Here is a 137,319-nt window from a genome sequence, read left to right as displayed (position 1 = left end):
AAGACGAGGACCAGATCTGCAGACGGTCTCAGTTACTCTGGTGCATCCGACTGCGTGGGTCTGTTTTCTGTTGCAATCCATTTGATAACATGGCAATAAACTCTGATAAGTTGGTGAAAATTGTAACTCTGTTCCCATTTTCATAAACAGAAATTCAGATTAGCAACTGATATTCAGATTCTCTGAGAGTTGCTCTGCAAAATTGGGACTGTTAAAAAAAAAAAAAAAGAAAAAAAAAAAGAAATTCTGAAAATATTTTAATCCACAAAATATTTACTCAGATTTTGTGGTGTGTAAAGGCTGTGACTCGAGTGAGTACAAGTCAGACTGATTGCTTTGAGATGGGTTGTCTTCCACTTGTGCAATAATAATCTGACAGATTATCTGTAAAGGAAATTCAAGCATTTTAAAGTTTTTAAAGTTTCTGTGTGGGAGGGAGCATGAACGACACAACTGCATGACTCGGACAGGGAAACTCAAAGCAGCAGCTTTATTTGCTGGGAAAACTCTAACACTGAATACAAGAAAACAAAACTAGAACTGGGAATTTGTCAGGCGCACAGAGGAACCACAGCACTGAGAAAGTATATGAGGATACAGCCCAACAACGCGCAGAGGGAAAACACAGAGCTTAAATACACGCTGGAGTAACGAGGGAATGAGACACACGGGGAGAAGACAGCTGGGAATAATCACACCTAACGAGACAAAGAAGAAGCAAAACTCAACATACTGAACACAGAACATGGAAGGGAACATAAAACACGGAGACAAGAGTAACTAAATGTGGAACACGGAGAAGGCGCAGTGACAGAAAACTAGAAAATATAAATATAATAAAAAGAGAACCAAACAAATCAAAGAATAGAACTTAAACCAGAACTACACAAAATGTAACAGTTTGTATTACTGTAATTTACAGGTTATGTTTTCAACAGGAAGTTGGGCTTTCACCCAAACACTCGGGGCTCCTCCTCATACGTATCCACTCCACACGCGGGAGGTGATTATAACTTTATTGTTAAATGTAACGTTAAAGTTAGAACGCCACCTGATCAGTCCAATCAGTGTTAACTTATTTTTACTTTCAGTTAGAGTGCAGATGCGACCGATTAGTTTAATTTATAGGAATAATGTAGAAGCACAAACAGTGTGAAGGTGCAGAAACTGACCGGCAGTCCTCAGAGTTTTAGAAAAAAACAGTGAACAGGACATGACGCTTAAAGCAAATCTGTAAAATGAAAAGACCAAAATAAACACAGGAGTTTAATGAAGTAGATGACTAATGAGTGCTGCCAGAGTTTGTGTTACTGTTTAAAGTCGATTTTGTTTAGTGGAGACGACACTTTCTGGACTCGTGGGAATATCACGTTTCATACACAGAAAGACAATGAAAGCGGCTTCTTCTGAAAAGTGATTAATATGACATGTTAATGTACGTGTTGCAACGCACAACAGTCAGGTCACGTTCCACTGGTTCACGGAGCCCAGACAAGGCTTTTGCTTCCTGGAACTTGATTTTATTGATGGAAACTGTTTCATGACAAAGAAATGAGAGTGTTGCACGTTCCTTTGTTTTCTGGTGTTAACTTTAACCGCCTTAACGTCATGATCCCAAAGCGTTTGTATAAATATAAAAATATCCTGCTGAAGAGCAGATATGATACGAGGCTTGTTGTTGAGCATCGGGACAGGTTCTGAAGTCTGCAGACAAAAACACAATGTGGCAAAGGCGTCGTCTGTATGTCTCAGGGCTTTCCAGGGTAGAGATGCTCAGACTCTTCTGTAACCAAAGCGGCAGTAAAACTAAAGGTGCCTTTGCTGGCTTTGCACTGTTGTCCTTTCAAACGAACCACAAAAACCACACTTTCCATGGTGCCGACCTCTCGGGCAGCCAGTTCTACCAGCGCTGGGCCCAGCTACCTGCAGAAGAAGGAACCGAGGGCGGTCTGGGCTTCGTGACTCACTGTGTCCACAGCTGAGATGCCTTCCACTCACATTCATAGCAGGAGCAGTAAATCATTGCACACATGCTTTGCTGCAGTAGTGAAGCTTATGCATGAATGGTAGTACATCAGCAATAGGGCTTCCAATAAATGATCAGGAAGAGATGATTCACAGCATTCCCCTCAAACAATATTTGCACTGTTGTAATTTAAAAGGACCCAAACTTTCCACGGTGTAAACAGTCTGGGCAGCCGTGGAATCTAAAACAGTCTGAACTTCTTACGTGCTTTGAAAACGTCAGCTGTTGGGATGATTGGTGTAAAGCTGAAATGCTGTAAAATTAGTTCCTTTACATTAACCTGTCACAGAGGTGATTTAATAGGTACAAGCTCCAAACATCAGGACACAGAAAAGGAATGTCTGATAAAAAGTCCACCTTTAATGCCACTACAGGTTGAAACATATAGACAAGCGCAGCTAGTTTCTTCTTTGTGGTTTACCATAAGATTCGGAGATTAAATTATGCCTGCCAGCGATTACCAGGATGAATATAATCTGTGTTACAGCCATTAATCCCGAAACAGCAGAGTTAGTATAGATTTGTATTTTAGAATTATTTTGATTACATTTTGATGCTCTGTCACGATCCTGGGTCTCTGATCTGTTTACGTTTTGAGTTCTTAAATTATCCCCTTAAATATGTTGAGTAACAGGATTGTCATTTGGTTGTCTTGAGTTCAGTCTAGTTATGTTTCACTCAGGTCTTCTGTGTTAGTCATGTTTCTTGTCTTCTTGTGTTGTCAAGCTTGTGTTATCATGTTTACATTGTTCCATGCTGGTTCCTGTTTTATTTTGAAAGTCTGTGTCCTATGTCAGTGTAGCTGGCTTTGCTTCCTTTGTCTCCTTCTGTCAGATTGCCTCGGCTGTTTCCCCGTGTGTTCCCACTTCCCCTGATCGCCTCCTGTGTGTATTTAATCTGTATGTTTTCTTTCACTTGTTGTCAGCTTGTCTTTTATTTCTCACCATTTTTCCAAGTTTCATGTTCAGGTTTATGTCAAGTGTTGCTTTTTAGTTTAGGTCAATATTTAGTTTTGCATCAGTTGTCTTGCTTTTTGTTTGCACCTTTTTTTTAAATTTTTTTTATCAGCCTTATTAAACAGCTCGCCTTTTGTTAATTCTAAGTCATGTTTCATGTTCTGTTTTTGATCTGCTTTTGTGTCCTTCATTCACAACACGTATAGTCTGCTTCGGACACTGTGACACGTTTTGTGTTTAATTCAGTTTAGTTTCCAGACTGGATTTTTTGTGGTTCTTGTTTGGAAAAGTTTAGTTTTAGGCTTTTTGTTGATCAGGAACGTGACTTTCTCTTCTTATTTTAGTTATTCACAATGGATGTTTTTTCTTTCCATCTTTACTTCTGTTCTTTACACCTTTTGAAATAAATACAAACAGTTTTTTTTTTTTTTTTTTTTTTTTTTTGCCTGTCCCATTTGGTTCTTTAGCCATCAGAATTGTTGTCTGAAGACCAACAAGGATACCCAATGGATTTACTTTGCCAAATGGATCTTCGTGGCATTGCCGTATTGGTCCATTTGGTCGATCTTTGTTTTTATTATTTATTATATTTTATTTTCAGATGTTACAGATGGGACAGACATGAGTGAGGGATAGGAAAGGGAGAAAGAAAGAGGAAGGAAAGGAAAAACAGAAGGGGAGAGGGACAGTGAGAAAGGGGGGGAGAAAAAAAAAATAAATCTCCTGGATCACCTGTTGAGAGAAGAATAGAAAACAAGCAAAAAAACAAAAAAAAAACAAAGCAACATACTAAACACAACACCATCGCATTAATCTAGCTAAGTGTAAACAGCAGTAAATACTAAATATTCAATGTTGTTGTGCAGTACGCAGGACAGATGTGCTTCGAAGTAGCAGCCAAGAAAGGTATAATTTAAGTCTACGAGCAGTGAACACCCGTGTGCATACCTGTGTGGATCAGCGTGCTTGTATTCCAAAGGTTTCTCCATGTAACGATCTGCTAGGGAGTGTGGGGGGGCCACAGCCCCGTCCTCCAGGGCATGAAGCAGGTATGGAGGAGATCAAAACTCCAGACATCCAGAGGTCCCCAGAACACAAGAGACCATAGAAGACCAACAGAGGGGCAGCCGCGCCACTGTTCCAGTAAGAGCTGAGGAGAGTCCCAGATGAGGGTTCACTCAGCTGCCGCGGAGCAGAAGCCAGGGGGAGTTGCAGTGACGCGCCCGTGAGCTCCGCCGGCAGCCAGCTGTGCCTGAGTGACCGAGCCCCAGGCCGAGAGGCCGGGGGCACCCCACCTCCGAAGTGGCCCGAGTGAGCCCCAGGCCCCAAGCGGCCGCCAAGGAGTGAGCCGGTGTGTACCTGGACGCCCACCCCCAGACACAAAGAACCACCAACGCACCGACACCTGAGGGAGTCCGCCACCGGCAGGGGAAGTGGTGGTAGGTGGAGATAGGCCTCCAAACCTTGGAGGGCCTGAGGTGTCCCCAGAGAGGTGGTGTCTGATACCCAACCTGACATATAGACACAGACATACAGGCACACACAGACACAAACATCCATTCCCCCCCTCATGCTCTCATATGCACTCACTCCACACTCAACCAACGTGGAGACAGACATAAAGAGACGCTGTACACACGATCACACTCCCCAAGCGTACTCTACAAACCGGGTCTAGGTACCCTTGCCCCTGGAGGGGGGAACTGCACCCAGACCCAGGTGGTGTTACCCTTTTCCCTGCGGTGGGGAGAGGCAGACCGCCCCGACTCCGTAGCAGCAGGGAGGCCCCACACTCCAGACCGCAGTCGGACGGCCAACTCCTCCTAGCCCTCCCGCTCCAGCAGGCCGCAGGGAATGGGGGTGAGAGAAGACTCCAAACCTCCCTCCACCCGCTCATTGTAGTGTTGATGCATGTGTGTTTTAAGGTGCAATTAAAACCCAGGAGGGCTTGGAGCTACCTGCCAAGAAGCAGCAGGTAAGCGCATAGTCCCTCCTGATAGCCCTCAATGTCTAAGTTTATTTAAAATTGAGAGGTGGGCAACGACGCCAGGGGTGAGGTGTACACCCTGATGGTAATATGGACTCCGTGATTGTGCCCACCCCCAAGATCCTATATGTATGTGTAATGAGAGTGTGAATAATGTGAATGTCTAAGTTGTGGGATAAAATTGAGGCAGAGGCAGCCGGAAGGGGACAGAGGGGGGGGGGTAGCCTCCTCTGCACCCTGGTGACATACCCCTACTCCAAGGCCCTGCATGTGTGGGTGGTTGTGGTGGAGCGGGAAGAGGGAGGCAGCTGGAGATGGGGAGGGAAGGAAGGGAGGGGCAGGTAACCCCTCCCTGGGGCCAGCTCCCCCGCTGACCCCAGTAGGCACTCCCACACTCCGCGACCCGCCAGGGAAAGAGGGCCCAGGCCCATCCAGACCGGGGCCCAGTGCAGCAGCGCCTCCCGGCCCCACAGAGCCCGGGACAGTTCACCCAACCCCACCACAGAGAAAACTGCACCCACCCCACCATCCACTCATCTTCCAGACTACATAAGACAGTAAACGCCCAGGCTGAGATCTTCCTCCACCTCTCCTGTGTCTCCCCCTCCTGCAGAGAGAGTCCCTGAAGAGAGGAAAGCTCCTGCAGATGTGACCATCTCCCCCACCAGTTGAAGAGCCCCCCAGGCGGCTCGACGCACCGGCGGCACCCTGCTCCAGGGCTGGGCCCCCATGCACCCACCCGCCCACAAACCCGGCAACACACCAACCAGGACCCAAGCCCCCGAGGCCCGGCCCGGGCCCCAGCCCGGAGACGGAGCGCCCCCACAACCTCACGCCCATCCCGGACCCACCCAGGGGCAGCCAGGCTACCAGGTCAGTAACCCACGTCCGTCAGCACAGACCCTCCCCTAGCCCCGCTGCACGCAGCCGCGAGGAAACAGTCACCTGAGAGCCAACAGAGCCCCCAACCGGACATGACCGCTACCCCGGGTTGAGCCCCCCAAGGAAGATGCCTCCGGGGAACCCCCCGACGCCCTAAGCCTGTCCCTACCCCCACACCAATCACAACAGTGAAGGCGGGACCAAACTATGACCCCCCCCACCCCCACTAGGTGATGGAGCTGATAAAAGGAGCCCAGAGCAATTGATCTGATGTGGTGGCCGAGGCTGTATCAAGACTAATGTAATCTAATAGATAATTTCTATATTGGTTAGAATTAAGATTATTTTTATTTTTCCAGTTCATGAGGACTGTTTTCTTGGCTATGCATAGGGCAGTGAAAACCATATGGGCGATATTCTTTTCTGTAGTGACATTATCTAAGCTGCCCAACAAACACACTAAGGGGGAAGTTGGAATGTTACATTTCAGACACTTTGATAAGTCTTCACATATCTCGCGCCAAAACTTTTGCACTGGTGGACAGAACCAAAGAGCGTGGATGTAATTGTCTGGTGTATTGCCTTGACAGTGTGAGCAGTTGTTGGAAGATGTAAAGCCCATCTTGAACATCCGATGACCTGTATAGTGCACTCTATGTAGTATTTTGTATTGTATTAATTGCAGACTGGGATTTTTAATTAATTTAAAGGTTTTTAAGCAAATCTGAGACCAGAAGTTTTGGTCTAAGCTGACTGATAAATCTGCTTCCCACTTTGCAATAGGAAGGGATATTGATTCATCTAATTTAGAAAGTGTTCTGTATATTTTAGATAATAATTTGGGGGATTTAAGAGTAAGAAAATGTGCCGCACTTAGTGGTGTTTGTAATTCAACTTGACTGAGGTTAAATTTCTTTTTTACTATGGATTTAATTTGTTGATATTCTAAAAATCTTGTCTTGTTGATCCCATATTGTTCAACTAGTCTGTCAAATGGAATAAATTCTGTTCCCTCTAATATATGTTCTAAGTATTTAATTCCTTTACAACTCCATTCTGGGAAATTAATCATATTATTGTTTTGTAATATGTCAGGGTTATTCCAGATAGGTGTACGTTTGCATGGGATTAATGAAGACTCCGTTATTTTTAGAAACTCCCACCATGCTGTTAGAGAAAAGCTGATGTTGATACTTTTAAAGCATTCATGTCTTTTGATGTTTGAGCTAATAAATGGTAGGTCTGAAATCTCTAGATCCTTGCATAGTGCCTGTTCAACATCTAGCCAGGGCTCAACTAAGAAGGTATGTTTTAACCATTCTGAGATGAACTGAAGCCTGTTGGCTAAGAAGTATTGGTGAAAATTAGGCAGATCTAATCCTCCTCTATCCTTGGTTCTTTGTAGCGTTTTTAAGCTGATACGCGGGGGTTTATCTTTCCAAAGGAATTTGGAAATATATGAATCCAGAGATCTGAACCAATCTTGTGATGGTTTGTTAGGGATCATCAAAAATAAGTAATTTATTTTTGGCAAGATCATCATTTTTATAGTGGCGACCCTTCCCATGAGTGATATGGGTAAAGATTTCCATCTAGTCAGATCGCCTTCTACTTTCTTTAGAAGTGGGATGTGGTTTAATTTAGTTAAGTCTGAAAGCTTAGGAGAGACATTAATACCTAAATATTTAATATTTCCGGATTGCAGTGGGGCAGAGGAAGAATTATGGAAGGAGCAGTTAATGGGGAGAACTGTAGATTTTGGCCAGTTAATTGAATAATCTGAAACTCTTGAAAACCAGTTTATTAAAGTAATTACCTCTGAGAGGTTGGTTTGTGTGTTTTGTAGAAAAAGCAACACATCATCTGCATAGAGACTGATTTTATGTTCTATGTTCTTACATTTTATGCCCTTAATTGTTGTAGCCTGTCTAAATGCTGCTGCTAGAGGTTCGATAAAAATTGCAAAAAGTGAAGGGGAGAGTGGGCATCCCTGTCTGGTGCCCCTCAGGAGACAGAAGCTGGAGGATGTCTGGTCATTTGTTCTGATACGAGCCGTTGGGGAATTGTATAATATTCTTATCCAGTTTATGAAAGAGTTTCCAAAACCAAATTTGTGTAAAGTTGCGAATAAAAATTTCCAGTTAACTCTGTCAAATGCTTTTTCTGCATCTAGAGATAATATTATGGTTTCAATGTTTTTATCGTATGAGTAATCTATTAAATTAAGTAATCTACGAGTGTTTGTTGAGGAGTGCCGACCTTTTATGAAACCAGTTTGGTCAGGATGAATTAAGAGGGGGGTCATTTTCTCTAATCTCTTTGAGAGAGCTTTGCAGATTATTTTAAGGTCTACATTTAAAAGAGAAATTGGACGATAGCTTGAGGGAAATAAAGGGTCTTTGCCTGGTTTTAGCAGGAGACTAATGTTGGCAGAATTCATATTTGGTGGTAGTCTGCCATTTTCCTCGATTTCCTGCAACATGCCGTGGAATACTGGTGCCAAAATTGTCCAGAATTCTTTGTAGAATTCTGCAGGGAAGTCGTCTGGACCTGGAGCCTTATTATTGGGCATACTTATCAGGGCTTCCTGGAGTTCACTTGGCGTCAGTGGCGAATCCAGTTCCATTGCTTGACTGTCTAGTAATTTTGGAAGAGTTACGTTGTCAAGAAACAGATCAATTTCATTTTTAGATGGGTTTATTTGTGGTGAGTATAAAGTTTCATAGAAATCCCTAAAAATGTTGTTTATTCTTCCAGGATCATATATTGTGTTCCCCGATAAATCTTTAGCAGCACATATAGTGGTTTTTTCTTTATTTATTTTTAGCTGGTTAGCTAGAAATCGACCTGATTTGTTACTGTGTTCAAAATTCTGCAAGCGTAGTCTTTGTATAAGGAATTGTGTTTTTTTATTAATAATTTCATTTAATTCTAGTTTTGTTTTGCATATTTTGTTCAATGTTTCCTGATCTTGGTCGCACGCGTAGGCTTCTTCTAGTGATTTGATGGTTTTTTCTAATTCCTGAATATTTTTGTTTTCTTCTTTCTTTTTGTGTGATGAGAAAGAAATTATTTTACCTCTCATCACAGCTTTCCCTGCTTCCCATAGAACAGAAGCAGATATTCCGGGAGTGTCATTAAAGTCTAAATATGAAGTCCATTCCTTTTTAAAATATTTAATAAAGTCTTCATCTTTAAGTAGTGATATATTAAATCTCCAGTTTTTTTCTTGGCGTAGTGTTATTCTTGTGTATTAGTGTTAAGGATACGGGAGCATGATCGCTGACAGCTATAGGATGAATCTCAGTGTCTGAAATGTCACACAGCAGTGAGCTGCTGACCAAAAAATAATCCAAACGAGAGTAAGAGTGATGAACATGCGAGAAAAAAGTATATTCCTTACTGGTGGGGTGAAGAGAGCGCCATGCATCGCAAAGACCAAAGTCGCTCATATACTGATTGATTATATTTGTGGACTGCCAATTGCGCTGAGTTCCTGTTGTGTTGAGCCTATCCATGTCTTCATTTAGTCCAAAAATACAAACAGTTTTTAATAGTTTACACTGTTACAGTAAGATTTCACAGCCCAGGTACAGTTTAGTACAGTATAGTAATTATTTCCTGGTGTAAGATGCAAAATATCAAACTTCTGTTAATGTGTATATATCAAGGTCAAATTACTAAGTTGATACAATTTGATTAAGAAAATAAACAATTTTTGAAGTACTGGTATGAAATGTACCGGTTTATATAATAAACTTCAGTTCACCACATTAACTTAGCAATAAATCACATTCTACCTGTACAAAGTCTCCACTAATTTCCTTTGGAGATTAAAAAAAAAGACAAGAATATTGCCAAGTACTATAAAAGGAAAACGAGGAAAAGCGATCTCTGTTCAGCCGGGCAGTATAGTCTGCTCGACTGTAAAGCTTTGCCACAGTTATTCTACCTCTGTAAATAACTCATATTTACAATATTCAGCTTTACATTTCCATAACGTTCAATAAAACCTGAGGCCTTGAACTCCATGAAGTAGAAAGGGGAAAGAAAATGCATGGCAGATTCTCACACCAGTGGAAAAAGATGTCTTAAGCATTGCCACATGTCTAAGTAGACATCAAGAAAGCATCGCATAACAAGAGAAATGCAGACCAGCACAGATAGTTTCTTCCTTGTGGTTTACCATAAGATTCAGAAATGAAATTACCACATGCCTCCCGGCGATTACCAGGATGGATATACTCTGTGTTACAGCCATCAAGGGGAGCGGCGAAGGAGACGTCTGGGATGCTCACACAGAGTTAACATTCTGCTGTAACTGTGCACACTATGTTACGTACTGTGAAGTTTTGCTGTCTTGATATTTTTGAGGTATATTTTTATGTATGATTGTTCCTTCCTTGTTAACCGTGTTTCTATTGAACACAGAAGACATGTAGATGTCGCTCTGGCAGAGTGCAAACACAGCAAAGATCTACAAAAGCCTAAAACCTCTTAGAAATACGGTGACATAAACTTTAATATCTGTCCTTAGCCCAGGAGAAATGTGCATAAGCCACGTGCAGTAACATAGTTCATAGTTTGATTAATGAACGCTTATTAATGGGGATTTATGACTGTGTGTTCATTATGATGTACATTACAAATACATTACATTACAGCACATATTGTCTCGATCGACTGACGGGCGATGATTTATCACAATTAGGAGAAAATGAAATGCAATCTGGAAATCTGCGCTGCAGAAACGCTGAATCAGCAGCAGCAGGATGGAGGCACAGCTGAGGATCCTGGTCTGAACGTGCTTGAACATGACTGTTCTTTTATTTGCATCTCACAGTTTGGTCGTAAACTAATCAAGGTTTTTCTTCGCAGCACAGCAGATTAACTGCAAACACATGCTTCCTCATGGCTCAGAGATCAGGTCAAAGTCATGATAACTAAGTAGAAATTAATATTGTTGTCATTGGTGTTGACAGCTGGCATATATTAGAGATATATGTGAGCAGCCAGTCTGTGTAAAATCAAATCAAATTAAGCGGAGGTGCTCTCCTTCCTGATGCCACGGTGGTAGCATCGTCACTCACCACTCCTCTCTCTCCGATCAGCTCCGCTCTGCCCTCTGAGTGTCTTTACAGCAAAGCTGGACTTTCCTCTGAGATCTGTCAGCGAGGATGAGCGAGAGTCTGCTTGGGCCGCATCCACCGGAGGAAGACTCCAGATTACGCTTGCTGCCAAAAGGCTAATTTGCAACATATGTGCTTGGGGGTTGAAAGGAGGAAGCCTGAGAGTTGGGGAGACAGAAACTGATGTGGCTACTGGATTAAATCCTGCTCTATTAAGTCAAAATTAAATATTTAAGAAAATATAACATCCCAGAGATCCAATCCTCACTTCATCTCCTCCTAAAGTCGTCTAAACGTGCATCGCTCCTCGCCACTAAAACCGTAACTCTCCTCTCGTCTGAAGCAGACGTGAAGTCATTTCGGCAATGACATCATCCTGCAGACACCGTGTTAACAACAGCTGTAGATATTAGCGATAGTCATCATTAGAATTTACAGATGAATTATTGAGGTGCAGATTTTTCCACAGTTTGTCCCTAAGTCTGCGATAATCCTCTCGCATCAGCAGGGAGAGGTGCCCTGGCTACAGCTGACAGTCTGAATCCCAGCCTGGCTGTTCCGGTCTACAAGCCTGCTAATCTGTCTGACAGGGTGGTCGTGCAGTAGAATCACAGTAGAATCTGTGGATCTTTTACTTTTGCCTGTTGATGAAATAACATAAATTCCTTGCAGTTCTTGCAAAAAGAAAGTAACCCTCTTTTATTTCTAAGGCTTTACATACATGGGGGAAAAAAGAATGTGGTTCTTTGTTTGTCATGCATACGTCTGCATTTTGGAATATTTATTTACCAAAAGTCCATCTTTGCTAATTCCACAGGGATTAAGAGGATACGTAACAGCCAGGTGCTGCTAATCAAATGCATTTGATGAACTGATAATTAGTGATCGTGAGCACCTCCATAAACGTTTTAGCTGTTTCAGGTCTGAAGCATTCAGATTTGTGTCAACACAATGCCAAAGAGGAAGGACATCAGCAGAGAAGCAACTGTTTAAGTTCACCATTACTGATTATTCAGAAGTGGAAAGCATTCAAGGCAGCTGCCAACCTTCCCAGCAAATTCACCCCAGGGTCAGAGCATGTAATGGTCAGAGAAAGAGTTTCATCTCAGACTCTGCAGGCCTGAGTTAGCACGTTAAAGGTTAAAGTTTGTGACAGTGCAGTTAGACAAAGGCTGACCAACTATGTCTTGTTTGGATGCATTGCAACATCTGAATAAGCAAAAAAAGACACACAAGCCCAAAGTGGAGACGTTTGTCCATTCTGCACAGTTCATGTGGAGAATGTCAGCACAGCGGTGGAGGGCTGATAATTTGGGTACCTTGACCGTGAGCTCCTCCTTGTACCAATGTGTTCAAGGCGAATGTGAGGCCACGTGTCCCGCAGCCAGAGCCTGGCTGAAACTATGCAACAGGACAGTGATCCTGAGCACAGCAGCAAATCTGCAACAGAATGACTGAAAAGAAAAGATTCAAGGTGTTGCAATGGCCCAGTCAAAGTCCAAACCTCAGCGTAGTTGGTGGTTTGACCTTCAGAGAGCTGTGCATAAACAAATGCCCGTAAACCTCAACGAGCTGAAGGAATGTTGTAAAGAAGAGTGGGCGCCAGAATTCTTCCACAGTGATGTGAGAGACCGATAAACACAAAAGAATGACTTCAAGATATTCTTGCTAAAGGTGGTCTTTCAAGATATAAGCAAGCTGCAAAAGCACTGTTTGGAGATCACACACTGCTTCTGCATTTGCCATATGTCATGTGTTGTTCAGCTTAGGTTGTATTTAACAGCTGCTAATGACCAGAAAATGATTTTACTGTGCCCTGATACCGAAATCCTGAGACCTCACAAAGGGTCCAATCAAGTTAAGTTAATTTAACTTTAAGTACTTTGGCAAACAACGAGTGCTGACCAAACCTCTGTGTAAATAAGAAGAGGCCGTACTTTTCTTTTTATCACATCTTGATTGTGAAGGCTGCTGATTTAACTGTTTGAAACTTGCGTCTACAGTATAACGTACAGCAGCAACTATACTGACTCCAAACTGAGACGATGCAAATCTTTCACTTTGTAATATCTTGCTTATGTGGTTCTGAGACAAACTGCTGCCCACTGCATCCCTTTGTGATGGTTCTCCGTGTCCCTGCATCATCTTTGAGATATTTTTAATGACATTTGTGTCTAAATCTGAAACACGGCCTCGGTTAATGGACGTTGCTAAAAATCAGCATTTATTACTTCTTGGCTCTGGTTGTTTTGTGCCAGTTATGAGGTCATGCACAATGAACAGAGATGATAAACAGACTGGAAATGCAATACACGCATGGAACAAATCAACACGGCAACCGCATTAGCTCCAAATGACGTGCAGATTTCTGGAGTTTATGCAGGTATTTGATAAGACTGTTCAGTTTGTTGGAATGGAAAATTGAACGACTGCTCTGCTCCTGGAGAAGTGATGGAGGACGGGTGCCGCGATGAAAAATCAGGCTCTGTTTGGGATTATTTCTAATAGATGTGATTTGTTAATTTACATTACAACCGCAATGAGAGGAAGAGTAATCACACCGAGGAGAATAATCTCGCTTGTGTGTGAAAGTTTAAGCTGGCCCGAGTGTCGTTATAATAACCACAACAGAGCACGCTCAGTTGATTGTGGGCGTGGCCTGTCAGCTGTCACGTTCCAACTATAATTTACATGGTTCTGTTGGATTAAAGTCAAGGATTAGAATCTGCTCCTTCTGAACTACAATAGACTTTGCTCCACCCAAGCAGACATGAACGAGTATGTTAAATTTGTGTGGATTTTCTTTGACCCTGCAAGTGAATCCGATGAACGCTTTTCTAAAACGCTCGCTTGGCCCAGCACAGGTCAGCACGGAGACTCTGTACAGTCGTGTTCACAGTTAAGTAGTTGTTTTCTGACTCTGGAGATTTCCAGTCATGTGTTCAGTGTTAGATTCTTTTTCTTCATTTGTTTCTTGCTGATAAAACGCGACGTTTTGTAGATACGGCTCGGCTCGGCTACAGGTTTGACTGTTTATTTCGGTAAATATAAAATATACAGTATAACTTTCTGCGGGAAAGATTTTCCTCCGTGTGAGACGAGACGGCAATAGATGTTTAAACAAAGCAGATGTGAAAGATTAGAATAAAAGTGGCAGCTTTCCAGAGGAAACAAAGACCCTACATACAGATTCTGCAGTGGATTCTGTGGCTCATCAGCTGAGGGATATACTGTCGGCCTATCATTTGTACCCACTGCTTAATGTGTTTTATGCCAAAAACCTGCGATTTTCAACTAATAATCAGTCAAATCAAATAAACAATAACTCCAGCTTTGGCACGCCAGGGACGTTACGCTCATCTCCTCACCGCCGCTTCGACCGCTGTCGTTCATCATGAGCTTGCATCAGTTGTAGTGAAGGAAAGCGACGAGTCTGAGGGTTGGATGTGGTTAAATTTGTGACGCCAGCAAAGGAGAGCTCACACTTTGAGAAACTCATATCCACTTTGCTTCACAAGCAGAAATATGTCTTTTTCCACAGGTTACATACTCGGTTTAAATTTGGGAAGAAAACCTTTGTGTTTTGAGTGATTCATTGAATATGAATGACAAACAAACACATTTGAATATTAGACGAAACTTTGGCAGTTTTTAAATAATGATTTTTTTTATTAAGAGGAAAAAGTAAACCTTCCTCCCCTGTGTGAAAAGTAAATGCCCCCCTAAACCAATAGGTTGTTCCACCCTGTGACTTTCACATCACTGTGGAGGAATTTTTACCCACTCTTCTTTGCAGAATTACTTTAATTCTGCCACATTGGAGGGTTTTCCAACATGAATCGCTACACCACACCAGACCGTCACACCACCACCACCATGTCTGACTGCTGCTGTGATGTTCTCTTTAGTTTGATGCAGAAACCTTCCACACAGCTCAGTTTTTGTCTCGTCAGTCCACAGAATATTACGCAGAAGTCTTTAGGATGATCCAGATGTTTTTAGCAGATGTGAGACGAGCCTTGTTCTGGGTTCTTGTGTGACGTGTCGTGGTGTCAGCCGGCCACTAAGTTAAGAAGTAGCAAGAGCGCACATTTTAGAGTCATCCAGAGTAAAGATGATGATTTAATGGGGCAGCTGGATGCCTGGACTATGAAGTTGCCCATCTCTAGTATTTCCATAATATTTCCCCATTTTCACTGTGGGTCAACTTTGTCTGTCCTCATTTCCTGTTGTATCACAAACAATCTCATTACTATACTAAATACCATGATTTAGTTGCTTTGAATAATATATATACGTAAATATATAATGTTTAGTGGTTTCTGGCAATCTGAGCAGGGTAATCTGGATACTAGCTGCTGAGCCGCTCTCTTTCTCCGTCCTGCGTCAGCCATGTGCTGAAACATTTCCCTCCATTTTTTTGTCCTGCGGTTTACGGCTTACATTTCCAGGAGATTTGTTTGAGGCTACGAACAAACACTGGAAACACCTCAAGTGGATTTGAAACTAATATGAAGCCTAATCAGAGAACGGCGGGCGAACGCACTCAATCGGCACAAAGTCCCACCAACCAGAGGCAAAAATGGCAGCGGAGGAAGGAGATGATGTTCAGGCGGCATGAAGAATCCAATACACCATCGCAATTTTACAGACTGGTCCATTAACATTTTTGGTTTGTGGGTTTTATCCGCACTAATAAATGCAAAGCATTACAGATTCTTGGCCTTTTTAATGGGCTACCAGCAGCTCTGATAGTACCAGCAGAAGCTTTCCTTTTCTCTGACAGCCTCTGGTGTTTCTCGTTGTTTGTAATTCTTCCCCAATTTATTGGTTGTCTCTCAATATCAGCCCTGATTCCACAGTAAACAGACAGAATGAAATATGGCAATATTATTACTGCGCTGTTTGCCAGAATGGTAGGAAAGAGTTCCTCCGAGTCATCCAAAGTAAACACGATGATTTAATGATCTTCGCAGGTATATTTTTTTGTGTATTTTGAAAGCAGCCTTGCCTTAAAACCAAATAAATGTCAGTGCTTTTCCGACTTTGAAGCCAAATCTTTTGGATGTTCTGTTCTTACTTGTTTGTGTACAGGGGATTGGACTTTCAGGAAAATCTATAACCACGTGTGTAATTTCCAGATTTAGGTTTTGAAAATCAACTAAAAAAAACAAACAGCTAAAACAGGATTTTGATCTTGACGACAGCACAGTGGGCTGGATTATTAAGACGATAATAGTGCAAACATATAACCTATACTTCACCCTGCACACAGAATCAGCTGTGTTTTATCAAAAATGCAGATTGCCTAAAACGTTGGCGAACGTTCAGGTCAACTGGTCGCAAAGAGGTGCTGCGGCAAAAACACTGCCATGATTCTCCGTGGTTGCTTTGAGCACTCGCAGATTGTTGTGACCACCCACAGCTTGCACACTGAACACATTGACTTGTCTGCAAACACTCACTAACAACTAAGCACGCAGTAGTAAAACTTGAAAAAGTGCAACAGAAACTGGAAATGCACCATGTTTGCCTTCAAAGTAAAAGCTGTGCATTAACACTTCAGCACATTTCAAAAGTCACAACTTTTATTTTGAAGGCAAAATAAAGTTTGACTACCACTCGGAGAGCAGCTGGCAAGCGCTGGTAGACAATTTCGCGTGTTCGATGCAAACTATAGGCAACTGCAGCAATGTGCGCGCAACCAAAGCAACTGCAACAAGGCTTTTTCCAACCTGTCAGGCTGCTCTCCACATCTGCTCGAGCCCCTCTCTCAACCTGAACATGCTTTTTTCTCTGGCAGCTGGAGGTTGATCTCTGACTGGTCTTTGCAAGTGGGGGCTTTAACAATCAGTTTCACCATCAACCTCATCAACTGGTGGGAGATTCTCAGTGTGACTGGGATCATGCAGTGTCACCATTGTCACACGTCCAAAAAGGTGGATAAGTTAATGTAACGTGGCTCGTCCATGTGTCTGCAAAACCTCAATATTTGTTCCCTTATTTCTTTTAAACTTTCTCCACTGTCACTTATTATAATCACTATTTTCTTGTTAATGAAAATATGAGTTTGATCGAGATTAAAGTTTGACAAAACAAAATTAAAGACTACTCGTCTAACTTTTTGTCTATTTCTTACTTACATCTTACTGCACTCGTAACATATTCATATACCAACACTTCAAAGCCATATCTGCACTTTTTATTGTGTTCTTGGGGTGTTTTCTTAGCTTGGCATGTCCAGCTTTTTCCACTTCTTCTCTCCAACACAGGAACTTGAGACTTCTTCGTCTTCCTCTTTGAAACTGTGTTGAGGAAATTCTGTGTTTTACAGCTCCAAATTTTCCACCACACAGACACCTTTGGTCCAGTAACTCAGGATGCAGCTTTTAAACTGACTGACTGAGTTTCAAAAACACGATTTTAAATGTACCCTCCAGTGGCACTCCTCCAAACGTCTGCCCAGGTGATTGTACTGGACATAATGTTCACAGTGAGGGGAGAATAACACAACTAGATGGCTCAGCTTGGCCTCGGGGCTTTGGGACTCTCTGGATTTCCAAATTGCTTGGTGTGCGAGTCCCTTTAAGAGTTTCCACAGATGTGTGAGATATATAATCCATCGCTGGCTCTGGGCATCATGTCGGTTGCCTCCTATCAAAACTCCCCGCGCCCCTCAACATCGTTCAGCCAACAGTCAACCTGATCCTGACCAGAATAGAGCGGACCGAACTCCCTCGACCCCCTTTTTCACACATTTTCATCCAGGCTGAGATCGCTCGGCTGCAGCTCTGTCGACACTGAGCGGGCTTTGGGGGAGAAGACTCCCTGTAGAGTTTTGAATTATGCTTCAACTTGCAGGCTTAAGGCAGATATTAAAGAAACTGAAAGTCCTTCCACATTCTGCGTGCAAACGTAGTATAAACAAACTCTGTCAATAACTCAGCTCAGTAAATTTTCCATGTTCCAAAGTGTTTAAAAGTCGCTGGTTGCAAAGAACAAATAAAAGGGGAAAATAATGTTTTCAGCAGATTTTCATATGGACATTTAAGAGCTGCAGATGTCCTCAGTTCTGTTTTTTCTTCTTTGGCTATTTCTCCCCATTTTTGTTGCTGCGTGAAAGAGAGGGAGGCATGATGGGAAATGAAGCTGCGACCTGTCAGCTCCGTTTCATGCACATTCACGGATTTAACAGGTAATGCTTGACAGAGCTTTCCCCCCATGTTGAACACGATCCTGGTGATTCACATGATGAGATGTTATGTTGTCTCGCTCACAGCTTCGGGCAGATGTATAACAACCAGCAGTCAACATGGCTGTTGCTTATTACCGCTGAGACTGCCCAGTATCTGCTGCTCGGTGCCTCTGCATGTTGTAAGCTGACATTCTGCAGTTGCATTTCATACTGAAGACAGCTTGAAACATTTTTGAGATTCATAAACTGCAGGTGCAAAATTTGTTTGGAGCAAAGAGAGCTTGCGCACTTCTTTCCTTAGGAGATTTGAAGCACACGCTTGACTTAAATATTACATTAATTTTTGGACATTTCTCTAAAACATGTTGAAAACATGGCAGTTGTTTCATGCCACGCCTCATAATAACCAGCGCTGGAATAACCCACTTGCTCACCCACTGTTTCCACAATCTGTGTTGCCCAGGGTACCAGATACCAACCAGCTAAGCCACCAGTCCTGGTGACTGAGTGAGATAAACAACAACCGTGTCAACAATAAGACAAAACAGAGCAAAACAGAGCAGCGCTAGCAACCAGCATCTCTCCTGCCTGATTAAAAACAATCTTCTTCAATCTCTTTCCAATAGACTGTATATAAAAGATGGACACAGCCATGGTGACATCATCGGCATCCATATTTCCCATCCATCCACAAAATGCTAACTCCGTGCCTGTGTGGCCCAGGCCGTTCTCTCTGCACTCCTGATGCTACAGTCCTGTAGGTCCTGCCTCATTACAGCACGGTGAAAAACAAAGCTGGCTGTTGGCTCTCAGTCTTGTTTATTGCACTCTTGTGATGCTCATTACCAAAAATACAGACTAATCATTGCACCACAAAGTGATCTTGGGGCCTCGCGGTCAAGTTGGTTATCCGGGCTTGTGTAACTCGGCTGTGATCTTTATCTAAGCTGAACGATGACACGTTATGGAAATAAAGTTCCTAAAGTACTCAAAAAACAATTTAATGACCTTAAAATAGTTTTCATTTACAGCAATTGCTTGTACTAACAAACCGTAACAACCACCACGCGGAGGAAGTCTGTAATTAAACCATGGTGGTAATTTAGGCAATGAGTCTGGAGTCATTTTCGTCTTAGCATAAGTCGCCAGCATAAAACCCATCGTTTAATCTTTTTATTTCAAGGGAATAAAAATTAGAGCAACAACAAAGGTGTTTCCAGAGAGGGATTCACTTCCCCTGTCACTGATAAAAACATGTCATTGGGTTTGTGTGTGTTTGAAATCTGCTGGCACCACATAGGAAGTGGACTCTGGCAGGCGATCAGTCTTTGGAAACTGAACAGAATCTCAGATTAAAGCCTAAATGTAATCACTGGTTTCTTTCCTTTTAGTTTTCACATATGCTTTCCTGCTAATATTTCCATTTGTTTTGTGCTCGATGCACTTTTGGTACCGGTTCCAGAAATAACCGTCTGTGATTGCTGTCATTCATCGCCGTGTGCTCAGCGGCTTGTGTGCGTGAGGACGTGGAAGCCCCACAAAAGCAGCTGAGGCTCACGAGTAAACGCGCTGATTACAGTGTGTATAGTTCACATACAACAACGCAGCCGCACATTCGTTGGTTATTTACAGTTTAAGGAGTTTATCCGCTCCTTTTTTCAACCCTTGACAGATCTGCAGAGGTGTTGCTGGGGTCATGCAGCACTCCGACGGTTCAGAGTGCACTTTGGTCTTTGACACTGAAAATGATGAATGAACTGCATTTATCTTGTGCTTTTCTTCAACCACTTGGAAACAGCATTATCTATACAGGAGGAAAATCCAGCTTGTTAAAGAGCTTCCTATTTATTTCTTCTTCCTTTTATCCATTAATGCTATTTTCAGTGATACTTAAAGTCATTCTTTAGTGATTTATCGGGTATTTTTGCAGATGGTCCAAAGGCAAATACAGATATAAGAAAGAAACCACAACATTAACAATACATTTATCATCATTTACACTTAATGAGCTGACTCCTTTAGAAAAAAAGATCCCTGGACAATACGGTGGAGTAATACACTCTGGCATCCGAGCATCGCTCTGCTGCAGTGAAGCAACAGCACGAAAGAAACAGACCACAGAGGAAATATAAAAAGATATTAATTGAAGCCACGTTCAATACAGTAAATTTGTTACAGCCCCGCATTCCTTGAATAATAATGATTTGCGATCTTCAGTGAAATGTGTGAAACACTTTAGGAAGCTAAATTGTGTTGAAGCAGGAACGAATTATCTCAGTCTCCTGTGGATTGCTTTACGATATATAAAACAACATTTAAAGCTTTACTGCAGTTTTCAGGTGTTTTGTTTTAAGAAACTTTTGTGAGCTTCAGCTCGTTTGATTTTTGTCTAGAAGTCGAGCCCAACTTTGAAGATCTACAGATTTCACATCTGTGTTTTACTTCACTCAAACGGGTGCGTAACTGCAGACGTTACTGGATAATTCCTTTTCAGCAAGGCCACCTATCTACTTATGCAATGGAGCAGTCAGCTCTAATTGATTGTTTTAAAGAAAATCCTGGAAATGGCGTAAGAGAAACAGACAGGTCGGACTTTGTTCCCCTTCGCTAGACTGTGCCGATGCTTTCACGTGGAAAATTCTTTAGAAATACGTCGAGGCAGACAAATATGTCAGCAGCCGTTAATGAGCATAACTGTTGCTTCATCTATGAAATGCAGGTAACTATTCTCCATCTCTCGTGATCAATCACCCAGACTCAGTCGAGCTTATTTGAAAGGGCCCACATTCTTAGGAAGAGTCGATTGGGCTCATCTATGACAGGTTCACAACTGTCCAAACAACTTTCATATGATTTTTGTCCAACAATAACTCATAAATAAATTTAGATGGCACCTTTATGCCATCAGAAACTTCTTTATTCTCCATTTTTGTATAGTAAGTCAAAATGTTGCGCCACTGCTCCAAAGGTTTGGCTGTTTAAACCTCTGAGCAGCACATTTCGCTCCCTCAGGCTAAACTCGTCTCTGTTGAGATAATGTGTGTTCTTCTTAAAGTGCAGCCAACACTTTTCTTCATTTGACAGACATCACACACTGACTGGGACGGAAAGAGATACAAAATAGACCTCAACTTCAGTAGTTTCCATGGTAACTTACTGGTATTTAATTTGGCATTTATGGTAAAGTTACTTTTAGTTAATGTTATATTTGTATAATATTGTGGGCAGTCTACCAGAGGCCGGGGAGCTTGAGGGTCCTGCGCAGCACCTTTGCTGTTCCTAGTACTGCGCTCTTCTGGGGGGAGATCTTGAGTCTCACTCCTGGGATCTGCTGGAGCCGCTCACCCGGCTTATGGCTCGCAATCGGTCACCGAGTGCTCCGATTGCCACTGGGACCGATATTGTTCTTTCTTCTTAATGTTCTTCATCTGCATGGCCACCACTACTATGTTTGGTTGGTTAGCCATCACCAGTCTGTGATGCCACAGGATCTTGTCTTGATGTCTGTGAAGGTTCTCAGTCATCCAGGTCATTGTAGTCAAAGGAGCTTGCAAAGAAAGGCGTCTGGACTTCTTTAAGTTACTTGAAGACGTTTCACCTCTCATCTGAGAAGCTTCTTCAGTTCTAAGGTCAAATGGTGGAGAGTCCCAGATATAAACCTAGTGGGAGTAACCCCCCACAGAGGGACAAAAGGACCCCCTGATGATCCTCTAATCGCCTGAGCCAAGGTGTGAAACTGGGTGTGGGTCCCAATCAGCCAGAGTTTCGGGTGAGTTCATTGTGAAACCTGGCCCCACCTTATCATGCGAATTCCTGAGGGCAGATGGCCCAGGATGTGAGTGGGCGTTAAGGCGTCTGGGAAGGGATCTCAAAACTGGATTATAGATGGCAGAGAGTTGGTGTCGTAAACCCCCGCCTCTGTTCAAAGATGGTCGCTCACAGTGGACATAGATGGCTTCTTTCACTCCTCTTTCAAACCATCTGTCCTCTCTGTCCAAAATGTGAACATTGGCATCCTCGAAAGAGTGTCCTTTATCCTTAAGATGCAGATGGACTGCTGAGTCTTGTCCTGTGGAGGTGGCTCTTCTGTGTTGTGCCATGCGCTTGTGAAGTGGCTGTTTGGTCTCTCCAATGTAGAGGTCTGGGCATTCCTCGCTGCACTGTACAGCATACACCACATTGTTAAGTTTGTGTTTTGGCGTTTTGTCTTTCGGGTGAACCAGTTTCTGTCTGAGCGTGTTGCTGGGTCTGAAATGCACCGGGATGTCATGCTTGGAGAAAACTCTCCTGAGTTTCTCTGATACACCGGCTACATAGGGGATGACAATGTTGTTGCGTCTGTTTGAGGTACATAAACCTCAAAAGGTTGATTCTGTTCATCTGGATGTTTTCAGTGGGAGAAACGTTTCGTCATCATCCAGGTGACTTCTTCAGTCTCAGCTGACTGCAGGTTTCCAACCTTATAACTGTTTAATTTGCACAATAACTGAAACCAGCCCACTGAATGAACAATAGGCTGGGAGACCAGTTACCATTGATCAGTGTGATTCCATTCACAGAATGTCTATATTGTCATTGTCACAGGTACAAGGAAATTAAAAGTGGTCCCTGATCAGTGCATCATCCCTAAAACAATGAAAATATAAATAAAACAATACTATTCAATAAAATCAATAAATAAAATACTTAAAGTGCTAATAGGAAAAGTATGAGCACAAATTCACATACATGCTTCAGTCAGTGCATAGATCAATACCAGAGTAGCGTGATGGACATTTTTCAGTAGCAGCAGTCGGACGTGTTATTGCGGTTGGGTAAAAGTGGTGTTTGAGTGATTTGTCCTTACACTGATTGCTCTGTACAGTCTGCCCGGTACAGGTCAAACTGCCAGGATGTTTGGTATCTTTCATAATGTTCTGAGCTTTTTTAAGACAGCGGGTGTTGTGTAGATCTTCCAGTGTGACGAGAGCAGCCAGTGATCCTTTGGGCGTTGTTAAGGATCCCTTGGAGTGCTTTCCTCTGAGCCACTGTGCAGCTAGTGTACCAGATGTATATGCAATAGGTTAGAACACTCTCAATGGTGGCACTGTAGAAGGACACCAGCAGTCTCTGTGTGATGTTATTCCTCCTGAGAATTCTCAGGAAGTCTCTGTTGGGCCTTTTTCAGCAGCTCAGAGGTGTTCGCACTCCAGGAAAGGTACTCCTCAGTGTTGACTCCCAGGAATCAAAAGTTTGCCACCCTTTCTACACAGTCGCCATTAATGATTAGTGGTGGGATCTCTGCCTAGAGAGTTGCAGAATAGCTGCAGTGCACTGTAAGAGGATCTTAGCCCAGTCATTCTCCACCAGCCAGGGGGCCGTCTCCCGTTTTGACCTCAGGACTTCCAGGCCATACTCGGCACAGATGTTTCTGCATGCTATACTGGCTACTTGGTTATGGCGTTCCATGACATCCTGCCTGCTAGCATCTTGCACCCTGCTCTTATGACAAATAGTAAATGGACTGTTTCATATAGGGCTTTGGAGCGTGATGTCACGGGGGTGGGCGTGGAAAGGATTTTGGCCCGATCCGCCATTTTGGGGGTCTAAGTAAGGAGCGAAAGCATAGCCATGGTTCGTACTTGCTGTGCGGTCGGCTGCAATGTTCGATCTTACGACCGGCACGGGAATAAGTTTGGATTGTCTTTTTATGCTTTCCCAACCTGGAAGCAACATGAAGGAGCTCATGTATCGGATATTACCAAACGAAGGCGTCTAGCCTGGATAGCAGCCGTGAGACGAGCTGATATCAAGTTCTGTTACGTCTCCAGATATCAGTTGGTGTGCTCAAGACATTTTCATTCCGGTAAGTTCTAAATATGTTCACATCACACTTTATAGCTGAATAATATCATCGTTGGTGGTCTCAGAAGTTATAGAAATTGCGATCAAACATAGAATGGAGTGACTTGATTGGTTGATGTAAAGACAATAAATGAAATGAGACAGGAAGGACACAAATTGGCGTTAATAATTTACCCGATTATCAATGTGTTAACTTGCATGTACTTTACAATTATGGGCATATAATATGATAACGATATTTTAGCAGTTAAATGATAAATGTGTAACATTAATTATGGTGGGGGGTGGAAAATGGCTATTTCACTCGGTGCACTCCAGCTGACTTACTTTGACGACGTACTCAGAGTTTGGCGGCTTGAAAATAGCCAAATCTTGCACCCAGCCATTTGTAAATTGGATGTGCGCCTCCAGTGACTTGTAATTACGAAACTGGTTCGCTGTGTAAGCGCTTACTCCACAAACAAGATACGTGAAGATATCGGGGTAGGACAGTGGCGGTAAGTCGTCTGGGTCTTTACTCCACTGCCGTATTTCAAATGGGTCCAGATTTGCGATGCACTCTATTTTTTTTCAAGTACCGCTGCTTCGCCTCTGGACGCAATCGGTCTCTATACCATCCGTTTTCTTTTGAGCTGCTTTTAAGCATGTTTCTTGTCGTCGTCGTTCCAACACAGTGTGTTTGTTTTGATTCGTAGACCCCGAAAATGGAGCTGCGCTCCCACAATGCATTGCGGCGTGACGTCAACTCCAAAGCCCTATATAGCACGTTTCTAACCTGACCTCCGATTAGCCAGGTGTCATAGGTGTGCCGGGTCCTGGGCCATATTATGGAGTTGTCATGGTCCGCGGCCCGGCGTCTGAGGTGCTGATGGGATGCCCACTCCCGTGGGCGTGGCTGCTAACTCCACACCTGCATCCCATCCCAGGCGATCACCAGGTGGACTATTTAATCCTGCCCAGCCTGCTGCTCCACGCCAGTCCGTAGTCGTCCTTCAGCGGTAACGTACACCTGCGGGAAAGCCCTTATGCAAACTTATCCGTGTGAACTAACACTAACTCTGCCTTGTATACTCAGATCACAGCTCGGCGTGTTTGAGCCACCAGCCTGTCCACCTGCCTGTCCGGAATTTGGATCACGATCAGCCCCAGCCGCCTCGACCTTTCTGAAGCTTCTCCCCATGGACCCTCACCCCTCCCTCCGGTTCCCTCGGCCCCGCTATCATCGTAAGACGCGTACTCTACTTCCCCTCGTATACTGCCGTTTTCCCCGCACCCCAATAATCCTTTTTTCCTTTTTCTGTTTCAGCCTCCCACAGTCCCGCTCTCGGCGTTCCTGCGCGATTCTCCTCCCGGTCCCTCGGTTTTTCTGGTTCCGTGCGTTTTTTCCCTTCTACCCTCCCGGGACACCCTCAGTTATAATAAAGTTTATTTTTGTTCTCTCGTACCGCTGTGTGTGTGTTCTGCTCCTGGGTCCAACTTGTGCGTGGAACTTCGGTTCATGACAGGAGTGGCTTAACGCTGCCAAACGTCCAGGTCTAATTTCCTGAATACACCATTTGAATGTTATATTTGAACTGTGATTGTTCAAATATGATTGGTTCCATCATTCTAAGGTCACTGCAAAATTGTGATGTTTTGATTTTTAAGGTAAAGATCTTAAAAGTAAAGATGAATCCTGTAAAAAATACGGCCCCGGCCCAAAAAGCTCGGTGTATTTAATATGTAACATGGGGAGATAGTGTTTGTTTTGCCACACTAAAAGTTAGTTACTACTTACTAAAATTTACTTAGAGTATAATTATTTCTTTATTTCCCGTAAAGACCTGATTTGCTGCTCCTTTATTCTAGTGCCTACTGTAAATATTTGTAGGTAAAATACTACAAATATATATGTAAATGTAATTACATCGAAATGAATTTTCATTTCAGGAGAAGGATGCTCTTAGTCACGGCCTGTGTTATAAAGTGTTGCTGTAGTTTTTAGCAAACACTGTTCAAACTGGAATAAATGGTGTATTCCAGCAGTTAATGTGCATTTGTACATAAAACAGTGAGTTGAAATAGGTCCAAAAACTTAGAAGTAAGAAAAATATTTTTCCAAAGACCACTTTGACATCCTGACACCAACTTGGGCTTTTTGATGTGGATGGACTCAAATGAATATTTCTCCATATTTCGCGCACACATTAAGTTTCGATCAAACACGTTTTTCACTTTCTGTCTGCACCTCATGTGCTCTGCAAAAGCATGCAGTTTCCTGTCAGTACTTTTGGGCTCAGACTCAGAGGTGGCCCTTTTAGACTATATTAAAAGCAAGTAACAATATGCACTAAATAAGCACTAACAATATATTAATTTCGTGACACCAGCTACTGATAGCTACAGCTATAAAGATCTGGGTCACATGGAAATGTGATATTTCAGGTCCTGGTTATGCAGACAAAGTGTTACTGCTGGTTTTGCTCTTCTTAGAATATCACAATTTCATCCTGTGAAATAAACCAACTTTTGACGATAATAATGATCTTAAGGAAGCACTTACCTCTTTAGTTAACAGCGTGTTCAGCTAAAGAGCACAGCACAATACTTCATACATTTTCCATTCAGAGAAATTGTGCAGACCTTAATTACTCCATAAATCTGCAGTGCAGTGAATGTGGTTGGTCTGCCATGAAGATTCATGACTGGACTCTGTTTGTTTTTCTTCGGCATAGTTATGAATTGATTAATAGCTTACCCACAGCGTTTGAACGGCAGTTTAAAAATCATAGAAAAAAGTATCAGGACAGAGGAGAGGAGACAAATGATAATTCACGGTGTTTTTACACACAACGTGTCTGCTTCGAACCACAGGCACGGCCAAATAACCAAACAGCCGGTTCTTGGAATGAAACTCAACCATAGCTTGGTTTGTTTTTAAATGTGAAAACTTTCTTTGACATCTCAGTCTTTCAGATTAATCACAGGAAACAGTTGTGTGCGTCGTACCCTCAACTAGCTGTGTGTTCTGCTTCTATGTTCCTAGTGTTTGGTCTCCTGCTCCAGTTTAGTGTTTCTTTCCAGTGTTTCAGTCCTTGGTTCCTCTGTTCTGACTTTTGGTTTTCTTTTGGTGAGTTTAGTTTGTACGAGGTTTTTCCCAGCAATAAAGCTGCGCCTTAAGTTTCACTTCCGTGTCTGAGTTCTGCATTTTGGGTCCACCACTCCTGCTTGCCTGCCACACAGCGATTCATGACAGAACGACGCGACACTGACACAGAGAAACACAGGGCTTAAATACACAGACGGCAGTAATCAAGGGATGAGAGACAGGAGGGGAACACACCTGGGAGAAATCACAGCTGACGAGACAGGGGAAACGTAAACTGAGCACACTCACATATGACAAACCTTCACAATAAAACAGGAAACTCAGACACATGGAACCAGACAAGACATTGAACTAAACAGACAGATTCACAAACAGATGGGGTGACACCATAGACAGAGACAGACTCAAAGGCAGACCAAATATAACACACAGAACTCAAACAATAATAATCATCATCATCATAAACTAGAAAATGATAACTAAAAGCGCTGGGTCACCGACCCAGGACCATGACAATGAGTCAGTTTTTAAATGAATTATGGTCGAAGGACAATAAAAATACACACAGGTGTTTGTATGAAGGACCGGAGAAAGGATATTAGCAGAGCAATGACTCTTGTAGATAAATGTAGCAGCAGTACAAAAGTATTACGTCACATGACACAAGCCCGTCTACAAACCCATCAGTCTATAGAGATGCATTATATGTAGAATAATTCCAAAGTGAAACCAAAAGTGAACGCTAACCTTTTTTCACTTGATAAAAGTTAACGTGAGGGTTCCTGATGGTTAGGGACAAATGCAATCGCATGGCAGGATGCTGTAAACCAGGGGTGGGGAACTCCAGGCCTCGGCGGCAGGTGTCCTGCAGGTTTTAGATCTCACCCTGGGTCAGCACACCTGATGATTCGTTTATTACCAGGCCTCTGGAGAACTTCAAGACATGTTGAGGAGGTCATTTATCCATTTAAATCAGCTGTGCTGGATCAAGGACACATCTAAAACCTGCAGGACACCGGCCCTCGAGGCCTGGAGTTCGACACCTGTGCTGTAAACGGACCAAACTTCAGCCAGCAGAACAACTGAGATAATCCATCTACAATACGAGGTTAGTCATTAATGTACTGCTGCATGGGCTGAGCTGTAGCTACGTTGTAAGGGTTTAAAAACTGAGCTTTAAAATGACCAGTGGTAATAAAAACTGAGAGAGGCCGACAGTAATCACTGACTGTTTTGGGGGCTTGTTCATATTAAATAGAACAAAATACAAAGCATTAAAATGTGTTAAAAACACAACAGCCTTAATAAAGAGAGTAGTTTGGACCTGGAAGCAGGGTCCATACGTCATCAATTGACAACCAAATAATCACAGCATCCATTAACTGACATGTTTTTATTGCTGGCAACCTTAAATCATCAGACTTAAACAAAGCAGAGGATGAGAGAGTTACTTATTCAAACTCCTGAAGGTTGAAGTCTCCTCAAGGCTCCAAGAATTCCCTCGACATCCATCGTCTTCTCTCTGGATATCGTAAGTTACTCAGTGACTAAATTTGGAGCCTTAATAAGAGTGCTGGCCATCATTCTAAAAAGCTGCGTGCACAGGATCTGAAGGTTTCTGATTATTATGTCTATTCAATCTGACTTGAACAGAATTCTCTTTTGTTTCTTTACAAAAATGCAGAATGAAGGCTCTTGGTTGATGTTCAGCGCTGATACTCTGTGTTCCAAAGATCTTTGTCTTCTTAAAAAGGACAATTACAGCAGGATCTATGCAAGAAAAATAAATAACCGTTAATTCATTATGGCAAGATTTGCATGTGGGGAGCATCTGGACTTTTTGAAGTGACTTCAAATATAAAGCCTTCGGGGGTGGAATTAAATACTGTTCACATGTAGTGCAACAGTGTGAACAGTCATGAAGCCAACGCTCCACATGGTGAACTTGCTAAATGTCCCTGCCGTTAAGTTTAAACAGGAAAACTCATATTTTAAAAAATGCCTCATGCAGTGTTGTTTTAAATAAATTGTTCTGCATCTGGTCCTGGGGTGCAAAGACCTCCATGCCTATCATGTTGTCACGACCAAAGACAATATGAAACGGTGTGTACCTGCAGCTTATGACTGTTATTTATTAGATGAAGCTTCATCCTGATGGCTTTTAAACATTCACATCTGGATGGTTAAAAATACACCCCAGACTACATCTCCACAGCTGCAGCAAACAGTGGACAGGAGACATGCAACATTAATTATCTGAACATTTGCACGGTAGATAAATAGGACTAATTACTTGCATGCACAGTTACAATACTGCAATGCCATTTATTAAATGAAAGTCCCGCGTTTCTGTGAATAATGAACGGATTTTCATGCCCAAGTAGATTTGACAGGTAAAACTAAGCTCATTGTTCTCTAAGTGAGGAAGTTTTAAATGTTTATAAATGTTTAACGCATTTATCTCGTTAAATATCTTTTGTTGCCCTCTTCCTAACTCGCAGCAACCAGTTTTGGGCAGGGTCACAAACTGAGGCCGGATACACAGGGAAGGCTTAGAGGTGGAAAAGCTGAGTGTCTGATGTTGGCAAGACAGCAAGTGGATGAATCGTGTAAACATGTTAGACCTTAATGCAAGGTGAGCAGTGCCTCCAGTGTCTAAGCAAGAAGTATGGCTGAATACGTCGCGATCGTGGCTCAAGAGTTGGGAGTTCGCCTTGTAATCGGAAGGTTGCAGGTTCGAGCCCCGGCTTGGACAGTCTCGGTTGTTGTGTCCTTGGGCAAGACACTTCACCCGTTGCCTACTGGTGGTGGTCAGAGGGCCCGGTGGCGCCAGTGTCCGGCAGCCTCGCCTCTGTCAGTGCGCCCCAGGGTGGCTGTGGCTACAATGTAGCTGCCATCACCAGTGTGTGAATGTGTGTGTGAATGGGTGGATGACTGAGTGTGTAAAGCGCTTTAGGGTCCTTAAGGACTAGTAAAGCGCTATATAAATACAGGCCATTTACCATTATGAGTGCTGAGGTTTCCTCTTTATGGCTCTTATAGACGATAAATAAAAACACAATAGAAGATCTTAAAGCCCACCAACAAAGCTGAAGTGGAACCACGGTTTCCTCACACAATCACATCCTGCTGGATGTTAAGCTTACACTATCAGTGTAGTATACTACTGTAGTACTGGCAGTTTATTTAAATAGTTTAACAGAAAAAGACCATCTGAAAACAGCACTCCACACAAATGTCATTGCAACAGAGGAATCTAAAGTCGTTGACTTCGAGTCCTTACGAACGGTCATGATAGAAAGAAGGAACACCTGCTTCCAAATCTGCATTTTTGCATTTCAGGATATCACAAAAAAGCAAAAACAAGAACAAATAAAACTTCAGATGAACAACGGCACGTGCCGTTTTACACCGTGTCGTTATTTAACGAAATAGAAAGGAGTGTAAGCAGCAGCCAGCACTTTGCACTTGATCAGCTGATCATCTAATAAAAGCAGATGCGTTGGTAGTTTGCATGTCTGGAGGATTCAGGTGTGTGCAGAGCCGACATCAGGAGTGATTTTATTTTGCTGCCCATCAGTCTGGGCACGGCTTTCAGACCATCTGAAGTGCAAAACATTCAGCAATTTGTCAGTATTCCCAGGAGTGGACATCCCAGCAAATTCACCCAAAGGTCAGACTGCAAAAAATCCAAGAGTTCCTCTGTGTGCCAAAGTGTTTTAGAGTCGAGGCCATCTGTCCAACAGTTAAAGCTTGACCAACACTGGGTCATAAAATAGGACAACGATCCCGAGCATAGTCGCAAATCTACTAGAGAAAGGATCAAGGAGGGAGTCAAGGTGCTGCAACAGCCCAACCAAACCCCAGATCTCTGCTGTAAAGGGTTCATCAAGTGTTCACAAACCTCAATAACCTGAAGCAGCATTTGCAACATAACGCTGTGGGAGACTGTGGGAGAAGATATTATCTATAAGGTGATCAGTCATGGAGTGTACTTAGTTTTCCACACAGCGCTTCAGCATTTTGTTTTGCAGGTTCAGACCTGCCTGGCAAGGCTTCAGTTGGTCCAGAATGCTGCAGCTCATCTTCTGACACGTATTAAAGGACGTGAACACATTTCCCCGGTGCTCGCCTCTCTTCATTGGCTCCCTGTCCGCACAATTAACTTTAAAATTTTATTGTTGACCTACAAAGCCCTGAATGGACAGGCTCCCGGGTATTTGTCTGACCTCTTGCAGACTTATACCCCCTTTAGATCTCTTAGATCAAGTGATCTTTTGCTTTTAGCTGTACCAAGGTCGAGGCTGGTTCATAGAGGCGATCGAGCATTTGCAGTCGTAGCGCCTAAGCTGTGGAATAATTTACCCCTATACATCAGACAGGCTCCCACTGTCAATCTTTTTAAACCTTATCTTAAAACGCATTTTTATTTACTGGCTTTTAATACAGCATGAGAGTTATTTGTTATTTTATTATGTATATGTTGTATTCTTGTACAGCACTTTGGTCAACGCTCCTGTTGTAATTAAATGTGCTATATAAATAATTAAACCATTAAACCATTCAATAAATAAATAATTACACAGTAAGTAAATGTAGTAAGTTGTATGTTGCATAATTTAAGACCTGTCAAGAACCAGATGATTTATTTACCCTCGAAAAAGGGAAGTAAGTAAGTAAAATGTATTTTTATCGCAGTTTCATGGATAATATCACAAAGTGTTTCACAATAAAACCAGAAATAGAAATGAAAAAATAACATAAAACGATTTTAATTAATCAAAAGTTTGTTTATATAGAAAAGTCTTCAGCTGCTTTTTAAAAGAGTCTGCACAGCATAAAGACAACGATAGAGAACTCCACAGCCGTGTTGCCGTCCCAGTTTAGAAATGTGACTCAGGTGGTTAAAAGGCGGGGGGTACTTTCTTTTTCCCATCACCCTGCAGCTACACCATGGAACAGAAAAGAAGACGATGCTATTTTGACTGAGAATGTTCACACGCTGTATCTGTAGCTACTGAGCTGTAGAAACATATGCTGCACACTAAAACGCTCTTCCTCTTTGTGAATGCACCGTATAAGTAACTGGATTATAATCGTAATGAAAATAACAAGTACTTTAAAACAGAATCAGTTTTTAGTTTTTGACGTTTTAATGATTCCCTCTGATACAGTCATTAGTGTGAAATTACTTTACACACCAATTATTGTTAAGAGCTTGTAGAACCTTCTCCATTAACTAATTTAAGTTGAAAAGTTTTGGAAATGTCTCACTTTGATTGACTAAAGAAAACATGAGGTGGATTACTCACCAGTCCTGTAACAGGGGAGTGATTCGCTGCGCTTGCTTCACATGTCAAACAGAGAACACGGGCAAAGCGTTAAAACACGGCAGCTCCTCCGTTCACTCAGGAGTTTTGACATGCTGGATTAAATGCACGTCCTGCCACAGTGTTATATTGTGTTCACAAACATAACTATTGTGCCAGAAACTCCAGGCAAGAAATGTTCCCTCAGGTTTGGAGTTTTAAAGAGAGAAACCAGGAAAAGCTCTGTGCTTTGCTGCCAGCAGCGGAGAACGTCTGAAGGTGAATTGTGGGGGGAAGCAGCAGAGATATTTAAACTGACAATTACTGTATCATCTTTCCATAAAGACTCGCCTCAAGTGACTCTTTTTAATGCAAGCCAAATGTTCTGGTCACACGGCAAAATCTATGCAGAGGCTTCGGATCTGCTCTGCAAACTGGTGTCTTACCACCAGGTTACTGCATATAAAGATCAATGTGTGCTTTTTTTAAGGAGAAATATTAAGTCGATGACTTGATTATTTCAGCTTAAACACTTGCAGATTTAGTCTTTAGCTTTCATGAATTTTAAGGAAGTCATAGCTTGCAAAAGGCCGATCTCTGCTGTCCAAGACCGTCCTCTTCTGTGTGCCACGTGTCTGCGGCTGAAGTGAGGAGAGCTGCTCCTGCTGTGATCAGCAGCCATGGCTTTGAGTGGCAGATTGATTGTCGATTGGCTCCACAACTCCAAATATTGGGTGCATTTCAGCTTCAGGGCTCAGAGTTCAAACTTCACAGTGTCTGGGATTACAACATGACAGTTGTATTATCTGCTGAGTGATTGCACTAATCCAGCAGCTTTGCCGACTTTCACCCGCCCGTTTGCCCAGACGTAACTGATCACAATAAATAAAGTTTATTGTTCTGCAACAAAGAGCTTGTCCTTATAGCAAACCACTTTATTTATCTCTTGCTTTTGCAATAAAGGATAACAGCTCCCATGGGCTCGCAGTGTGTTAATATTCATTAATGCTGCAACACTGTGAGCAATAACAATATACTTTATTTACAGTGTTGGGGAGTAACGGAATACATGTACCGCCGTTACGTATTTAAAATACAAAATATGAGTAACTGTATTCCGTTACAGTTACCGTTTAAAAAGGTGGTATTCAGAATACAGTTACTTTGTTGAAATAAATGGATTACACTGCGGTACTTTCCTGTTTCATTTTGTCGCGGGTCAGGACTGTTTGGGTTTTGTTTGACAGCTACGTTCTGTTGTTCCAGGCGGCAGCGTTACCGTTGCCATGGTTACAGGGCGACGCTCTCTCTCTCTGCGACTGTGTGTTTCCTGGGTGAGAGAGCGCCTTTTCGTTGTTATTGTTGTTGTTGTTGTGCTAAGCTAACAGGCAGAATGCTACAAGCATAGCTCTAAAGTATGTAGCATCATGGGCAGTGTAGTCCGTGTTGCAGGGAGAATGGACTGCCATACACGTTATGGGTCTGTGACCGCGAGGAGGGAGAAAAAGGGGAGTGGAAAGGTAGGAGCTGTCATCGAGGAAAAACGGGAGCTGGAAGCATGTAAATATAATAATAACCACTTCAGCCAAGAAGAGTGCCTGACGAGCCCAGTTGTAAGTAAGCTATTAAGACTCGACTGTACACTGTGTTCGTGTTTTCCTCCGAAAACAATAAGTTCCGTTGGAGCAGTCTTTCAACGCCTCTCTCTGTGTCTCGCAAGAAAAGTTGACCCACACAACAAAGTAAAGCTATTTTTCGGCTACGAGCCGACAGGGACCCCGCCGTATTAGTCAGAGGTCCCTTTACTACAGTTCGGAGTCGCGGACCTTCAGTATTAGTAATAAATCACACAGCAATAGTACATTCACGTTGTTGTAAAAATCATGATAATATATTAAGTAATCCAAAGTATTCAGAATACGTTACTGTCATTGAGTAACGTAACGGAATACGTTACAGAATACATTTTGGGGCATGTATTCTGTATTCTGTAATGGAATACATTTTAAAAGTAACCTTCCCAACACTGTTTATTTACACGAAACGTGGCCCGATAGCTGCAGAGACAGCGCACCATTGTGAAACAGTAAGTTAATGTAAGGGAACAGGCCGAGACCTCTGAGTCATTGCTCTGCTTTTTAAACAAAGACCATCACTTATTTTCTATAGCAAGCAGTAAATCCTCTTTGCAGTGCAGAAACATTTCTGGAGACCTTGAGAAACAGTTGGAGCCAATCGTGTGAGCACATTGTCAGTTGTTATTCATCCCTATAGTCAATACATTAGTTCCATTGTGTTACTCCAGTATATACAGGAATAAGAAGGCATGGAAATTCAATTTTGAGATTAAGTAAACTTTAAATCTTCAATATTTAGACCTGAATGATTATGGGGAGTGTTGGATAATTGTTGCTTGATTAATTCCACTTGAAGAGCTGACGGGTTTGTTAGCTTGTGTGCAAAAGCCATGATTACCGATATAATATAACATTCCTGATGTCAAAGGGAAAATGTTGGTGTAAGATTTGTGTTTGCAGACGTCGTATGACACAAACCAGGGAACGGCATCTTTCTGCAACGGCTCTGTTTTTAGCAAAGACCAAAATGAAAAGATTTCTAATATATCTGAGAACTCTTGCTGTCATTTGGTCATTTCCAGGGGACACCTGCACCCCACCTTGTCCCAGGTCCCATCAGACCAGATCACATCAGTGCACGTGTAATGCTGGGCATACACTGTGCGATTTTTGGCCCATTTTGAGACGAGTTTTCAGTTGTGCGACCGTTTTGGGGAATCGACCCAAGTTTCGCCTTAATCATAAGTCGTGCATCGTGTAGTATACGTGGGGTAACGAGAAGCGATTAACAGAGTTGTGGACTCGAGTCACATGACTTGGACTCGAGTCAGACTCGAGTCATTAATTTTATGACTTTAGACTTGACTTGAAAAAATATTCTAAGACTTGTGACTTGACTTGAACTTTTACACCAATGACCTGGGACTTGAATTGGACTTGAACCGGTTTACTTGAAAAGACTTGATATTTCACCCCAAATATAAAATTTAACACGCATATTATATAGAAGGTGTGCACTATTAATTCAATTCATTCATTTATTTATTCAAACCACACTCCGTATGTATGAGTGCGTGAGCTGTAGCACAGCCAATCAAATTAACCAGATTTTTTTTAAAAAGAAAAAAAAAATGCTAAAAAATGCTGCAAGTAGTTATTTCTTTCAGGTACATAAACTATGAAGTAGTCAACAAAAAAACGAAATGCAATATGCAAAACATGCAAGAAGAGAATCACAGACAGAGATGGAACAATTTCCAACTTTGTCCGACAGTTGAAGTTGCATAAAGAACGGTATGTGGTGCTTCTCTTTTGCTACGATGAGATAGCTGACTTCATATAACTAGCAAACGTTGTCCAGGCTACGTTGGTGATACAGTTTTTTTATGTGTATAATATTTTTGTCATGCGATTTTAAAGCCGGTCCTACGAGCGCATCCAAGAATAACATGCAGCTTATCTTAGAACTGTCGGTGAAAATTATTCTTGGAGCTAAGTTTAATTGAGCTGCATTTTATAGAGGTGCAGTTTTCACAATTTGTTCACTATTTTGTCATGTGTTCAGAAAAACACAGATTTAAAAATCACATGGTCTAATATTTACATTTAGCATATAACTGCAACATTCTTTTTCCGTTTTTTTTTAAGACTCGAAAGGACTTGAAATTCAAAGTTTCAGACTTGTGACTTTACTCGGACTTTTACACCAGTGACTTGAGACTCGACTCTGACTTGAGGATTAAGACTTGAGACTTACTTGAGACTTGCAAAACAATGACTTGGTCCCACCTCTGGCGATTAACACCTCATGACAAGCTCCCGATCATCAATCATATGGTCGCAAGAAAATCAAACCTGTTTGAAATCCTCGTGAGGCTATCAACGTAATCTCTCACGCTGCGCACACGCAAACAGAAATGAAAGTGAAAAAGACGGAGCAGCACGGCAGTGCAGCGTGTGATCTGGACACAAGCGATGGAGGCACAACTTGTAGAACTTTGGCTCATCCGAGCCTTTTTAATGTGGCCTCACAAAATTATCACGACCGCAACAACCGTGAAAAGAGTTGGATGGACACTGCTGCTCAATCTCAGCTGCCTGATCAATGTTTTTCATTAGCAATTTAGCAAAGTTGATGGTGGTGGTGTGCGTGTCTGTGAAAGACAGAGAGGGAGAGACAGACTTTGTGTTGTAAGCTTCATGTTATGGACGCACAGTGTGAGCACTCAGGTCACATCAGAGCATCGGGCGGTATAGTGTGAGACCTGCATCGTGACCTATGAACTTCTAACCCTGAATAACAGGACTGAAATAATTGCACAGTGTTTGCCCAGCTTAAGCAGAAAGCAGTACAACAAAACCTCCTCTAAGTTCAGCTCTGGCAGTTTGATGGCAGAGCTTAGTGAGGAGGAAGCTCCAGTGATGCTGTGCTTTTATTAGACCCACAGTTCTGCTGCATCTATCCAGAGGATGACAGGTCATAGTCAGTTAGGTGTCTTCAGTTTGTGAACTCTCAGAAACCTTATTTCTAACAAAAATGTGCAGCAGCATTAGAAATAGCCAGATCATCTGCTTGCTGGCTATCTGACTGCTAACATCACACTAACTCAGGCTTGTTAGTTTTTTGCAGTATGCTTGATTACCCTGATCGTTTAGAGTTGAAAACAAATTAGCACCGTTGGCTGTGCCAATGTTGTGAAAGAGAGCTGGAGGATGACTGGACGCCTGAGATCATACATCTGTCTGCCATTTGAGCTACAGTAGAGTTATCATAGTTTTTTCAATGTAAAAATAGCTCCGTTTGCAGATAAAGCAACAGTAAGAGAAGTTTAAGACTTTACAAGATGCTTAAATGCTCTGAGAGCCCGAGGCAAATGCGATAAGTAGGTAACAATCATCTGCTTGTGTAGTCATGAGATATATGGGAGCAGAAGGTTATGAATTACAGCAGATTTACCTTTTAACTGTTTTCAAAAGTAGGTTCTAAATGATAAGCTCTAATCAGTAATTATGTCACAAAATCACAGCTATAAACTGGGGGATAAGTGTCTATTGTTCTTATAAACAGCACATTATCTTTAAATAGAGCAAGCAGCTAAATTTAGACGTTTGCTTTGACATCATAAATGGTCCTCACATAAAACATTTGAGTGTTTAATTCCAGGATATGTGGGATTTGTGAGAACAAACTCAGCTTTTGTGTGTGTTGGTGCCGATTATACAAAGCAGGCAAAAGAGGAGCCGGACCTGCATATCCAGAGGAATGGAAAATGTCTTTCAACGAGACAAGCCTCACGCTCAGCCCGAATCCCCCACCTCCAGTTGTCCTTGTTTGATACAAAGGGTGTGCGTGTGCTCCATCCAGACCACAGTCCTGATGAATGAACATGCAGAAGGGGATCTAGGAGCAGTCTAGAGAAACAACGTCTGTCTATTCGATAAATTAACAGAATGTAAAGAATGCTAATTTATAGACTGGCAGCTGGAAGCCAAATGGATTCGGCTCTGCTGCCCTTTGAGCATGTCAGGGTTCCTGGGTCGTTGACCCAGTGATTTCAGTTTGTTCATGTTCAGTTCGGTTCGCCACATTAATGTTCTTACTTCCTGTCTTTTCCCGTGTCAGCTTGTCTCCCGTGTCATTAGTCAGATTATGTTCAGCCCTGTACTCACCTGTTTCCAATCATTGTCATCATCCACCTGTGTATTTAAGTTCCTCGGTTTCACCAGTTCTCTGTCGTGTCATTGATGTTAATGATGTATGTCCGATGTCGTCTGTATGTCCAGTCAGTCAGTCAGTCCTTAGTTCATTCATTCAGTCAGCCAGCCATTGCCTCCCTCTGTACTGTTTGCTCACTCCTTCGGCAATAAACATCCACCTTCACCTACCTGCCTGTGAGTCCAGCGTTTGGGTCCTCCTCCTCTCATCCACGACACTACCCTTGACAGAATGACACGACCACGCGTTGTGGACCCAGCGGACCCTGAACTTTTCGAGCGGCAGGAGGCAGCGCTCCTTCGCTGGACGGAGGGGCTTCGGGGAAAACAGCGGCTCTTCGCGGAGAGAGAGCGCGTCTTCGAGGGGACTCGCCTGGCTCTGGGCGGGCCTCGAAGACGCCACGTTCCCCCACCTGCTGCCTCAGCTGCATCGGAGCATTCGCCGCGGAGAGTGGGCGTCACAGCCCAAGCTTCGGCCGCTCGCTCTCCCGCCGCTTCGCTCCTCGCTCGCCCGCCAGCCTTTTCACTCTCCAGCCTTTCCGCCTCGCCACGGCACAGCGGCTACACCTCCCATCTCGGCTCAGCGGAGGCTACCGCGCCAGAGGCTCAGCCGTTTACCCGGCCCGCTTCCTCTTCCCGGGGAAAGCGGCGCACACGCCGCCATAAAACGGACTCTGTTCAGCAACTCCCGGTGGTGAGTTCCAGTGACTGTTTTCCACACCTCTCATCTGATTATCCACTTAAAACACACAACAGACTCTCTTCTGATTCATGGGGAGTTTCCCTCCTTGAGGATGATGTGGACTGGGAAGATTTTTTCAGCTCTGCTCCCTCTGAGCTGGGATTTATTAAGGACAATATCCGCACTCCAACACCCTCGACGACCGTTCAATTAAAGACTGTAAATAGTGGTGGCAGGAGGACCAGAATAATCCCAGAGAAACCTTCCAGTACCACACACCCAGTCACCGTTTCCACACCCATCATTCAGCCTTTTCCTACCAGCGCAGCGGCCCAGATTCGGCCTTCCTCTTCAGCCGTTTCACCTCCTCAGAGGACTAGGGCCCAGCCCACACCAGTGCCAGCTCCCAGGAGGAGGGCAGCTGCGACCCAGTCCACCTCCACACCCGCTCCTGTTTCACGGGTGGGGGTGACTGGTGTCCAGCCACCTTCCGTGCCTGTCCCAGCGCCCAGGCTGAGGGCAGCCGGAACCCAGCCTGACCTCCCTGGAGGCTTGGAAGAGCTAACCGGTCCACCTACTACTTCACCCTTTCATCCACCTCCGGATCCAGCTTTTCACGCCCTCGCAGTATCACTGGTTAGACTAGCTGAACTGTCCCCTGCTCAGGCCCCAGCTTTATTAGCCCAGGCTGCACTGTTGTCCCCTTCACTAGCTCACTCTTTAGCTCAGCCATTAGCCTCACCGGCCTCTGTTTATCCATCAGTCTCCTTAGTCCAATCAGTTCCTTCACCTGCTGTTCAGCTTTCACTCCAGTCGGTTCACTCACCTGCTGTCCAGTCTCCTGCTGCCCTCCAGCCAGTTCAGCCACCTGTAGCTCAGTCTCCACCTGTCCTCCAGTCACCTGTAGCTCAGTCTCCACCTGTCCTCCAGTCACCTGTAGTCCAGTCTCCACCTGTCCTCCACTCTTCTGTAGTCCAGTCTGCCGCCCAGTGCTCTGTAGTCCAGTCGCCTCCTGTTTCCCAGTCACCTGTCCACCATCCCGTCCAGTTCCCGGACCTGCAGCCACAGCACCCAGAGCCTGCTGTGAGCCTTCCTGCTTCTCAGCCAGGGGTTTCCGCACCCGCTGGCCCGGCCGCTCCTCAGCCAGGGGTTTCCGCACCCGCTGGCCCGGCCGCTCCTCAGCCAGGGGTTTCCGCACCCGCTGGCCCGGCCGCTCCTCAGCCAGGGGTTTCCGCACCCGCTGGCCCGGCCGCTCCTCAGCCAGGGGTTTCCGCACCCGCTGGCCCGGCCGCTCCTCAGCCAGGGGCCTCCGGGCCTACTGGTCCTGCCGGTCTCCGGCCAGAGGCCTCCGCGCCTGCATCGCCTGGTCAGGCCTCTGCCTCAGCTGCGCCCCCGCCCGGCCCGGCCTCTGCCTCAGCTGCGCCCCCGCCCGGCCCGGCCTCTGCCTCAGCTGCGCCCCCGCCCGGCCCGGCCTCTGCCTCAGCTGCGCCCCCGCCCGGCCCGGCCTCTGCCTCAGCTGCACCCACGCCCGGCCCGGCCTCAGCCTCAGAGCCTTCGTCCGCTGCAGCCTCCTCGGAGTCTTCGTCCGCTGCAGCCTCCTCGGAGTCTTCGTCCGCTGCAGCCTCCTCGGAGTCTTCGTCCGCTGCAGCCTCCTCAGAGTCTTCGTCTGCTGCAGCCTCCTCAGCCGGTGCTTCGCCTGGTCCTGTGCCCTCCGGGCCTCGGCCGGTGCGCCTGACACTGGAGAGCCGCCGCCGCTGCCTTCCGCGCGGCCGGCCCCCTGAACTGCACCGTCATCGCCTGAGTGGCCGCCGTCGCCTTCCGCACGGCCGGCCCCCGGACCAGCGCTGTCATCGTCGCCGCCGCCTCCCGCGCGGTCGGCCTCCTGAACTGCTCCGTCGTCTCCTTCGCCGCCGCCGTTGCCTTGCGCACGGCCGGCCTCCTGAACTGTTTTCACGTCTCCGCCGCTGCCTTGCGCGCGGCCGGCCCCCTGAGCTGCACCGCCATCGCCTGAGTGGCCGCCGCTGCCTTCCGCGCGGCCGGCCCCCGGACCGCCGTCGCCTGAGTGGCCGCCGTCGCCGCCGTTGCCGTCCGCACGGTCGGCCCCCTGAACTGTGTCCACGTCGCCGCCGTTGCCGTCCGCACGGTCGGCCCCCTGAACTGTCTTGGTGTGGACTCCGTCCCTCCGTCCTGGGCCCCCTCCGCCCGCCCTGTTCTGGGGTTTTTTTTCTTTCTCTTTTTGCCGTCGGGTGCCGGCCTTTGGAGGGGGGGGTACTGTCAGGGTTCCTGGGTCGTTGACCCAGTGATTTCAGTTTGTTCATGTTCAGTTCGGTTCGCCACATTAATGTTCTTACTTCCTGTCTTTTCCCGTGTCAGCTTGTCTCCCGTGTCATTAGTCAGATTATGTTCAGCCCTGTACTCACCTGTTTCCAATCATTGTCATCATCCACCTGTGTATTTAAGTTCCTCGGTTTCACCAGTTCTCTGTCGTGTCATTGATGTTAATGATGTATGTCCGATGTCGTCTGTATGTCCAGTCAGTCAGTCAGTCCTTAGTTCATTCATTCAGTCAGCCAGCCATTGCCTCCCTCTGTACTGTTTGCTCACTCCTTCGGCAATAAACATCCACCTTCACCTACCTGCCTGTGAGTCCAGCGTTTGGGTCCTCCTCCTCTCATCCACGACACTACCCTTGACAGAGCATCTGCAACAGTTAGAAAAATGCTATGCAGACAGAAAAGGAGAGGCCTACATGGTGCAAATTTCAGGGTTTGTGGATGAGGGATCATTTAAAACCCTTTCCGCTGCCACAACTAAGAGCTGGAAGGCCACAAATCCCCTTTGGTTTGGTTGCTGGTATGGATTGATGTCCCCTATATAGAAGCCACTGAAGCAGGGCCGCAGAGAGTCGGGGTTTCCATTTAGATTGGTAAATAGTGGGCGTAACACTGAATACTGTAGCACTGGTGTTTGCTTACTGGTATAATAAGTCAGCATTGAGGCCATTGTGGCTTTATTGCAGTTCCATGACTAAACAGTGAAACGCTGCCATGGGAATCGGTGCACAGACGACCTCTGGTATTACCCATCCTCTTCAACATGCTTTCTGGGGATCATCCGGTTCAAACTTTTACTTTTCTTTTACTCTCTGGGGAAAAGAACAAAAAATACAACTTGTCTTCCTCGGAGAGCTTCTGGAAAATGTTACAACAGTAAACATTTGATTATTTAATTACATTCTAATAGCCTACTCATCCCTTTTCTCATGATTGTTTGACAAGGATTAATTAGACCTTCTTCATATTGTTTATCACCCAAATAGCATCGAGGAGATCTGTGGCCGCTGTGATGAAAGCCTGAGAAGTCAGCCAAATAAACCGAGTGTTGTTGCTGTGTACAAACATGAACAAATGTGCTGGTTTCCATGCAAGTTTCTGCATGCGAGTCCTGCACATTCTGATCAGTCCTCTGGCATGCCCCGACTCAAAGAGATGGACCATTAGAAGTCTTTAAACCCATAATGGGGTATTGTGCTGGGGTTATCCGACCTCTGGTATGTTGGGAATCTGAAACGAAGGAATGTTCTCCCTTTGGGCAGATTTAAACCAGCCCGTGTGCCAAAGATCACATTGTGACCTAAAGGTAAATGTCCAACAGGATACTCGAGGAAAAGATTTTTTTCCTTTTTTAATTACAGAATTATCTACATTTCACTGCCCTGTTCTTAGAAATAGCAATGCTTTTTTACACATTTATGCAAGTACAGAAAAATGATAAATAACAGGGTCCGTTTTTGGTTTCATTTGCAGCGCAAAAAACTGATTTCATTTTCATTTCTGTTTTATTTTTTTTTGTGAATTTTTAACTTGAATATGTGAAATTGTCAATTTTTCCATTTTAGCAACGAAGAAATGCTCAAAGCCTGTTCATAAAGGATTACATTTGTCATAAAACCTGTGCTAGGCTTAGAGAAAACCATCGAATGATATGAATCCACGGCGTATTATCACAGCAGGCTAAAGATGGAAAAGTCTCAAAGGGGATGGATTCAGATTTGGTCTTTGCAGAAACAGTGAGAAATTAAAATTTTTGTTTAGAGAGACATTTGCAGACGCTGAAGTTAAACGACAAACGTTCCAGTCTGGTTGTTCCTGATCCCATCATCGCTCTCCTGTTTCTGTGAACAGCCGGGATTCTGCATCTTTGCCCATCTTCTCCCATGCTGCATCAAAAATAATGACATACCAAGCCAGGGGTTGTTAATTATGCTGAATATTTACAAACATACTTCACATATTTTAACTGCACCACGTCAGCCCCTAAACTGTGTGGTCAACAGTTTGCTTTTGGATTTTTAGATTTGTGTTTTATTGTTTTATGTTTAAGGTTGTGATTTTGTGTTCATCTGGTTTTCAGTTTTCTCGTTCTCTATGTTTCAGTTCTCACCAGTCATTATATTTATCAATATTAGTGCTTCTGTTTGTCCCTCCCTCCCCTGTCCATGTCTCATGTCCATGTCTCATGTCCATGGTGATGCTTTGTAAAGTGCTTGCAGTCGTATCTGTGTTTTAGTCGTTTCCTTTTATGTGTTAGTCGTGCTTCCTGTCTGTCGTCTCCTGACTGTGTTCACCTGTGCGTTGTTTCACTCCTGTGTCTAACCCTAATTAGCCTCCAGAGTGTGTATAGTTTGTCGTGTCGTCTGTGTATGTTCCTGGTTTTGCTTTCTTGTGTTCTTTCCTTACTGGGAGGAGCTCCTTTGGATTTGGAAATTGTTTTTAAAGACATGTTCTGTATCTGTGCCTCCTGCAATTATTCGACACGAGAAGTAGGCAAATGGCAAGCTCGTTGAAGTGTTTCTGTAATTATTGATCACACAGATGTAAGATTGGTCATCATGATGCTGCTAAAACAAACGGTGAGACTAACGATCATAAAATTTCAAAGAAACGTTTACGTCAGTAAGGAGAGATCAGTTTCAAGTAGCAAACTATTCATGGGTGTACAGAGTTTTAGTGATACATCATTTGGCCGGTGAATGTGGGAAACAGGACGCGACTCCCAGAATCCAAAGACTGGTGCTGGAGGAGAAGATGACAGAGTGCGAGAAAGAAAAGCACTGGATCAAAGTGACGATGATAGAATTGAGTATGAGACGTAAAAAATAAAAAACAGCAGTTATATCCCAAACACAGAGGAATGCAGGCAGATGTGAGAACACAGATGTTTCCTATTGAAGTTTTAGTATGGTACAGGAAGTGAAAGGTGATTGTCTGGTTTTTATTTTAGAATGAGAGGTTCAGGGAATCGTGAGGGTAAATAAGACTGAGCTGCTCGTCTTAGCTTTAGCTGCTTAACTTTATTAAGAATCTCTAGAAGCATCTTTAAGTATAGGTGTGTCAAACTGGTGCCAAAATGTGTGTAAGTGTATCCTGCAGCATCCGGATGCCCAAACCTTCATGTGACCTGTAAAGTTGATGAGAGAGCCACTATACTGCCCACCCACACGTAGTATGTGATGTCACTCAGTTGTGTATAAATAGAACACAACATCCATCTCATTCTGCAGTTCATGTCGTCACATTTTCAGCCTCTCCCGCATCAGCTGACTGCGATGAATAGCCCACAAAATGGTTAGTGTTGGGATAGGGTGTCGTCAGCTGGAGCTACAATATGTTTGAGAACACGCACAACTTAAGAAAGCAGCAGGTTAATCATAAGCTGTGTTAGAACAGTTATCCAGCATAGAGAGCAGAGGCCCATTACTTTGGAAAAATAACTAGAAGCTGGAGGAATGAAGGAGGCTTACTATCCCTGAAACAACCAGACACTCATAGGAAACAATGCGTGAGTGTACAGCCTCAACGTGAGTTCAAAAGATTGTGTGACTGGAAGTCTTTGCATATAAATGGTCCAAAATGCTCCCCAGCCCCCCAGGGGTCCAAGTAATGAGGCAAATGATTCATTCAAATTCAAGGTGATCACATCTGGAATAGTCTTCTCCACAGCAACAGTCTTTCCAAATTAAGTGGCCATCATCATCTACTGGTTATAAAGAAATCCTCCAGCACTTGTGTGAAACTCTTTTTGCAGTTGGCTTTTAAACAGGCATTTTTTTCAATAACTATCCTGACCCAGATTTCACGGTGGGTCAGATCAAAGTGTAAGATTGTGAAATGTAATGGCAGAAAACCTCTCCGCTCTTTTTCCAGAATTTAATTCCTACCGTAATGAAATTAACACTAAAGATTGCCTTTTGTTGAATATTCACACGTCATCTGAAAAGCATTTACTTGGATTTTACTATAATTTTCACAGTGCAGTTTCAAAGCGGTCGGCTACGCAGCATTCGGTCGACGAGTCCTTAATGCTTTTTATTTTATTGTGTGTCTAATAAAATGCGGTCAGCTTGAATTCAAATAAAACCAAATGACATAACTGCTTTAGAAATGCTGGAAAGGTTGGACACTGTGCCAGCTGTACCACACCGCTGCTCTTGTGATATAGAAAACTATCATCAGTGATGTCATTGGAGGGACGAGCGAGCCTGCTGCTCAGCGTGACGAATATCCATGTGTTTAGTCAGTTTTATGTGCATCTGCTTTCACAATGTTTGCTCCTTTTCCCTCAAATTTGAAATATTGTAGCGTCTTCCAACAAAGCTGGCCCTCTGCCCCTTAGATGACCCTTCCTTTCAAACCCTAGATTCCAATTTAAGAGTAAGGCTTTCTTGTCACCTATCGTCTCTCATCACCGAGGAAACGTAGAGAAGAAAAATGAGGGTGAAAGTGAAAAATGAAAGCGCTGACCTCTGTACCTTGCCTGAGGGGGTAGTTCTTGCGGGATCTTCTGGACAGGGAACAGCTACGCACTGAGACTGTGACAGAGGCGCTGCAGGTGAACAGTGACACCTGCTGGCTAAATGTTTACACCCCCCCCAAAAAACCTCCTCAGACTCAGTCTGTGCTTATGATCAAATAAAACGTACACGGCTTTTAATAACTTGAGTAAAAACCTTAGAGAATGAGGACTGCTCCACCACTTTAGCTGCTGAGGTTAAAGAAGCAGAAATATGAGTGCTTCTGTGTGAACCTCTTACTCTGTAACAGACCTCACCCAGCCTGTTTTAGCAATAACAGGATTAAAGCTGCAGTAGAGTGTTAGAGGGTTAAATGTGATCATCTTCCCCGAGTTGCTGTTTCTTCACATATTCATCCACACACTGATGCACATGGCTGCCTTTCTTCATGACATCACCACTCTGGATCCCATTACCAGACCTTGGTTCCCCCCACCTCCTCCTCTGGGGAGTCTGCAACGTCTCTCCATCTCTCAGGGCTTACCTGATCCTGCCACCACACTGTTTATCTAATCAGCAGGCTGCATCTCTCCCCAGGCTCTCACTTTGACCCATGACCTCTTCAAAAAGTTGGAGAAGCAAAGAATAACAAATCAATTGTCCGGCCAACCTGAGAACACGCCCAGCGGTGCTGTGTTTAACTTGTTTCTTCATGAAATGCCTCCAACGTTTCTATGAGTTTACTGACATCCTGCCATAGAAAGAATAAAGAGCTCAGCACCAACATCTCTGCCTCAGCCTCCGGTCACTGCTTACAGCTCAACCTGACAGCTGAAATTATAGTGAATACACAGCGTGGCTCACTGATGCTCATTGCTTTCCTTGCTTTTGCAAATCTACAACAAATGACGTGGCAGCGTGAAGTGTATCAGCATAGAAATGAGAGCAGTCCCTGCACCAGGTTCTCATCGTCATATCAGCACCAGACTAACTGAAATCAAGTCAATGAAATCAGAAAAAACAACACAAACTTTGTGTGCACACTTTGTTTCCACATAAGACATTTCAGATGCCGTGGACCCTCTTTAGGCACTTTCTGTAACTTTGAATTAGATGCAAAAAAACAAGAACAGAGCATAGTACAATTTAATAATCCTAAAAAAGAAATAATGTGGCTTTTTAATACAAATCAGGCCGTGTTTGTTTACTGCCTTTCATTTATCTATCATTTTAGATATCTTTGGCTTCCTGGGTCTGAATCACACACAAATGGAAACAGTAACTCCACAAATGCTCGATCACTGCAGGACCGTGCCACCGCTAACAAGATCATCAGAGCTAAAGCCTTCGGCAGGTTAGCTCATCATCGATACACGTCACATGCTAACAGCTGTGTCAGTCCTGCAGACGTGTAACACAATCTACCTGCAGACGGACCTTTAACACAGCACAGTATCGCTGTTTGTAGAGCAGCTCCAGGACGCCAGGAAGTAAACATGGGAGACCAAACAGACACAGACTAGAAGCAGGGAACACAGGAACACAAGCTTACAACATAGCTAACAATGAGAACTACGAACACAGAATATGAACAAGAACACAAACAGAGAACATTCAACAGAAACTGAAAGTCTGAAACGCAGGATCATGAAACTGTCCCCAAATTATCTCGTCAATGTTGAGGCCTGCTTCTTTGTTCTGTTCTGAAGTGATCATTTCCTCCTGCGTCCTCCCTGCACGTCAGTCATTTGACCCTCTGGGTTTGACTCTGAAATATGTGGTGTAATCATTCACAACAAAAACACGAGCATGAGCGAGGCGGCGTTTCTGTTTTCATGAACCACTCAGAGGAAAAACTGTGCCGTGTACACAATGTAATCTAATTACATCCTGGCTGAAATGAACGAGGATGTATGTCCTCACTTATTTCAAAACAACAGCAAGTTTCTTGTCATCACTATTTTGGGTCAGCACATGGAAACCTCAGAGCCACTGAACTCACACCCTGTATAAACAGCTCTTCTCTCTCGGGTGAACCAGTCTGCATCTTCAGATGTTATTGGAGTTGAAAAAAGAAGAAATGGGGCAGTGGGGCATACACTCTTTATTTGTGGTGACCTGGTGCTTCAGGGTGTGCAAAAATCTCATACGAGTCATTTTATGAGCTCTTAATGGCGGCCTGAACTTTACTCCAATGAGGCAATCCTTCGCTGGCTGGCTACAACCAAATTAGGTCATGCCTTTAAACCCACTTCATGCAACGCCATTTTCAGTTCATGGTTATGTTGTTGTTGCTGTTGATGGACACAAAACAGTCTCACAGCCATGTTGTGTCCAGGTTTTGAGTTGACCTCTGTAAAGGTCACCGTGACTGAGAAACGAAGCCGAAAACGCCACAATTGGGTTTTAAGGAAAAAGAGGAGAACCTTTAACGAGGGCAACACCGGGTAACCCGACCTCCAGAGTATGAGCATCCGGCCGTGATGTAATGTGTTCCCGTGTGTGTGTTTGCACTTGAATCCCCACCTGCAGCACGCACACGCCTCCAAACCTTTTTTGTCCAACAGTCAATAAAACGTCCCAGCACAAGAACCGCGAGGCCCGCTCCTGCCCCCAAATGTGGGAAGAGGAGGAAGTGCTGAGTCGACACACTGCAGTATTGTTTTAGCGGAGAAATGTGATGACCGGAGAGATTTGTCGTTCTCAACCTGAGTTTGAGGGCCCGCTTTTAATGAGCGGAAAGTGAAGCCTGGGAGCTGAATTTGCATGCATGGAAGGCTTGGAAAGTAATCACGAAGCCTGGTGGGCGCTGAAAACACAGGAGCTCTGTGCTGTGTGTAGTCGGCACGGTGTCAGATTTCCAAGATAAACTGCTTTCAACACAAGTTTCTGCACATGTACGAAGAAAGAAATGGTGACGTGACCTCACCGAGTGGCATCAATTCATCACTTTGCTTTGGAAAAGGCCGTTTTATCATCTGCGCCGGTGCTATCGGCACCTTCCGTTTGGGTTTGTGCACCATGTGTTAAATTAAGTATGAGGTCACTGTTTCAGCAGACGGATTGTGTCAGAAGCAAAGACCGTTAATGTGGCAGACTCCGTCAGGCTGACATCATGATTTCACCTTTTCCCCACCCCTGCATACTTTGCTGTGCAGAGAAAACACCAGCCTGTTAAACTCATAATCACATTAAGGCTGCGGGGTGGCACTCAGATAAGCATCAGCTGTCGCTAACAGCAAATTAAACCCTGAAACGATTTACTGCTCCGTAACTTTCTCTGTTGCTACTTCTCAAACATGCAGCACAGCTTTAAAGGTTTGAGTATAATAATTAGAATTTTAATTATAGTGAATATGTTGTGTTTTAAAGTGGTTGCTGCCTTTGAATAGTGAGTTACGGTTTCTGTGTGACTGTCAGTCTCTCACATCGCTGTGGATTCTGGTCCAGTCTCCTTCAGTGTTAGTGCTGCTTCACTTCATTGAGGCTTGCGGGGATCTGTTCATGCACAGCTCTCTGAAGGTCCCATCACAGCATTTTAGCTGCGATGGGAAGGGTTTAACTCTGCTGTGACCCAGATTAGGCCGAGCTTTAGCTGTGGGACAGATGGCCTCAGTATACTTTGGTATAGAGAGGAGCTCACGGTCCACTCAGTGACTGCAAGAAGCCCAAATCATCAGCCCTACACCACCGTGCTGACAGCTGGAATGAGGTGGCTGATGGTGATGAGCCTTATGGACAAACATCTCCACAAATCTAAACCACGCTGCCATCTTCTACAATTTGAATTTGCTGTTACGCCCTCTCCTGAAAGAGCTCACAACTTCTTGAGTGATTGACTTTGATAGTTGAGAAGATTGTAGGATTGTGTTAATGCACATAAATGCAGAGGTCTCACACTGATGATGATCAGTTAATGAAGAAGAGTCGATTAACGATGCTCGCTGCTAATGAACCTCTTAAAAAGTTTTTCAGAGGCCTACATAGGATCTCCTGAAAGAGATCTTTTTCCTACACGTCTGTCTGACTGTGGTTCTTAACCTAAATGATAAACAGCCATTTGTGCTACGAGCTAATGGTGAACTCAAGAATTTTCCTGACTGGTCTGAAAGGTGAAATGTGGAAAATAGATGGACTGTTTCCAGATGTTGAGGCCTGGAAACTGCACCACGAGTCTGGAAAGTGTATTAAAAATGTTGCCCTTTGCTGATATGCAACGCAAGTAACATTTTATGCAGTTTTAATACCTGCTGTCATTTAAGAAGATATTATATTTCCTGTTGAGGAGAAGGCTGTGTTTAGTTAATCGTAACACTACCAGCTCTGCAAGCCACTGCGAGTAGAAAAAACACAAAAAGCACTAAATCACACCATAAAATGTTGGTTTGGAGCAAATCTGAAACATGAACCAGGGTAACATGTACACCAGTCGGGGATAATAAAGCGTCAGACTAAAGGTGATTTGCACCACGGTCTGCAGTGTTTCCGGCTCATCACATCCTGCCCCTTCATCCTCTCATATTACTCCAATCCAATAAAAAAATCAGTCATGAGAAAACCCTCAATATGAAAGTGAAACTACTGGTACGAACATCTGTGCTTAGTCCATTTATTCCCAGGGAGTGAGTAATTCCTCTCGCACACTTGCACAAACACACTTAAATAAATGCTCATGTGATTCAAACTTCCTGTTTGTCTCTGATGTTATTGAGCGGTTTCTGTTTAGTCTGTTCAGAAGACGATGACCCGTGGGACCACACGTGAACACAAGTGTTGAATGTTCACGTTATTCTTTCGTAAAATTCACCGTGCTGTTAGCTCCTTCTCAGGCTGTTTGCTTTTACTCCACATGTCGATGCTGATAGGTTTGACACCTTGTTTCCCAGAAGAGATGTTAATCTGTCTGCGATGAAGCTGACCGCATCGTTTTACTGTGGAAACGCTGGAAATGCATCCCGACACTGTTATACCAAAAATAATGTTGCCTTGGCTTTTGTGCAGAGGAAAATTCTCCGTTTTACAATCTGCAGCATGATGGCATTAAACTTGTCGTTGCTTACTTGAAGCCCAAAAGCTTATTATCACTGTTAGCAGAGCAGCTTTGAGAGTAGCTGTGATTTTATTGGTACTTCAGAGCCCATCACGGTTCATCCAGCAATCAATCAATCAATCAAAGCTTTATTCGTCACATGCAGGTTGCCCTGCAGTGAAATAGGACCCCCCCCGACCTTACACATATAGCACAAACATTACATGGGGATACAGGTCAGAGATTGGTAGAATCAGAAAAAAACATTGAAATGTACACTACACTGGGGAAAGTACAAGAGGAAAAAAAGAGACCCCTACTCATGCTATGCTTCCATGGTAGGACAGCATGAGAACAGGAAACAAAAAAAACTCCTCTGCACAAGAAGCACATAAATGTCCACAGCACAACATTGTGAAGACATGACAAGCCACAGGGGTGGGTGGGGGTTGAGGAGTAATCCGAAGCGAACACAGCAGCCACCCTGCACAGCGCTACCATTCCAGCGCGGCACACAGACCCGCCGTGCTGCCCCTTCAGGAAACAAGCATCGAAGGCGTTTGGAAGGGAGGGGGGATGAGTGTGTGCTTATCAGTGTAAGTGTATGTGTGTGCGTGTCCAGAGTTCAGCGGAGACAGTGTCCTTCGCTCTATCAGGCTAAGTAAACAGTCTGCCAGCCAACCCAGGTGGCCTTCATGGGACGGGAAGAATAGTCATCACACAGTCGTTATCAGGGAGTTGTTTTGGTGGGCTCCAGCCTTGGGCCTGCAGCTGGCGCCGTGGTGTCCGAATGTTGAATATTGTTAATTTCTGTTTTGTGAGCAGCTCGAATTTTAGCACTCTGAGACAGGTCCCTCAACTTCGCGTTGAAGAGCTGCGAGCCTCCCCATGATGGTATCAAACTTCAGTTCCAAGGTGTTGTCAGTCTTTTGATTCTGAGACTTCACAACTGCAGTGATCCGTTCTGCGATGTTTTCCAACTGTCGCTCAAGGGTGTCATTTTGAGCAGGCCTTTCTCTGATGTTTCCCCTCATACGCTCAATGGTGTTGTTTTGAGCCTTCACAGCAGCAGTAAGCGTCTCCAAGGTGTTGACCATATTACGTTCGTTGTGAGAGGTCGCACCTCGTCCCCGCGCTTCGAATCCAGCGGGCAGCCATGTGGGGGTTTGAACAGCCGGTTCCGCTCTCTTATTTCTCCGATAAAGCAGGGCTAGGCCAACGCCGATCAGCATGAACCCTGTTATCATGGTTCCGAATAGGTAGATATCTTCAGCGTCCTCGATCGACAGTCCCGCCAGGCACACGGTCCTCCAGTTCTGCCACCCGTCCATCGTGTAACCGGCAGGGAAAGTCCCTCCAGGGCACTCAGGCTCTCCCGAGCCCCGACTTCTCGTTGAGAAAAGGGTATCAATAGCACTCAGGGACCAGTTGATCAAATCCATAATTCTCTTTTAGGTTTAGAGAACGACAGTTACATGATCTGTGCTTTTAATAAAAAGAGTGATTGTAATTGGTTGGCGTGTGGGCTGAAGCATGTTAAAAAGCCTGCAGGTTGCATTTAAGTGAAGAGCACAGTGAGAGTAAATATTATTCTATGAAATTAAGTCATATGTTCTTGGCAAGCCCTGCTGTTTGTCTGCAGCAGGTATTTCAATCTGCTGCTGGAATCTTTACACAATCATGACATCAGCAGCGACGTGTGTCATCGTAACTCTTGTCCGAACTGACAGGGATGGCGGAAATTTTGGACGAGAGGAAATCCTTCGTGCATCTGTTTAAATGCTCAGAGCCTGCACGGTGGATGAGCGAGGATGTTCTTGTGTTATAAGACAGCTAAGGCCCTCTAATCGTTTCATGAGCCCAGCAGAGTCCCAACGGTCACAGAAGGCTGATTATTATTAAAGAATTCATCTTCCTTCAGACGTTAAGACACTGAGGGGAGATTGATTTAAAAAACACTCCTCCTGTTGAGCCTCGGTCTTTGAGAACAAGCAATCGTATGTATCATGAGATCTCACAGGCCAGCGAACATGAATACTTCCCATTTCTTTACTGTTCTGCTGGACTACACTCCAGGGAGTGCTGACTTTCACAACCATCCAGGGCTCAGATGGCACGGAAACCTGGCAAACGCAGATGCTCACCTGGGCGTTTCCCTCTGTGGTGGGCTCCTGTGAGGCTGAGCACCTCTGTGGGTTTATAAAAGCCAAAGAATGTTTAAAAATCATTTAAACGCCACACTGGCATATGAAAAATAATTAAAGTCTACTCAAGAATGATAATTTGACAGCTTTACAAGGCAATAAAACCGACTTTTATTGCTCACGGCAAATAAAGTCACTGCAACTGAGAACTGACAACCAAACCTGTGCTGATGGAGCTGCTCTTTGCACATTTGTTCTTGTCAGTGTACAGAGAAGGATGGATGTGTTACACACCAGAGAAAACATACGACTCGCCCCCTGCACACACACACACACACACAACTCCACCCCCATCGGCTGTATAACAACACACCAGAATGTGAGTCCTGTGGTTTGAAGTGGAAAAATGGCTCTAAATCAGAGAACCGCCAGTCACAGGCGAGCTACAGCTGACTTCCAACAATCACTGCTAGGATTCATGTGCAGGCACATGTATGCATGCACACCTCTCAGGCAGAGCCTTCTAGTTCATACTCGCATCAGTGATAGAGAGCAGCCCGAGGAATAGTGGAGGGGAGAGAGAGGCTATACAATTAAGCAATTACAAACTTTGGGGTCCCGCATTTTCCATGACTTAATCTCAGCAGCTTCTGTGTTCACTATGGAGGCTCCGCAGCGTCTCCTGGAAAGAGGCCCGAGAGAGGGAGATGGTGGTTTCTGACATAGATGGATGCGCATCCCACTTCCCCGGGGTTTGGTGGTTCAGGCATCCATCATACATCTCTAGACAACATAAATTCTCCTGCTTCAGTGAGGATAAACGATGCTCAGACTTTTTTCATTATCTCCAGCCTCACGTTCCTCTCCCATACATCCTCACCTTTTTCATTCGCTCTTCTCCTTTGAGCTTTCTCACTTTCCATCACTTCATCTGTAATTTACCGTCTCCTTCACAGTTACCTTCTGCACATTCTTTGTTTTTTACAAAGTTATCTGGATGAAAGGGGCTGGGCTTTAGGTTTGTGCAAGCTGAAATACAGCCCGTCTGTGCAGGGTTATGTAAGACTTTGCATGACTGCGTTTCACAGCTCCCACCTGGTCTCCACAGGCTGCAGCCTGCATGGCATTGAGCTTAGCCCAACTATATTTCACGGGAGGCTATGTAAAGGAGGAGGAAGATAATGTGCCGTGCCTCTTACCTCTGCTCGATGTTTTTTGCACATGTCGGCTCCCCGAGCTCAAACGGAGCGACTGTAAAATCTATTTAGGTCAGACCTATTACATTTCAAGCCTTGTTCTTTGTCTCGGCAATTTAAGGGGCTCCGAGCACCCCGACTCCATTTGTCTCCATCCAGTAGATGTTTCTATATTTTGCATGAAAAATTGTTTAAAGGACACAAGCAGGACAGTGGTACAACACAGAAATGAAAAGGTTTTAAGCATTAAAGGTTGGCTCAGTATGCACAACTAGCTTAAAGAATCTTAGCGTAAATTAGATGCTTCAGCAACAGGTAAGAGCACAGTTCTTACATGCAGATTTTTCATTTTTGACTGCTTGGACGGAAATGACATCGTTAACATAACACAGCCTAGTTATATTTGTTCTATGACAAATTATTCACTTTTACGGCTGAGCTCATAATCACAAGAAATCATCACTTGCTGCAATTTGTCACGGTGCTAGCATCCCATTTTGGATACCTTGTGCCGAAGCAGTCGACTGTAATGATTCCATCGCGCTTATTCCAAAAGAAATATCCTCCGAGTGTGCTTTCATGCGCACAAGTCAAGCGTGCATGTTTCCAGCTACGTAGGCATCTATAGAAACGCAGTTCTGGAGAAGAGCCACGGCAGCGGACGGCTTCATGTGGACTTCAGATGTTTGAAAAAGTAAAATTCCACAACACCAGCCAGCAATGCAGCAGTTTGACATGTAGGGTACGCTATGGGCAGATCACAAGGAGTCAGTAGGGACTTCTGACATCTGAAGTGAAGACTTCAGCAGACAGGCCACTTCAGATGTGGAGGATGCGGGCACGTAGAGGTCAGAGTCTTATCGTAAACTTGGGACCATCCATCCTGGAAATACAGAGATTTAAGTGCAGGCTGTACCTGTCAACACAACCCAGGAGCTTCAGACTGAGAGTCTGGGCACTGCACTAACACGGCTAACAAGCGTGCATGCAGCCACAGTGGCAATTGTGGCTTTAAGACATCTATCACGGTGCCTATTGTGTTACTTTTAATTGCTGATGGTGGAAAAAGAGTCTGGGAAACACTACATTTGAACCTATCTGTTGTTTATCGTCTTATAAACTGACAATTTTCTGTATTTTCCCCACTGCTCCAAACTTTATTTCCTCCCGTGTCATTAGATCAATATCATAAATGTCATGCAATGCACATTTTCAGCGTCCAAGAATAAATGAGCTCCACACAAAGCTCCTGTAATGCAGACAGCAGCTAATGCAGGGCTGATTTTCAATCACACAGCTGAAAATGCGAGAGTCTGTTGAATGTGGGGAAGAATAAAACCAGCATCGTAAAAGTGCACTGAATGCACTCAAACGGGTCAGCAAAATGTGTACTGGGAACATGTTTTCTATTAATTGAAGACAAACTGCTTGCAGACACACTGGTGTGGCCCTTTAAAGGCAGCTGAATAGTATTTTTACATGACAGGAACTTTTATATATTGTGACATTTATATAGCACACGTCACATAAATCCTGTTATTTGGAATGTGTGCTTCAAACCTGAGTGCAGGAATACTCCGAAACAGGAATTCGAGGATTCTAATTTTGGTGTGCCGGCCCCCAGCCTGGTGTCCTTCCAGCTGCTCCCATATGTTGTCCTGACAGACATTCCTGGGCTGTCTGTCACAGCCGGAGCTCAGCTCGTCTCCAAGCAGCACAACGAGACAAAGGAGGAATTAAAAATGAGTTTGGGTGTGATCTTTACCTCTAAGGTGTTTGATGTGTCAGCAGCGTCCACGTGGGTGGAGTTTTCCTTTACTCATTCATTCGTACATGTACACACACATGCTGTCTGCGGCTAAAGGAATAAATATTACGTTTCAAAGCAGAAGAACAGAGTAATTATTTGTTTAGTGATTCCTATATGACTCTTTACTGCTCAGCTGCTCCAGGCTGAATATCACAGATAGTCAGTGAGATTCAAAAACAGCACCCCAGACAGCAGTTATCAAGCAGAGACTGACTGAATCAGCTTGTATTACCAGTAGAACAATAAGAAAAACATTTTCCTCAATTTAGCCGTAGGAAGCAGCAAATTCTGCACCCGAGATCAGAATCTGTGTTTTATCTCCAATAAATACATTTTAATGGGACGTAAGAGCCGAGATGAGCGAGGACTGTCATTACATGCTCCATTAGGGTTGTAAAGAGAAAAATATGGACGCGCACTTTAGATCATAACGCCGGCGGTTGTCACATAATCTCCTTTTCTCCTTTCCTGCTGTTTTCCTGGACCGCCACATGGCTAAAGTTGCGGTGCGGCCTCAGCAATGAGGTCTCAGGCCAGGCTGTAAAATTTATGAACCCCTGACTCTGAATGTGGACATTGGCGATTCCAGCCTGAAGATAATGTTGGAGCTCCGTTCATTTCAGGCAAGCAGACTCGCAAAGATTACACCTGAGATGTGTCTGGACTTCATGCCCTTTATGACCTGCTGACAAAGTGTCTGAGTGCCACTGCCTAATAACATCTACACCCAAGTCTGTCCACGCTCATTAATCGCAGTGGAGTGATAACATTTTACACTTTAAAGAGTCCGTTTTGCTTATCGTGTCTGTGTCAGCTCAGGAGGCCTCCCCGTAACACTGTGACTGACTGTTATGTGGGGGCACGGCGCTCGGGGTCTGACTTTTATACCGTCTGCCCTGCAGGAAAAGTCTTTAAACTGACAGGAAATATTTAGACAGCGAGATCAGCTCTGGTGAAATCACAGCCCCAGTGAGACCAGACAGAGCTGTGGACACTGCACAGTAATTTGTGGACTGCTACATTATGAAATCATAAGAATGTTTTCCTTGGTACTGACCAGCCAAGTCTGCAGCAGAGCTTACACATAGTAGGCAGAGTTTGACATTTTCTGTTAGCCTTTCTGACACAAAAAGACAACAGAGAGATCTTAAGGGGGGATTTTTGGGCTTTCTTTCGTGTAAGAATCAGTTGCACAACCACAAAATATAAAGTTTCCAAAGTTTTGAGGCAGTTTGGGAATATGCAAATGGGAGTTGACTGATGTCTCCCAAAGTTGCATTTCTGCTTTGCTGTACTTGTAGAGGTGGGATGATGTTCTCTCTAACGGTGCATAGAGTTCGGTCACAGTGTGCAGTGATGCCAACACCAACAGATCCCTACTGATAGGCACCAACATATAAAAAAAGATGGTAAAACACTTTTACTCTCTCAAAGCAACCACTGGGGGCACCAAAGTGACTGAAAGTCGCCAAACCCCCAATAATTGTTGTTACTTACATATTCCTTTTCTTTAATGACCACTTAAACACTTTAGACTAAAAGTCACATTTTAACCATTTTATTCTCTACACAAAGCAGTTTATCAAACATCTGCAGCCAGTTTAGAATCATCAAGTAACCTAACATGCATCGACTCGTCAACCCAGCAAGCTGAACTGGTGCTCATTACAGGTGAACATTTTAATGTGGGAATCTATGGGAAATTATACTTGGAGCTAACTTTAGGTAGACCCTCAAGAAACTCCAGTTTTTGACTTTTAAAAATATTGTCCAGGCCATGTATTAATAATATGGAAACCCTTAGAGGTAATATTATAAAAACTGTGGGGTAGCTGCTGCGGTTTATCAATCACAAGTATCTTTGGGCTGAAGCACCTTTCCATATGTTTTAAGCCGTAAACAGCTTTGAGTTTCAGCTCTTTCTTGCTTATTGGGCTTAGTGCATCACTCTGATAGCAGATTTTTGTGGGCACAAAACAAAACAAGAAGATGGCAGACTCCAAAAACAGGGCTAAAAGTGCATCGTGGACTATTATGGACAAAGGAACAAGTCTGACACATGTTTTGTCACCTTTGCACCTTCCTGCAGGCGAAAGTACAGCAATACCTCTGAAATCTGCTTAAACAAGTATATATGTATAAATTTCTCTCACAGCACATCCTCGCTACAGTAAATTAAAAGTAGAAATATGTCAGATAAAGACATTAGTCCCTTTCCATCCTTCAGTGAGGCTGACTTTAATCAGTGATTTATAACTGAGAGAAAATGTGAGGTTGCATCACTCAAAGTGCAGTTAATGAGGCGCTGTCAGACGACGAAACACAGAAGCTCGTATCAGACTCTGTACACTCCATCTCAACTCTGACTGGAGTATTTCCAGCAGCATTTCCAGCGTTCATTATCATCGTGTCATATGTGAGTAAAAAAGTGGGGGTTTTCTCAGCTCGTGCCGTTCGTCGGTCCCGTGATCCCTGCTTCTGCAGGAACATGCGCATGTGTGTACGTGTGTTTAGCTGAGGGATGCACGGCCGGTGTGCATGTGTGTGTCCTCGGTGTGAAGTAATCACAGCAGTTTATCGCGCAGATTCAGACGGCTCAGTCAGACAGTGTTTGGTTCCTCGTCAGATTGCAGGAACTCCCGCTCTTTCTGTGGGTTAGACACATAAATAACCCGTGTCAGTTAGATATGTCTGTGCAAACACAGTGCTGCTTTCTAGGGGCTTTTACATACATTTGTACTATACACATACTGCTTTGACTTTACTTCTGTCCGGCTCTCCTTCATGTCCACAGAGAATACAAAGGCTCTAGCCCACGCACATACAGGAGCCGAGGTGGAAACCTGAATCCATCTGCTTCTGATTACTCTAATTGGGCAGAGAGTTTGAGGAAATGTGCGACAGTTGAATACAGGGTAGCTAAACCGACCCTGGTGAAAACTGAGTTGAAAACCGAGAGCCTGAGGTCACACCAGCATCTGCAGTTTGGGTTTGCTTCACTTGCATGTGTGCATGACTGGTTAAGTTATGTCTGGCTTTTAATTTGAATCATTTGCCTCTTTAGCTCACACGCAAAGAGTTAACAGAAGTCCGGAGATGAGTCAAGAAGTCATTGTGAGCCAGACTGAATCAATAAATCATAATCCAGAAGCTAGTCTTGTTGAAGCGTTTCCCGGTGATGCTCTTTCACCACAATAAGAAAAAAATACTACTTTTGTAGCATAATTTGATATTAAAAGGTCTGGAACCAGCTGAAGAGGTTATTCTCTCACAGTCAGAGTAAAGAAATGTAAATCAGTGGTTCCAAAATCGACCCACTTTCTTCACACCTTAGTCACAGTTTCAGCATCATTCATCATCATTTTCACCTTTCCTGATCCCGTCTGCTTAAGCATCCCATCACTTCGGCCTCTCAGTCCAGCCAACACTCAACACTCCTACCTTTCATTCCTCTGGATGTCCAGAGACACTAAAAGTCTGCTTATTCACGAGGCAGCAGTCATTAACTCTGTCTCCTTTTTCCTGGTGCGAGTAACGCAGCTCTGGCTTTAATCTGCCTGCTCTGTCTGTTGTTTCTCACTGCTTATATTTTCTATCTCCACTTTCTCTTCACCCCAACCAGACCAGACAGATGGTTTCCTTCCCTGTTTGGTTCTGCTGGACGTTTCTCTCTTTCAGGAATGTTTTTCTCCCCACTGTCATCAAATGAGCAGCTCACTGAGAATTGTTTCTGTGTCTTATTAAAGATACATAAAAAGAATGGAACTGATTATCTTTTGTCATTGTGCACATATTTTAAACATTTTTTTTTTATCTTTCTACCCTCCGGTCAGTTGCTTCAAGATTTGTTTTTATTAAGAATTTTTATTAGACTTGCAGAATGCCCAGACATGCATCCACAGCCCCAGATTTGGGCAATAGCTTGTGGCTTCACTGGGCTTGTGGCAGCTCGTATTTGTACAAATAAGAGTGAATTGCAGACACAAACATCAACAGACAATGATTCACATGAGCGAGTAGCCAAACATAATCTTTGGTGGTGACAAAGTATGAACCAGACTCCTCTGATGTCTGATATCATCTTTACCTGGATCATATCATGCTGGTATGCTCAGATTAGGCCACGGGCAGGCTGACTAAGTGGACCTCTGCTCTGCTGCCCGGGATCCCCCCACCTCTCCTGCACGCTCTTGCATGGATTTGTCTGTCTGAGCCGGATTGTTCGGGGTCGCGTGGGGGTTGTGTAAATATTCACTCGCTACGGGTGGGAAGAAAGCTCCGAGGGATTTTCCATGACCTACTCTGGTGAATGAAGCATTCCTTGCCAAACAAACGCAGCATCCTCCTCTCCGCGCAGACGGGGAATCACTGAGGTAGCATCACCAGGGACACCAAGCTTCCATTCATCTTTGTTGTTGCTTCCACCGCGAATTTAGTCACAACACCCACAGCAGCGATTTTCCATATGATGCCGTTGTGTGTTTGGATGGCAATTGTTTCCTACTGATGTCATCTGGAGCTGGACCACGGGGAGCAATTATCTGCCTGTTTTTGGAAGAAAACTTGTGCCGGATTAAAGCATCAAACTCACCAGATGCGATTCCAAAGTGAATAACTGCGGTCACAAAAGCAGCGGTTATCGTGTAATTTATCATTATAATATTATAGTATATCATATAACAACCGCTGCTGAGTATACAAAGCAACATGGTTACTGCACTTAAATGTGTGTATCCCTGTCATCTAACTTTTCCACTTTGATGGGAGAGTTTGAAAGATTCATATGCAAAAAATCTGTCGCTGATTGGAGCTACACTCAGCTTCTGTCTAGCAGCAGCTGCATTAGCTCCCATCAGGAGATGGAGCTCATAAATAACCATCTCCTTCACTGAGTTTAACCCATCTGCATCTCCTAGGCGCGTAGTCAGCGTTATACCTCTGTACAGCCACACTGAGGAGAAGGAATCAGCACGAATCTGATTTATGAGTCTGGGGCTCGATGTTGACCTGGGTATGATAAGACCAAAATATGGATTCCAGAAACTTCTGCAAAAGCAGACAGGAGGGATTTCAGGGGGAAAGGTGTGCTTTTTAATCTTCTGCTTCTGCTCACAACCAGGTGTGGGGAAATTCTCCTAAAGCTATAAATCCTCTTAGCTCTCTCCCATACCAAGTGCTTCTTTCCTCGCAGCTAATGTAAAACCGAATGCTTTGCTGATCCTAAGCTGTCTGTCAGTTAAGGACATTAGGCACTCGTCAGGCCTGACGCATAGTACGTGCATGACATCATGGGCACCGCATGCGCTCCCGACGCGGTTTTCATAGCATGACCCACGACACAGCAGGGTCGATGCATCAACATTTCATCCTGTAACTTTGTTAAAATGCTCACGGGTGCATTTATTGTAAGCAGAGGAGTTTTATATCTAATATCACCTCTCTGTATCATGAGAACTGCTGACTTTATTGGCAATATTAAATGTTAAAGAAACAAGACAAATGTAGCTTTTATGGCTCCAGCCTGAACTTTGAGACCATCTTTATTATGATACCAAGACTGCCATCTAGTGTTTGACATTCACAACTGCAGCTTTGGAGCTTTTTATGGAACAGCTTTCAGGTTAACGTGATGGTAACTGGTGAGGTTTACGTAAGTTTAGGTTAAACTGCTGAAAGCTCCTGGTGTGCTGCCACACTTCAGTAATTTTGGATTATATGATGACTAAAAACAGCAACATATGTGAGCATTAGGGGGAGGAGCCGGTGGGATAAGCACAAGAGCGTGCAGACACTAAGGATATGTAATGTACTGCACAAAAATGGAACGACAGGAGCTTTACCTTTAGCTTGGGAGTAATTAAGGCAAGGAAAGAATTTATGAGATGTTCTCACAGGCTGCACAACCAACAGCTGAAGGTCCAGATGTGAGTCAGTTTCCTTTTTGTGGGACATCTAATGTTCTGCTTTTACTTATGAACCGAAAAGCTTCATTGTCCCTGGAGGGAAACCACTTTGCCAATGAGCCTTTCAAAAAATATTTTACATAAAAACCAGACGTGCATTTCCATTAAAATGCAAAAAACAACGATAGCTTATTAAAAGAAAGAACAAGTCACCAAGTGTGAGGTCAAAGGTCATGTTCAGCTTCAGATTTTATGCAATCAAGTGTTAAAGTGGTGTGAATTATTGCCACTATAAAACAGATGAGCAGAAAGTTTATTAGAGAGTTTATGTGGTGCAAACTTAAACATGCATTTGTTCTGAGATACAGTAACAATTATTTTAATGATTCCATCAGTAACGTCAAACCTGGTTACTTCCCCTATTTCAGTGTACCTGCAAACTCCGTGAGGTGAGTGCTGCTTCCAGTGGCGTGTCTAGAAAATTTTTGTTGGGGGGGCCAGGTAGGGGCACAGATTTGGAGAAGGGTGGCAGATTTAATTGGCAGATAATGTTTTAAAAAAAAATTCTACCAACCCTTAACCATAATTCAATAATCCTATAAACCTAATAACCAAATGCACTTTTAACTCTTATTAGAATGAGATTTTAACCACTACGGTGCAAAGTTTTTAGATACTGCGTTGATAAAGTACAAGAGATACAATCAGTGCTTTGTCAGTGTTTACTCAGCAGTCAAGGACAGCAATATTTGCATAGTATTTTTACTGACATATAGTGCACATATGTTTTGGGCAAAAACATTTTTGAAAATTAAAATACGAACATTTGTAACAAACAATTGACAAATTAGCCAATGCCAATGCAAAACTTTATCTGCCTGTTAAAAAAAGAAGATAATCTTCTCACAAACTGGTGTTTGATTTTGAAACAGGAAAAAAGTGGGGAAACAACTGAAAAGACTAACATTTGAATGAAACCTGAAAGCAAGTAAATACTTTCTATGCTGCCTTATCGTAAACTTTGGTAATATTGATAAAGAACAACACTGGCTGATGATAAAATACAGTCAGCTGGCATGGTGACACTGCCAGTATTAACCTGCAGGGCTGGACTGGGACAAAAAAATTGGGCATTTTTACTACAGACCGACCCACCAGGTAGTAAAGCCATAAAGACTTTGACTGAAAACAAACCCTGTTGTGACAGTGATGTACAGTCTTGTTGGTATATGTATGATTTCTATACATTTTACATCAGATAAAAACTTTGGTTGTAAGATTTAGATAATTATTTAATAAAAACTAGGTATTTTAAATGAGAATAAGAAAGAAAAGTATTTCTTTGTGCCCACCTTTCCCTGTTAATGCCCTACCTGGCCCCCTGGCAAAACTTTGCTAGACCCGCCCCTGCACAGTTACCAGCTGTCTGCTACATAAAAAAGGATCCTGGTGTTATTTGTCTCTCAGAAACAGTTCATAACTTCCCTTCAACTCATTCATGTCACCTAAAAGGTAAACCTGTTTCTCCATCACCTGTTCAGCTCTGATGGTTCAGTAAGGACATCTCCTGGTTTCATCTTCATGTTTCCCTCTCACCACATATCTAAACAGACATCATGACCAGCAGCTTTACAGCTGTGGCTCCAGCAAACATCAGCTGATACTAGAAATTAATATTAAATACATTCTAACAACAGCCGATCAAGCTTAAACGTGCTGCTGTTGTTTAGCGCAACATCTGCTGGTTTCCTCTTTCTGGCGCAAAGTGGGCGATAAACAAGAGAGAAAAGCCGATCAGCTGATCATTGATCAGTTTCATGATTGAAGTAGCAACAGGAGAGGGAGGGGGAGAGAATGAGAGAAGAGGCAGCTGTGCAGCATAAAGACAGAATAAATCCAGCTTTGTGTCTTTTTTCCATTCTAGCTAAAGTCCGGGACAAACTGCGTCTCTTCTCAGCTCAATACGAAACGTGTAATATTTTCTCTGAATGAGGGACCATTCCATTTTTTTAAGGAGCCGTTGGCAACTCTACTAACTTTATGAATAAAATAAAGTTCACTATCAGTAACATCATAGCACCCACCCAGCTGTATAAAAACTCCGTCAAACTGGCTAGAACGCAGTATGAGTTATTGCAACTGACAGTAAAAAGTCAGCAACATGAAAATAAACTCCACCTAAACTTGGTTTATATCTGACCCAGATAGACTGCAGGTCATAACTTCTTACCTGAAGTTCAGTTCACCTGACACTCGGACTGGTGGCTGCTTCGGGTCTCTCCTCCTGCCTCCCCTTCCCTCATCCACCTGTTGCCTCTGTGGAAGCCCCGTCATAGCCACCACCAAACAACGGAGTTATTTCTACACATCGACCTGCATCTGGCCAATCCACCACCTCTCATTGTTCATGCCATTACAAAAAAAATAAAAAATAAGTCACTGGGGATATGCCCGGTATGCCCGATGGCCAGTCCAGCTATGTTAACCTGCAACCAAATCTGCAGCCCCATACAGCAATGTTACGACTTAGATTATATCTTATAACGCATAACTCTTATGTTAGCTGCCCTCAGTAGCATACTGTCTGAAATATTCCACAGCTGCAATAATTCTTTAAGTGTTATTTTTTTCCTTGGTATTCTAATTTCACCGAAGTTTACTAAACTCAACAAACTTGATATTACTTACCGGGACATTTATTCTGTCCTCATTTTCTTTCACCGAAAAATTGTTTCCTGCAGTGCCATCTTTCGCGCTTGGCTCTCCTACCTTTGCTAACGTGATGCGCATAGCGCAGAAGCGATGCTGCATTCACTTACACTCGGATATCTGAGCGTCACCGTGAAAACATAATCGGACATTTGATATTTGATTGAATTTTATTGTTTTGCCTTTGGGGTGGCACCTGGGGTGGCCAGTCTGGTTTGGGGGGTGGCCTGTGCCCCCCCAGGCCACCCCGCTGGACACGCCATTGGCTGCTTCAATCCAGCAGGTTATTCAACTGAATACCAACAGGGATTAAAAACATTAAAGCTACAAGTCAGACATTTGCTGGAAGTCTGCAGAGCTGTACAATAATCCTTTTTAGCATTTATATGACTCTGGGCAGCTAAGTACATCTGCATTTCCTGCCAACAGAGACACAACAGGGCATGTGTGCAAATGAGGGAAAACGTCACCTTAATTTTTCTGTTTGCTACTATCGGCTACAGCGCTCCTTCATTTAATGGTTCATTTTTCTCAACTTATGGAATCATAGTAGCTTTAAAGAAGCTTTAAATGGAAATGCATCTGTTTTAGATAGTATGTGTTAGATAAAAAGAAATTTAACACGTTTCCACTACCAGTCATTTCATATTCACATCTTTACAAAAAAGAAGACACTGTTAACAGCAGAGAGCACTAAACAAAGGAACAGTCCACTGGATAGAACGAGGCCAAAATGAGTTTTGTGTAAAAGACACATATATATCCAGTACATATGAATGTGTGAGTCCAAGTCCATCTAACCGACGAAAACAAGAAAAACAGTGAGTCCGAGAAACAGGCAGCTGAAGCTGTAGGCAGCCATCGACTGAGCGGACATGGTGATGGTGATTCCAGGCCTGCAGAGATCACAGTTTGCACCACAGAAGAAGCAGGAGTCCATGCCGGGCAGACCTCGCGAATTGTACGTGCTCATCGCGTTTCTCGCTGAAATTAAAAATACGATCATTCACATTATATTTTTTTTTAAAAACGACACTATTCACAGTCGTACTCACTTGGCTCATAGTAGTCGTAAACGCGTGCCACAGCGTCGTGCACGCGGGCCACTTTGTAGTTTCTGACGAGGGGAAGGTTGATACAAACCTCTGACTTGTTGAGCTGCAAATGACACCAGAATAATGTCACTACGCACGTGATGTAATCGGATTCCTGCTATTTTATCAACATGCATTTTCATTTAATGTAGGAAACCAGTGCTGGTGAAGCATTGCAGGGCAAATGAAAAGGGGTTAATATCACACCCAAATAATACGCATAGAGCGGGTTTTAAAGCTTCACGCTGATTGCCGTTAGGCTGCTTCAAACACTTACTGAATCCAGGTACAGGATGACTTTCTCGGGTGCCGTCTCCACCTTCCTGATAACAGCTGATTGGACAGCAGCCTCAGGAGAGAGTGTGAACCCGCTGAGCAGGCCTACATCCAATATAACCATACCTGTGTGAGGTATCAGCTGACTGTCCTTTAATCTGGAGAGGACAAAATTTTCAGAGTGTTTAACATGCATAGTAACCAAATGATGATAAATCTTTTTGTCTGCGTAGGTTCTCAGTCATCCAGCTCATAGTAATGGATGTTTCACCTCAAAACGTCTTCAAGAAACTTGATTTTGTTTTCAAGCTCCTTGGATAAATCATCTTCCTCCATCTCCCCCTGTCCCAGCATCCTCCCCCGTCACACTAACCCTCTGCATGGTCTCCTTCACCACATTCATGAATATTCTGTGAGGTCTTCCATCGTCCACCATCCCTCCTCTGCACGTGTCCAAACCATCTCAGCTGTGCCTTTCTGACTTTAACTCAGAAGAGCAAAATCCGATCTGTCCCTCTGATCTACTCATTTCTAATCCATCCTTTCAGGCTGGGTTAACCAAATAAAAATAAATACAGTACATAGAAACGCACTGTCCATGTGTGAACCGCTCACCTTGTGCATACAGACAACATCATGTGATTGCGGTCGCTGCCATCAGCAGCATCGATGCGTAATGAGAAAGCTTCGTCCGCAGCTTGCTGGTGGTTCTCTGCAAAAGTTTCCCTCTCCAAGTGGTAAAAGACGTTCAGCTGTAGTCATGGAAACAGTTACAAATGTTTGATTATCGATTAAAAGCTGAAGTATACAGTTAAAAGAAAACACACGTCTCATACAAAAACTAACAGCACAACGGAGAGATTAACCTTTCACCTCAGTTCTCCTCTCAGCGATTTTATCTGCAGTGCAGACAGATGCTGTCTGACGTTAATTGCTTGGGATCCATTATGATGCAGCATTTTCATTTATGATGCACAACGTTGTGCTAAGAGAAGCTATCGCGCACAGCTGCTGCTGCAGTTTATGCTGCTCGCGCGCTGGTGGTTAAACCGTCTGTCGAGCTCAACACGATGGAGGAAACATTCCTGATGTGTAAGGGCGAGTTCCAGTTTCTCATCAAATCTGTACCTTACAAATAATTCCTGAAATGGAACCACAGCGGTACACAGAAACAGAGAAGCCGTACAACTGCACCTGAAATGTGGCAAAGCCTCTGCCTTCCATGGATATTTTTAGATGCAGATTGTTTTCAGCAGGAATCTGAGAAACATGAAATGAAAATTGGAGATTAAATAAATTTCAGTTACTGTACATATCAACCATCTAACGCCAGGTAACGGATGCACCTCTTGACTTTGATATGTTCGATAGTTGGTGGCGTTGATTCGAAACAGTGATGAAGATTCTGGAGAAGACACACTGACCATGAGGTTGATGGCATTGGCACCGCTGAACGCTGCGTAGGAAGCCAGAGCCTGGAGAGCTACTACTGTGTCCTGAGGAAGGGAACAGAAGATGCAGCCATCGTGGATAAATATCGACTTTAGGGGCAGAATGTGGGAATATTTGTGAGAATCCATGGCGGAGCTGAAATATGCTGTATATCTGTACACAGGTGAGAATCAGTAAGAGGAAAAGAGGTTTGTCTCACCTGTGTTGTTCCGTAGCCTCCTAGATGGTTTCTCTGTGTGCTTAACCACTTCATTTGTGTAATGCCATCAAAGAGTGAGCCACGGTTGATGTGAGCTAGCAGCACATACGAGGCCATCTCGATCTGTGCTGAGGGCAGCTTCTGGTTACGTGACCTCGGGCCTGCAGACGAACTCCACATCATCACTCCATCTAAGAGAATAACCACAGGCTAACTGACACAGCCACTGTATAAGTCGGTAAGTAAAGGATGGGATGTTGCTGTTTTTATAAAAGCTTCAGATAGAAAAAAAGGCTGAGTCACCGATGTAGTCCGCTCTCTTGCCGAGTTGAGTCAGTGCGGTGAAAGAGACGGGACTGTTGACCAAAGCTAAAGCGTAAGCCGTCAGACACAGGCTGTAGTTACTAATCACTTCACTGGACACTTTGTCCTCCAGGTACTTTCTGGCCAGAGACACACTGGCTTCGTGTATCTCCTTCATACAGAGAAACCAATACAGTATTATTAGCATTCGCAGACATCCTGTCCATTTAAGTATCAGCTTCTAGAAAGCTTAAAAATAGATTTCTGCCCTAACTCACTGTGTAGATTTCATCCTGCATAAGTGCAATCAGGACATAAGCCGTCAGCGCCACCGGGCCCTTATCCAGCCCTCCCTGCATCTCGGTGTGGATCAGTCTGCCCACCTCACTGAACTCTCCTTGGGGGCCCTGGCGTTTTAAGAGCCAAGACACAGCCCTGTCCAGGATGCTCTGGTCTATCTTCACGTAGGGCTGAGCCTGGAGGAAGCAGCGCAGCACAAAGGCCGTCAGCCTGGATCCAGAGAAAGAAGAGAGGAGAGAGAAGAAGGAGCATCAGAAAATTTGCGATTTTAGAGAAAACATTTATGAAAATGGACCACACGGGTGACCTTACCATGTGCTGCCAGAGGTGTCGCTGTTTCCAAAAGCACTGAAGGAACCGTCTTCTCTCTGGTAGGACAACTGTTTCTGATAACCTTACAGCAAAAAAGCAAAAATGCTTGTGACAAACCCCTTAATGGGCTCAGAGAACCTTCAATTTAACACTCAGAAGACGTTCTTATATATTGTGATAACTAGTTCTCCAGGTCAGTGATCTTTATGAGTGACCGAGGTCCATCTAACCTTCCATCATGTAAGCTAGAGCCTTTCTCCTGAGCTCTTGGTCATCCTGGTTTGAAGTGTCCAGGTACTGGATAACATATACACTTGGAGCAAAGTGGATCATGTTCTGTTCCCCACATCCAAGCGGCAGCTGAACCAGTGAACCCAAGTTGTTGATGGACAAAGCCAGGATATCGCCTGCGAGAAGCAGCAGGACAGAGGATGGAAAGATTTAACGCATGAACAACATGTTTGTTTTTGAGCAATTTGAGCTGGAAGGTGAGACCGGAATGGGAACAGAAAGTGTCTCTTTCACCAGACGAGTGTTCAAATAAGGTAACTTTTGAATGGAATATAAAGAGTATTTTTTTTAAATGGGCACCTTGAAAGTCGGGGAAGTGGCTTAAATGACACGTTACAGAAGGATGGAAAAAAAAACAGCCTCACTGAGCAGGAAGCCGCAGTTCTGCAAGATGAAACGTTTATCCTGCAGCTGACTATCAAGACAAGCTGAACCTGAAATCTATAGCTGAGGAAAATCCCGACGCTTGCTTTTCTGCTATGATACATGCCTAAATGACTCAAAGTAAACAAACTGCATGCACGAACAGTAAGAGGACAAACGGCAGACTTACCAGCCAGTACCACACGGGCCCTCTGACTGCCGGGCACCACATTTGGGGGGAAGGAGAAGGAGAGGGCTGTGGATTTGTTCCGTTTCTCCGGTTCCATCTCCAGGAACAGCGTCTGAGAGAAGTACTGTTCAACTCCCTCTGGCTTCAGGAACAAGCATTTCAGTGTTATGATAGGAATAACTGTGCCGCATAAGTTCAAAAGCACATCTTGTAGCGACATCGTGTTGCAGGCACCGTCCTATGCTCAGACATCTCCCTGCTTTATCATACCTTCACCATCACTCTCCAAACAAGACTGTCTGAGGCCTCTGCAGACACAGCATCCACAGATATCTCCACCTCACCCAGAGCCAAAGGCCTCACAGGGAACAGAGCTGAAGCAGAGCCGTGACTCTCCACGGTGACTTTCTGAGCATTGATAACAGATGCATCTTTTCGGTGCGTCAGAACAAACTCAAAGGACTTGCTCTGTGCTAGCAGCACGATGACCTACATATGCAGAGAAACGTATGACAGCAAAGCGCAATCTTTAAAAACAGGGAAAATATGCCGTGCCAGAAATGATGGAAGTGAGCAATAATTCATGCAACAGGGAGAGACTCGGATCTCTGTCAATAGATGTCAGATTATTTACCAAACTCAGCCTTATTCAGCTACAATGTACCACAAAGTGCGTCCTACATACATCCATCTCCTGCTCCAAATGGTTGATGATCTTCACTTCCAACACAATCTCCTCTCCTCTGATGAGGAGTGATGGGGCGCCCAGAGACAAGGAAAAATCTTTGGAGACAGTCAGCTGTCGATGAAACAACATAAGCGAGAGTTATTAAGAAGGTCGGGGAAGATAACTCCTCAGCATCTCAGTTCGTAAAACTCCTCGTTCGTAAAAGAAGGAAGCACGAATACCAGAAATGTGAAGAGTGTTTTGTTACCTTTTGCAGCACAGGAGTGAAGACCAAGCCCAGGTTCTCCGACATCACCAGTGCTAAAGCTCCCATAGCAGTAATGCCATCTGGAACGAGTATTTTCTCACTTGTCCAAGTCCGATTGCTGAGAGAAAGGAAAAAGCAGCAATATTCAGTGAACTACAGGGAGTGCAGAATTATTAGGCAAGTTGTATTTTTGAGGAATAATTTTATTATTGAACAAAAACCATGTTCTCAATGAACCCAAATAAACTCATTAATATCAAAGCTGAATGTTTTTGGAGGTAGTTTTTAGTTTGTTTTTAGTTTTAGCTATTTTAGGGGGATATCTGTGTGTGCAGGTGACTATTACTGTGCATAATTATTAGGCAACTTAACAAAAAACAAATATATACCCATTTCAATTATTTATTTTTACCAGTGAAACCAATATAACATCTCCACATTCACAAACAGAGGTGGGACCAAGTCATTGTTTTGCAAGTCTCAAGTAAGTCTCAAGTCTTTATCCTCAAGTCTCAAGTCAAGTCTCAAGTAATGTCAGGCAAGTCAGAGTCGAGTCTCAAGTCACTGGTGTAAAAGTCCGAGTCAAGTCACAAGTCTGAAACTTTGAATTTCAAGTCCTTTCGAGTCTTTAAAAAAAAAAACAACGAAAAAATAATGTTGCAGTTATGCTAAATGTAAATATTAGACCATGTAATTTTAAAATCTGTGTTTTTCTCAACACATGACAAAATAGTTAACTTAGAAAATATACACAAATTGTGAAATTGCACCTCTTTAAAATGCAGCTCAATTAAACCTAGCTCCAAGAATAGTTTTCACCGACAGTTCTGAGATAAGCTGCATGTTATTCTTGGATGCGGTTGTAGGACCGGCTTTAAAATCGCATGACAAAAATATCATACACATTAAAAAAAACTGCATCACCAACGTAGCCTGGACAACATTTGCTAGTTAGATGAAGTCAGCTATCTCATCGTAGCATATTTATATGCATATTTATAATCATACGGTTCTTGGAGTGAGTGCATACACTCATGAAGTTTAGTAACTTCAGGTCACTGCAACAAGCCCAGGTACAGTTTACCGACGGATGGGTACAGGACCTTGAAATGCACCGTGTAGAAAGTAAAGACCATCGTACGTATCATAAGTTTACCAGTCTCACAAATCGTCTTCATAAATACACATTCGTTAACCGTTTATTAATATAACCTTTGAGCTCAACGGTAATTAATTAGTAGTGGAAATAATTTCTGGTAGCATCACAGAAATGTAGCAGTGACAACAATACTGTATGCTGTAATCGTACTGGACAATTAGTGATACAAAAAACCTGTTTTATCCTGTGAATAAAAGTATATGTTTTTGTCAATGTACCATAATAACAGAGGCGAAACGCAATATTGTGTCAGGACAATTCACTATTTATGCACAATAAATAAAGGAGCATAGCGCGACAATTTCTGTTCAGCGCCAGACTTGCTTGTAACCTATATCACCAGTTATGTTATGAAAGTGACGTATTAACTACTAAAAAACACTGACCTTTGTGTAAATGCTTGGAGCAGACTAACCTGTGAGCTGGAGGGTTCTGGGACGTTATATTTGACCTTTGAATGGCTGCAATCCAGGCCACCCGTCGCCTCTTTGTTACTTCGGAAACATGGCTCGAACAATTTCTCTTCAACGAGGTAATCCGATAACAACCGATCTCTTTACCCGTCGGCTTCCCGTGGCTGTCATGCGACCGGCTATTGCAGTTAATAATACAACGGCTTCTTGTGTTTCTTTTTATCGCTGTGTAACTGATTTTAATTGAAAGCCTGCGTGCGCTAGTACCGCTTGCCACGAGTTCCCAGAATCCTTTGCGGTTCTACCCGTGAATGACGTCACATTTTCAATCTCTATATAATATGTATGTTAAAATTTGTATTTGGGGTAAAATATCAAGTCTTTTCAAGTAAACCGGTTCAAGTCCAATTCAAGTCCCAAGTCATTGGTGTAAAAGTCCAAGTCAAGTCACAAGTCTTAGAACATTTTTTCAAGTCAAGTCTAAAGTCATAAAATTAATGACTCGAGTCTGACTCGAGTCCAAGTCATGTGACTCGAGTCCACACCTCTGTTCACAAATATACATTTCTGACATTCAAAAACAAAACAAAAACAAATCAGCGACCAATATAGCCACCTTTCTTTGCAAGGACACTCAAAAGCCTGCCATCCATGGATTCTGTCGGTGTTTTGATCTGTTCACCATCAACATTGCGTGCAGCAGCAACCACAGCCTCCCAGACACTGTTCAGAGAGGTGTACTGTTTTCCCTCCTTGTAAATCTCACATTTGATGATGGACCACAGGTTCTCAATGGGGTTCAGATCAGGTGAACAAGGAGGCCATGTCATTAGTTTTTCTTCTTTTATACCCTTTCTTGCCAGCCACGCTGTGGAGTACTTGGACGCGTGTGATGGAGCATTGTCCTGCATGAAAATCATGTTTTTCTTGAAGGATGCAGACTTCTTCCTGTACCACTGCTTGAAGAAGGTGTCTTCCAGAAACTGGCAGTAGGACTGGGAGTTGAGCTCGACTCCATCCTCAACCCGAAAAGGCCCCACAAGCTCATCTTTGATGATACCAGCCCAAACCAGTACTCCACCTCCACCTTGCTGGCGTCTGAGTCAGACTGGAGCTCTCTGCCCTTTACCAATCCAGCCACGGGCCCATCCATCTGGCCCATCAAGACTCACTCTCATTTCATCAGTCCATAAAACCTTAGAAAAACCAGTCTTGAGATATTTCTTGGCCCAGTCTTGACGTTTCAGCTTGTGTGTTTTGTTCAGTGGTCGTCGTCTTTCAGCCTTTCTTACCTTGGCCGTGTCTCTGAGTATTGCACACCTTGTGCTTTTGGGCACTCCAGTGATGTTGCAGCTCTGAAATATGGCCAAACTGGTGGCAAGTGGCATCTTGGCAGCTGCACGCTTGACTTTTCTCAGTTCATGGGCAGTTATTTTGCGCCTTGGTTTTTCCACACGCTTCTTGCGACCCTGTTGACTATTTTGAATGAAACGCTTGATTGTTCGATGATCACGCTTCAGAAGCTTTGCAATTTTGAGACTGCTGCATCCCTCTGCAAGATATCTCACTATTTTTGACTTTTCTGAGCCTGTCAAGTCCTTCTTTTGACCCATTTTGCCAAAGGAAAGGACGTTGCCTAATAATTATGCTCACCTGATATAGGGTGTTGATGTCATTAGACCACACCCCTTCTCATTACAGAGATGCACCTCACCTAATATGCTTAATTGGTAGTAGGCTTTCGAGCCTATACAGCTTGGAGTAAGACAACATGCATGAAGAGGATGATGTGGACAAAATACTCATTTGCCTAATAATTCTGCACTCCCTGTAGTGGATCAGATGAATCACCTTCCCCTCTCAGCCCTTACCTAACGTTAGTGTTCAACCACAGCAAAGCTTCAGCACCATCCATCCAGTGGTGCCAGTCCTTGTGCACCTCTGGGGCATGTCCTTCTGAAAGCCATGAGATTGTATTTATAGCACTGAAGATGCAAAGTCAAGTCAGTATCGTAACTACAAAAAAAACAGCCGTTTTACCATTTTTAGGTCCAGGCTGGTTTTTCCTGTATAATTTCGTATTGGTCAGGATCTGAAGATCACAGTCCTGTGGTGGGACAGGAAGAGGAAAAATGGGTAACAGTGAATCTGTTTGGGCGAGAAAGTTTTTAAATGGATTGTTGTCAGATCACCACATGAGTTAGAAGTCAGGTGTGACGTAAAGTCTAAGCGTCTTTATAGGAATCTGAGGCGATCGCAGTTTTTAAATGATCTATTCTACCACACACACACACTCACACCTACACTCTCACACACACTCACACCTACACTCTCTCTCACACACACACTCTCTACAGACTGTCAGAGCTTTGGAGGTGAGAAAAGGTGACACTTGGTTTCCTCTATTGCAGCGATCCTTAAGCCTCAGGTCCTGAATCCAGAGCACTGAGGTTACCAGCTCTTAGAAACAGGAGTCACCTCCTAACAAAGCAGACAGATATGTTATATCTGGACGAGCCGGTTTAGTGATCACTTTTTCAATTTCCGTGCAGTATCTAACTGGGAACAGTGTGCCGGGGGACTGAGGTGACTGGGGTGACTGGGAGAACAATATGAAGGAAATCGTGCGGTATCTAAAACAGGTGACTTTCTGACGAAGGTTCGCAGGAGCTCATGTTTCACAGATGAATTTTAAGCTTTTGTCTGCAGACATAATCAGCATTTATACAGAAGGAAGCATGGTTACTGCGGTCATACCCCTTCCTCTTTAAAGTTCAGATCGGGCTGCAGGGCGTCATCGTGTGTCCCCATTACCGTGACTGCCAGCTGAGACCTGGATTCAAGACCGGTCACAGTCAGCGATACCTGCTCACCTGGCTGGGCGCTTTCACTGCTCCACTTTAATGACACCTGAGGGGAGCACGCACACAGAGTACGGCACAGGATGAAGAGGATTACTGTTGGGAATTCATTAGAGCAATATAATAAAACGAGATCCTGTACATAGCTGTCTCGACTGATGGATATTTGTGCTGCGTCGCTGATGATCTCGCCGTCAGACAGGATGCAGTAAACGGTGACACAGGCCGCAGGGGCCCAGGACAGCGCTGGGGTCACAGAGAAGGACGAGGAGTTTTGGGTCCCAGCAGCTACCACCTGGCCTTTAGAGCTCACCTACAAAATACAGTGGGGCAAAAAAGTATTTAGTCAGCCACCGATTGTGCAAGTTCCCCCACCTAAAATGATGACAGAGGTCAGTAATTTGCACCAGAGGTACACTTCAACTGTGAGAGACAGAATGTGAAAAAAAAATCCATGAATTCACATGGTAGGATTTGTAAAGAATTTATTCGTAAATCAGGGTGGAAAATAAGTATTTGGTCAATAACAAAAATACAACTCAATACTTTGTAACATAACCTTTGTTGGCAATAACAGAGGTCAAACGTTTTCTATAGGTCTTTACCAGGTTTGCACACACAGTAGCTGGTATTTTGGCCCATTCCTCCATGCAGATCTTCTCGAGAGCAGTGATGTTTTGGGGCTGTCGCCGAGCAACACGGACTTTCAACTCCCGCCACAGATTTTCTATGGGGTTGAGGTCTGGAGACTGGCTAGGCCACTCCAGGACTTTCAAATGCTTCTTACGGAGCCACTCCTTTGTTGCCTGGGCGGTGTGTTTTGGATCATTGTCATGTTGGAAGACCCAGCCTCGTTTCATCTTCAAAGTTCTCACTGATGGAAGGAGGTTTTGGCTCAAAATCTCACGATACATGGCCCCATTCATTCTGTCCTTAACACGGATCAGTCGTCCTGTCCCCGTGGCAGAAAAACAGCCCCATAGCATGATGTTTCCACCCCCATGCTTCACAGTAGGTATGGTGTTCTTGGGATGCAACTCAGTATTCTTCTTCCTCCAAACACGACGAGTTGAGTTTATACCAAAAAGTTCTACTTTGGTTTCATCTGACCACATGACATTCTCCCAATCCTCTGCTGTATCATCCATGTGCTCTCTGGCAAACTTCAGACGGGCCTGGACATGCACTGGCTTCAGCAGCGGAACACGTCTGGCACTGCGGGATTTGATTCCCTGCCGTTGTAGTGTGTTACTGATGGTGACCTTTGTTACTTTGGTCCCAGCTCTCTGCAGGTCATTCACCAGGTCCCCCCGTGTGGTTCTGGGATCTTTGCTCACCGTTCTCATGATCATTTTGACCCCACGGGATGAGATCTTGCGTGGAGCCCCAGATCGAGGGAGATTATCAGTGGTCTTGTATGTCTTCCATTTTCTGATGATTGCTCCCACAGTTGATTTTTTCACACCAAGCTGCTTGCCTATTGTAGATTCACTCTTCCCAGTCTGGTGCAGGTCTACAATACTTTTCCTGGTGTCCTTCGAAAGCTCTTTGGTCTTGGCCATGGCGGAGTTTGGAGTCTGACTGTTTGAGGCTGTGGACAGGTGTCTTTTATACAGATGATGAGTTCAAACAGGTGCCATTCATACAGGTAACGAGTGGGGGACAGAAAAGCTTCTTACAGAAGACGTTACAGGTCTGTGAGAGCCAGAGATTTTCCTTGTTTGAGGTGACCAAATACTTATTTTCCACCCTAATTTACGAATAAATTCTTTACAAATCCTACCATGTGAATTCATGGATTTTTTTTTCACATTCTGTCTCTCACAGTTGAAGTGTACCTCTGGTGCAAATTACTGACCTCTGTCATCATTTTAAGTGGGGGAACTTGCACAATCGGTGGCTGACTAAATACTTTTTTGCCCCACTGTACATACATTACTAAATCATTGTTGGGTTGAAGAAGTGTCACGGACAGGTGCACAACTTCCGGTAACAGTGTTTAAACACACACATAGTACTCTGCATTAATGAGTAATTGTGTGTAACACAACAAAGCCACAGAAATGATTTACAGTTAGAAGCTTAGACACTTATGTGCTGGCCACTGTAAGATTTTCTTGCAATTCATAAGATTAATTTTACTTTACAATATGTTGCATTTTGTCCTTAATGCAGAAAAGATGCAGAAAATCAAATGCACACACTGTGTATTTAACCAAACATACCACAAAGTGAAGCTTGGTCAGGTTAAAGGTGCTCTCTACATTTATCTGCAGAGGCAAGCCAATCTGGAAATTAAATAAATATAGTTACATTTTGGATACATGCAGCTGTGATATATTAAAAATATTAACTTTGTATATAATACCTGTGCAGATGTGTTGCCGGGGGCGATCTGAACATACGAGTCGCTCGGAGAGGAGAAGTTGTTGGAAATCTTCAGAGTCTCCTCACTGGACTGAAATCTGGCCTAAAAATCAGTATTTATAGCAGTAAGATAAAGAAAATGTGCACTTATGAACTGATGTTCTCCATCTTTCTTTGTTCTTCTGAAAACATAACACATCAGAGGTCGTGTTTTTAATTTCAGTCATTTCTCTTAAATTTAATGTCATCTTTTACGCTACTGAAACTCTTACAAGCAACAAAAGTACAGAACTGTGATTGTTCTGCAAGTCCACCTTTGCGTGTTGGAGAATTACATTACTGACCTGAATAAAGAGCGTCACAACTTGAGCCTGTAATTTAAACCTGATGCGGACGTCCCCGTCCTCAGACACAGGAAGTATCAGAGCTGTGGATTCTGCGTTTTTCACAGACGTTATCTGATTGATTTGAACCACAGCAGAGTGCTTTAGATCCACTGAGCTGAGCGGCTTCCTGTCGTATCTTGAGATCCTGAGCTGTGAAACAGAGGAGGCACTAATACTGTGTCCAAAAGGCTCTGACATGTGAGTTATGATAATAATAATAACTCACGTTTGTAGAGAAGTGTAACGACGGCTTTAGCGTGGGTGGAAAATCGTGGAATGTGAGCTGGAATACATTCTGCATCAGGTGGACTTTCACGGTTTTGTTCACTTTAAACCCTTAACAAAGAACATTATGTTGTTTGGTGAAGTTAAAGTTATACTTGCAGCAACGCTGGTTTATTAAAATGCGTCATACCTGTGGTGCTGTCGTTAACAGAGACAGTAACGTGCACAGTGGGACGACCGTCACTGCTAACTGATGAAGTATGCAGAGCCTGGAGTTGATCATTGCTGAAGAAAAACTGTGTTGATCCGTAGAACTGAAAGCGAAGGTTAAAAATGACAGATAGTGTCTCTTATAGTTTCTATTGCTGTTTCAGTTTATGATTAAAGATATGAAAAACTGAAGAAAAGGGGACATGGAGAGCTTCACCTCTTTAGTTTGCATAGCAGAGGTCGTGTTGCTCATAGCAGACTCCAGAGAAACAACTAATGTTCCACCTAAGGGTCGTCCACCAGGGTACCTAAATGGAAAAACACACTAATGCTGCTTCACTTGCTTCACTTATATGTATGAAAATATGTTATTGGCTGAAATGATCCAGATGAGCTCACAGTGCTCTCACTGATCCTGAGACGTCATCTCCAGCAAGGATGTGTGACGGCGTCTTGATCAGAACGTCAAAGTGTGGGCGCTCTGTGAGACAGGATGGTCATTTTGGTAGATCTCAGTTTAATCCTAGTTTCGATACCAAGAACAAAGCACTGCAGAAGTGGACGCTGGGAAAATTACAAGCTGACCTGAGACTCAACAAGAAGATTAGAAGATCCGTCAAAACAAAAATGTCAGCGAGTGGCGTGACAGGAAGATCGCCAAAGGGAACAGACGTTGCCATTTGGGAACTGTGACTTTAAGTCATTTAGAAAATGTAGAGCTGAAGTACGTGGCGATTCTACAGCAGGGGTGTCAAATATAAAGCCTGGGGGCCAGAATCGGCTCGTCGAAGACTACAGTTGACCCGACAGGATGGAAAATATGAAAGAGGGAATCAATTTAAGCCCAAAGAATCAGGCTGACAGATTTCCTTCATTTACTACAGCAGCATGTAGTTGAAACTGCATGTCTTTTTTTCCTATATCAAAATATTTCAGGGATCAAATGTGCAGTCAAACTTCTTTACACCGACAGAAAGGGGAGTTTCACTGGTCCGACCCACTTCAGGGGCTGTTTGTGGCTCACAATGCAAAATGAGTTTGACATTCCCGTTTTAGAGGGAAAGTCAAGGCATCGCAAAAGGATTTGGATAAATCCTAGGCATTAAATGTAATAGGAATCCATCCAGCTGTTGTCAGAATGATTCACTCTGAACCACTGATGTTGTTCAGGTCAACCAGTGCCGTCTATCCTCAAACTGACCGATCGAACATAAACCATCACCGTTATTTTGGAATAAATCGATATGCACGTTACCATGAAGCTCCACAACAAACTGCTTCTCGTCAGCCACACCCTGCATGTAAGAAGAGGGAAGCTCGGATGAGAAGATATTCCTTCTTAGTCCATCACAGCGTGCAGAGGGGAAAACAACAACAACCCTACATTCACAGTAGCTGCGATCACCCAGCGTCCAAGAGCAGCCGTCTGGGACAAAGGGAATTCTCGCAACACGATTCCCAGATTGGGCGTGGACTCCCACCTGTCGACGATATTCCCACTGGGATCCTGCATGTAAGAAAGGAATATCAGTCAAGGTCGCAGTGAGCAATGAAAAAAGAACAGAGTTCCTGTGGCTTTGTTCTTTCACACAGACAATAGAGACGCACCCGTACAGAGAGATCCACTCTGTCCTTGTATGGATGGTTATCCAGCTGAACACACACGGCTCTGACTTTGACTGCGTCCCCTGGATGGTAGCGGGATCTGTCAGTTTGGATAAAGGTGGACACATTCCTGGGACTGAAGGTTAGGGTGGTGGTGTTGGTGAAAATGACAGTGTTTCCTTTGTAGCCCCGCACCGTCAGGTTTAAGAGGGAATTCTGGGTTAAGGAGTCAGGAATCTGGAGCGATGACATAAGTGTTAACACTGTGATCCCAGTCAGAAAGACTTTTTTCCCCCCCTCTACTGCCGTGAGAAGAAATAAAAACTATACTTACCGGAGGAAGCGTGAGGACACTCGTCAAACCTTTAAAACAGAATGACCTTTTAACCCTCCCGAAAGTTAAAAGAAACTAATTCAAGCTTGAATCGGCTTGTGACTGCACATCACCTTCTTGGAAGTCTTCGGTCAGCGATACTTTGGTGCTTCCACGTCCCAATTCAGCTGTCACCGTGCCCGGGAAGTCTCCGAACACGGTGACGGCCAGAGGAGTCGGCGTGCCAGCGTGCACCACCTCTGGACCTGAGACCAGATACAACGTAGCACTGGCACAGAGGAAAGAAAGGTGCGTTACTGACGAACGGAGGTGGTTGTGCGCCATCAATTCATTCACGAATGCAGGCGTTCTCGTTCAGGAAACGAATGCGACTCCCTTCATACCAAATTCCACCACTTACCTGGATGAATTCTGCGTCCGACCAGAAACGGCAAAACTCACAACTTTGAAACAAACAGCTAGGGTCCAGATCGCGTTCATGTTCACAGTCACACTTCGAATGTTTGCTTCTGACTCCAAACTGACAGCAAACGCGTCACTTTACCTGTACCTGAGTGACCAAGCTCCTCCTCCTGTCCTCCTGCCAGGGCCCCAGGGGGCTCCTCTCACACGCATAGGAAGATTAGGAAGCATATCACACGCAGCACACAAAGCATAGCAGGAGGGTGTGCACACACTCGACACCTTTGCCTGGGGAGAGACCAGCATCATTTGTCCGTGGAGACAATTCCAATCCACTTCCAAAGCCCGGAGAGACACACCGAGGTGTTATTGTATCCATAACTAGGAGAGATCATCTTAAATGTCACAAGGAACAGAAAACTGCATGTGTATTAGACACAAAACGACCATATTATTTGAAAACGGAGACCACCAATCAAATCTCTGTTGTTTTAGGAAATATTTTGCTACATTACAGGACTCTGTGGCCTACTAATTGAATACAAAGCCATATTAGCACAATTCAGCTATGTAATAAACAGGCTTGACATTTTAATTATCTCGTGACAACAAAGGACGACAGGCTGGCAGTGGGTGTTGCGTCTCTGGAGGAAGTGATGAGACTGATCCGACAGTTGTCTGAAACCCTCCCTCTCCGCTGATCTCAGGCGCTTTCAAACATTGAGTTTTGTCTTTATAATTGCTTGTTTAGAAGTTTATAGACATAAATACAGGTTGGACAAAGAAAACGAGGTAAAAATAGCATCGCGGTGATTATGAGTTGACATGATGGGTGCAACACTGACCGTGCTGTAGCCACTAAGTGGCAATTAAAATTTTTTTACTGAGGAATAGCAGCATGATGCAGGCAAACAGAAGCATGCATAACCTTATATTCACCAGCAGGTGGCAGTAAAGCCAAGATTAAGCCAATTTCAAACATGAGCTCCTCCCAGTTCAAAACAGAAGAGATGAGAATGTTGAGCCAAAAGCCCATAAATGGATTTTCGTGTCTGTTCTTTTCAATCCTAACAGTGGGGTTAGTAAACAAGACTCACGGCGCCACTTCATCCAAATAAACTGTTTATTTCTTTGGTATAATTCTTCACACTAGTTAAATACAAACATATCTTACAATGTAAGGAGCACTTGATTCATTTTGGCACGTACAACTTTGTCAACAGTTTCCAACATGTCGTAAAAATACCAGATGCGCATCAGCGAGGATGCAGGTGTGATGCGAGATGATGTTGAAACCGGATGTGCAGTCTTGTGGAGGCTTGTATTTGCTTTAGCTGTGTCGCTTCTTTAAAACACATCCCTGAGCAACTTAACAGCACCGGCTCTCTCGTTAGCATCACGGAAGCGCTTTGAAATTTTGATTACATGTGTTTTATGTGAGGAAACGCCAACTTTTACTGAAAAACTGAAACTTTATCTAAGATAAATCATCAGACACGTTTCTGCCTGGACTGAGGCCTTGCAGCTGAATGCCCACACAGCCTTTACAAAACTACTGCACATTACATTCTGACATCAACAAAGTGCTGACAAAAGTGCGTATTTACACAGTGCTCAAATGTCCAAACACATGTGGAATCTTTGCAAAGCATCACATATAAAAGCCAAAGATTATAGATTTCATGGAAGACCTAATACAGTACTTTTTGACTGTAAAGTACCAGTGTGGAGACATTTACAGCAACTCGTGTACACACTTTAATAGAAAGATGCTAAAAAGGTTCCACATAACCGAAATTTCCACAAGGCGGTCACGATAATATCCACTTTAAAAGCTAAAATGTGACTTTTGCATGTCCGTTTTATTGTCTGAACAGAAACGAGTGCACGCAGCTCACACCCATCTGTGCTTACATCCTTTGGTTACAGGCTTTTGTGACAGCTGTTTCTGAGTCTATTTCAGTTACAATCTGTAGCTTTGAAAGTCATCCGCTTTTAACCACCCAGCAAAAGTAGTATTCAGGGAACAATTATGATGAACTATGCTTCTTTGACAGCGTTTCTGAAGTGTCATCTGCGGCGGGGCCGTTTGACAGTACCTCCAACAGTTACATCTCAAAGTGGCGGTACATGCTCTCCACATAGCTCAGAACCCGCTGCCAGTCAGGACCGCCCGCCCTCAGCATCTCCTCCACTGTCTGTTAAAGAGACACATTTATGAGCACAACAAACAAAAATCTGTTTCGTGTGTGTGTAAAATGGGAAATTGGTTAAAACACAAAGTCTTACCAGAGACTGCGCAATCCCAACGCTCTCTCCTGTTTTGAACGCTAGACTGAGATTCTCTTTCTACAACGAAGGAAGTAAAATCGATAAGTTTAACACAAACGAGTAGCTTCATCCCATCAGTCACACAGAAACCGGCACTACCTTGTTCTCGGGGCCGAGGGTGCTGTAAGGGATATGTGAGGGGAGGTAGGTGTGGTAGACGGCACAGAACGCCAGGCCGTCGGCCCAGCTGCTGCTGAAGTTGGTGATGTCAATGTTCTGCATGAAGAGGAGAGGATACAAAAATCTATTATGTTCATTACTTCAGTGTTAAAACCTGTTAGACTACCACTGTTATTAAGTCCTTTATTTAAACAGGTCTATAAACAAATGTGCAAAAGCTCAAACACATTACACGTGTTCACTGATTATTATAAGAAAAGCACGTCCAAGTACAACCTTTTTAAAATGTCTGAATGAAACCAGAGAGGGTAGTCTCATAGGTTTTGGCAGCTCATCCCTTATTTAAATTAGTTTTTCAAGTTCAGTGTGAATAGAAGGGCCAGCTAATGTTAACATGCATGTGACCTGATACTGTAAACATGTATTTAACTGTAGTCAGAAGTTAGTAAGCTGTAGATAAACATACAGTTCAGCTCTCGTCTCTCACCTAAGGCGAGCCATTCACTTTTCACATAATCACAGAATCAAGAGGCTTCAAGGCAGATGAAGAAAGATGCATATCAATAATATCACCATATTTAAGTGTGCACAAATTATGAATTATTACAATGATCTTTTGACTAGTGAATGTTTACAAAACTTTTTATGAGGGGCAGATATAATATTGTTTGTATACAGAGTGAATTCAAAGGGCCCAAGGATGGACCCCTGTGGAACACCTCTGCAAACAGCGAGCAGAGGTTACGTGACACCTCTGTAGTTCTACCAGAAAGATAATCTAAAATCTAAAAACACTTTTTCTACTAAAATGACAAGATCAGATGCTTTTGACAGGTTCAATACTAATGGTTACCGAGAGTTTCAGTTATATTACTGGAAACACTCAATGGAGCTGTTGATCTGTCACATGATTTAATCCTGAGGGTAAAAGTTGATTCCAGAACCAGTGTCAGCTGGAGCTCTAATATTTTAGCAAGGGGAGGACAATTTGAGACAGGCAATAATAATTTAAATCACTCGGGTCCCCGTCTTTGTGGAGTGGGAGCACAGCTGCAGCCTTCCAGGTTTCTTGAATGTTTAATAAAAAAAAATTTAAAAAAAGGACTGTTATCAGAGTTTGGAATACTTGGTGGAGATTTAGAGATAATGACCAAGAACCCACACACACACACCTGTAAACTGAACTACATATAAAAGCATCTTGAGGGTCACCTTGTAGCCTTGGGTTCGACTCTGACACCAGCGGAGCAGCGAGTTTCTCTTTGAGCCTCCATGGCGACGCAGCAGCAGGTTGAATCCATCCTGAGACCTGAAAACGTGCACGCACGCTCGAGTCAGTTACAGTAGAGCAAACTGAACGTCGCACGAGAAGTGTTTCCTCTACTTAAGCTTCACGATCTATTTTGCTTCAGTCCAAACAAGTCGTTCGATTTATAAAGGATGTGACTGTTCACAGAGCGTCGCTGTGGACTCACTTGGTGGGCGGCAACTCGGTGAGGGCTGAATTGTACTTGTTTAAAGACTCCTCGCATTTTCCTGCACAGACAAGAAACAACCCTGCGTTACACACCAGCAAGCTATGAGCATCCAGTGCAGGAAGGCTTAGTCACAGCACAACACATTTTAACTTAACACAAACATCTACACGGTTAAAGGCTCTTTTTGTAAATGTGTGCATTTAAAAGTAATTTAAAACGACCTAACGCCATAATTAGAATATGAAGAAAGAACAGCTATGACTTACACATAAATATATTGTGTGGAAGAGATATCAGCTGAAAAGAAACAACAACAGGGCTGTACTTTCATGTCATTAGTTTGTACCACAACACTATGCAGCACATCAGCGCCGCCTTTATTTTCCCAAACCAAACCTCGACAACCAAAAAACTAGTCACTACTTCAGGCTTGCTCTCAGATCTCTAAGACGCTCAAATTTACAATATGGTCACTTTTGGCTCTAAAAATTATGAATGAATTAACAAAATGAGGTTTAATCCCATCGTCTACATGGAGACTATGGTTAAAAACATAGTTCCTTAGTAGTATGAGGCGTGGGTGGGCTCACCTGCGTCACTACTTGACCTGCCGTCCTGCCAGTCCAGATTTCGACCTCTTAATTGCAACAAGTTCTTTTAAAGAAAAAAAAAGTATCTAATTAGGTATAGCTGTGTGTGCATACAGTATGCATGTCTTCATTAACAAGCAGACCCTAATGAAGCCACTTCCTGTGTATGAGTCTCACCTTGTTTGCAGCAGCAGCTGTTGCAGCAGAACTGGACTGGGAGGCTCCGTTCAGCATGGTGTTGGATTCTGAGGAGCTGGGTAATCTGGACAGGCTTCTGCAGCAAAGAATGGATAAAACAAACCAAATCAACTCTCCTCACACAGCTGCTTCACGCTCCACTTGTAGATTGGACTGTTTAAATTCTTTTCAAGTGGTCGACTTAATGCAGTACGTTATAGAGAAAGCACAGCCGCAGTCCTGACCAAGTTTGGTGATTGTTAGCAGAGATGATGTGGAGCAGAGAAGGTTTGTTTTCAAATCTCTGTCCAGTTCCACAGACGTACGCTTAGGCTCGAACCGTTTTCTCACCTTGACCTCTCTGTAGTCACCATCCTGCGTGTTTCACTGGATCGCACCCCCTCTCTGTTCCTGTCCTCATTGGTCACATTTCTCAGGTAGCGCTTAGTCACATCTTTACAGTCTGTTTTCGCCTCTTCGTCAGCGACATTCTTCACCACCTCGTTCTGATTCTTACTATCCAGCCCTTCTCCTCCTAACCTGTACACCACCCTCTCCCTGCCTCTGTGGCTTTCTTCCTTGCTCTCAGACTTGTTAGATTCTCCATTTGGCTTCTCAGGTTCATGACAAGGTTCCTGGGCTTCACTTTTGCCCTGGACCTTGGTGAGATTAGCCAGTTTTTGCCTGCTCTCCTTCAACTCTTCCCTCAGAGTAACCAGCTGCACATCAGCCTCTTTCTGTCTCTGCTGGGCAGCAGAAAGCTCCTTCTCAATGTCTTTGTGGGCTGTTCGGATCGCCGTCAACTCCTCTTCTGCCTCAGCTCTCAGGCGATCTGCCACCGCCACCGCCACCTGCAGGTCACCCTGGAACTGCAGCCATTCGCCACGCTCTGACTGGAAAGCAAACAGAGGATACTTTATTAGCAGGAAAATCTCAGTTTGTCCAACTAATTTAAGAAACAGCACCCATGTTCTGTGTGGGCATACGCTAGCACAGCTGACTGGTAAGCTGAACACAAGTGCAGCAGAAGCTGACTATAAATTTTGTAAATAATCTGTCATACAGTCCCGATCAAAAGTTCAAACCACAGGGGGGAGCTTAAGGGAAAGATTTTTTGCCTTTGCCATCAGAATGTCATGACAGAAAATGACAATAAATCTACATTTTTGCACAGATTTGGCCCTTTAAAGGCATGTAGCCCTAAACCTTTGAGCAGCTGTAAAACAGCCTGTTTTAGTTTCAATAAATTACATGCTCAACAAAATGTTTTGTCTCACTCTTTCTTCTTGTTGTATGTTGAAGCTTGACTTGGAACCTCGTTAAGATCCAACCATGCAAAATATGTTTTTTTTGCCATCTTTCAAGTGGCCTTAAACCTTTGATCAGGACTGAGAGAAATATAATAAAAATGTAACGGATAATCCACGCAATCAAAATTATTTTCACAATAATGCCATAAAGAATCCAGATGATTAAAGTTGGCTTTAAGTTAATCAGACAGACAAAAAGAAACAGCTCAGCTTTCCGCAGAGAATGACTGCAATCAAATAAACTATCAAATATCCATTTCGCCCTCATTAGACGACAAGTTGAGCTGAAGCGAGCAGCAGGCCTCAGCAAGCCGAGGGGGGGAGTGGAGCTGGCAAGCCAACTCAAATGAGGCAAAACTCGATCATGAGAACAAAAAGTGGTCTGCTCGTTTTTAAAAATCATTCTTGGAGGGAAAAAAAACGACTCGAAGCCGAACAAGCTCCGACACAAACAGAAAAACAAAGCAAATGTAAGCAACGTTTTGGGAGCCGGACCAAAGATTACATTGTGAAACTGCCTTCTGCGACACCATCGGTGTGGCTGTGATCCAAAAACAGTTTTTTTGGACATGGGAAAACCAAATCCCAACTCGGATTCAGTTTCATATCTTCGTGATGTAAAAAAACGCTTCCAGCTTTCATTCTTATAGTCCTGCAGCAGCAGACATGAACAAACACTACCCCCAGACATCAAAACAGGCACTCAGAGCCAATGAAGCCAAGAGGTAAACGATACCAGACTATTAAAAAATGTTAAGCGACCAACATCATAAAAGAAAAACAGAGGGATGTGGAAAAACGTCAGAGAAGACAGGGAGGACAATAGAAGTTGTTGGAATCGCACACAGATTTAAGGAAAGGGAGTTCACAGACTGTGGAGAAATGTAAGCTGGGGAACTGCGAGAGTGTGGAGGAGTGGAGGGATTGGGAAGGGTGGTAATTAGATGAAGAATGGATGAAGATGTGGAGGAGGAGGCGAGTCTGAGCCAAGCCGTTCCCTCATCTGACCACTGACTCAAGACCACAGCTGGACCTGATTACTCTGGATGCATGCGCGCACACGTACACATGCATATCACGTTGCTTTCCTCTCTCCCACAGACACACACCTCCCCTGTTCTTTCACATCAACATCAAACCACACCGTTTCATTCTCCAACACGCATACATATACTCAGGTTAAGCCGAAGCACGCTCTCCTTGGAAATCAGCAGGATAGTGAATCCTGTTTGGAGTTCTCCGAGTCTATATTTAGGATTATTAAAAACACCCGCGTGGACTTAAAGAATCTTGTCTTTGCAGAGTCTTTGTTATCTAGATGTGGACACCAACTGGAGCGTGTCTGTTTAAGGAAACAGGAAGGAGCACTTGAAGATTTGTGCTGTGTTTACTACTATGTGTCCCTACTTCACCTCCACGCCCACTCTAACTTGGGGAATCATCCCAACTCAGTGATTACTGCTCTCTCCAAGCTGTGGTGTGAATTCAAATATATTTATTAAGACACATTTGCCTCCCAGATGTGCAGTGCAAAATGGCCAAAAAACTCTGCAAATGATGCTCAAACATAACTTAACCATAAGCTAACAAGAGAGTTGCATATTTAAGAAAAGCTTCCCAATGGAGTCGGGAACCCTTCTCCCATCCTTCCATCAGTCTACATGTGATCTGTGGCGTCCAAATGCACGGCCTGTTTCACTGCAGCAGACTGTCAAGGAGCAAAGAGAACAGAGAGAACCTGGAGATCATTTCAGGAAATCTCGGCCAGCGCTCACCTGGAACTGATTCCAAATGCTTTGAGATCGACTCCAGCAGGGAACACAAATCTGACCATCCACCCCCACAACACAGCCACGATTGGAGTATTTTCATTTTTGCTGGTTAAGAAAACTGAAAGCTTGTCATGCTCATAAGCACAAACAGATGGTACATTTGATAACATCCTTAGCAGTTCATTGCACAATGGGCAATCATGTGGCTTTCTTTAGAATTCAGTTTAACTACAAAGAAATGGAAAATACATTATTGCTGCCGGGTAGACAGAGACAGATAAGGAGCATTAGGAAAAGCAGTGCTGAGGACAGATGAAGAAAGCACATCAGGGAGGCTTATCTGTCTGAGTGTGACTGGAAAAATAACAGCTACTTAAATTACAAGAAAAAAAGGGGTCAAAAATGGGGTCAGATCTGAAGAGGAAACGGCTTAAGCAAGGTGGGGTCAGACGAAAAGATGGATGGTGAATGCAGAATAGAGGAGAGGGGGGGCTGAAGGCATCCAGAGGAAGGAAGAGATGAGAGAGAGAGGGAGAGCCATCGCTCATTTCAGTCTTGTGCTCGGGGTGGAGCGGTCAACAGGCCCAGCTGGGGGCTGAGGGGAGGGGGGAGGCCTCTGAAGAATTCTTGGTGCATGTGTTTGTAAGTCTTTTGTTTCGTGTGCACACGCACAAAACATGGCCAGCAAGCTGCAGCCCTTCTACCTCACCACAGCACAAAACAAAACAAGTTTTGTCTTGGAAACAGCCGAATGTGAACCCCCTCCTCCGCCCTGCACTCCCCTTCTCCGGCTCTCCACACAAAGGATCTCGGCACTGCAGAGCAGGCAGGGAGGGTTCATAATGAGCTCCGGCTAGCTTATATCGTCCTACAGAGGGCTCATGTAAACACGGGTTTGGATTGCCATGATTTCCATAACACTGAGCCCTCTCGCTGTGTTATACCACAGTCCCTCTGAGCTTCAGCTGGACCGTGCGAGGCTTATATTTCTAGGTCTTTTACAAGGATGTGGGAAAGTGGAAGAAAGACAAAGTAAAGAAAGGAGTGTTTGGACAGTTTGAATATTAAATAGGCAGAGCTGACATCAAGGAGGCGCGGAATAGACGAGCTGGAAGATAAAAACGGACGACGTGCGTCAGTCGCAGTTCAATTAAAATAATTCAAATACATGAGAAAAATAAAAGAGCAGACGAGAGGACGGGGAGGATAGAAGAAAGAGAAGAAAAGGCGATGGGGACGGGGACGGGGAGGGGCGCCGTTCTGTCATAGTCCAGCTGTCGTAATCTGTGGCAGATCTAGAGGAAGCTGGAAGCCTCTGGCTACAATCCTCATAAGGGAGGGTCAGGAATCGGAACGAGTAACTGACAGGAAATTACTCAAGAATATCACCGTCCTCCTAAGATCGCAGAATGAAGGAGAAAATGAACTAAAGAAGTGCTGCAGAATTTGATTTTATCCATATCGAACATAGCCGGAGAGTCTCTCGTGAACAAGCACCACCTTTCAGGTTGAAAGTCACTTCTTCATTATTATTAACCCTTTTGTGTTTGCCATTCAGTTCAGTTCATTTTTATTTACACAGCACCGACAACAGTCACATGTTGTCTCATCAGAAGGTGCAGCTGCCTGTGATACCAAAGGCGAGCGTCCTTGATAAACTATCTTGTTGGACAGAAAATGATCTCAACGACTTTCCTCCTGTGGAAGGACAGGAAGACCTTCATTAGCACAGCTGCAGCCCCCAGGGGGTGAAGCAGACTCCACTTGAAGACTCTGTTGTTGTTAAAGGGGAACAAAGTGTGGGCTGTGATGGTACAGTATGTGTTATTGTTACCTCTCGGCTCACAGGTCATATTACACTGACCTGTACATCACTTCCTGTTTACAAATGCATGCACTTTACTCGTTCAGTTATGCTGCAACAAAGGTGCGTCGTGTATATAAAACACAGGACTAATTACAGGATGAAGTTTGATGAAAAAAGAGGCTTTAAACAACACAAGACTGGCAGTGGGACCCCAGATGAAACGTTTACGGTCACAGCTTACAATCTAGCCGGTGTATATCAAAGCAAAGACTTCCTGTCATCATACAAGAATTTTAAAAAGTCAATTTATTGGGGTTTAGGCAAACGCATCCTTCACGGGGACTGGAACCTGGTCATTACGACTAGAAGGCATCCAGTACCAAAGCTCCTCACTCCAAAATGTTGCCACATTCATATGCAAACTTTAGTTTATAGAGAATGACCGGATAACGTCTCTTTGGGGGGGAAGAGTTAAGTGCACGGTCGGTGTCTGAGGAGAAAACTTTCAAGCTCATCTCACCTCTAATGTACTCTTCAGACTCTTCACTTCTGTCAGCAGATGCTTCAGTATCTCTGAAGGAAGGTCACAGAAATGTCAGGCAGCATCACATGCATATAAAACACAAAAAATGTCGAGGAAATTGACTTGCCCTTCTTAAAACACAAACGTTTGGCCCACATTGAAATGCAGAGTTGTAGCACTCAAACAACAAGCCTGCTGGGGTTGTTATTGCAGTGCTTATTTAGGGAGGGGATATTTTGAAATTTCAAATACTAGTACTATAATAATAAGACTGATTTCACTCTCACCTGCTGTGTTTGTGCTCCCGTCCTCACTGGCAGGGATTCCCAGAGCTAGCTTACACTCCTCCAGCAACTTCTCCAGTTCCTCGCTTTGGCCATCCTTCGGTTCCTGACACTGCGGCAGAGACTGACTCAGACCACTGTCCCTTTCTCTCCAGTTTTGCCCCAAAGAGCTGCCCACCACAGGCGAGGCACTAGACAGAGACGAGGGGCTCTTTATAGGACTGACAGGCACACTCTTCTCTGGGGTAACAGGAATCCTGGGTGTAGAAGTAGGAGGACCACCATTCCTCCCTACAGTAGCTTTCTCACTCACGGCCACAGCACCGGCTGGCTTGCTGTTCACTGGGTTAACTCCAGCGCTGACCGTGGAGCTGTTTGCGCTGACCGGCGGACAAGGCTTCCAATCTGGAGGGGGACTGCGAGCGCTGGGAGTAGTTGGCGTGCCGTGCTGCGATTTCTTGCCAGTGGTCGCCGGTACTGGAGGTAGAGACGAAACTGAGATCGTAGGGGAAGACGGAAGCTGGGGAGCACTGGTTGTGAAAACAGCACCATCGTTCTGTGGCGTAGTAGGTGGAGTGTGAAAACTGTCCACCTGAGCCCCTAAAAAAACAGATTTGAGAGAAAATGAGAAAAGCAAATTGTGTTTGAAGACTGCATCTAAATATGGGAAAAAGGGGAAAAACTGAGCGGAATAATCATTTCTGTCAGACGTTTTCCACACAAGACATCAATTTAAGAACAATTCTTGAAATAATTTCATATCCTGGTCTCTGGTTTTAACTTCATGAGTGGAGCAGGACTTTAAAGTTTGTGCTCATTTCCAGGCCCGACTTTTATTTTTGGACCGTACTGAAATAACTTTGTTTAAAATAGTCCACTTTTCTTATACTGAGCCTTGGTGCAGCTGCTTAGCTCACCCGCTATCTGAAAGAAGCAGTTTTAACTCCTCTTTCTTTAAGACACTTTGCTCCTGATTGTGAACAGAAGGTTTGAAGAACAGGTGGGTGGAGCACACGTCCTCACATCATGATCTCTTCACATCACGCAAGTCCAAGTATGGGTGTTTACAGCAGTTTAGAGCTCTTAGAGAGTATTTGCACATACGACGACCTCCGTATCTGAAACTCTGACCATGAGCAGTCATCACATACATGTGTGACAGAATAACAGCCTCCATCTGTGACTCGGTCACACAGACTGAAGGAATACACTGAACAACTGAAGCGGACACAGAACGAAGTAAGAAAGCAGTCAGTCGTCAGCAGTCAGGCATGCTGACGCTGAAAACATCATCTAGCGAGTTGATGGAACTCGCTAGATGCTGACCAGCACAATGCCCGGGCCGTGCCCCTGACGATGAATGCTGTAATACAAGCATTCCTCTAGCGCTGCTCATCCATACCACTGCTCCCGATTCAGGAACACATGCAGACACAGGACAAACAATTCCCACGTATTTGCAGCACTCAGTTACCGATTCATTTTCAGACTTGACACATGATGAGTTCCACTTTTTGGCATTCCCCGCCTGTCACAGCACGCCAGCGTTAAGAACTCCAGAGGCTGTGGGAACCCGTAGGCAGCGTTTCCTTCTCTTCCCCGCTCATTTTTCTTGTTTGGACAAAAGCTTCACTATGAACAAAATGAATGTTTTTTGTTCCTTCGTTTTTCTTTAGTGATGTAAGATCAGCACTTGAACATTTGCAAAGTTATGCACCACCTGCTGCACGGCCAAGTCACCGAGAAAGAATGACAGGACTGTCTAATAGGACTCTCAAGCCAACCCTTCTCTTTATTTCTTCATTCCAGACCTTAATGCGCTCGTCCAACCATGTGCATGGGTGGCAAGTTGACTGAATGAGAGTGGGTGTGTGTGTGTGTGTGTGTCAGATGGCATTAGACTTCCTATGATTAATCCGCTGCCCTTGTGCTGAGCTGGGGAATTCTGCCGATTCATCACAGCTGGCCTGGCAGGGCCAGAACGAATCACACGGGGACGCGAGGAGAATGACCACTCACTGAGCAACACAGGAGAGCTGCCAAGATTCCTGCTGCAACTCAGCACACACACAGACACACACACATTCACACACCTACAGCTTTTCCACTTTCTTCTCTCTGCTGCCTTCAGTTTCATGATTACTCTTCATCCACCTTCACTTTTTGGGAATTCTAGTACGTGCACTTTTCTGGTATCATGCTTCCGACTTCCGTGTACTTCATGAATCAGATGTTTGTGATTTCCTGGAAATTTCTCAACACAATTCAAAACACGAGGCCAACACAACACAGCCATCTGTGCGCACTGCCAAACCTTTCAGACACAGCATGGAAAGTTCAAGGGAGCTGATTCCGCCAGAGCTGGTTGAAAGAAAGTAAATTAAGTGTGTGTGTGTTTGAGGGATGACCTACCTGTGGGTCCATGGCTGTCCTTGGTGGAAAAGTTGCCCATTCTGCAGTAATAGGGATGGGGCCAGTGATGTGGCCCTGCAGGTGCTTGTTGCACTTTCACTCAGACCAGACCAAAGAGAGAGAGAGGAGGTGACCTACACACACACACACACACAGTGAGAGAGAGAGAGAGAGAGAGTACATCCAGCAAAGGATGAAGTCGTGCACTTTTATCCAGCTGAGAAATAATCCAGTGAACACAACCTCGCTCACAGTGATGGCGGACTGAGGAAGTTTAAATGGAGTCTCATTTGAATGATAGTAAAATCAGTACCTTTACATAATGAGGCTGAAACACCAGAGTGAGATCAGACGTACAGGCAGGACGCTACAGTGTGGCCACATGAGGCAGAAAGCTGTTGGCACGTCGGTGTAAGTGCTCGGTGAGTGGAAAAGGACGAGAAACGCGCCCCAGATCCACAGAAACTGCAAACCGAGTCACCGAGAAGCACCCACGAGTTTAAACTGGCAGTTAAACCAGTGAGGTTCACTAAGACGTAACATCGTTCTTCTAGAGTCACAGGTTTGCGCCACAGACGCGCGAGAAAAACTTTCAGCCACAAACTCGATATAAGTTCTTCACTGAGGGTGGAAAAAAGTCACTCAAAAGTCATCTTCAATGTGAAAAGGCAACAATAGTGGGTACAAACCTTGGACAGATTAGAATCAATCCCAGATCGTCCGGTTCTGCGTTTTGGAAACTCTGCTTCTTCTTCTTCTTCTTCTCCACGACCCGCTTTCTCCAGCGCTGCTCAGCCAAGCGCACTGCCCCGCTGTTCCTTCACGGAGAGGCGCCGAGGGCAGATGGACAAACGCAAAAGCAGCAGCTGTTGGACAAAGTCAGGTCCAAGCAACATTTTACTCCTGGGAGCTTCTCGATAAAGAAGCAAAGACGTGTGGCTTTAGTCCTCAGAAAGAGTCGAAGTGAACTCTGACCGCAGATGACCAATGTCTCCGATATCCACCGGACGTGTCCACTGGAGGGCACAGTTAGGCTGTGAAAGGACAAACCTGTTGCTGTCGCCTCTGGGATGGGTTGGTTTCTGTCCTCTCACTGCTTCGAGCGGATGACCCACTGACCTGCTGTGCCATACAGCCCCGGGCTGAACAGTGAACCAACTTTACATACCAATATTTCTCCAACTATTCACGCGGTCCCGGTGAGAGTTTAGCTCCCACATAACTCCGGTGAGTCCTGGGATGATTCAGTTCTGAGTGTTTCAAACTATTTCCTGGTTACGCTTTTGCACTAATGCAGTCATTTTTTATAGTTTAATTCTGACTAACTCATGCACACAATAAGAAATAAACCACAGTTACGCAAAACTAAAGTTACGCATAAACATTAGTGACAAAAACATTAAAAGATCACATATGTAGACACAGCAGCTCTGGTCTGGACATATTTATTTAAAAGCTGGCATACACAGGAGATTACTAATTAAACTAATCGCCCATATGGCCAAATCTTTGAATCTATAAATTTTGAAATATATATATATATATATAATTTTTTTTTTCAAATTAAATTAACCTGTGTCAACCTTGCTAAGATGCATTTAACCAAATATTATCAGTGGGGTGTACTTGTATATTTGAGGTTTTGTGGATCAGAAAAAATCCCAAATAAACTCAAACTTGTGCAGTTAATTATTGTTTTTTTTCTTTAACTCATGAAAGTTGCTGTACAGTCGTTCCACCGTGGAAAAATGGTAATTTAAAGAAATCATTAAATGCCCCAAAATTACCATGAAATTCATGCTAACGAGTGCATTCAAACTTCTGACCACAACTACAGATGCTGGGCAAACACATGTAAGCAGCATGTGCTTAGATGGGCTAGTTCATAGTAAGCAGAGATACAAAGACTGAAATTCTGAGCTGATGCTACTTTTTTAAATGGAAGTTTAGCTGATTATTTATTTGTTTTTGCATTCATTTATTCATTTTTTGTCACTTTCCTCCTGCGGTGACAGAAAAACAAAGAACTCTTTATTATTTAAAAAAAAACTGAACTCTTTATCACATTATTGAACATTCAGCCTGCACAACACTGATGCTACAATGTGGCTTGTAAACGTGGACGGGCTATGAGCCCCACTGATAAACTGTTGCATTAGTAATAAAAAAGTGATATTTGTATAATCTGTAAGTAGGTCGTAGCTGCTTTTAAGGCCAACTATAGTTTGACTTTTATCGTGACTCCACATGAAATGACATTGTTGAGATATCTGTTGGTAACCCTTCTCTCACTGCCAGGGGGGTAACATCACTGATCTTAGTTGTTTAGCAGAATCCCCAAAATCCACCACACACTGATGACAAGTTTGCTTCAGTGTTTAGTCAAAAACAACAATTCTTCAACAATTTCATCTCACATAATTGCACAGAAACAATCTGAGCCACAGCTGTGACTAAAGTGCTTTTATTTCATGAATCTAGTCCAACATCTTTTCATTAAATATTAATGACTTTACTAACAGAACAAAAGTCTCCTTTAATGGGCACAGCTAAAGTCAAGTTTGTAGAGCTTCACAGACGCTAATGGATGAGCGCTGATGTGTGACATCCAGCACACTGACAGATGAATACTGTGCTTTCAAACATCCCTTGCATTTTTAATCCGAGAGCTAACGTGTTTTCGAGCATCGCCATTATTCAGTGCACTATCTCGGCAGTTTCTCCTCATAGACTGCACAATGCCGAGTGAAACAGGAACCGGCTGCAGCGAGGAGACAAGCTCTCCTCCTTCACTCTCTTATTGAGATCAATAGGTTTTCGCAGTTCTCTGTGCTCACTGTGCACTGTTGCAGTATAAAGAGAATCCATCAAAAGCAGCTAGGTGCATTACACAGCTTCCAGCCCATGTCCACATTGATTCTGAAACTCCCAGGAGGGCAATGCCTGAATGCGACCGCAGTCTGCAGTTCAGTGAAAGCACGGCCAATTATTTCCGATCCGAATTTTCAAACAGGTGGAGAACATTTTAGTCAAACGTGTCTGTAATTCTGAGCGCTATCTGTTTGGTTTACTCTGTACATTTCCTCCAGAGCATTCCTGCTCTTTATAACCCAATTATGAAATTGTTTATAGGTGTCAGCCTCAGTCCAGAATAAGGTGAGCAACTGTCCAACATCCGATGCCAGTTGGAGCCATTAGCCCGCTCCTGAGTGGATTACGACCATTTTGTTGGTGACCCTCTGTGCTAGAATACTGGTGGGTCACTACTGGGCCATTATAAACTCCCAACCTGCCACAACTAGCCACTTGTCCAATTTGGCAGAGCGACAAGGACGGCTTTTTGGCTATGAGAATGTGGACTGCAAGGTCTGGCTGACCTCTAACTGACGAAACACTAAACTTTCTTACATCCTCCTTTGGAGAATCCCTCTGTTGCCTACCTTGTACCATCTCCATATCTGATAAATCTCAAGTATACTGGCTCAATTTAATAGCCGGTCAATGACGACAGTATAACCTTGTGCAATCCATAAGGCACAGCGCGCATTCTCAACCACGCTCAGTGTCTCGCCGAGTCTCAGCTCCGCTCTCTCTGGTACATTTTTTTGGTGTTAACACGAATGAAAACACCACGTCTAGACTCGTCCATCCATATCTGACAGCGAGACAAACGGTGGACACTGCAGGGGGAATGGCACAATATTTGGACGCACAGGAACTGTTTACGGGTCCTTGACCCTCTAATACCAGATTAGGTTAATGAGTGTGTGCACCAGGAATGGTTTTCCACCAGGGTTAATCCCCACGGAGGGCACAGACTTATCCTGCAGAAATCACCACTTTACCTTGCTTACCCGCCACCTGCGGTGTCTCATCAAAGTGTATTTGTGCAATTGTTGTTTACACGGCCCACGCTTTGATAACAGATCCACTTTCTTCTGATAAAAGAGCCGTTTTCAAGCCACAAAAGCATCCTCTGCTTTACCACTCTGACCGAATCCTCAGAGAATTTAAAGTCCTCAGAATAGACGCACCGGTTTCGACTCAGCCCCAAAGCCAACCTATGTCTTCGACTGCTCTCTTTCGATTGACAGCCAATGCAGAATACACCAAAAGATGCCAAGGCTTGTTGATGGATGGCACCTGCTCCTCCTCAGAGGAAATCAATTGAAGTCATGGGCAAGGATGGGCTGCTCAAGCACTTACACATGGCTTTCTGCCTGGGAAAAGATGGAAAGGAGGTCAGAGAGAGAGAGATGCCAACCATCTGTGTACAGAGGAGCGCTGCCAAGCATCACTCTCTTTTTACCTCAGTACTCGAAAAGACACACAATGCCTCCAAATTAGTCATGCTAGCTCATTCAAGCCACATTCAGCCACAGTTTCTGGGAAGTTCCAGCACCAGTTACGTACTCATCCCATCATTCATGCTGTTTAGTGCCCTCTCTGTGCATTAAACAGCCTAGTTATTAGTGAATAAGTGAACCAATCCAGTAGAATGTGAATTATTGTTACTGAACTCCATATCTCTATGATACTGTTTCTTATTTCGCGCCAACACATAGGTTCAGTCAGATATCCACAGCAGCATGTCTTCAGAGAGCACATGGGCCGCATTGGTGCAATGGGCCGGCATAGCTACAATCTTAGACATGACCGAGCGTAGTTACCGGAACTCAACCTATGGTGCCGGCCAAACTATCACCACAGACTAATTTGAGGGAAGTTTGTCGCCAACGAACGAGGGAGGTGGGATCCCCTGGCAGGCACCGGCCCGGCGAGTCGCATCCAGGACGGGGATCCTGTGTGCCACTGCACTGGCATCAGTGTGCGTGCCGATCCACTGCAGGACACGGGAAGAGGGCCGATGGTAGAGGGCCAACTGCTTGGAGCTGTAGCCACACATCCCGATCCCAACGGCTCCCAGCAGCATAGCCATACCAGGCACGGTCTTCTCCGCCGGAGGCGTCACGGCCACATTATGGTAGGCCTGCGTCTGAAAGAAAAGTAACGAATGCGATAAGCGAGGCACAACATGCACACCTCAGCTCCAGCTGGTGCTCCCAGCAATCCTGGAGAAATTAAAACCCCATCTTTTCTCATTTACTAAATTGTGGCCCGTCTCTTTTGACAAACAAAAAGCTCATCAATTTTGCGACATGGACAATTTCCTCCATGGGCCCTTGACAATTATAAAGCACGTGGAGGAGCAAATAATAGAAACTTAACTTCATAGTTCCTAATGGAGCTGTGTCCCAGGCAGTTAAGAAGCCATTCCTGCAGCTCGCTCAACCAGTTCCCATTTCCACTTACAATGCAATGGACTGTCGCAGGCTTTCTCTATTGTTTGTGATAAACGCTACTACTATTGAGCTAAAATATAAGCCGTTCTACAATTACTGGAACAGCAGCCTGGAAATATTGTGGTCTGTGCGTATATAATAAGATAGCACTGTGTTTCATCATCTTGTCACAACCGAATCTGTTGAGACAATGCACAGAAAAATGGCTGCACAATAGCAGCACGAGGCTTAGCGAAGCAAGTGTGCTGTATGATTTGTAACTGTCAATAAAACTCTGCACGTACCCATGAAAACAGCACCTTGCAAACATTTTATCAGCAGTTTCTCCCCTGCCTCCCTCTGGAGTGGTTCAGCAGAGACAGAGCATGCTAACCCCTGTATGAATCCCAGACTAAAGCACTACTTTTTATTTTAAAGGTCTTGCATTTGTCAGTAAAACTTAAAATCTAAGAAAAGAAAAACTTATTTTCTTAAATATTCACCTGAAACCTTTAGAACCTACCAAAGGCTCACACTCACCTGCAGCAGCCTGATGTAGCCAGGAGTGAGTCTTGGGAGCCTGAAAAACATCTGAGCTTCCCACGCTGGTCTTCCTGCTAAATCAGATGAATTAAAGGCCAGATGACTCTTGGCAGTCTCTATCTAAAGCTCCTCTCCCTGGACTCCCAGGACGGGAAACCCACTGAGATAGAGGGTTCGTCCGGGTGTTCGCACACCTAAGCTCAGCTGTCTGAGGTAGGACAGTCTGGTCAGCCTTTATAACGTCTCCTTTCTGACTTTACATAATAGGACAGCTGCAGGTGGTGAGCCTAAGGGGATTACATGAGCTGGCACACAGGGACAAAGAAGTCAGACTACACAGAAGGAAGGGTGGACGTGTAGGGAAAGGTGATCCTCGCGTCTTCTTTTGCCAAAGAATACAAACTGAGCGAAATCATATTTAAATATGTGCAATTGTTTTGCATATTTCTGCACCTCAATCAAACTATAAACATAATCAAGGTTTTTATAAAATGTATAGAGTGTAGTGATATGTGTCTGAATTATATGCAGAATATGTATGGATAATTTCAGAGTTGTTTCCAGTTTGATGCCAAAACAAAGTCAAAAATGATGAATAAGAACTTGTTGATTATGTAGGCACATTAGCATCAGGTGTAAAGGACTTCTGACTTCAGCATTTCCTTTAAAAGGCCCACACTGAAGAGGTGAAGTCATTTACAGTCCAGAGCCCATTTAAATCTGCCAACTTAGTTGATTTGAATGTTTTTTGTGTGTTGATGTTGAAAGTGGCCTCTCTAGCTGTGTCAGCAACTTTCTTTAAGCTTTAATATCCTTCCTGGCTTCGGGGTCCCGGGTGCAGAGCGAGGTCTTATAATGAGGTAGCTGTGCTGATAACGTCGCTCTCGGTGGATGGGAGGAATTCTCTCCGGTGAGAGTTACCAACAATGACCTTCTTCCCATCTCTAGTAACAGGAACCAATTGTGCCTCCTGACTCACGCATCCGCGAATAATCTCAAACTCTGGCAATAATACTGCAAAGTCATGATGTCATGGAAACTTGTGATGCCCACTGGGCTTTAAGCACAGAGACAATATACCACTTAAAATGCTGTGTGAGAAAATGTCAAATCACAAACTGATATTCTATTGAATATTTAGAGTTTAGAGACATTTCCCAGGAAACCTCAAATATGAATGTCAGGATGGGGTTAAACCAGGACTGCTAACTGAAAATAAAGACAAGATGATAGTTTATTATACTTTTAATGAAATTTGCAGATTGTCTTGGTGGAGTTTGATAAACTCAGCCATCTGCTCCTTTCTATCTAAAATATATCAGGACACTGGAGTAAATTCTCGACCATCTCACATTTCTGTTTAATCAGTTTTCTGTTTGACGTTTATTCAGATGTGTAAAAACTATAACTTTAATCTCACCAAACTGATTTACTCAGGAACAACTAAAACACTGGAAAAAGTCAAACAATAACTTTTTAAAGTTATCTAAGTGACTTATATGTCATGTTTAACCTGAGTAGCGAAAGACTGCGGGGGGTCTGAAAACGATGTCCGGTGTTCTCACCATCTCTAGTGAGCCTCGACCTCCCTGTCAGCTATCGAGCTAGTGGGTAGCAGACGTCTCTGAAAACGTCGGAGCACTTTTGCAAATATGTGATGTCTTGATAAATCGAGCAGATATTTGAAGTTTACAGCTACATTCGCACCTGAAAATATCTTAAAAGTTTATTTTGTGACCCAGAAAGAGTAATAAGAGTAATATTAAAACTAAGTAGCTGCCGCCATTGGAATTGGCTGAATTCTGGGAAAGGTTGGGCCACGAAGGATACACCCGACCCATCCTTCAAATCTGGGGAAAAGGAGGATGCAGACTGGAGCAACTACGGATCAAACTACCAACCTTCTGATTAGCAGATGTCCTGCTCTTCCCATTTTCTTCACATCAGCTGCATTTATGAATATTATTAAGGTTAGCTCTGCTTTGATGACTACAACACAAATGTTACCTCAGTCTTGTTTTGAGTAGCTACACACGCAACCTTCACAAAAACTCCCTTAAAAGGTCTGCAACTGGTTCACGGGCCACTTTTGAGAGGATAGCCAAATGGTAAGCCTCGCTGTCTCGAATCCAGGGATATCTCTCAATTCTTTAGAAGTTTAAACTTTTCTGTGGATGTGTGGAAAAAGTAACCTGCTTTCAGAAGTGCAGGAAATCCTTGCGGATTATCAAAGATGTTAGGATTTATACTGAGCTGAACTTAAAAACAATCCACCTTACAGTCTTTGAGATGTTTGGGTCTGGACTGCAATCCTTGGAGCCATTAAGCATGGCTGAAGAAATGCACTAATCTCTGAATGATCACTGTTATATTATCTTAAGCATGTGTGCCCTTATTCTCTCCTCTGGCTAATGTCTGCATAATGAGCCCATGAGCTCCCATCGGATGCAGCACCTGGTGCATCCATCCATGAATGGAGGCCACAGATGGCAGCCCTCGTGCTAATTGTTCAGTCATACACGCATACACTCAGGGTGTGTATTGCAGTGTATGATATAACCTGTCGGTGTCTACTGGTGCATTCCCGGTTTGGAGCAATTGTTCCTCTAAAGCCGGAACATGGCAGACAGCTCTCCCTCATGCCATCAAAAAGTCACTGTCCAGCTGAGATAAATCTTTGTCCTTTTCCTGAACTCGTCCCTTGGCATTGCATGATGGGTTTAAAATAGGCTACCTGAGCTGCAGACAGGTATTGTGATGCAGAAGGTTAAGCTACCTCCCTAGGTGGTACTGGTTTAAAAGGTCCATCAACAACAATGTGCTGGCATATTTAGCATATAGTTAGATAAAGGAGAGTAGCTTTGGGGATTATGTAATGGCACTAATTACTGTCCCTTATCATTCACCAGCATAATGAATATATGCATACACCCCATTAGTAGAACTGCCCTGAAGACCATCATTTCAGTGTAGTTATCCAGAAGTGCAAATATGAAGAGGCGCACGGCACAGCTGAGCAGTAATGGATTGGTGGGGAGTGTACTGGAGATAATTGAGGAGCTATTAGGTTAACGGGCTGGGTTTAAATGTCGTAACATCTGCAAACAATACTGATGCTCGAGGTAGAACTGACATTTGCTCTTCTGGCAATTAGGGGGTAAGATGTGATGGGGGTTTGTCAGGCTAACACCAATAAAATGTTTCCTTTATTTAAAATGCATACAGAAACGCTAAACAAGCATAGGAAAGTAAAAGTTTGGTCGATAAAGACAACTTTGGCCTTACTAACGATGGGCGGAAGGATTTGTCTGGCTCAGGATTAACCGGCTTTGTTTTCCTCTTGCAAACGGAGGAGACGGGGTGTAAGAATAGACTGGGCACAGAACCAAAACTGACATATTTAGAATTTAATAAAACATTTCATGCATTGAAAGCAAGTCCATCATTTACAAACGCTGTGTATGAGCAAAAAGAAAATTCTTGGTAGAAATGATTCTTCAGTAGTGTCTCTGCGTCTGTTCGACTGGCAGTCTCATGGGTGTGTTGGAGAAAGCACGAGTCTTCTTGTCTCCCTGCATGGGAAGAATGTCTGTGATCCAGTATTGGAAGAGTGTAACGACTGCCGTGGTTTCCTCTACAAACACAAGGAGACAGAGCGAAACATTTCAGTTACTGCTGACAACACAAAACCACAGGAACACTCAGTATTTTCACAAAAGAGATTCACTTGCTGGTGTATTTTTGGCATAATGCATCAAAATCTGCTTCCTTCCCCCCGCATGTACGTATCCAAACCCCTAACAAGACAAATTCTTTCCTTTTACTCGCTACTGTTAGAAGAATATATTTAGCCTTTGCAGAAAGCAAAATGGACAATACAAAAGGCGGAGCAGTCAATCCAATGTCATTTGTGAGAAACTCCAGGGTGCAGCAAAATATGCTTAAGGGAAATCTGCTTTAGAGCTGCTCCTGCAGCCAATTGATTGCCACTACAAGGGTAGACAGAGTGAGGAGAGCTTTAGTGAATTCACCTGAGGGGCTTTAAAAGCACGCATGCACATGGATTAGCTCCTGCAAGTCACTGAATGTAGGTTACTTTAAAATACCAAATGCTCCCTGAACAAGGTGGATGTTATTAAGAAGTTTAATTATTTTAAATTTCCATACTGTGGGGACTGATAAATGTGAAGCGAGATGCAGCAGAAAGGCTGGGGCCTTTGCCTCCAACACTCAGATAAGCTGAGTGGAATTGACCCATAGCAGCCGAATCAAACGTGCGACAAACACTCGTCTGCGCCGACACGATCTGCTGGCACGCCGGAATTAAAAACGGCAGCAAATAAAAAACAGTGAACTGAAGCATGACTCATTATGAGAGAGCTGGGAGTACGGGGGGGGGGGTTAGAAAAGCTTTCAGGCAGCTGTGGAGCAGCTGTATGGAGAGGGGACGGCAGGATCTATGGTGGACTCTAGCAAACTGGTTTTTACACAGCGTCGTCAGGGTTACGGGAAGGGGCAGACAAGCGTCACTCTGTGGCCGCCGACATGGCATTGGCCTGAATCCCCTGGCTCGTCTCTCAGTCTCATTCTCACATGCCTGCACTTGTGCGCGTGACAGCAGAAAAGTCCCTGCTGATCCTATTATGCAGCCAGCGGCAGATGAAATCGCGTCGGGGGACGTAGGAGCTATTTTGACTGTTGAGAGTGTCGAGGCGAGTTAAAACATGTTCGTTACTCACGGTCAGCTCGAGTAAGTCAGGGGCAGGTACGCACAGGTGAAGGCTGAATGAGACAAGTCAGGGCAGGTAACCGGCAAACAATCCTAATCTGCGTTTGCCCCCTAACACTGGGAGGCGAACGTTAACCTGCTGGGACGGGCCCGACGAAGCGCTCGGGGCAGGTTCCAGCAAGAAGAGCCTACTGTAGGCGTGGATGCATGAACCAGCGAGACACAACAATAAACACAGGCCTGTCATTCAAAGGAAAAAAGCTCTTTATTTGTGAATTTTTACTGACCTGCAGACATGCAGGAGGAGTTGCTGCAGAGCTCCTTCAGAGCTTTTTCTAGCTTTTCTGTATCCGTTTGCTGAACACGTGTCTTGAGACTGTACAGCTGCTTCAGGACTGAGTTAGGTTTGCTTCCGCTGTCTATGGCGCCCAGAAGGCCGTCCACTGTAGCAGACAGGTCAGGGATCGTGGAAGCATGAGACGAGGCTGAGGAGGGACAAGTGGTCTGTTAAAAAGAAGCCTTCAACATCAAATTAAGCATTTTATAAAACATCAAAAGGACCAATAAATGCCTATTTCTTTAATGTGACTCATGCACTGACCAAATATAAAGAAGACTCTTCAACTTTATTTACATTAAAAAATAACTTACTAGTTTCTCTCATTTTTAGTGCTTTTCTAACACGTATGGAAGGCTTTCATTTTCACTGAAAACATGTTCATTTCTCAGTAATGGGCATTTAACAATGCAGTGTAGGGTTTTTTGCACATTAGCATCCAAAATATATCCAAATAAACAAAACATTAGAAACTAAAATCACCGTGAGCATTAGGAATGCCTACAAGGTGTAATACTGAGAACATGAGCTTCATCCAAGAAGGCAAGTACAAGTGGTCCCTACTTACAATCTGACAAATACATTTCCATCGTTGTCCTGAGGAAGTCTGACACCTCAGCTGCTCTCCTCTCGTCTTCCTCCTCCTCCTCCTCTCCATCTTTTTGATACGTGAACTCCAGCGCAGCGGCCCGAGGCATCAGACCCATGGAGAGCAGCTTCTGTTTGTGCCGTTTCTTCTTCAGCTTTCGCTTCTTGTTCCTGCTAATTCGCTCGGCCCCCTCATCCCCCGCCGTCTGATTCTGACCTGTGCCGGACTCGCTCCCTAGAGTTGCCTCGTCATTCCCAGAGTCTTGACAAACGGTTGCTTTCTTCTTCCTTTTCCTCCTCCTCCTCCGTTGTTCCTCTGCCTCTTGCTCTTCATCCAGCACTTTGTCGCTCTCGTGGTTGTTCCCCTCTATAAGCAACAACAGATTAAACTCTTCATTAGTTTTAAAAACAGTCTTTAACTGATTCACGATCCCGTGATCCGGACAGATCGGATTTTAAAAGGTCAGATTGTGTTCACATTGTTAAAGTATGAATCGTGTATCCACCTGCACTCTGGGCCTAATGGCTAAAACAGGAGGTGGGCATCGTCCATTATGGTGAAAGCTGGGAGACGGCTGCTTTCCTTTCAGCCAATCACTGCACAATCTAATTCCACTAATTAGATGTTCCCTCTTTTTCACTGATTGCAGTTCAATCAGCAAAATCATCTGGTGTGGCCTCTGATTGAAAAGACACGGTCAAATCTGCAAGTGCGACCATCGCTCGTTCTGAGCCCGGCAATTTGAGATGTTCCATTAAATAAAAGGGAACATTTAACAGAACAGTGCTCAGGTGATGCACGAGCTTTTACAGTGAAAGAACATTAACACATTCCTCCCACCTTATGGAAATCATCCTTTAGTTTAGCAGCTTCATTGGGCTTTCCATTTTTCAGCTTTTCTCTTTTGCAATTATCACATTGCTAAAATCTCTCTGCTGTCACATTACCGAATGACTAAACCTCAAAAGAGAACCCGTCCACAAACAGCAGTCTTGGATCTTCTCTAGCTTGCCACATCTCCCCTTTCCTTAAAAAACCCACGAAGCACAGAGAGGTCAAAGAAACGAGCTCGCGCTGACTTCTCAGCGACCCGTTTGTGAGCAGTGGACTGGAGCCAGAACACAAAGCAGCAGAAGTGACAGTGGCAGTGCAGAACTGACCGACATAGTGCAAGGAAAACACAAACCAAGGAAGCTACTGCTCATATCAGACATGCAAATACTCCATTTATCCATTTTTTTACATTTAGAAACATTTTAAATTATTGTCAAAGGAACTGAGAACCTTCACAGACATTTTAAATTATTATTTTGTGACAGATTGAAATGATAGACTACTTCAAGTCATTATGTTTTTTGTTATATAAATATATTTAAAAGCCAGCCAACTGCAGCCATGAGCGAGACAGATGAAGTCAGGCCGGCTCGGACGCCGCCCAGATCAACAAGGTCTGCATCAGGTGTTGAGGAACCAGGGCTCCCTGACGAGAAGTGAGCTACTGGAACAAGAAGGCATCGGTGGGCAAGATACAAAAACAGGGTGTTGTTGGGATGCTACTACGCAAGTAACCCAGCGGAAGAGGTTACATGAATAGGATGCGGAGCACTAGGTGCGGTGACTCCCAAGCTCGGCGAGCAGCTCCAGCAGATCCCAGAAACAACATCGGACATCTCTGTCAAGAAGAGCACAGTCCTAGAAACAGCCAAGATACGGCGCAGGACCCTCAAGCTCCCAGGCCTCTGGTAGAGCAGCGGCCCCAAACCTTTTTTGCGCCACGGAGCGGTTTAATGTCACACAATATTTTCACGGACCGGCCTTTAAGGTGTCGCAGATAAATACAACTAAATAAAATGAAATGCGCCAACAACATTGAGAGTAACATCCTCCTCTCTGCCCCTTAATGCTCTCTGGTCGCTATGGTAACGCGTAAATATTTCTTTCAAAATAAGACACACAACTACGCAGCCCGGTACCAAACAACTCAAGGACCAGCCCGGGGGTTGGGGACCACTGTGGTAGAGGACCCAAGCTTGGAGGCACACTGCTCTGTCTGTGAGCATAGCAGCCCCACCCATGTGCTGTTCAAACCTCTGTTTGTGACAGTCAACCAATCAGAAAGTGACTGGCTTAAGAAGAAGATTTAAATGCACCTTAGAACACACATGCATCAACACTACAATGAGCGGGTGGAGGGAGGTTTGGAGTCTTCTCTCACCCCCGTTCTCTGCGACCTGCTGGAGCGGGGGGGCTAGGAGGAGGAGGAGTTGGCCGTCCGACTGCGGTCTGGAGTGTTGGGCCTCCCTGCTGCTGCGGAGTCGGGGCGGTCTGCCTCCCCCCACCGCAGGGAAAAGGGTAACACCACCTGGGTCTGGGTGCAGTTCCCCCCTCCAGGGGCAAGGGTACCTAGACCCGGTTTGTAGAGTACGCTTGGGGAGTGTGATCGTGTGTACAGCGTCTCTTTATGTCTGTCTCCACGTTGGTTGAGTGTGGAGTAAGTGCATATGAGAGCATGAGGGGGGGAATGGATGTTTGTATATGTGTGTGCCTGTATTTCTGTGTCTATATGTCAGGTTGGGTGTCAGACGCCACCTCTCTGGGGACATCTCGGGCCCTCCAAGGTTTGGAGGCCTATCTCCCCCTACCACCACTTCTCCTGCCAGTGGCGGACTCCCTCAGACATTGGTGCGTTGGTGGTTCTTTGTGTCCGGGGATGGGCGTCCAGGTACACACCGGCTCACTCCTTGGCGGCCGCTTATCGGGGCCTGGAGCCTGGGGCTCGCTCGGGCCACTTCGGAGGTGGGGTGCCCCCGGCCTCTCGGCCTGGGGCTCGGTCACTCAGGCACGGCTGGCTGCCGGCGGAGCTCACGGGCGCGTCACTGCAACTCCCCCTGGCTTCTGCTCCGCGGCTGCTGAGTGAGCCCTCATCTGGGACTCTCCTCAGCTCTTTCTGGGACAGTGGTGCGGCTGCCCCTCTGTTGGTCTTCCTTGGTCTCTTGTGTTCTGGGGGCCTCTGGATGTCTGGAGTTTTGATCTCCTCCATACCTGCTTCATGCCCTGGAGGACGGGGCTGTGGCCCCCCCACACCCTCTAGCAGATCATTACATGAAGGAACCTTTTAAAAAAACAAGAATTTGATGCAATTAAAAGAAAAAAAACAGGTTACGATAAACTTTCCTTTTGATTGTTCAGAAACAAGATTTTCTCGAGGATCCAAAGAAAACCCAAAATCAGATGAACTAAAATAGATGTCCGTTTCTCAAAACATGTAGAAATACGGTTCTACATTTTGCAGCTAATGTGAATGTGAAGAGAGATCTGTTCATTCAAGACTAGGACAGCTTTTCTCTTTCTACACCACATCAACTACATCAACTCTCCTCTTTGTAAAATATTACACTGAAGCCTTTATGAACCTCCGCAGAACCCAAACTCTAGTTGACCTTAAACAGCTCTCTGGGTTGCAGTTCCCTTGAAGGCTCGCTACCCACTAAATCGAAAATGTGTTCAATTAGGAACTGCTACACTTACGAGTGCAATTAATCAAACTTAACCTTGTCAGTCATTCCAGCGGCCACCCTCGGACGATGGTCTGTGTAAGCCAGCAAATCACTTTTTTCACTGAGGTAAAGCAGAAGCTCTTCAGCTAAACGACGGTCTGAGTTACAGAAGATGATGAGTGTAACGAGCCGGCGCTTTTATTACAGCCTCATCACTTTGGTACTTCATGACAATAGAGAGAGGAGATAAAACAAACAGTCTTTAAATGATCCATATCAAATGTGTTGCCCTATCATATATGTATGTGCTCTTAACCTGAAAGGTATAAATACGGAAGTGTGTGTGCAATAAATGATGGCGCAGAGGAAGGTGTGTCCCTCTGATGTAAAACTCTAAACAACGTGTGTATGGTTTATTCCTCCGTGAGATATGCGAGTAACCCCGGTATTTCTGCCCTAAAAAATGGAACCTCCAACAGGTTATGGGCCCAGAAGGGATGTGGGAAGCCGGTGGAACCGTCTATGCTTCGACGGAGACGAGAGAAACTATGAACTGTGGGAAACAAAGTTCCTGGGATACCTGCGGCTACTTGGGCTAAAGGCTGCCATTCTGAACGAGCCCGGCGAGTCGGAGGAAGAAGACAAGGACTTGGATGAAAAGAATGAAGTAGCTTATGCAGAGCTAATCCAAGTATTGGATCTTTCACTCGTGATGAGAGATGCCAAGGATGACGGACGAAAAGCGTTGGAGATTCTGAGAGAGCACTACGCCGGTAAGGGGACACCACGTGTGATTAGCCTGTACACGGAGCTAACGTCGCTACAGAAAACTCCCAGTGAGAGCGTCACAGACTATATGATAAGGGCTGAGACTGCCATTACAGCTCTGAGGAATGCAGAAGAGACATTAAGTGATGGACTGCTTATTGCAATGGTGCTAAAAGGGTTGCCTGAATCTTTCAAGCCGTTTGCCATACATGTAACCCACAGTGACAAAGCAATGACATTTAGTGAATTCAAAGCTAAATTAAGAAGCTACGAGAGCACCGAAAAGGCCACATGTTCTGAAGACAATGTGATGAAGGCAAATAACTGGAAGAAAGAGAGAGACAATGCAGAAATAATATGTTACAACTGTGGAAAAGAGGGTCATATAGCACGTGAGTGTTACACAAAGACCGAAAGGAAAGAACAAAAAGTGAAGCAGTGGTGCGGTTACTGTAAAAGCTCAACGCATAAGGACAGCGACTGTCGCCGACGAAAGAAGATTACTGCTAAACACGTAACTGATGCAGAAGATCATAGTTTCGCGTTCAAAGCCAAAGACTGTGGAAATCAAGGGCTGAAACAGAGAGGCCTAATGGTTGATACAGGGGCCACTTCTCACATTATTACGGACATTCAGAGATTTAAGAGTTTTGATGAGACATTCACACCTGGAAGACACTTCATGGAATTAGCTGACGGAACGAGGACGAGTGGGGTCGCACTGAAGAGGGGAGATGTGGAGGTCTATCTACAAGACAGCGAGGGACGAAAGGTGAAGGCGACACTGGAGGGAGCACTTTACATTCCCTCTTACCCGCAAGATATCTTCTCGGTTCAGGCGGCAACGGCCAAAGGAGCCTCAGTAACCTTCAAGAAGGGCTGCAACCAGCTTATCCATAAGAACGGGACAAGGTTTAAGATAAGTGAATATGAACGCCTATACTATTTGAACAGTGTTACATCTGATCATTATGTTGACAACGACGAATGCAATGGCTGTCATGATGTAGAAACTTGGCACAAAATCCTCGGCCATTGCAACTATGAAGACTTGGTTAAACTAGAGGACATTACCGAGGGTATGAAAATAAAAGGTAAAGCTAAACATTACCAAGACTGTGAAGTGTGTACAAAAGGCAAATTTATCCAAACCAGGAACAGAGAGCCTGATGAAAGAGCAGAAGAAGCATTAGAGCTAGTACACACTGACTTAGCTGGACCGATAGAACCAGAAGCTAAAGACGGGTTCAGGTACACGTTAGCATTTACTGATGATTACTCAGGCACAATGTTTGTGTACTTTCTAAAGGCTAAAAGTGACACCGTAAAAGCAACTGAAAAGTTTTTGGCAGACGTCGCCCCCTATGGGCAAGTAAAGAGAATCAGATCAGACAACGGAACTGAATTTACATCTAAAGAGTTTCAGACATTGTTAAATAAAAACACGATAAGGCATGAGACATCAGCGCCGTATTCACCTCATCAGAATGGGACTGCCGAGAGACAATGGCGAACACTTTTTGAAATGGCACGGTGTATGTTGATCGAAAGTAACCTGCCAAAAAGATTATGGACTTATGCTGTTATGACTGCCGCAGTAATTCGTAATAGGTGTTACAACAGACGCACAAAGCAAACCCCTTATTACATGCTGACAGGAAAGAAGCCAGACATGTCGAGGATGGGGGTTTTTGGATCAGTTTGCTATGGTTACGGGCACAACAAAAGAAAAGTTAGACGCAAGATGTGACGAAGGAGTTTTTGTGGGTTACGATAAAAACAGTCCGTCGTATCTAATCTACTACCCTAAAACAGGACGAGTTCTTAGACATAGGTTGGTCAAGTTCCTCACTAAAAGTGTAGTTGAGCACCAAACCCAGACCACTCAGGTTGATGACAATGGAGATGATGATTTGACTCCAGGGGACATCTTGAAGTACCCCGCTAGAAAGGACAAAACAGGGAATGACCAGAGATCAGATGAAAGTATGATCCTGGAACCTGAAAGTGACATTCAGGACAATGGCATAAATGATGCACAAAACTCAGACAAGCAGAGTGATAGAACAGAGTCTGAACGATATCCCAAACGAAACAGGAGAAGGCCAGATTACCTGAAAGACTATGTCCAAACTGCAGAAGACGACCAAACATCACTGACTGTAGATTACTGTTACAGGGTGATGTACGACATACCAAAGACTTTTGAAGAAGCTATGCAGTCATCGAACTCTAAGTGTTGGTCAGATGCTATGGAAGATGAAATAAGATCCTTGAAAGACAATAATACGTTTACTTTAACCACGCTGCCAGAAGGTAAAAATGCAGTGGGGGGGAGATGGGTGTATGTGATAAAAGAGAACCCAAATCAGACTAAAACATTTAAAGCAAGATATGTTGCTAAAGGCTATAGCCAAGTTCAAGGCATTGATTACAAAGAAACCTTTTCGCCGACTGCAGATATGACGTCAGTGCGTACGCTGATGCAATTAGCAGTACAGCACAACTTTAAACTCCATCAAATGGACGTGAAGACTGCTTATTTGCATGCCCCAATTGATTGTGAGGTGTATATGCAGCAACCAGAAGGTTTTGAAGTAAAGTCAGACACAGGTGAAAAACTGGTCTGTAAACTAAACAAATCACTATATGGTTTGAAACAATCTGGCAGGAACTGGAATAAGATGTTACATGACCATTTATGTGAAAAAGGTTACAAACAAAATCCTGTAGACCATTGTGTATATTCCAGACAGACAGCGAGTGAGACAGTGATTCTTATCATCTGGGTTGATGATGTAATCATAGCTGCCAACGGTGAGGACGCTATCAGAAACGTGAAACAAATGTTGGATGAGAAATTTAAAATGAAGGATCTTGGTGAGCTCAAACATTTCTTGGGTATTGAGTGTATACAAGAGAACCATGAGATAAGACTAAATCAGACACGGTACATCACAAAAATCCTGGAAAAGTTCAAAATGTCTGACTGTAAGCCACGTTCTACTCCTTGTGAACTCAAAAATGATTTTGGTGCACATGGTGAATCAGTTGATTCAGGAAAATATAGAGAATTAGTGGGCAGTTTGATTTACTTAATGACATGTACAAGACCAGATTTGAGTTGGATAGTGAGCAAACTGTCACAATCCCTGTCTGAGCCAAAAGAGCATCATTGGACAGCAGCAAAACATGTATTACGTTACCTTAAGGGGACACTAAACAAAGAGCTGTGCTATAAAAGGATAGAAGGAAACCTAAATCTTATAGCATACAGCGATGCAGATTGGGCCACAGACTTGAGTGACAGGAGAAGTACAACGGGTTATTGTTTTGTACTATCCAAAAATGGGCCAGTGATCTGCTGGAAAACCAGGAAGCAAGCTACAGTAGCTTTGTCAACGTGCGAGGCAGAGTACATGGCGATGGCCGCCACAGTACAAGAAAGCTTATACCTCTCACAGCTACTTAATGGCATGGACATTAAAAGGCAATATTCACCAGTTACCATTCTTGCAGACAATCAAGGTGCAATTGCATTGTCCAAAAATCCTATAAACCGTCAAAGATGTAAACACATCGATATCAAGTATCACTTTATTAGGTCTGCTATAACTGAGAAGGAAGTACAAGTTAAGTATTGTGCAACAGAAGACATGGTAGCAGACATCATGACTAAGTCTGTAAGTAAAGTGAAAATAGATAAATTTACGCATATTTTGTTTGGAACATAAAACGTTGATATATGAATATCATGTAAATATGTATATCATGTAAATGTGTAATGTATAGTGTTAAGAGCAAGTGGGGGTGTTGCCCTATCATATATGTATGTGCTCTTAACCTGAAAGGTATAAATACGGAAGTGTGTGTGCAATAAATGATGGCGCAGAGGAAGGTGTGTCCCTCTGATGTAAAACTCTAAAACAACGTGTGTATGGTTTATTCCTCCGTGAGATATGCGAGTAACCCCGGTATTTCTGCCCTAAAAAATGGAACCTCCAACAAAATGCAGAGCATGTGACTCATCCTTGAATACCGCTGCCAGACAGCTCGATTCATCGTTGGTCAAGAAGATTTTAGCTCGGCATAAATCAGCTCACAACTCAGCCTCCAACATGTTATTAATAATAGTTAAATATCTCCTTTATAAATTATGCAAGTTTGCCCCGACAAGCACATTTAATCGGCCTATCGGAGTGAAAACAGAGCCACCCAGGCTCACTCACCATCTGCACAAGTTCTCCTCAGTTAAAGAACACGACTGATTTTCACTGTCTGTTTCCCCCAACAACAGTGGCAGAGACAATCAGAAAGAGTAACTTTATTACTACAGAGCGCCAACCTGGAGGAGGCCCATGAGATAAATCTCTCCTAGCTTTATGGTGCACAGCGCCAAGTCCATAAATGTAAGATTATGGGTGACGTACCAGCTGGTTCCTCCACGCTATTTATGCTTTTTAGCTGCTGTAGTGAGACCGATTCCTCTGAATGTATATCATAGTCTGCAGGAGGAGGAAGGACCGTGTACATCCGCCTGCCTGGTTTGGCTGCGCTCTGTCTCTTCACTGCATCTCCTGAGACACATAAGGCAAATAATGTAAGGCACTGAAACACAAAGGAGGGAGGAACGTGTTAGTAATTATCATGACTTTACCCGAGGCCGTGTCCTCTCCAGGAGCTTTGCTTTTCAGATGTTTCTTTTTGCCTAGAGCTTCTACAATATGTGGTGGGCTCTGTTCTGTCACCACTTCTTGGATGGCAGGGTAAAGCTTCTGGAGAACTTTTGACTGGAATACTGAGTGACACAAAGACAAGCTGTGTTAACTACGCATATTCAGGCTACATGTGATCTAGTCCATGTGGGAATGAAGCATGAAAACAGGATGTAACCCGCTGACTTTGAAAACTGAAACAGGTGATGTTCATGCTGTTTGTGACTGCAATAACACAGCCTAACAATGAACACTGTGTTTACAAACTTATTGTGATGCCAAAAAGTTAAGATAAACTTAGAGTACACTGCCAGTCTTTAGTTTTAGTCTTTGTCATTTTCCTAAACCATCAAAACAAGAAGGAAATGTCAGTGAGTACATTTATTCAGAACATAGAGGACTGAGATGTCCACACGATCGTGACCACATAAAAACTAATAAAAGCTGATCAAATATGAATCACCAAAAAACAAAACCTCCTGTCTTCTCGGGTACGTCTACCAAAGTCAAGGAGTGATTTTAGGGCTTGACAGAGGAGCACGTGCTTTTGTTTACAACACAGAAACCAACGCGAGATTTAGCTAGCTACGTTATTTGGGTACTTTAGCGAGCTAAAGAGTTACGAGCTCTGTGTGTGTTTTTGTATGAGATGAGTCATTTCTGGCGGTGCTTACCTTCTTTCCTATGTGCCATATTCAAACATCCACCACAGTCGAAGCAAAGAAAACATGAATTCCAACTCTGCACTCAGCTAGGAAGTTACTATGCTATCAAGCTAGCTGAGTTAGCTAGCAAGTATGCTACAGCAGCTTTTTAAATGAGCTAGCTTGACGCGCACGTCCCGCTCAACTTAAAGATCAGAGATATTCATCTGTCAGTATCATCGCCACAGAGCTCCAGCTTCTTCAGCAAAGCCCACTAACCCAGAGTAATGCGCAAAACTGCTGAACCGCGCACTTCACCGGCTACCACACGCGCACTGTGACGACCAAGAGACTCCGCTTCCTTTTGCGCCAACTTCTATTCAAAATCCGGCCAATTTAAAATGCACGCAGTCCTCACAAACAAACACTCTCTGTATATACTTAATGATATGTATTTACGGGATTACTCGAATCTATTCTTCACATCGGCAGACGAATCAACCTCGTTTATAGTGTAATATTCATTAGCCTTGCGTATTTCAAGGAAAAAGACTCAAGAAGGTCTGGATTTGTAGAGCGAACTTAAAAATGACTCCAGCTAAAATGATTATTATAAAACCATTATTAATTATCTGAGCAGGTGTATCATACTACCAGAGCAACATACGGTTTTTTTTTAATGTCCACTTTTATTCTTTCCAAGGGGCTACAGCGCCCCCTGCGTTTGAAAGCTGTGATAACAGCAGCTTGGGCGTGCGCACACCAAGCCAGCTGTAGGACGGGGTGCAGGCGAGATGAGAATACTAAACAGGCGCCTCATGGCTCAGCATCAGCACCGGGCTGAGTTCAGATTTGCGCACCCATCAAACTTGGCTTGGGACCTCAGCATGTGAACGGGCTTTGCAGGAGGAGGATCCACCTAGAATGTCAGCTCTGAAAAAGGTATTTCCTCCCTGTCTCTCTCTTTTCTTAATCTTTCAGCACACATTGAAGTCATGAAATGTGACAATGTGCAGCATTCAAACGTGGCATACAGTCATCTTACAGTAAATGGGAAAATGTATGCAGTGATGACAAATAGGTGTGTGTGTGTGAGCAGTTCAGTAGCAAGGTTTTCTTAGAAGTGTGGGACTTTTAAGCGGCTGGCTTTCTTTCTTCTTATTATTTTTAAAGTATATTAAGTGTCACAGTGCTGGTTTGCTTAATCATGACCACTGATTACAGTTGCCCAAGTATAATATGATTTCTGCATGCTTTGCATGTGGAATCTGATCACTGCTCCTCTGCTATAGCTCTCGCATGTCATTCCACTTGCATTTATCCCTGAGGAGGCTTGCACGAAGAGCACTTCAGGCAAGAAAAGCTTAGGATAACTTCTCAAAGAGATATTGTGTCAGGTTTGATCTCAGCCAGACTCCTCCTTTTGTGCACTGTCACGTAGTACTGTATGTGCCATGCTGACTGCCATCTCTGTGGGTGGATGAGCTTCACTGACTGTGTCTGACAGAGCCAAAGCCCGACACTGGCAACCCTGAATGATAGTGAAGCTCCAAAAAGCTTGCAAAAAACGAGCCAATGGATGAGTTTACTCTGTAGTAAATTATGCTGATTTAGGTAAACATGTTGCATAATTCCTTGCAGTGAACAACACACTGAATAGCACATAAACACCTCCTGCAAGCCCTCTTAATGAACAAGTAGTAAGATTTGCAGGCTGCTCGTGGTGTAGCAGTCATCCTCTAACAGCGCTGGCCATGCTGAAAAAAGAACTTGCTAACTGCATGTTTGTGCAAAAAAAGAAGCTTGTCATCACTCTCGGTGTACATTGACAAATGATGTTGTTTAAGACTCAGTGCAGCCGCAAGTATTGACGTCTTAGCTCTGACAGATTCCACTGACTGAGCAGCACAAAAAGAAGGAAAGTTGTATAGGACGCCCGCTTCGACACTGCTGCTGAATCCATAGCAAATGCAGACTACTCAGCACGCGCTGTGAGTGACAAAGTGCTGGCTGCCAGCGCTCACATAGTCAGACATCATAATCACAGAGGTGCTAAAAATAGGGGACCATGTTCATTGGAATGCTTCAGAAGCTCAATGGAGTCACTGCTGTTCGCACAAGTGGCTAAAAGTTTTACCAGGATACTCTTCGATGCTGCGCTCCTGTCCTGCTCAATAATACAAAAGCACTTATTTTTAGACAGTATCAGAATCAGAATCAGAATCAGAAACTTTATTGTCATTGTCATGAGAACAACGAAATTAAGAATGGTCCCCGATCATTGCATCATCCCTAGCAATATCAAAATATAAATAAAACAATAAAATTCAATAAATAAAATAGATAGAATACTTAAAATACTAATAAGATATAACAGTAAAACATTCACATACATTCCCACACACATGCTTCAGACCGTGCATAGATTAACACAAGAGTGGCGTGATGGACATTTTTTTGTAGTATTCAGATGTGTTATTGCAGTTGGATAACAGCTGTGTTTGAGTCTATTAGTCCTTGCTCTGATTGCCCTGTACCGTCTGCCTGAGGGCAACAGTTCGAACAGGGAGTGGCCAGGATGTGAGCGGTCAGCTAGTCTTCCTTCAGTGACACAGCTTCTTGGGTGAGACACTGATGTGTAAGATAAAGAGCTGAAGGTCTGTGCATTGCATAGTATAGCAGGCCATATGTGGAAAATGTGATTTTTGAATGTTTTATGTGGGGTCTTTGCAAACCGCCCCGTGTTCTCTCATTGAAAATAGCAAGCGGTGTGACACCAAACTAACTGCATGAAATGCAAGTGTCAGTATCTGTTTGTGTGCAGATTTGCATGTGGATCGCAGTATCTAACCATAACCATAATTCGTCTGTCCTACCTGTCCGTCCTGGCTGGTGGCAGATGAGAAATGTAAGGTCGCCACTGTAAGGCCTGGAGTGAAAAATGACATGTCACTTCCCCACCTTTTACCCCATTCACACCGCCACCTCTGCTTTCCCCGGCGACAATTCAGCCCTTCAATGAGAGCTCGATGATTCACTGAGAAATCTTTACTCATCCTAACAGGCAATTTCTTCACTTAAAAAGGAGGGTGCCTAATTAAAATCCACTGCCTGCATTTTTTAAAAAAGCAATTGGAAACTGATACTGTTTTCCTCCCAGAAGCACTTTGAAAATTGAAGGTCGCTTTTTCTTGTTTTTCTTGCATGCACAAGCGTGCACCCGCTTCTGCGCCCACACAAAAGAGTGGCTCGTGTGGACTTTGGCTCCTTGGCAGTGACACGATAAGGCTCTCATAATCTATTTGAAGATGCAGCACAAACTTCAGACGTTGCATTTCTGCATGCAGTGATGTCATTTTGGTGAACGCAGAGGCAGAAGAGCAGCGATGAATGTAGACCAGTGTGACTGAAAGTAAACGTTGAAACATTCAGGAGGTTCTTTTCTTATTCATCCGCTCTCTGTGACGGATGTGTTTCCACTTCCCCCTGCATGTCCCAGCATTTTCTCTCACTTTAAGACTTTCTCTTACCAGCCCGTGCACACAAATCCAACTTCTTTCCATGTGTTTGCCTCAGTTTTTATACCTCAGATCATTTTGTGAATGAACCTGTAATAGTTTTGGCTTGAGTAGAGGGATGCAGAGTGAGTGCAGGGGATGGATGAGACGCTGCTTTATGAATATAAAACATGAGGCATGAGATCCAAGTGTGTGTGTGTTTGTGTGTGTGAGTCCTTTGTGTCTGGGGATATCTGTGCATACCTGCAAAGCAGCCGCAGTCATTTAATCACCTTTGTGCTGTGGTGGGATAACGCGTACAGACGGGCGTCCCTGAATTCTCCCAGTGCTACTGTACCGATGCGTAGCCCTCAGGCATGGCGAGCCGGTGTCCTGAGTGACCTTTTCTCTCTAGCGGTAAATAGAAATAGTTTGATATCAGCACTGATGACGATTTCTAAAGGTTGTCCTTTGAGAGTTTGCCGAGCAGAGAGTCGAGCGGCTGTGTCTCTTGTCAGCTGTGCGCCTTTGAAACTCTTTGACTAGAGACAAAGGTAAATCATCTCATGCTCTAAATGGAATTATAAATATGTCCTCAAAGACCTCTTGTGTTAACACTCTGTCATAATATAAAATCTCACAGTAATGCAAGAGCATCACACCATCCCATTTCAACTGGTCTCGCCTGTGGAGTGTGGAACCATTACAGCTGGCCAAAGCTCTTTACAACCAAATCTTTATCGGGCCTTTTTTCACCGAGCAGTGAACTTGAATATATCAGCTGCAAAAAAAGCACCCGACCTTAATGAAGGACAATCAAGGCAGAGCGAGTTTTAACTGGGACAAAGTTTAAGGATTTTGATTAAGAGCCAGAAAAAGTTTCGTGTGGTGAAGCTGTTAGGATATGTTTCTAAACCCGGGCTGCTCAGATTTTCTTTTTAAGTTGCTTTGCTGCAAATACTCCAAACGCAGGTCTGCAGACAGAGCGAGACAGAGGAGCAGTGGATGCTGTAGGCTATTCATGTTAGGATGCCTGGGTCGTTGACCCAGGGTTTTGAGTTTATTGTATTATTTATCATTTCTATTCTTTGGTTTCTTCGTTAGAGTTATGTCTTATGGTTCCATCTTGGGACCCCTTCTGTTTAACATCTACATGCTCCCACTGGCACAGATTATAAAGAACAACAAAATAAACTATCACAGCTATGCAGATGACACACAAATATATATCACAATGTCACCAGGAGACCGAGGCCCTGTACAGGCTCTTGGTAAATGCATTGAGGAACTCAATGACTGGTTGTGCCACAATTTTCTCCAGCTAAACAAAAACAAAACTGAGGTAATAGTCTTTGGCGCCAAAGAAAAACGATTACAGGTCACCAGAGAACTTCAATCTATACATCTAAAAACCACAAACCAGGCGAGAAATTTGGGTGTAGTGATGGATGCAGACCTAAACTTAGAAAAACACATTAAGACAATAACAAAGTCAGCTTACTATCACCTCAAGAATATATCAAGGATAAAAGATCTGATGTCTCAACAGGACCTGGAAAAACTAGTCCATGCATTCATCTTTAGTAGGCTTGATTACTGTAACAGCATCTTTACAGGTCTACCTAAAAAATCAGTCAGACAACTACAGCTCATTCAGAACTCTGCTGCTCGAGTCCTCACTAAGACCAAAAAAGTGGACCACATCAGTCCAGCTCTGAGGTCCTTACACTGGCTGCCTGTCCGTCAGAGGATAGACTTTAAAGTTCTGATGCTGGCCTATAAAGCTCTGAATGGTTTAGGACCAAAATACATCAATGACCTCCTGACCCAGTATGAACCATCCAGATCCCTCAGGTCATCTGGATCCGGTCTTTTATCAGTTCCCAGAGTCAGAACCAGACACGGAAAAGCTGCATTCAGCTTTTATGCTCCTTATATCTGGAACAAACTTCCAGAAAGCCTCAGATCAGCTGAAACACTCAGTTTATTTAAATCCAGGTTGAAGACTCACCTATTCTCAGCTGCATTTGAATAAAGCACCAAATCCACACTTTAAGCTTAAATTTCAAAACTTACATTTAACTACTGATTTTATCTCTGATTTTATCTGTTTTGATTTTATATACTGTTGTTTGTTTGTTTGTTTGTTTATTAATTAGTTAGTTAGTTTATTTGCTTGTTTTAATCAATTTTAAATCATGCTTTTTATTTGTTCTTGTTTCTAATGTCTCTGTAAAGCACTTTGAATCACCTTGTTGTTGAATTGTGCTATACAAATAAACTTGCCTTGCCTTGCCTTGCCTTATGTCTCTGTGTTATCCTTAGTTGCTATATCCCCGTGTCCAGTCAGTGTCTGTCTGCCCTGGTCCCATGTCTTTGTTCCCTCTGTTGAAGTGCCTGCATGTGAGTCTGGCTGTATCCCAATTCAGGGTCTGCAGCCTTAAAGTACGCAGGCTCAACGATCCTCAAGGGCCGCGTACTCAAAGACCGCTAAGGCCGGAAGTGCGAGGCTTGTGAAATGGGACGGTCTAGTCTCCGTTGCGCTGCCCAGGTTGCCTAGCAACCATGATACTAACAGCTGGAAACGTGTCATACAGCTTTGTTTGACAGAAATGAAGGAGAAAATCTTTTGTTCATTTGTTTGTTTGTTTCTACATGATCTTTGATCATTCTCTGTAAGATTAAGCTCAGCTATTGAACGGCGTATATTTTAAAGTAAAGGCTCTAAAACCAAGTTCGTACAAACGTCACTAATGTCACATAATTTTGCCGACATGTGGCCAACAGTAATGTTTTAATGGTCTTCGTTATTACACATTTGCACATAAATAAGTGACATAATATTCAGTACTTACTTAAAGTTTACTCTTCGGCCGCCCCTCATCCGCCGTTTTTTTTCAGCAAATTTATCCACACCCATCGCCGCGCTATGCATTCTGGGATATGTTGGGCTACGAAGTCTACACTGCCACAGCCTTAAAATTCAGGGAAATGAAGGACGCATTTCAGGGCCGCATTTCGAGCAGCCTTTGAATTGGGACAGCCTTCGGCGCGCCGCTGTGACGTAATCGGCCTTGAAATGCGTACTTTAAGGCTGCAGACTGAACTAAAGACACAGCCTCTGTGTCTTTAGTTCAGTCTGTGTTATGTTTCCTGTTTTATTTTGAAGGTCCATGTCTAATGTTAATGTATCTGGTTTTGCTTCCCCTTGTCTCGTTAGGCCTGATTTGCCCCAGCTGTGTTTCCCTCCTGTTACCCATTCCCTGCTTGCTCCCTCTGTGTATTTAAGCCCTGTGTTTCTCTGTGTCTGTGTTGTGATCTACCGTTTATCTAGCTGTGTGTTCTGTCAGTCTTCTGGTGTAAGTTTATTTTGATATTTCCAGTTATGTTACTTTTTAGTTTAGCATTAAAGCTGTTTTGAGTTCAAGTTCTCCCTCCGAGTGTCTGCACCTTGGGTCCTATTCCTGCCTGCACACAGCAACACCTGACAATTCATGCCGTGATTACTGTGCATCGTGTTGTTTTCACCTCTGGAGAGTTGTTCTCCAGGTGCTCGGTGCTTAAATGATAACTTAATGCTAAGAAAAGTTTAGTCTGATGTTTACAGTGAAATTTATAGTGTAAAGTAAAAGAAACATCTCATGTAAGTTAAGCTGGATTTAAAGTAAGCAGAAGCAAAGCTATAATCTTTTTTTGTCAGACTAGTTTTATGATATTTCGGATGGCGTCTTTCTGTCGGGCTTTCTGACACGCACAGGCTGACTCTGTGCTTTTCCATCAGAAGTCTTTGCCATACATCTGCTCTTGTATACCGACTTATTTACATTTCACGTAAAAGTATCAAAGCCTGTTTTATATATCTATATAAAGCTTTGTCCTTCATCTGACCCTGCAAACACATCCCTGCAGTTGGTGCCTGTTTTTCTGGCCCCGCCTTTTACTTTTCATTTACATGTTTTCCTCTCTGGTGACACTAACTTCACCCTGAAGAAGCAAAGTGAAGGTCGCTTTGCTGTAACAGTGCTTTATTGTTAATTTAGCTGAAATATCTGAGTGTATGATATGATTCATGTGATATCTACTGATGTGATCACAGGGAGCTTTTAACTATAATATTTACAGTTTATACCATATCAGGCTTGTGTGGATAGAAGTGACTAAGTAACCTGCTGAATACATGAATTAACATAACGTGGACATGGCCATTTGTTAGGTGGTTGCTAGGCAACATGATGATGTCATGCTTAATTCAAAGGTCATTTTAGCTTGTTGGAAGGTGATTGTTGGACACATGCAGAGGAGGGTTGGTGGAGATATTAAACATGGAGCTGCAAGACAGGTGGAGAAGAGGAAGTCCTCGGAGAAGATTCATGGATGTGTTGATGGAGGACATGCAGAGTGTTGGTGTGCCAGAGATAGTGTGAGATGGAAGCAGGTGATCCACTGTGGCGACCCCTTAAGGGAGCAGCTGAAGAGGGAGGTGGCTGTTAGGCATAATGATGATGTAATAATGTCTGCTATAGATAAGAACCGTCAGAGGCAGATGATGCACCTGTGTGCCCAGTTTGGTAGCTCAGCTCCTGATGGTGTAGGACGAGTTTGTGGGCAAACAAGCAGAGATATTCTGAACCGTGGTAAATCCTGTCTTAAACATATAATAACAACAAATAGATAATAATAATAGTAGTAGTAATAAATAGATATATTATTATAATATAATAAGAATTATTACTAGCTCAACAAGGGGACAATTATGTTTTATTTATGTATAATCAAATCTGATGTATCCTACCACCAGTGATAAAAAACATCAGCAGAATGAAGCTACTTTCATACTTTGTTCAAACAGCCGCACTCTCCTCTAATAAAACTATTGCTATAAAACGAATCGTTTCTGCTGAAACTGCTGTTGATTCAGCTCTGTGACCTGACTTTGTGTTGTTTACTTGGACTTCATTACACTGGAAGGAGTCTTAAATATGCTGCATGTTTGTGTGTGTCCTAAAAGCCACTGCTGGGAGGTGCAGACCTTATCATCTGCTCAGCCTGTGCACCGCTGCATTTAACCAGATGGAAAGCGAGCAGACAGTGTTCAGGCAGCGCTTTGAAATGGGCTGGAGTGAGTCTGCTTCCCGTCTATCTGCTCAGATCTCCATTAGCTCGCCATGGGTTGCACTCTGTCCCTCAGCAGCAGGCGGCAAGATTTTTTGTTATATACTGCCACTTGTGATAACTGCCTGTACTAAAGGTAGTGAGTCTTGCAGCATTAGGTTAAGAGTAGTTCAGTGCTCTTTGACATGGTCAGCCTCAGATCACGAGCAGAAGAATGAAATGACAGTGGTGCGCTGGAGCCTGACCTGTTTGGAGGCACGTACACCAGCCCGGTTCAGCCGCTGTGAGCTGACAGGTTGTAGGGTACACGGCTCCCAGTGTGGAGGAGAAAAGTAGAAGTTCAGCAGTAAAGCTCGGACTTGTTTTTGTCTGTGCAGGTTCTGAGTCATCCAGGTCACAGGCTTTTCTGATTTCATAACTATACTTTTAGTCAATTATGAAAGCTAGTTCACATCCTCTGTTCTCGTGACGTAGGCTCCATCAGCATCAGACAAAACAATCTCCCAGATAAATGACGGTACTTTTAAGTCCTGGGGTCATTCACAGAGAGCTGATATCAAAGAAGAACGTTTCTCCACGGATGCTGGGTGGTGAGTGACTCACCTGAGTTGGTCTACTTGATTGTTCATCTCAGTTAATGAGCATGCATTTGGTTATTTCTCTCTTCTTCTGCCACTGTCTCATCAGTGCTTTAACACTGTAAAGTATGCCTTTGTAAGAGGAGGCACGTAGCTCTGTGTCTGCTTTGTCCTAGACGTGAAACTATATTTAAATCAACAAGCTTGAGGTTTAAAGAGAAGCTCTGTTTTTCCCATCATGCAGACATGAAAACAAACAGACACACCAAAGAAAAACCTCCCAAAACGAACAGATGCACAGTGTGTTTCTGTAAGAAGGATTTCTACTGTCTATAAATTCACTCTTTTCTGTTATTATAACCTGATTATCTCGTGGAGTTTTAGATGATTTTATGAAAAAAAATGATCAAGTGAAAGCATCGACTGATTTTAGAGCTTAAATCATCTCCTCAGAGCTGGTTGTTATAAAAACTGAGCCAATTGAGGCTTTTTATGTCTCAGTGGGGACTGAGGACTCATGCACAGGATTAGGCCTTTAGTCTTGAGGACAGCATCTTTCCTCTGACTGAAGCAAGCTGTAAAACAAATGAAATAATTGATGTAACACGTGATTATAATTACCTGGCTTTTATCTAATTAAGGTTATTTTTATAATGTATGTTTGGCGCTGGCATGAATTCAGACCGGCTAGTCAAATGTTTGTACGTTAGAAAGCAAGTCTGCTTTACGAAACTTGATTATCGATCGTGTGTTTTTTGCAGCTGCCCCAGTTACACGTGTCCGTGGGATTGTTCTGCTGTGTGTAAATCTGTCTTCCTAAAACACAGAACATAAATCCTCTCTTGCGTTCATCTCAACACAAGCTTAAAAAGACAAACAAATAGATGCCTAACGCGTTTTGGTTTGTGAAATTCGATGACTTGTTTCCCGACTCCAATCCTTTTAAAGCGTAAATGAGAAGCGAGTACCAAGAGTGTCCCTGACAGCTTGTTTTCCACCCTCCTCCAGAGCGAGTCTCTGCCAGGCAGCCAGCTCCCAGCATTAGTTAAATCTGTGCGTCATGCAGCTGTTTTGGGTAATGCAAACCAATAATTCTGTCATAATCTCTGCAGAGCTATCCATTTATATCTGAACTTTCTTTCCCACTTTTACGTGCAGAACCTCAATTACGGAGACTTCAGACTGAGCAGAATATATGTTCAGCAGGACAAACTACAGTCGCATGTACACAGTAAAATAACTGTCATGAGCAGTTTGTAAGTCCACAGTTTGTAGGTCATCCCTGGTTTGCCAGTATTTCGTTTCCAGGTTATTCAGTTCTTGTTATTTTTCGTAGTGCTTCTGTAGGTTCTTTATTTGACGGCATTATTATTTGTATCTGGTCTTTTAGATCTTCCATTTTTTGTTGGGTTCTCAGTTATTTTGTCATTTCACGTACTGTTGTGTTTATTGTATTCTTCCAGTTTACCCAGCCTCCCGGTGTTTCCTGTGCATTGTCCCTCTTGTGTCTGTTGGGTTTGGATTTGCTTCCATTGTCTGATTAGCAGAGGTGTGGACTCGAGTCACATGACTTGGACTCGAGTCAGACTCGAGTCATTAATTTTATGACTTTAGACTTGACTTGAAAAAATGTTCTAAGACTTGTGACTTGACTTGGACTTTTACACCAATGACTTGGGACTTGAATTGGACTTGAACCGGTTTACTTGAAAAGACTTGATATTTTACCCCAAATATAAAATTTAACATGCATATTATATAGAGATTGAAAATGTGACGTCATTCACGGGTAGAACCGCAAAGGATTCTGGGAACTCGTGGCAAGCGGTACTAGCGCACGCAGGCTTTCAATTAAAATCAGTTATACAGCGATAAAAAGAAACACAAGAAGCCGTTGTATTATTAACTGCAATAGCCGGTCGCATGACAGCCATGGGAAGCCGACGGGTAAAGAGATCGGTTGTTATCGGATTACGTCGTTGAAGAGAAATTGTTCGAGCCATGTTTCCGAAGTAACAAAGATGCGACGGATGGCCTGGATTGCAGCCATTCAAAGATCAAATATAACGTCCCAGAACACTCCAGCTCACAGGTTAGTCTGCTCCAAGCATTTACACGAAGGTCAGTGTTTTTTAGTAGTTAATACGTCACTTTCATAACATAATTAGTGATATAGGTTACAAGCAAGTCTGGCGCTGAACAGAAATTGTCGCGCTATGCTCCTTTATTTATTGTGCATAAATAGTGAATTGTCCTGACACAATATTGCGTTTCGCTTCTGTTATTATGGTACATTGACAAAAACATATACTTTTATTTATCCTGTTTTAGAACAGGATAAAACAGGTTTTTTGTATCACTAATTGCCCAGTACGATTACAGCATACAGTATTATTGTCACTGCTATATTTCTGTGATGGGTACCAGAAATTATTTCCACTACTAATTAATTACCGTTGAGCTCAAAGGTCCTATTAATAAACGGTTAAGGAATGTGTATTTATGACGACGATTTGTGAGACTGGTAAACTTATGATACGTATGATGGTCTTTCGTTCTACACGGTGCATTTCAAGGTCCTGCACCCATCTGTCGGTAAACTGTACCTGGGCTTGTTGCAGTGACCGGAAGTTACTAAACTTCATGAGTGTATGCACTCACTCCAAGAACCGTATGATTATAAATATGCATATAAATATGCTAAGATGAGATAGCTGACTTCATCTAACTAGCAAATGTTGTCCAGGCTACGTTGGTGATGCAGTTTTTTTTAATGTGTATGATATTTTTGTCATGCGATTTTAAAGCTGGTCCTACAACCGCATCCAAGAATAACATGCAGCTTATCTCAGAACTGTCGGTGAAAATTATTCTTGGAGCTAGGTTTAATTGAGCTGCATTTTAAAGAGGTGCAATTTCACAATTTGTGTATATTTTCTAAGTTCACTATTTTGTCATGTGTTGAGAAAAACACAGATTTTAAAATTACATGGTCTAATATTTACATTTAGCATAACTGCAACATTATTTTTTCGTTTTTTTTTTTAAAGACTCGAAAGGACTTGAAATTCAAAGTTTCAGACTTGTGACTTGACTCGGACTTTTACACCAGTGACTTGAGACTCGACTCTGACTTGCCTGACATTACTTGAGACTTGACTTGAGACTTGAGGATAAAGACTTGAGACTTACTTGAGACTTGCAAAACAATGACTTGGTCCCACCTCTGCTGATTAGTTGCAGCTGCATTCCCTGGTGTTTCCCATCTCCCTAATTACCATGTGTGTTTATAGTCCTGTCATAGTTCTTTGATGAATCATTCCTCATCCATCATCTACAACGGGTAAAGTACTATCTGAACAACTCACCAATTTTCAAAGTAAATATATTTCTAAAGCTGATGTTGACGTTAAATTCTCACCGGATGTCTGTAACAACCCATCTAATCCACATCCATAGAAAAAAATCAAACCATAGATGTCCATGAATGAAGTTATGTGTTTGCACAAAAGGCTTTGTTGGTCATACCAGCTTCCCCTCCTGTAAGGAGTAACGAGTCACACACATTCAGCTCAGCTGTGATTTTTTGGCTCGTTCTTCCACAAAGTCTGCAGGTTGCTGCAGTTCTCCATGGATTCTCAGTTGGAGTCAGTTCAGGTGATCGGCTCGGCCATTTCAGCAGCTTTATTTTCATTTTTCTGAAACCAGAGTTTCCTCGGCTGTGTTTGGGATCACTGTCTCGCTGAAACATCCACGCTCGTTTCATCTTCATCATCCTGTTAGATGGAAGCAGATTTTTAGTCTCCGTACATTTTTCCATTCATCCTTCCTTCAATTATACGCAGCGTATCAGTGCTGTATGCTGGAAAACAGCCCCTCACCATGATGTTCCCACCTCCAAGCTTTCCTGCTGGTGTTTTGGGGTGGTATTCAGCGCCCTTTCACCTTCAAACATTTTGCATCTAAATGTTCAGTTGTGGTCTCATCTGACCAGACTAAACTCTCAGGCATGTCTAAATGTTGTTCAGCAAACTTTAAACATATGCTTTACTTTCAGCAGTGGAGTCTTGTGTAGTGAGTGTGCGTACAGGCATGGTGGCTGAGTGTGTTACTTCTTTTGTTTTTTTTACTTTGAAATAATTGTACCTGCCGACTGAGGTCTTTCTGTAGCCACAGGTGCTCCCCGGCTCCTGGACTCTCTTGATCATTCTTTTCACTCTGTTTGAAATCTTGCGGGGAGTTGCTGCTCGTGGTCGGTTTAAGGGGAAATGATGTTCTTTCCACTTCCAGATTATGGCTCCAGCAGTGCTCAGTAGTTTAGAAACCAGTAACCGGTGCCATCAGTATGCTTTTTACCAATAAAGTTGCAAAGGTCTTGAGAGAGTTCAGTGGTTTTACCCATCGTGGGATGTTTTTTGGTAATGAAACACCTGTTTTAAGGACTGAACCAGATTATAGTCATTTGCACTAAGTGGCAGGATTGTGTTCTAACAGCTCAAAGAATTCATGATGTCCCTTTCCTCTTGTGTTCAGCACTTTCCCCCTGTGCCATTTCTTATTTTTATCTGTGGTTTGGTTTCTTTTCTTGTGTGGACTGGTCGAGTTGTTACTGACATTCAGTTTCATGATAACAGCACCTTTAGAAATATATTTCCTTAGAAAATTGGTGTTCAATACTTATTCTGCCTACTGTATGTAAACCTCAGTTCTCACATGTTAACTGTTCATTTTTCTGTTTCTAAATAATTTGTGTGAAGAATCGCTGAACATGACAGTAATTTTGGTGTTGGTGGACTGGAAATGTTTATTTTTGGAGATACATGTTCAGGTTATTTCAGAAAGTAATGTTTTTGAATGAAAATCCAAAATTAAGTGTTTTTAATGATGCAGATAATTAGGACATGCCTACCTTTGCTCTGCTAGCAGTAAGTGAGTTTCCAAGATAAGAGTATGTCTGCTGCCCTGGGCCCTGTGCTTCGTACGTCGCTTACTACATCCAAGATCAAATGAAACATCCAAGACCAAATCATCGCGCTAACTCTGAGCTCGCTATTCCGGTTCCCCGAACACACCTGTTGTTGACTGTGTTGTTTTTGTATGTATACCGAGCTTCTTACTAACTGCACGCACACACCAATCTCTGCTCCGATTCCACTTTATTTCGTCTACCTCTCCATTTCCTCTGGAGCTTCTTGCTCGCGAGTGAATTACACACATTGCAGCGACACAGTGCCATCTAGTGGCTGATACAAACATAGGTCAACATGCTACATCTCCCTTCTTAAAAAAAAAACACAACTCAGGCTTGTAAAATTTCTAAGGCAACTGAAATTACAGGAATAACATCCTGAGCACATCCATTGATAACATAGCATTCGACTCAATACTGGCTATATCACAAACATAATAAACAGATGCATTTAGTGACATCATTGGAACAACAAACATATAAACAGCCTTTTTTTTTTTTTCTAGGGCAGCGATCCGCCTGCACCCTTTACAATATTACAGGTCCAAGACCTGTCTTGGTTTGGTAACACGCCCATAACGAGTCGTGTATCCAGGTGTTGTAATGTCTTTATCAGGGGGCTCCACAGGCGGGGGCTGAGATACCACAGGGCTGTCATCGCTGATGCCTGTTGGTTGAATGAACTCCTCACCTCCTACGCTGTTCCTGCTTCTGCGGAGGTGTCGGCGGTTACGCCGGTAAACTTGTCCTGTATCTGTGGTTATGTTGTAGCTTCTGGACGTGTCGGCACAACTTGTGACCACAGCTGGCTTCCAGGAACAGTCTTGTTGCCGGAACCGGACCGGTGTGCCAGGATATAGTTGAGGCAGAGGTCGGGCGGCTCTGTTGAAATAAGTCTGCTGGCGCTGCTGGCAGACTTCTCTCCTTTCACGCACTGTTTGCTGGCAAACTACTTGGGGTTCCAGCTGTTTTGGTGTTGCAGGGAGGATGGAGCGAAGTCTCCGGCTCATGAGTAGTTGTGCAGGCGACTTTAAGTTGTCCACGGGGGTGTTCCGGTATTCTAATAGGCTCAAGTAGGGATCCTTATGTTCCGCTTTGGCCTTGTCCAGAAGTTTCTTTGCTGTCTGGACTGTTTTCTCGGCTAGACCGTTGCTCTGTGGGTAATGGGGACTAGTAGTGGTGTGGGTGAAACTCCATGACTTTGCGAACTGTTGAAACTTACTGGAAGCATAGCACGGACCGTTATCACTAATCACCGACTCTGGAATACCATGCCTAGCCATGGCTGACTTTAGTTTGTGGATCACTGCTTCTGCAGTGCAGCTGCGCAGTCTTTCCAACTCGAAGAATCTACTGTAGTAATCTACCATGATGATGTAGTCTTCCGAGTTCCAAGTGAACAGATCGGTGGCTATGACCTGCCACGGTCGTTCTGGTATTGCATGTGACAACAGGGGTTCCTTGGGGTTAGCAGCTTGTCTCTCCTGGCATGTGCTGCAGGCTCCGACTGCTTCCTCAATCTGCTTTCCCATGCCTGGCCAAAACAGAAGGTCTCTGGCTCTGTTTTTGCTCTTTTCTATACCCATATGGCTGGAATGAATCCGCTCTATCATGTCCTTTCTGAGCCTTTTTGGGATGATCATTTTCTCTCCTTTAAACATGATCCCGTCTATCAGTGAGATCTCATCCCTGTGGTTCCAAAACTCCTGAATGTCAGGCGGACATTGAGACCGTTTATCAGGCCATCCACTCAATGTGGTCCGTCTCAGGCTGTTGAGCTGAGGATCTTGGGCTGTTTCGTTTCTTATCTCTGAGAGTCTCTGATCACTGACAGGCATGTTGCTGAGGACTGAGTGGATCTGCGCATCCATCCCGTCACATAGTGATTTGTCGTGAAACTCTATGGATTTCCGGGAGAGCGTGTCGGCTACCGGGATGTCTTTCCCTGGCTTGTGGATGATGCTGATGTCGTACTTTTGCAGCTGTATTATCATCCTCTGTAGCCGTGGTGGTGCTGATGCTAGTGTTTTTTTTGAGTATGGACTCAAGTGGCTTGTGGTCCGACTCAATGGTCACATGTCGACCGTACATGTACTCGTGGAACCGCTTGCAACCAAAGAGAACAGCATACAGCTCTTTTTCTATTTGGGCATAGTTCTGCTCAGTGCTGTTAAGTGACTTGGATGGGTAGGCAACTGGCTTGCCGTCCTGCAGCATCACAGCACCGAGGCCACTTTTGGATGCATCGACCTGGAGTCGTAGCGCTTTCTTGGGGTCGAAGAAGGAGAGAACTGGGCCTGGTTCTTTAGTGATCAGCTCCTTCATTCGTTGAAAGGCTCTGTCATGGTTCTTGTCCCATACAAACTCACTGTCCTGCTTTAACAGCTGGCGGAGCGGAGCATTTATCTCTGACAGGTGTGGGGCAAATCTTGCTAGATAATTAACCATCCCCAGCACTGTTTCCAATTCCGCCCTGTTCTGTGGGGGCGCCATGTCTTGGACTGCTTTTACTTTTTGTGGATCTGGTTTCAGCCCTTCGTGTGACAATGTGTGACCGAAGTAACTGACCTCTTTGACGCAGATGGTGCACTTGTCAGGGTTCAGTTTTACACCTCTCTCTCTGCTGCGCTGCAGCATGGCCCTCAGGTTGTCGTCATGCTCCTGTTTGGTTTCTCCGAAGACCAGTACGTCATCCACAATGGCTGCCACGCCCCTCAGGCCCTCGTAGGTCTCGTCCACGCGTCGCTGGAACTCATCCTGAGCTGAGATTATGCCGAATGGCAACCTGAGGAAGCGGTACCTGCCAAACACAGTATTAAATGTGGTTAACAGAGATGATTCGTGGCTTAGCTTAATGGCCCAGTAGCCTGATCTGGCGTCCAAAACACTGAAATACTTGGCCCCAGCAAGTTTTGTGGTGACATCCTCCAAGGTGGGTAGAGGGTAATGGGGTCTTTGTATAGCCTTGTTGAGGGGTCTGGGGTCCAGACATACTCTGAGTCTGCCCGTCTTGGGTTTTTCCACGACAACAAGTGCATTCACCCAGTCCGTAGGATCTGTGACCTTGCGTATGATTTGATTCCTTTCCATGTTGTCGAGCTCGTCTTTGAGTCGGGCTCGCAGAGCGATGGGAATCCGACGAGGTGGGCTGACTGTGGGTGCAACGTCTGGATTTACATGGAAACTGCATTCACCAGGAAATTCTCCTATCCCTTTGAATACGTCTGCATATTCGTCTAGTATTGCCTGTGAACTGTTGGTTGTCTTGCCTCTTTCCTCCGTCACTGCCATCACAATCCTTACCAGGTTAAGGTCACGGCAAGCTTTCATTGCTAATACAGGTGGGGCGCTTGTGTTAACAACATGGAATTCCAACGTGCAGGTCTTGTCTTTGTGTTTGCATTTTAACTGGCATTTTCCTTCCACGCTGAGTGAGTGTCCCCCATAATCTGTGAGCTTGTGTGTGACAGGCTTCAGTGTCACGTGTGGGAAGAGTGTCTGGAACATGTTAGCTGGAATTGTGTTTGCTTGCGCCCCAGTGTCAACTTTAAACCTCACTGTCTGTGGGGGGGAACCAAGCTGCATGTCTGCATATGCTTGCTCATCATTTCTTCCTTCATTTTCTATGGTGATGCTATCAATGTAGAAACAGTCTTGGTCCTCATCTGTGTCCATAGTTGACATTTCTATGTTCTCTCTCACAGTGTGTACTGATTTGAGGTGGGCTTTTGTCTGCGAAGGGAGTCTTGACCTGCATGCTCTCGCAAAATGGTTCATTTTCTTGCATTTTGCACATTGCTTCCCTTTTGCTGGGCAGGTGTCTTTATTACTGTGTTGTCCGGCACAATAGCTGCACGTTTTTAGTGTTGCATTAGCGTTCTTTTGGTCTCACGCTTCTTGTTTGATATTCTTGTCTGTGCGATTTCCTGCCGATGGCGTGCACAGTTTCTTGGCCCCTGGAGTGACCCATAGTTTTTAGCTGTTGCTTTGCTAGCTCGTGTGATCGTGCTATATCTATAGCTTTCTCTAGCGTGAGCTCTGCGCCTTGGCTGAGTAGCTTTTCTCGGACGTGTGGCGAGTTAGTGGCAAATACAATGCGATCCCTGACCATTTCATCTGTATTTGGGTACCCACAGTCTTTAGCAAGTAGTTTCAGTTCCGTAATAAACTGTTCAAATGTCTCATTTTCACCCTGCATCTTTTCATGGAACTTATATCGGGCGTAGATTGGGTTAGCTTTCGGTATGATGTAATCAGTGTACTTATCGTAGTACGTCTGAAGCTTTCGGGAGTCGTCTGCGGTGAGCGTCCACGTGTTGTAGACGTCCCGTCCTTTCTCACCGACCCATAGAAGAAGGTAGCTGCATTTATCTGCCTCCTCCTTCCCCCGAAGAGGACCAGCGAACATTAGCTCGGCGTGCTGCTTGAAACGCCGCCATGCCTCGGGCAGGTTGCTTGAGTCCCAATCCATACGCGGTGTGGGAACGCCGTAAGCCTCCATGTCTGCGCTGTCCGACGGCGAGGGATTGCATAGAATCCGCTACTCTGACACCATGTGTTGTTTTTGTATGTATACCGAGCTTCTTACTAACTGCACGCACACACCAATCTCTGCTCCGATTCCACTTTATTTCGTCTACCTCTCCATTTCCTCTGGAGCTTCTTGCTCGCGAGTGAATTACACACATTGCAGCGACACAGTGCCATCTAGTGGCTGATACAAACATAGGTCAACATGCTACATTGACGATTAGTATAGCTGGATGAAGTAATGTGAGATCACTGGGTGGCCCAACAGGGGCTACGCATCGATAGTAGAAACATTGATCGGCAACCCTTTGATTGGTCGGCGAAAATGTCGAAGGAGCGCGCTCGGTATTTTTCGGCAGCAGAGCAAGAACTCTTGAGTGAGGGATTTCAGGAGTTTCAGAGTTTAATTAAAACGCAAGGGAACACTGCAAAGGCTGCAAAAGCAAGGAGAGAGGGCTGGCAGAAAGTTGCTGACAAATCAAACTCGTAAGTAATTCAATAATAACAATAATAATGGAGTGGATTTATATAGCGCTTTTCAAGGCACCCAAAGCGCTTTACAATGCCACTATTCATTCACTCTCACATTCACACACTGGTGGAGGCAGCTACGGTTGTAGCCACAGCTGCCCTGGGGCAGACTGACAGAAGCCAGGCTGCCATATTGCGCCATCGGCCCCTCTGGCCAACACCAGTAGGCGGTAGGGTAAATTTATCATATCACACCATATTATCCAATATTATATTACATTATATTATATTATAATATGTTATATTATATCCCCTTTCACATTAGAGCCACAACAGGACCCACTAGAACATGGGAACAAGTAAAAGTGAAATATAAGAATATTCTACAGAATGGTAATATTTATCACTTATATTGCTTGTCGTCTCTTGGAAAGAGACCCTGGAATACTCTGTTTGTTTGTTCATAACAGCAACCAAGAAAAGGGCAGAGCAAAAAAAAAGACAGGTGGTGGTCCTGCACCCCCTCGTCAACAAGTTGGTTAAGTGAATAATACCCTCACGGGAAAATCGATATCTCTCTATGAGCACACTGTCGCGCTGAGCTAAAGGATCCTGTCTGTCCCGCAATATACGCTGAATTCTGAGGACTCTCCTTATCAATCTTGCACCTTCCGCAATGGGTTGCTCGCGTAAACGGACAGGATATGACTGCGACAGACTTCCCAAATCCACCTTCGCTTTTATAGCCGTGGTCTCTCATCTTGATTACACGAAGTAATTTACAATTGCTACTCTGAAATCTGAATTACATCTGTAATAATCACATACATGTAATAGAATGTTAATAGTACATTTCCCTTTTTTAGGGAATGACCTGTATGTATCTGTGTGACATCAATAAAAGGATCAAGTGCTGCATTATCTTTAGTTACATTGATGTTATTTATTTATGGTGAAACAGTGGTGGAATATCGCTGTTGCTTTCGTATGAATGATGCGGACATACCTGCGTGGCCGCGATCTTATCCTGTTTACATAAAGTAAACCTGCTCCCCAGCAGGTTTACGCTTACGGCTCTGTTGCTATGACAGCAAGTCCCGGATGGGCTTCGGGGAACCGAACGATCCAGGATCACGCGAAATCGTCAACAATCTAATCCAGCTAACTCACTTAGCGCGGTACGAAGAACAGGCCCCTGCTCTTGGATGGATGATGTAGTGTCTTCTTGCTAGCTCATTCAATGTCTCCTACAGATGAGCTAGAAGGGTTCGTTTTTATTTTTCAGGCTTTTCTCGCTTTTCTTCAAGTACCTTTATATATGCTCCCCCATTTAATTAAAAAGAACATTTATCTGATCTGGCTTGTTCAGTCCCAAAGCAGAGTGAAATAACTCTGCGAGACAGAGCAGCCCGAGATAACGAGTGAGCGCAAATGTAAAGGGATGTTAACATAATGACAAGGAAAAAATGGAGCTGAAGAAATAAAGAAGAGGCCTGTCGCCTGTTAAAGCCATTTCAGGTAACAATCAGCCTGTCAGTCAGATGCAAAGACAAAAAGAGACTGATGGGACCTGCTGAGTCACCGCCGAATCTCAGGTTTTGTTTACATTCCAAGAGCTTTTTTTCCAGATAGAAATCATGCAATAATAATGCCTGTAATGATATTCAGTGTCGCAGCTGAACAAAGCTGTTATCATTACAAAACCCAGTGATTTTTCAGGTCTGCACACAAATGATTCAGCAGCGTTTCCCAAGAACAAAACGGTCACTGACAGAGGACGGGAGATGATAGCAAAACATTCGAAGTTCAGATAAAATCTGAATCGATTAAATTTGTGGTGAATCCTCACAGAATAGATTGTTGGCATAAATTATTGATTAGATAACAGCCTCAGGCTTTGGAGCAATCTAATAATTGGCTGTTGTATAGCAATGGCTGCTAAAACTTTGTGGAACAGACGTCGATGGAGCAGAGCTCCTATTTGTGTCGGATTCACCGATCCCACTGCCACTCTTTACCTTAATGTTTCTGCACCTCCACTGTTGACTCAGAGCTTAAAATGAACCTCCCACAGTTTGCAGAAGAAAGGTTGCAGATAAAGGTGGGAGCTGCTCCTTTTGATGCTAATGATGTGAGAAATGGGTATCTGTTGCTTCTCTGTAATTGTGGGTCTCAGCATGGCTCAGTGCATTTCCGCTGAGCCCTGAGTTGTTTATCTGCTTTGAGCTGTTGTGATATTAACGTTTTTCCATCTCTTCTGCTCTTCTTCTGTTGTTTCCTGGAAGGTGTTGCCAGGCATACTGCAGAAGCATTGCTGTATCTTACCAGACAGGAACACAGGTAAGGACCTAACAGATGTCCCCCTCTCCACTAATGACACCACTCACACACAGTGCTGAGATGGAAAGCGAGAGCCAGTCTGTGAGAGTAATGAGCAGGCTGTGATCCCGGGGAATGGCGACTCAGTGGGGGGGTCATATTTGTCTGCGTGCTCTACATCTCGGAGCTGACCATGTTTCTCACATAGTGTTGACCTGCCCTGACCTCACTGTTTGGCCACAAACTGCTCACTTTATCCTTCTTACATAAAATTATTCTTTTCCCACCTCACTGCTACCCCTAGCAACATTAACATGTGTCAGATCTGATGGGGTTCTCTGTGTGTATTAACTTTCTCTACCTACATGCCTGAGGGAAGGGAAAAGTTGGGGGAGCAGTTGTTGGAACGTGTGATGGTGATGGGCTTCTTCACATCGTTGCAGGTGTGAAGAGGTTGCTGATGAAATTGAAGAGCAGGGAGATATACTCAGGTACCTGGCCGCAGCTTTCACAATAATGACTTTTCTTCTACCTCTGTGTGCGTTTTTTCCTTCGACTGCACCGAGACTGCATGCACATGCATCCCACTAACAAAAGCTCGTTAGTGCTACTCTGATGTGAATTTATCAGCGCCGTGGACATTTTGACACGTTAACATCAACTCCCTCTGCTGTTATGCACTTTGTACCTTCTGTTTGTCTGACACATGGCTCAAAAGCTACCTGCCTGACTTTTCAAGGTGGGACCAGAGATGGGCAGTAACGCGTTACTGTAATCCGATTACTTTTTTCGAGTAACGAGTAAAGTAAGGGATTACTATTGCAAAAACGGTAATTAGATTACCGTTACTTTCCCGTAGGAACGCTGCGTTACTAAAACCGTGATTTTTTTTTTATTTTTTTTTTTTGCAAGAATGTCTCATGACAGTGAGGTAAGCAAGTGTGACGTTCGTGACAACAGCTGTGTGCAGATCAACAGTGGATCATATATCGAGTACGGGAGAGAGTATGAGCGTGCAGCGTTTAAAGCGTGGAAGTACTGACCTTACTTTAAGTCTGATTCCATAAAAAGTGACAAAAACATTAGCGTGCGTTGTGCGTGGGAAGAAAACTTCTTTTTACAGCGACAAAAACCCCTAAACTTCCAAGCAAGCACCGAGTGCGCTACCACGTAATCAGAATCAGAATCAGAATACTTTATTATGTAATGGGAAATTCACAGAGAAACTGCCGTATCCTTCCACTGACCGCTGCGGCACACCTGCACCAGGGTAAACCTCCGCCTACCTCACTCCTGCTTTACAGGTGAAAATAGAGCAAAAGGACCGCTGAGTCTTTGACTTTATTTATTTTCTGCTGTGTTTTACTTGCATCTATTTGAAAGACTGAGTGTAAACACACACACAAAAAAATAAAATTTATGTGCTGGAATGTGCAGAAAATAAGTTTAAATATTAAACAAATTTCTTCCAGTCAGAGAATGTTGCATATAATTAAATTTTTGCTTGATGCATAAAGTTAAAAGATTAAAACTAATAAAACAAGTTTTAAAAGGAGACTTTTCCATTTGATTACATTTTGTATGATGGATTATGTAGAAAAAGTAGAATTGGGCTGAGAGATCTATCACTTTATCACCTATTCAGGTTGTAAATCATGTTTTTAAAAAGTAACTAAGTAATTAATTACTTTTGAAAATAAGTAATCAGTAAAGTAACGGGATTACTTTTTGGGGGAAGTAATCAGTAATTAGTTACTGATTACTTTTTTCAAGTAACTTGACCA

At 43.9% G+C, this 137,319-nt stretch overlaps 4 protein-coding genes and 2 long non-coding RNA genes across 8 annotated transcripts; 1 reads left to right on the top strand and 5 right to left on the bottom strand.

Annotated features, from left to right (window-relative positions):
- Window positions 1–33,660: 33,660 nt before the first annotated feature.
- Window positions 33,661–136,059, top strand: LOC146685793 (uncharacterized). 2 transcript variants are annotated; one of them, XR_014916961.1, is made up of 3 exons: window positions 33,661–34,029; window positions 135,502–135,556; window positions 135,979–136,059. It is a non-coding gene; the product is annotated as an uncharacterized LOC146685793 (long non-coding RNA). The 2 variants fall into 2 exon arrangements; XR_014916962.1 differs by lacking the exon at window positions 33,661–34,029 and adding an exon at window positions 114,832–115,001.
- On the bottom strand, window positions 62,647–64,734 carry LOC146685798 (uncharacterized). Its single transcript, XR_014916699.1, has 2 exons — window positions 64,454–64,734; window positions 62,647–64,081 (listed from the first exon to the last, which is right to left on the bottom strand). It is a non-coding gene; the product is annotated as an uncharacterized LOC146685798 (long non-coding RNA).
- On the bottom strand, window positions 64,746–78,283 carry LOC146685797 (CD109 antigen-like). Its single transcript, XM_085441294.1, has 25 exons — window positions 78,210–78,283; window positions 78,028–78,118; window positions 77,791–77,914; window positions 77,602–77,711; window positions 77,334–77,525; window positions 76,991–77,092; window positions 76,848–76,910; window positions 74,519–74,935; window positions 73,802–73,868; window positions 73,633–73,717; window positions 70,190–70,307; window positions 69,940–70,053; window positions 69,525–69,743; window positions 69,255–69,396; window positions 68,641–68,817; window positions 68,411–68,492; window positions 68,077–68,308; window positions 67,799–67,970; window positions 67,496–67,686; window positions 67,191–67,340; window positions 67,039–67,104; window positions 66,460–66,596; window positions 65,846–66,002; window positions 65,530–65,632; window positions 64,746–65,458 (listed from the first exon to the last, which is right to left on the bottom strand). The coding sequence occupies exons 2-25, from the start codon at window positions 78,061–78,063 to the stop codon at window positions 65,271–65,273; spliced, it is 3,444 nt and encodes a 1,147-aa protein (XP_085297420.1). The 5' UTR covers window positions 78,064–78,118; window positions 78,210–78,283; the 3' UTR covers window positions 64,746–65,270.
- Window positions 81,261–94,140, bottom strand: LOC146685796 (uncharacterized). 2 transcript variants are annotated; one of them, XM_085441846.1, is made up of 12 exons: window positions 93,269–94,140; window positions 92,956–93,089; window positions 90,547–91,143; window positions 90,257–90,309; window positions 85,199–85,740; window positions 84,848–84,944; window positions 84,671–84,734; window positions 84,078–84,138; window positions 83,815–83,911; window positions 82,582–82,698; window positions 82,441–82,500; window positions 81,261–82,349 (listed from the first exon to the last, which is right to left on the bottom strand). In XM_085441846.1, exons 2-12 carry the CDS (start codon window positions 92,993–92,995, stop codon window positions 82,260–82,262), a joined length of 1,818 nt encoding a protein of 605 aa, XP_085297972.1. In that variant the 5' UTR covers window positions 92,996–93,089; window positions 93,269–94,140; the 3' UTR covers window positions 81,261–82,259. The 2 variants fall into 2 exon arrangements, with proteins under 2 accessions (XP_085297972.1, XP_085297971.1); XM_085441845.1 differs by having other exon boundaries at window positions 93,645–94,140.
- On the bottom strand, window positions 97,590–98,924 carry LOC146685795 (uncharacterized). The gene is made up of 2 exons (XM_085440596.1): window positions 98,778–98,924; window positions 97,590–97,951 (listed from the first exon to the last, which is right to left on the bottom strand). Exons 1-2 carry the CDS (start codon window positions 98,826–98,828, stop codon window positions 97,667–97,669), a joined length of 336 nt encoding a protein of 111 aa, XP_085296722.1. The 5' UTR covers window positions 98,829–98,924; the 3' UTR covers window positions 97,590–97,666.
- erich1 (glutamate rich 1) lies at window positions 102,173–114,744 on the bottom strand. The gene is made up of 6 exons (XM_085441492.1): window positions 114,090–114,744; window positions 113,358–113,498; window positions 113,131–113,277; window positions 104,415–104,801; window positions 103,797–103,994; window positions 102,173–102,414 (listed from the first exon to the last, which is right to left on the bottom strand). The coding sequence occupies exons 1-6, from the start codon at window positions 114,106–114,108 to the stop codon at window positions 102,278–102,280; spliced, it is 1,029 nt and encodes a 342-aa protein (XP_085297618.1). The 5' UTR covers window positions 114,109–114,744; the 3' UTR covers window positions 102,173–102,277.
- Window positions 136,060–137,319: the final 1,260 nt, after the last annotated feature.

The sequence above is a fragment of the Copadichromis virginalis genome, linkage group LG19, assembly GCF_057382275.1.
Source record: "Copadichromis virginalis isolate Kocher_CV1m ecotype Utaka linkage group LG19, C_Virginalis_male_GT1.1, whole genome shotgun sequence".
Taxonomy (NCBI): Eukaryota; Metazoa; Chordata; class Actinopteri; order Cichliformes; family Cichlidae; genus Copadichromis; species Copadichromis virginalis.
The sequence above is the reverse complement of the archived record's forward strand: the minus strand, read 5'-3'. Positions and strand labels throughout refer to the sequence as shown.

Coding starts and splice junctions, on each gene's coding strand:
- LOC146685796 (XM_085441846.1), bottom strand. CDS start 92,995: ATGGGCAACTTTTCCACCAAGGACAGCCATGGACCCACAG. Junction 84,735..84,847: donor CAGCTGCTGCTGCAAACAAG/GTGAGACTCATA, acceptor TTTCTTTAAAAG/AACTTGTTGCAATTAAGAGG. Junction 82,501..82,581: donor CCCTCGGCCCCGAGAACAAG/GTAGTGCCGGTT, acceptor CCTTCGTTGTAG/AAAGAGAATCTCAGTCTAGC.
- LOC146685797 (XM_085441294.1), bottom strand. CDS start 78,063: ATGAGCAACACGACCTCTGCTATGCAAACTAAAGAG. Junction 77,526..77,601: donor CGTTACACTTCTCTACAAAC/GTGAGTTATTAT, acceptor TCTGTTTCACAG/CTCAGGATCTCAAGATACGA. Junction 70,054..70,189: donor TCACTCCTGTGCTGCAAAAG/GTAACAAAACAC, acceptor TTTCATCGACAG/CTGACTGTCTCCAAAGATTT.
- LOC146685795 (XM_085440596.1), bottom strand. CDS start 98,828: ATGTTTTTCAGGCTCCCAAGACTCACTCCTGGCTACATCAGGCTGCTG. Junction 97,952..98,777: donor GCTACATCAGGCTGCTGCAG/GTGAGTGTGAGC, acceptor CTTTTCTTTCAG/ACGCAGGCCTACCATAATGT.
- erich1 (XM_085441492.1), bottom strand. Junction 104,802..113,130: donor TAGCGTGGAGGAACCAGCTG/GTACGTCACCCA, acceptor TGTTGCTTATAG/AGGGGAACAACCACGAGAGC. Junction 103,995..104,414: donor GGAAATGTATTTGTCAGATT/GTAAGTAGGGAC, acceptor GTCCCTCCTCAG/CCTCGTCTCATGCTTCCACG.